Here is a 144,179-nt window from a genome sequence, read left to right on the forward strand (position 1 = left end):
TTCATAAGAACAGAGTAACGCTTTAAGCAAGATGACATGATGTAGAGGGATAAATTCATGCAATATGATAAAAAAAAACCATCTTGTTATCCTCGATGGCAACAATACAATGCGTGCCTTGCTGCCCCTACTGTCACTCGGAAAGGATACCGCAAGATTGAACCCAAAGCTAAGCACTTCTCCCATTGCAAGAAAGATCAATCTAGTAGGCCAAACCAAACTGATAATTCGAAGAGACTTGCAAACATAACCAATCATACATAAAAGAATTCAGAAGATTCAAATACCGTTCATAGATAAACTTGATCATAATCTCACAATTCATCGGTCTCAACAAACACACCGCAAAAGAAGATTACATCGAATAGATCTCCACAAGAGAAGGGGAGAACATTGTATTGAGATCCAAAAAGAGAGAGGAAGCCATCTAGCTAATAACTATGGACCCAAAGGTCTGAGGTAAACTACTCACACTTCATCGGAGAGGCTATGGTGTTGATGTAGAAGCCCTCCGTGATCGATGCCCCCTCCGGCGGAGCTCCGGAACAGGCCCGAAGATGGGATCTCGTGGGTACAGAAGGTTGCGGCGGTGGAATTAGGTTTTTGGCTCCGTATCTGATCGTTTGGGGGTACGTAGGTATATATAGGACGAAGGAGTACGTCGGTGGAGCAACATGGGACCCACGAGGGTGGAGGGCGTGCCTGGGGGGTAGGCGCGCCCCCCTACCTCGTGCCTTCCTGGTAGCTTTCTTGACGTAGGGTCCAAGTCCTCTGGATCATGTTTGTTCCGAAAATCACGTTCCCGAAGGTTTCATTCCGTTTGGACTCCGTTTGATATTCTTTTTCTGCGAAACTCTGAAATAGGCAAAAAACAGCAATTCTGGGTTGGGCCTCCGGTTAATAGGTTAGTCCCAAAAATAATATAAAAGTGAATAATAAACCCAATAATGTCCAAAACAGAAGATAATATAGCATGGAGCAATCAAAAATTATAGATACGTTGGAGACGTATGAAGCATCCCCAAGCTTAATTCCTGCTCGTCCTCGAGTAGGTAAATGATAAAAACAGAATTTTTGATGTCTAGCCGCTTCCCCTCGTTGTCGCCTTCACCATGGACCCCTCTCCCCCTTCCTCAGCTCGCTCATTGGCGCTGGCCGCCGCGTGCCCACGGACGCACAGTAGTCGTTCGGCTCTGTCCGCGCATGTCATCTTCCTCCCCGTGCCCCTTGGCTCCCTCTGCCCCCGTGAACTCTCCCTTGTGCCTCCCCTTCGCCTACCTCCGAGCTCGCGCACATGCCCATGTGTCCGCGACTCCGGCCACGCGTCCGCGGCGATCTCCAGCTCGAGCACCTCCTCTCCTAGCTATATAAGATGTCCCCGACCCCTACCGACCGCAACAGCAGCTCCCTCTCACTCCCATAAGCCACCTCGACTCCTCAGTCCATCGCCGGATCCCCTTCTTCCTCCCCCATGGTCGCCACATCTGCTTCGGCCGATGGCTAAATCCGCTCAGGCTGAGCCTCCCCTCCCCCTCATTCCTCCACCATAGCACCACACAGAACCTAGTAGACCTCTCCTCCTCTTCAGCCCCTCCTCCAGTGCACCAGTGTGCCATGCCCAACTCCGGCCGCAGCCGCCATCCGCCGCAGCCAGTGCCTCGCCCTTCTCCATGCTTGTCGGTGGTCGTGACCTACCTGGTCGGGACCGCCTCGTCCTACTGAGCTCGCCGATAGGTCGGGCACCTCGAACGGTGGCCGGAGTCGCCGGCAGTCGCCATCGAGCCTCGCTTCTGCCGCGGCCAAGCGCGGGCGATCAAAGAGGAAGAAGAAGACCTGGCCAGGCGGGCCCCACCGCCCGTGGACCCCACTCGTCAGCCTCTGCTTGTTGACCTCGCGAGCCTGCTGACATGGATAAGTGGACGCGGGTTTTGCCCGTGTACGCTTTCATCTTCCGAAGGCGTATTCTGGTTCTTCTTTGGGCCAGAAGGCGCTTCCTTTTGGAAAGCGTATTTTCAAAAAATGTGTTTTCAGTTTAACCACTTAGGGGCCTGTTTGTAGATGTATTTTTACAGATTGGTCCCTGGCACTTCTCTGATCATATCTTTTTGCTTGTCACTCCAAATGAGGTGATTCCAAAGCCCACTTCTTCGTCTCGTCGAGCCCGTTCTGTTGGAGTCATTTTCACCATGTGTTAACATTATGAAAATGACCATTATGCCCTTGCCCTTATTCAGCCCCCTCCGAGAGAGAACATTTTCCGGTGATTCTTTCCGCGAGCTTCTCGCACTTCTTCCCAATGAATCCCTCCACCCCAGGCAAGCCACACCCTCCACTCGCATGACTGCAATGCAACAACATTGTTTGTCTATTTAAACTCAGTTAAAATATTGCTTTAGCTACATGACTACGTGCATGGCATTTCTTGGAGTTGTTCTGATCTTGCTGTTGCCATGCTACTGTTTGGATTACTAGGATTTATGCTCGCAGTTGATTGATGTCATGTTGCCATTGGATTATTAGTTGCTAGTATTATTTTCATCATGATGGTAGTTGATATTATGTTTTGGGGTATGATTTCGGAAATGATGCTTACAAGTGGATCTTACCGGGATAGCTTGTTCTTGCTATTGGAGTAGTAGTATCATCATTCTTGGATTCATCATGCTCTTAGTTTTTATGCCACCCTCGAAGTATTATGATATGACTATATTATTCTCTGGATTATTTTTTGGATATTGCTATGGCTTGGATCACAGGTTGATAGATGATATCGGAGTATCAGTTATCGCAAATATACTTTGGGGATAAATTATGTCATTAAGTTGGCCAAGTGCCACTGAACCGGGCTTTTCTAGCGCAACCACATTAGCCTTTATGGGAAGGCCCTAATGCGATCTATTCACATGTCTCTCGCCGGTGCCTCCAACGAGGGAATGTTATGGGCGCACACTACCTTGATCAGGTAGGCTGACATAAGCCTTGTGTGCCCGTAGTTGTTGTAGGTGCCTTTTTGTCCCTGCTTGGGACCATTTTTGTTTTGCCACGACGATGGCCGGCCACGTAGGTGGCGGATGTCACGAGTTGACATCGGGGCCACCCATGACTTAGCCCAAAGGGGAGTTGCCCAGAGTGGCCGGGAGAGTGTCATGGCAGTAGATTGGTTTTGTCGAAACATCATTGGTCCACCCGAATGGGAGCAAGAGGCCATGGGTTCTGTGATGTGGGTACAGTGTGCTAACCTCTGTAGAGTGTGTGTTTAATTTATCGATAGCCGCATCCTTGGTCATGGGCACAAGTTCGTACTAGCTCACACCGTTCGATGAACACTCACATGACGGAATGACTTATAGATGATTTATTTGTTGATATATTGTGAGCAGTAATAGTTTGGCAGGATGTTAGTGATGATGGGATGATCTTGAGGATGATCATTCAGTTTGTGGTGTGGTCACGCGGTGATCATGTGGAGGCATTGATCACAAGGTGATATATTACTTGGCCGGATAGCCAAGTGTGAGATGATTCATGTGGTTCTTGAGATGTTGGTTCAGTAGTAATCCTAGTAGTATCATATCATGCTTAGTAGTTGCTTTCGTATCATAGTAGTTGTTAATTAATTAACCTGTTTAACGCTATGTTGTTGTTTTGCCTTGATGCTTTTGGTTGTTGTGTGCTTGCAAGTACATTCAATGTACTGACCTGGCGTGTCATGCCAGATTGCAGGTGATGCCATGATTGATTGTTTGTAAAGGTTTCTGTTCGAGCAAGCTAGATCGCATCCCAGCCAGAGTCCCTGCGGAGTGGAGTTCACCACCTTCGTCGTTGTTCCGCAGCTAGAAGTTTTCCGCTGCTACGAGTTGTTCCGCTGCTAGCATAGAGTTATCTTGGCATGCGTAGTGTCGTCGTACTGATGTGATCTTTTGTAACATTAGACCCTTGTATTCATTATCCTTTGTAATAAGAGTTGATTTGTTATATGTCAAGTAGTGTCGTATTCCAGAAGACTTCACCTTGATCTCTAGGCTGGAATACGGGGCGTTTCGGTCTCTCTGAGCCGGGGTGCCACACTGAGCCTAGATGGGAATGAAGAACATGATGGCTCGCAATATCTGAACCCTACCGGTGAGGGTATGATATTTGATGAAGGCGAACGAATCGATGAAGTCCAAAACAATGATGACGAAGGAAATGTTGTTCTTGAAATAACAAAGACCGGCGAGGTATATTTATATAAGCACGCATCTCGTGAGCATCACATGTTCTAATTGATTTGTATATATATTAACGAATCAATCTTTCTTCTTTTAGCCCTCCGGATTGAGCAATCTTCTACAAGCAGCGGGACAGTTCGAGGCCCGGCCAAAAAGTTGAAGGATGGCATGAAGTACAACATCGATGCCATCAAACCTAATGGCAAACTACGCAAACCTAAGAAGAATGCGAGCAAGTTCATTCGTCAATGCGGAGTTATTGTCAGGGACCAAATCCCGATCTCCATTCAAGAATGGAAAAAGGCAGCAAAGGAAGATCCAGATGTTACTTTTGTCAACCAAAGAGCAAAAGATCGGCTTTGGGAATCTCTCATGTCACATTTCACCCTACCGGATCATTTCACAGATGCAGATGTGGACAAAGTCAAGAACTCTGCTCTTAGGAAGATGGCGATAGCATTCAACAACCACAAGAAAAATATATGGGCAACGTACGTCAATGCAGGAAAGAAGACTCCAGAATTCAAGGGAACACTGGAGAAGGCAAGAGATCACTGGGACGCTTTCGTGAAATTCAACGGAAGTAGGTCAGGAACGGTCATGAATAAACAAGATCAATGCCACGAAAAAGCATTGGCACCATAAGCTGGGGGCAGGTGGCTACGAGGTGGCCCAGCCTAAGTGGGATCTCGCTGAGAAACAAATGATGGATGCAGGGGTCACTCCAGTTACATTGAACTGGCCCCCCAGGTGCAGGACTTGGTTCTATGCGCATGGGGGGAAGTTGGACCCAAAGACGGGCGAGGTTTTGGAGCGGGCAAGTCTTAAAGGAGCCGATCTCAGTTTACTTGTTGCAATAGAAGAGGCTCGAACGAGGGTGTTCAAGCCCAACAGAGAGAACGACGAGCTTACGCACGCCCTGAAGAATCCTGAACACCCGGGAAGAACACGAGGCAAAGGCGTTGTTCCATGGTTTGAGGGGTTTGCGGACTGGAACACCGACTACAGAAGCCGTGTGAGAAAGAAGCAGCAGGAGGAGCAAAAGAGGAAGCTGGAGGAGGAGGATAGGAAGCAGGAAGCAGACCGCCTTCGCATCATAGAATCAAAGCACGCGGAGTTGGCACTCGCTTTCCAGCGGCAGCATCAGCAGATCGACTCACTTAGCCAGGAAAGGGGGTCTCAGCAGCGGCAGCGGCTAGTAGATGCAGCATTGGATAGCACTATCCCATCCATGACGAGAAGCAGTGTGGGTTCCGCCCCGGGCGATGATGCACTGCTGGATAGATACCCTGTGGATGATATCATAGATACGAGAACCTGTGAGCCACACTTTAAAATGAAGAACATATCCATGAAGGTGGCGGACGGTGTTGCTTATACAAATCCCCCTGAAGTAACCTTCCATTGCAATCTAATTCCAGCTGGCTATGCTCGTGTCGGGGTTGAGGAAGTGGTGGCACAATATTCGGGGCTAGAGCTTGACATTCCTGGAGCTGACGACGAGCGCACACTGGGAGAGGCCATACATCATATCATTTTATGGAGAAAGGATTGCATCGTCTTTCCAAGTCCACCGACACCGCGTCAGCCGGCTCCTCCTCCAAGTCCGCCACCGCGTCAGCAGACTCCCGCTCCTCCAAGTCAGCCACTGCCTCAGCAGACTCCTGCTCCTCCAAGTCCGCCACCGCGTCAGCCAACTCCTCCTCCTCAAAGTACGGCACCGCATCAGCCCACTCCTCCTCCTCAAAGTCTGGCACCGCGTCTGCCGACTCCTCCTCCAGGTCAGGCACTGCGTCAGCCGACTCCTCCTCCAAGTCAGGCACCGCGTCAGCTATCTCTGCTGCCTCAGCGGGCTCCGCCGCCTAAGCAACAGCGGAAGAGAAGCGTGCAGCTACGGCGGCTAACAGTACAACATGAGGCAAGAATTCAAATATGGTCCAAGCCTCAAGCCTCTTCCGAGGTTGCCTTACGACCTGACTGATGCGGAAAACAAAGTCAAAGTGAGGGCCCAAGTGAAGGCCTATTTTGGACCGAAACCGCCCCCGCCGCTAGAGGAGAAAGTACCTAAGCATGTCATTCAGCACTTTATTCGTATGCTGAACCACCAACTCCCAAGCATATGGACTCAGACTATGAGTGCTCTATCAAGAAGTCATATGAAGCACAAAAAAAGAAGGAGTCGAGCTCGATCTCGAGCCAAGCAGCTGCCAAAAAAAGCGGGAAAACTGCTCCCCAGCTGGGAGAACAGGCGGTGCAATCGATCCCCCCGCTCATTGTACCAACACATGTGAGTACCGGCACCAATCAACTGGTAATAACCGACGATCATAGAAGGCAGGCTGAAGCGATCAGATGCACTCTAGAACAACTCCTAGGCATCGAGCCCATGGAAACGTTTAAAGAGGAGGAACTAAAACGGAAATATGCCCGCGGCGAACCACTGGTCAAGCCTGAGGAGATCCCGCATCTATCAATGAGAATGTATGAATTGCATCAATGGTACATGAGAGAAGCCAAGAATACCGATCAAGAGTCCCTCATGGTGAGAGTCAAGGCAGAGCATTACTTCCATGAAAAAGATCTGTGGGTTGAGTTTCAAGAACTGTTTCAGTTATTCAATCAAGACACACTCGACAAATCTATCGTCGGTTTCTATTGTCTGTAAGTGATTTCTTTCTATAATTTAAGTCTCTAGCTAGCTGTAGTGCTCATTCATTAACTGTAATTATCCTCACTATATTCTTTTCTGTGGTATTATGCAGAATGAAGATGTATGAAATGAAAAAAGTTGGACGCTATGGCATTGGGTTCATTGACCCAAATACCATTAATGAAAAGACATGGTTACAAGAATATGATCGACCATACACAGAGAGAAGCTTGCTACAGTTCTTGAAGCACCTAAATACCCAACCAGAAATACTATTCCTTACAACTTCGGGTGAGCCACACTGTCTTGTACTACAAATTTTGTTTTTGCTTACTAGATGTTAATAAGTGTAGTTGATGAGTTATGCACATGCCCGCTTAATTATACAAACGTGTGCGCATGCAGTTTCCACTGGATCCTGCTAATCATTGAAGTTGACGAGGGAAAAGTTCAAGTGCTGGACTCGCTACTTAAAGACGTTAATGACTATGCAATCATGAGGGGGATGGTCGACAGGTTATTTCAATCATTATCGAACTATATGTCGGCCTCTTTAGTTCGTCATTTCCTGATATCAACTTCTTTATTCATTTTCTTTGCCGGCGGGCAGGGCTTGGGAAAAGTTCATCACACAGGTTAAAGGCCAATGGAAAGAAAAGCTGAAATGGATTCGACCCAAGGTAATTAATTAAGTAGCTAGTACTAGCTAGCTACCATCTCTTTAATTCTAGTTTCAATACCATTATCATGATTGATTAATTATTATCAGGTTGAATTATATTCTCGTAAAGGCCCTGAAGCAGGCGTCGGGGACTGATTTATGTGCATACTATGTTTGCGAGAACATTCGCATGATGACGTCCGAAGGGAGAAGAAATGATAGAGAGCAATGGGTACGTTTGCCAGAACACTATTCACAATTTTTACATCATTATCTAATATATATATATATACACACACACAACTAATACATGCATATATTGATCTGCTTCTTTAAAGATGAAGGAGAGGCGGGATAAGCTCCTACTAGAGGATCGCGTACGAGCAATTCAAGAGGAAATAGCGGGATTTTTGCTCAACCAGGTCATAGATCCCAAAGGAGAATACTATTACAAGCTGTAATGCCTCCATGTAATGATCTGCAAATTCTAGGAGAAATTCTATATACCAAATTGTATGTGTGTGTATATATATATATATACATGTGTATGTGAATGGTCTGCGAGAAATTCGATGATATATATATGATCGTTTCTATGAGAAATTCTATTTATATATATATATATGCATAACGTGTACAATATGTAGTAGCGTAAAATATGTTTGAAATGAAAAAGAATTAAATGGAAAACACAAAACTAAAAGGAAAAATAAATCATAAACCCCTAAACCTTTTAGTCCCGGTTGGTGTAACCAACCGGGACTAAAGGCACCCAGCCTCCCGGTGCGAGCTCATGCCACGTAGTGGGCCTTTGGTCCCGATTCGTGTTGAACCGGGACTAAAGGGGGGTCTTTAGTCCCCACCCTTTAGTGCCGGTTGCAGAACCAGCACTAAAGGCCCTTACGAACCGAGACAATATCCCAATTCTGCACTAGTGGTTGGCTCCAACAATTCTCATTGGTCTCAAACCAATGAAATGCATGAAGATGATCATGTTGAGTGGGAGGTGGACGAGGATGGTGAGGGTATCATCGATGCACCAAAAGGAAGAGCGGGCAACTACACCATGGACGAAGACATCTTGCTATGCAATACAAGGTTGCATGTGTCTATGGATGCCAACGTTGGAGGGGACCACAGTAGAGATGCATATTGGGACCGGATGAAGGAGCACTTTGATTTACACAATAAGAGTGGAATTGACCGCACGGGTAGATCTCTTCGCTCCCGGTGGTCGACAATCAACAAATATTATCAAAGGTGGGCGGCGGCACTTAAGGCGGTTGACACAATAAACTCAAGTGGCATTAATGATAGAGATAGGGTAAGTGTCATTTCTTTATGTTCCTTCCATGTTCATGCTTCTTTTTTGGTGTTTCAAGTGCTAACTTCTTCTTTTGTTTGTAGGTCACTATTGCATAAAACTTATTTCAAGGAGAAGAGAAGAAGACCAAGAAAGGGAGACCATTTGTGTTGGCCCATTGCTACAATGTGTTGAAGCATGAAGAGAAATGGAAGGCCCGTGATGACCAAGAGGAGAGCAAGAAAAGCAAGGCAACTATTGATTTGGATGATGATGATGAGGAGCAGGAGGAGGAGGCATCAAGTGATCGCGGCAAGAGAAGCCCTACACCAAACTCGGTTGCCTACTCCGAACCAAAGAGATGCAAAAGAAGAAGAATTTAAAGAATGCTATGGAAACTATTGTGAAGGCACGAAAGGAAGCAAACGAGGTGAGGATGATGACAAGGAGCCAAGATGCGGCGGCCGAGGAGAGGAGGGTGGATGCCGAGGAGAGGAAGGTGGCATTGGAGGAGGAGAAATTGGCCATGGAGGAGCAATCTAGATTATTGAAATGGGAGAAGCACTTGTTCTTCATGGACACATCTAAACTCGATGATAGGCAAAAGGAGTACGTCATTCTTTCCCCTGAAGAAGTCTTGGTCCAAAAAAGAGCCATGGCCATCGGTGGTATGGGTGGCTTTGGAGCTACCATGGGAGGCATGGGAGCACCTACGGGAGGCATGGGTGGCTTCAGAGCTACCATGGGCGGCTGGGAGGCATGGGTGTCTTTGGAGCTACCATGGGAGGCATGGGTGGCTTCAAAGCTACCATGGGAGGCATGAGTTTTGGGTCTCTCATGGGAGGCATGGGTGCACCTCAGGGTGACATGGGTGGACACAAGTCTTCCGGTGTGCCTCACATACCTTCGCATTATCCCATTGGAGATCTTACGAACACCATCCGAGCTCCCGATGACGATGCGGCGCTTGAAAATGAAGAGGAGGAAGAATCATCTTCGGATGAGGAGGAAGAATCGGAGGAAGAAGAGGACGATGATGAGTGATGTGGCATGATTGTTGATGTGCCATTTGTTTGTGCAAACTTTTATTTGTCATGAACTTGGTTGGGTGATTTTGAACTATGCCGTGCAAGTGAACTACGCGATGTCTTTGTTTTGCACATTTGTTTAATGATTGAAACATCATCATATATACTGTAAAATGGGCATGTGAAAATCATATTTGCAAGCGCCGGCTAGTCGCGCGCTCGGTAAATTAGCGCGCCTTCTGGACCTGCTCGCGCGTGCCATATTTTACTGCGGCTGCTGGAGCCAGCGCGCTGCTTCACGCAATAAACGCTATTTCGACGTTGTAAAAAAGTTTGTGCGGGTCGTGCGGTTGCGCACCTGTTAGAGATGCTCTTAGAATCGTGTTTTTACGGCGCCTATGTGATGCCCTATTCTGCAAGAACTTGGTGTTGCGGTCGCCCCTCTGGCCGCTGCATCACTTCTTCCCTGTCGTAGAGCTCATGCAGGTCTTTTTCAAGCCACACCGAACCAAAGTCAGTACGTACGTGCCCAGTTCTGCACGTGCTTGGACACATCTTTTAACCTGCTACAAGGAGGCCCATGAGTCCCTTGTTCCCTGCGTCGTGCATGCATGTCCCATGCATGATGTACCAGCTGGATCCTATACAGCACGTAGGTCGCCCGCTAGCAACATAGCACGCAACCCCCCCCCCCTGGTCGGGCTCCCCGTTTAGCATATGTGCCGGCCCGTTTTGCGGTTTATTTTGCCACCGGTTTTCGGAAGGTTCTAGAACCATCCCAAAACCGGTTTTTTGGTTTTTTTATGTTTTCTATATTAGTTTTTCGTTTTTCTTTTCTTTTAAATGTTTAGTTTCTTTTCTTATTTGTTCTTTCATTTTTTTCTTCCTTTTTCCTTTTCTTATTTTTTTCTTTTACATTTTATTTTCTATTTTCTTCCTCTTCACTTTTTGACTATTTTTGGCCATTTTTATTTTTGAATTCGTTAACACCTTTTTTTCATCGAATTCTAAAAATGTTCAACCATGTAAAAAAAATGTTCAACAATCCAGAAAATGTTCATCGAATTCAATTTTTTGTTCATCAGATTTAGAAAATGTTCATAAAAATTCAAAATTTGTTCATCGAACTAAAAAAATGTTCATCGGATTCTTTTTTTGTTCATTGTTTTCAAAAAATGTTCATCACATTCAAAATTTGTTCACTGAATTACAAATCTGTTCATCAAATTCAAATTTTCTTCATAATTTTTTCAAAAAATGTTCTTGAATACAAATTTTGTTCATCAAATAAAAAATATGTTCATAAAATGCCAAATTTGTTTATCGATGTTCAAAATATGTTCATCAAATTCAAAAACACGTACATTCCTTCGAAATAACAAACATTTTTTGAATTCAAGAAATGTTTTGGAATTTGGTGAACATTTTTTAATTCCGTCAGCATTTATCATTTCACGAACATTTCTTTCAAATCATCAACTATTTTACGAATTCATGTACATTTCACAAGTTGTAGCTATATTGAAATCCTGAATTAGTTTTACAATGGAATTTTTTTTTTAAAAAGCAAAAAAAAAGATGCTTCGGCTTTCCCTACCCACACATGGGCTAGCCCATGAGGCGGTGCGGGGGAGCGGGGGTTACGCGCTCCATCGTTCGATGGCGCATACAGCGCTAAATGGGAGGTGTCGACGTAGCATCTCATTGAATCCCGGATGCATGGTCCGACCATCTCTTCAAACCAAAAGCTGCCCATATGGTCCATCATCCTGGCATCTGAAATACTTTTGAAAGACAATTATGGTTAGTTTTCGGATAAGTACTCTCAATATCTACAAATAGGAGATGTTTTATTGTATTTTGATTACTTTTGGATAGACAATCATTACTATTAATATCATCCTTCGTATCTGGATAAAGTAAGACAATCTATAAATAGAAGATTTTTATTCTGTTTTGATGAAGTTTGGATAGACAATTATTATTATTAGTATTAGCCTTCGTATCTAGATAAATATAAGGCAATCCATAAATAGAAGTTTTTTTCTGTTTTGACTACGTTTGGATAAACAATTATTATTATTAGTATCATCCTTCATATCTAAATAAATATAAGACAATCTACGAATAGAAGAATTTTCATTCTGTAGACAATTATTATTATTAGTTCAAGATTAATACATTTGAAATGCCATGTGATAAATGTGGTAAACGATCGATCCACACATGAGGAATATATCTAGACATGTTTTAGTGTTAGATACGTAAATACCTTCGTATTTAATAAATCTAAGCCAATTTTTTGGGACGGAGGTAACATATATAGAGGGGTCTCGCCCTCATGGGCAGAGCAACACGGAGAGCAAAGTTGGCTTCCCTACTCAACGATAACAAGGGTAGCTACCTCGCAAACCTGTGTGCACTCTGCAAGCAGCAGTCTCCACAATCCTGGCTTGCTGCTGCTTTGTTGTGTCCCAGCTGCTCATCATAATAATGCTCATATACCTTGTCATTACCAAGAGCAAGGTCCGATGTGGCACGTGCTCATCAGCGATGGTGCCGCTTCCACTTCCGCCGGGGCCATGGCCGTGGCCAGTGGTGGGTAGCCTGCCCGAGATGGTGGTCAACAAGCCGGCGTTCCGTTGGATCCATCGCGTGATGAAGGATATGGGCACCGACATCACCTGCTTCCGCCTTGGCGGCGTCCACGTGGTCCCGATCACATGTCCCAAGATCGCGAGGGAGGTGCTCAAGAAGCAGGACAAAAATTTCTCGTCCCGCCCACTCACCTTCGCCTCCGGCGCCATCAGCAGCGGGTACAAGGACGCCGTGCTCTCACCGTTCGGCGACCAGTGGATGAAGATGCGCAAGGTGCTCACCTCTGAGATCATCTGCCCCTCCCGTCACAAGTGGCTCCATGACAAGCGCGCCGACGAAGCTGACAACTTGACGCGCTACATCTACAACCTCACCGCCGGGCGGTTGTCATCTTCAACGTCGGGACTAGCCAACGTCAATGTCAGGCACGTCGCGCGGCATTACTGCGGCAACGTCATCCGCCGGCTTGTCTTCGGCCAACGGTACTTCGGGGAGCCTCAGCCGGACGGCGGGCCGGGGCCGATGGAGGTGGAGCACATGGACGCTTCCTTCGCCCTCCTAGGGTTCACCTTCGCGTTCTGCGGCAACGACTACCTCCCGTGTCTACTTGGCCTAGATCTCGACGGCCACGAGAAAATTATTAAGGAGGCCAACACAAAAGTGGATAGACTGCACGACGTGGTCATCGAAGACCGTTGGAGGCAGTGGAACAACAGCGAGAGGCAGGACGGGGTCCAGGACTTCCTTGACGTTCTCATCACGCTCGCCGACGGTGATGGCAAGCCGTTGCTCAGCATCGATGAGGTCAAAGCACAGTCCAAGGTAAGCAAAATATTAATTAATGAGAAATTTTAAGATGGTTCAAGGGCCTAGATTGAATTTAGTGACCAATTGCCTCATAGTCCTACAAGGTACTAATACGTCATCCATGAGAAAAGGTAATAGCTCACACTATTAAATACTAGATCTTATACCGTATTTCGCAGGTGTTAGAAAATGGAAACAATAGAATAAGAAATTATGAATTAATAGTTTAAATATAGCATTATTGTAATTTTCTACCATTTTGATGTGATTTCAACTTAAACTGTATTTAAATTCCAATTATTCAATGTAATCTCTCTTTATGCAAAGGTATAAATTGTAATAACTTACATTTATCTCCATGGAATGCATGCAGGGCATAATATTAGCGTCCATAGATAACCCGTCAAACGCAGTGGAGTGGGCGCTGGCGGAGATGGTGAACAACCCAGAATTGCTGGCCAAGGCGGTGGAGGAGATGGACCGGGTGGTCGGTCGCGAGCGACTGGTGCAAGAGTCGGACATCATGCAGCTCAACTATCTCAAGGCGTGCATACGTGAGGCATTTCGCCTCCACCCAATCGCTCCCTTCAACCTGCCGCACGTCGCGATTGCCGACACCATTGTTGCGGGCTACCGCGTGCCCAAGGGTAGCAACGTCATCCTCAGCCGGCTGGCCCTGGGCCGGAACCCCACCGTCTGGGATGAACCACTCCGCTTCAAGCCGGAGCGCCATATGGGAGACAACATCAATGTGGTGCTTACTGAGAGCGAATTGCGGTTCATCTCCTTCAGCACCGGACGGCGGGGATGCATCGCGGCATCACTAGGAACAACCATGAGTGTCATGCTCTTTGGCAGGCTCCTGCATGGCTTCACCTGGACCAAACCGGCTGGGGTGTCGGCCATCAATCTCAGCGAGTCCAAGCACGACCTCTTCATAGAGAAGCCGCTAGTGCTACATGCTGAGCCACGTCTTCCAGTGCACCTCTACCCTCTCATGCATTGTTGAGCAAATAACGAGCTATGAATCACCGATATGGCGAGTACGCTAGCTATTTTTTTGATGAATCTATACTTACTAATAAAGGAAGGAAATATTCTTTTTTTCGTCTCGCTTTGTTTCGTTCCACTTCGATTGATTTTCACGTATGCTAGCTATTTTGGTTTTGTCTGTTGCACGTACGAGCGAGCCGGTTTCTTTCATGCGCCGCTGGATCGTCCTAGGCTTGTCCAAAGCATTGGAACAGTACGTGATAGGCAAACAACCACCCATCTAGTATTAATTTTGGACAAATAGAGATTAAATGTATACAAGATGATGCTCTTTATATCACCAACGAAGGATGAAAGTAGGTCGGCGCATATAGGGCAACTCCATTTGAGTTGTTTCTTCCGGCCCAAGTCCCAGGCGGGGCAGCATAGCAGCCTATAATAGTCTTTCTATTTTGGTTCATCAATTAAATAGTACCACATAGTTTTCTTACTTTTAATCCTACAAGTTTTATATACGCTACAAATTGCCATGGAATCAATAAGCAGCCTAAAACATTAAAAAACTCAGAGAGTGAGGTATGCAATGAGGATGCACATTTCGAGGGTGATCAGATCTGAGATTATAGGCCAATGAAAGCAATACAGACACGATTAAAGATCTGTGATTATGGGCCAATGGAACTAGTGAAAACCCAACTAAATATCTGAGATTGTAGGCCAATGAAAGAAATGAAGACCCGATTAAAGATTCAAGACTATTATGGGCCAATGGAAGAAATAAAGACGTGATTAAACTTGCAAACTCATGCCGATGTGCATGGTGCATAATTGAAGGACTCGTGGGCTAAATCATTATAATTTACACGAAAGGCGAGAAGCAGATGGGTGGGGTAGACCGAGAAGGCATTTAAGGACGAGGAGGAACTCGCAATTTTCACACTTGACGCATACGACCAGCTCGTTGCCACACTCACGAAACATGAAATCATGGGTGATGACACGCCGAGGTGTCCACCAAAGCCCGTGCCACCAGGGAGATACCTCTCTCTCTACGGATTTTTTATTTCTTGCAATTAATTTTGATGATAAAGACTAATGTTTGTCCCGCGTTGCAACACACGGGCATATGTGCTAGTAAATCAAAAGGAAAAAAAAACTGAAATAAAAATTAAAAATAAAAACCTCAAGGAAAAAAACCCAACAAAAAGCCCAAGAAATACCGGAATGGAATCAAACCTTGGAAGAAAAAACCACAAAATCAGCACAACAAATGCCGAACCAAATACAACGAAAGCAACAGAATAAAAAGGGAGCAACTAGTTGACGAGGGCTCCTTCGGGAGCCTCGCAACGATCAGCGCCACTTGGCGCGCTCTCAGCCGCCCTGCCACATGTCGCGCTCTAGACGCTCCTTTCGTATTTTAATATTTTTCGCACGCGTTTTCGGCTTTTTAAATGGTTTATTTGGGGGTTTTTTCGACGTTTTGGTTTTCCGCAGCTTTTAGGCCAAAAAACTCAAAAAACAATTGCGTGAAAAAGCACATTTTTTTCTTCCGCGAGAGGCACGGTTTTGCTTCCGTGAGAGGCACGGTTGTGCTTTCGCGAGAGGCACAGTTTTGCTTCCGCGAGAGGCACGGTTGTGCTTTCGCGAGAGGCACAGCCGTGCCTCTCGAAAACGAAAAAAATGCATTTTCTGGTTTTTTTTCCTTCCGCGAGAGAAACGATTTTGCTTCCGCGAGAGACACGGTTGTGATTTTGCGAGAGGCACGGCCGTGCCTCTTTCAAAAAGGAAAAAACGCATTTTTTTTGTTTTTTTCCTTCCGTGAGAGGCATTGTTTTGCTTCCCCGAGAGGCACGGTTTTGCTTCCCCGAGAGGCACGGTTGTGATTCCGGTAGAGGCACGACCATGCCTCTTTCGAAAAGGGAAAAAACCATGCTCTTGGTTCGGTTTTTTCGTCCTGTTTATTCATGAAGAAAAAGTTCGTTAAAACCTATCAACATGGTATCTAGTTTTTAAGATCTCGACGCAAGGAATCGAACGGTGAAAACGGTTCGAGATTTGGATGCACGGTTTAAGAGATAAAATGTTTTCAATAAACGGATCTACAAAAAAAGAGAAAACTCACATGTTGTGACAAATGATGCGTGCCATTTGTCACAACCTGAGAAGGCGGTTGACACGATAAACTCAATTGGCATTAATGATAGAGATAGGGTAAGTGTCATGTCTTTATGTTCCTTCCATGTTCATGCTTCTTTTTTGGTGTTTCAAGTGCTAACTTGTTCTTTTGTTTGTAGGTCACTATTGCATAAAACTTATTTCAAGGAGAAGAGAAGAAGACCAAGAAAAGGAAGGTCAAGAAAGGGAGACCATTTGTGTTGGCCCGTTGCTACAATGTGTTGAAGGATGAAGAGAAATGGAAGGCCCATGATGACCAAGAGGAGAGCAAGAAAAGCAAGGCAACTATTGATTTGGATGATGAGGAGGAGGAGGAGGCATCTAGTGATGGCGGCAGGAGAAGCCCTACACCAAACTCGGTTGCCTAGTCCGAACCAAAGAGACCAAATGGAGGCAAGAAAGATGCAAAAGAAAAGAAGAAGAAGAAGAAGAAGAAGAAAAAGAAGAAGAAGAAGAAGAAGAAGAAGAAGAAGAAGAAGAAGAAGAAGAAGAAGAAGAAGAAGAAGAAGAAGAAGAAGAAGAAGAAGAAGAAGACGGAAGAAGAAGAAGAAGAAGAAGAAGAAGAAGAAGAAGAAGAAGAAGAAGAAGAAGAAGAAGAAGAAGAAGAAGAAGGAAGCAAACGAGGTGAGGATGATGACAAGGAGCCAAGATGCGGCGGCCGAGGAGAGGAGGGTGGATGCCGAGGAGAGGAAGGTGGCATTGGAGGAGAAGAAATTGGCCATGGAGGAGCAATCTAGATTATTGAAATGGGAGAAGCACTTGTTCTTTATGGACAGATCTAAACTCGATGATAGGCAAAAGGAGTACGTCATTCTTTCCCCTGAAGAAGTCTTGGTCCAAAAAAGAGCCATGGCCATGGGTGGCATGGGTGGCTTTGGAGCTACCATGGGAGGAATGGGAGCACCTACGGGAGGCATGGGTGGCTTCAGACATACCATGGGCGGCTGGGAGGCATGGGTGTCTTCGGAGCTACCATGGGAGGCATGGGTGGCTTTAGAGCTACCATGGGAGGCATGAGTTTTGGGTCTCTCATGAGAGGCACGGGTGCACATCCGGGTGACATGGGTGGACGCATGTCTTCCGGTGTGCCTCACATACCTTCGCTTTTTCCCATTGGAGATCTTATGAACACCATCCGAGCTCCCGATGACGATGCGGCGCTTGAAAATGAAGAGGAGGAAGAATCATCTTCGGATGAGGAGGAAGAATCGGAGGAAGAAGAGGACGATGATGAGTGATGTGGCATGATTGTTGATGTGCCATTTGTTTGTGCAAACTTTTATTTGTCATGAACTTGGTTGGGTGATTTTGAACTATGACATGCAAGTGAACTATGCTATGTCTTTGTTTTGCACATTTGTTTAATGATTGAAACATCATCATATATACTGTCAAATGGGCATGTTAAAATCATATTTGCAAGCGCCGGCTGCTCACACGCTCGGTAAATTAGCGCGCCTTCTGGAGCTGCTCGCGCGTGCCATATTTTACTGCGGCTGCTGGAGCCAGCGCCTTGCTTCACGCAATAAACGCCATTTTGACGTTGTAAAAAAGTTTGTGCGGGTCGTGCGGTTGCGCACCTGTTAAAGATGCTCTTAGAATCGTGTTTTTACGGCGCCTATGTGATGCCCTATTCTGCAAGAACTTGGAGTTGCGGTCGCCCCTCCGGCCGATGCATCACTTCTTCCCTGTCGTAGAGCTCATGCAGGTCTTTTTCAAGCCACACCGAACCGAAGTCAGTACGTACGTGCCCAGTTCTGCACGTGCTTGGACACATCTTTTAACCTGCTAGAAGGAGGCCCATGAGTCCACTCTTGCCTGCGTCGTGCATGCATGTCCCATGCATGATGTACCAGCGGGATCCTATACAGCGCGTAGGTCGCCCACTAGCAACATAGCACGCAACCCCCCCCCCCCCCGGTCGGGCTCCCCGTTTTGCGGTTTATTTTGCCACCGGTTTTCGAAAGGTTCTAGAACCTTCCCAAAACCGGTTTTTTGGTTTTTTATGTTTTCTATATTAGTTTTCCGTTTTTATTTTCTTTTAAATGTTTACTTTCTTTTCTTATTTTTTCTCTCATTTTTTCTTTCTTTTTCCTTTTTCCTTTTCTTCTTTTTTTCTTTTACTTTTTACTTTCTTCAGTTTTTGACTATTTTTGGCAATTTTTATTTTTGAATTCGTTAACACCTTTTTTTCATCGAATTCTAGAAATTTTCAACCATGTAAAAAAATGGTCAACAATCCAGAAAATGTTCATCTAATTCAATTTTTTGTTCATCAGATTTAGAAAATGTTCATAAAAATTCAAAATTTGTTCATCGAACTAAAAAAATGTTCATCGGATTCTTTTTTTGTTCATTGTTTTCAAAAAATGTTCATCACATTCAAAAAAAATTCACTAAATTACAAATCTGTTCATCAAATTCAAATCTTGTTCATAATTTTTTCAAAAAATTTCTTGAATACAAATTTTGTTCATCAAATAAAAAATATGTTCATAAAATGCCAAATTTGTTTATCGATGTTCAAAATATGTTCATCAAATTCAAAAACATGTACATTCCTTCGAAATAACGAACATTTTTTGAATTCAAGAAATGTTTTGGAATTTGGTGAACATTTTTTAATTCTGTCAGCATTTATCATTTCACGAACATTTTTTTCAAATCATCAACAATTTTTTGAATTCATGTACATTTCACAAGTTGTAGCTATATTGAAATCCCGAATTAGTCTTACAATGGAAAACAATTTAAAAAAAGCAAAAAAAAGATGCTTCGGCTTTCCCTACCCACACATGGGCTAGCCCATAAGGCGGCGCGGGGGAGCGGGGGTTACGCGCTCCATCGTTCGTTGGCGCATACAGCGCTAAATGGGAGGTCTCGATGTAGCATCTCATTGAATCCCGGACATGGTCCAACCATCTCTTCAAACCGAAAGCTGCCCATATGGTTCATCATCCTGGCGTCTGAAATACTTTTGGAAAGACAATTATGGTTAGTTTTCGGATAAGTACTCTCGATAATCTACAAATAGGAGATGTTTTATTGTATTTTGATAACTTTTGGATAGACAATCATTACTATTAATATCATCCTTCATATCTAGATAAAGTAAGACAATCTATAAATAGAAGATTTTTATTCTGTTTTGATTAAATTTGGATAGACAATTATTATTATTAGTATTAGCCTTCGTATCTAGATAAATATAAGGCAATCTATAAATAGAAGTTTTTTTTCTGTTTTGACTACGTTTGGATAAACAATTATTATTATTAGTATCATCCTTCATATCTAAATAAATAGAAGACAATCTACGAATAGAAGAATTTTCATTCTGTAGAAAATTATTATTATTAGTTCAGGATAAATACATTTGAAATGCCATGTGATAAATGTGGTAAACGATCGATCCACACATGAGGAATATATCTAGACATGGTTTAGTGTTAGATACGTAAATACCTTCGTATTTAATAAATCTAAGCCAATTTTTTGGGACGGAGGTAACATATAAAGAAGGGTCTCGCACTCATGGGCAGAGCAGCACGGAGAGCAAAGTTGGCTTCCCTACGCAACGATAACAAGGGTAGCTACCTCGCAAACCTGTGTGCACTCTGCAAGCAGTAGTCTCCATAATGCTGGTTTGCTGTTGCTTTGTTGTGTCCCAGCTGCTCATCGTAATAACACTCATATACCTTGTCATTACCAAGAGCAAGGTCTGATGTGGCACGTGCTCATCAGCGATGGTGCCGCTTCCACTTCCGCCGGGGCCATGGCTGTGGCCAGTGGTGGGTAGCCTGCCCGAGATGGTGGTCAACAAGCCAGCGTTCCGTTGGATCCATCGCGTGATGAAGGATATGGGCACCGACATCGCCTGCTTCCGCCTCGGCGGCGTCCACGTCGTCCCGATCACATGTCCCAAGATCGCAAGGGAGGTGCTCAAGAAGCAGGACAAAAACTTCTCGTCCCGCCCACTCACCTTCGCCTCCAGCGCCATCAGCAGCGGGTACAAGGACGTCGTGCTCTCGCCGTTCGGCGACCAGTGGATGAAGATGTGCAAGGTGCTCACCTCTGAGATCATCTGCCCCTCCCGTCACAAGTGGCTCCACGACAAGCGCGCCGACGAAGCTGACAACTTGACGCGCTACATCTACAACCTCACCGCCGGGGGTTGTCATCTTCAACGTCGGGACTAGCCAACGTCAATGTCAGGCACGTCGCGCGGCATTACTGCGGCAACGTCATCCGCCGGCTTGTCTTTGGCCAACGGTACTTCGGAGAGCCTCAGCCGAACGGCGGGCCGGGGCCAATGGAGGTGGAGCACATGGACGCTTCCTTCGCCCTCCTAGGGTTCACCTTCGCGTTCTGCGTCAGCGACTACCTCCCGTGTCTACTTTGCCTAGATCTCGACGGCCACGAGAAAATTATTAAGGAGGCCAACACAAAAGTGGATAGACTGCACGACGTGGTCATCGAAGAGCGTTGGAGGCAGTGGAACAGCAGCGAGAGGCAGGACGGGGTCCAGGACTTCCTTGACGTTCTCATCACGCTCGCCGACGGTGACGGCAAGCCGTTGCTCAACATCGATGAGGTCAAAGCACAATCTAAGGTAAGCAAATTATTAATTAATGAGAAATTTTAAGATGGTTCAAGGGCCTAGATTGAATTTAGTGACCAATTGCCTCATAGTCCTACAAGGTACTAATACGTCATCCATGACAAAAGGTAATAGCTCACACTATTAAATACTAGATCTTATACCGTATTTCGCAGGTGTTAGAAAATGGAAACAATAGAATAAGAAATTATGAATTAATAGTTTAAACATAGCATTATTGTAATTTTCTACCATTTTGATGTGATTTCAACTTGAATTGTATTTAAATTTCCAATTATTCAATGTAATCTCTCTTTATGCAAAGGTATAGATTGTAATAACTTACATTTATCTCCATGGAATGCATGCAGGGCATAATATTAGCGGCCATAGATAACCCGTCAAACGCAGTGGAGTGGGCGCTGGCGGAGATGGTGAACAACCTAGAATTGCTGGCCAAGGCAGTGGAGGAGATGGACCGGGTGGTCGGTCGCGAGCGACCGGTGCAAGAGTCAGACATCATGCAGCTCAACTATCTCAAGGCGTGCATACGTGAGGCATTTCGCCTCCACCCAATCGCTCCCTTCAACCTGCCGCACATCGCGATTGCAGACACCATTGTTGCGGGCTACCGTGTGCCCAAGGGTAGCAACGTCATCCTCAGCCGGCTGGCCCTGGGCCGGAACCCCACCGTCTGGGATGAACTGCTCCGCTCCAAGCCAGAGCGCCATATGGGAGACAACATCAATGTGGTGCTCTTTGGCAGGCTCCTGCATGGCTTCACCTGGACCAAACCGGCTGGGGTGTCGGCCATCAATCTCAGCGGGTCCAAGCACGACCTCTTCGTAGAGAAGCCGCTAGTGCTACATGCTGAGCCACGTCTTCCAGTGCACCTCTACCCTCTCATGCATTGTTGAGCAAATAACGAGCTATGAATCACCGATATGGCGAGTATGCTAGCTATTTTTTTATGAATCTATACTTACTAATAAAGGAAGGAAATATTCTTTTTTCGTCTCGCTTTGTTTCGTTCCACTTCGATTGATTTTCACATATGCTAGCTATTTTGGTTTTGTCTGTTTCACGTACGAGCGAGCCGGTTTCTTTCATGCGCCGATGGATCGTCCTAGGCTTGTCCAAAGCATTGGAACAGTACGTGATAGCCAAACAACCACCCATCTAGTATTAATTTTGGACAAATAGAGATTAAATGTATACAAGATGATGCTCTTAATATCACCAACGAAGGATGAAAGTAGGTCGGCGCATATAGGGCAACTCTATTTGAGTTGTTTCTTCCGGCCCAAGTCCCAGGCGGGGTAACAGAGCAGCCTATAATAGTCTTTCTATTTTGGTTCATCAATTAAATAGTACCACATAGTTTTCTTACTTTTAATCCTACAAGTTTATATACGGTAGCAAATTGCCATGGGAATCAATAAGCAGCCTAAAAAACATTAAAAAAAACTCAGAGAGTGAGGTATGCAATGAGGACGCTGCTACCTCTTGAGCACTTCGTTGGCTTTCCCTTGAAGAGGAATGGGTGATGCAGCAAAGTAGCGTAAGTATTTCCCTCAGTTTTTGAGAACCAAGGTATCAATCCAGTAGGAGGCTACGCGCGAGTCTCTCACACCTACACAAAACAAATAAATCCTCGCAACCAACGTGATAAGGGGTTGTCAATCCCTACACGGTCACTTACGAGAGTGAGATCTTATAGATATGATAGGATAATATTTTTGGTATTTTTATGATAAAGACGCGAAGTAAAATAAAAGCAAAGGAAATAACTAAGTGTTGGAAGATTAATATGATGAAGATAGACCCAGGGGCCATAGGTTTCACTAGTGGCTTCTCTCAAGAGCATAAGTATTTTACGGTGGGTGAACAAATTATTGTTGAGCAATTGACTGAACTGAGCATAGTTATGAGAATATCTAGGTATGATCATGTATATAGGCATCACGTCCGAAACAAGTAGACCGACTCCTGCCTGCATCTACTACTATTACTCCACACATCGACCGCTATCCAGCATGCATCTAGAGTATTAAGTTCATAAGAACAGAGTAACGCCTTAAGCAAGATGACATGATGTAGAGGGATAAATTCATGCAATATGATAAAAAAAACCACCTTGTTATCCTCGATGACAACAATACAATACGTCCCTTGCTGCCCCTACTGTCACTGGGAAAGGACACCACAAGATTGAACCCAAAGCTAAGCACTTCTCCCATTGCAAGAAAGATCAATCTAGTAGGCCAAACCAAACTGATAATTCGAAGAGACTTGCAAAGATAACCAATCATACATAAAAGAATTCAAAATATTCAAATATTGTTCATAGATCAACTTGATCATAAACCCACAATTCATCGGTCTCAACAAACACACGGCAAAAGAAGATTACGACAAATAGATCTCCACGAGAGAGGGGGAGAACATTGTATTGAGATCCAAAAGGAGAGAGGAAGCCATCCAGCTACTAACTATGGACCCGAAGGTCTGAGGTAAACTACTCACACTTCATCGGAGAGGCTATGGTGTTGATGTAGAAGCCCTTCGTGATGGATGCCCCCTTCGGCGGAGCTCCGGAACAGGCCCCAAGATGGGATCTCGTGGGTACAGAAGGTTGCAGCGGTGGAATTAGGTTTTTGGTTTCGTATCTGATCGTTTGGGGTGCGTGGGTATATATAGGAGGAAGAAGTACGTCGGTGGAGCAACGTGGGGCCCACGAGGGTGGAGGGCGCGCCCCCGTACCTCGTGGCTTCCTGGAAGCTTCTCTTACATAGGGTCCAACTCTCCTGGATCATGTTCATTCCGAAAATCACGTTCCCGAAGGTTTCATTCCGTTCGGACTCCGTTTGATATTCTTTTTCTGCGAAACTCTGAAATAGGCAAAAAACAGCAATTCTGGGCTGGGCGTCCGGTTAATAGGTTAGTCCCAAAAATAATATAGAAGTGAATAATAAAGCCCAATAATGTCCAAAACAGAAGATAATATAGCATGGAGCAATCAAAAATTATAGATACGTTGGAGACGTATCAAGCATCCCCAAGCTTAATTCCTGCTCGTCCTCGAGTAGGTAAATGATAAAAACAGAATTTTTGATGCGGAGTGATACTAGGCATAATTTCAATGTAACTTTTCTTAATTGTGGTATGAATATTCAGATCCGAAAGATTCAAGATAAAAGTTCATATTGACATAAAAATAATAATACTTCAAGCATACTAACTAAGCAATTATGTCCTCTCAAAATAACATGGCCAAAGGAAGTTCATCCCTACAAAATCATATTGTTTAGTCATGCTCCATTTTCGTCACACAGGAATGCTCGCATCATGCACAACCCCGATGACAAGCCAAGCAATTGTTTCATACTTTAGTAATCTCAAACTTTATAAACCTTCACGCAATACATGAGCGCGAGCCATGGACATAGCACTATGGGTGGAATAGAATATGATGATGGGGGTTATGTGGAGAAGACAAAAAAGGAGAAAGTCTCACATCAACGAGGCTAATCAATGAGCTATGGAGATGCCCATCGATTGATGTTAATGCAAGGAGTAGGGATTGCCATGCAATGGATGCACTAGAGCTATAAATATATGAAAGCTCAACAAAAGAAACTAAGTGGGTGTGCATCCAACTTGCTTGCTCACGAAGACCTAGGGCACTTGAGCAGGCCCATTGTTGGAATATACAAGCCAAGTTCTATAATGAAAAATTCCCACTAGTATATGAAAGTGACAAAACAAGAGACTCTCTATCATGAACATTATGGTGCTACTTTGAAGCACAAGTGTGGTAAAGGATAGTAACATTGTCCCTTCTCTCTTTTTCTCTCATTTTTTGGGCCTTCTCTTTTTTTATGGCCTTTCTCTCTCTTTTTTTTATTCCTCACTTGGGACAATGCTCTAGAAAATGATGATCATCACACTTCTATTTATTTACAACTCAATGATTACAACTCGATACTAGAACAAGGTATGACTCTATATGAATGCCCCCGGCGGTGTACCGGGATATGCAATGAACCAAGAGTGACATGTATGAAAGAATTATGAACGGTGGCTTTGCCACAAATACTATGTCAACTACATGATCGTGCTAAGCAATATGACAATGATGAACGTGTCATGATAAACGGAATGGTGGAAAGTTGCATGGCAATATATCTCGGAATGGCATGGAAATGCCATAATAGGTAGGTATGGTGGCTGTTTTGAGGAAGATATAAGGAGGTTTATGTGTGAAAGAGCGTATCATATCACGGGGTTTGGATGCACCGGCGAAGTTTGCACCAACTCTCAATGTGAGAAAGGGCAATGCACGGTACCGAAGAGGCTAGAAATGATGGAAGGGTGAGAGTGTGTATAATCCATGGACTCAACATTAGTCATAAAGAACTCACATACTTATTGCAAAAATCTACAAGTCATCAAAAACCAAACACTACGCGCATGCTCCTAGGGGGATAGATTGGTAGGAAAAGACCATCGCTTGTCCCCGACCGCCACTCATAAGGAGGACAATCAAAGAACACCTCATGTTTCAAATTTGTTACATAATGTTTACCATACGTGCATGCTACGGGACTTGCAACCTTCAACACAAGTATTTCTCAAATTCACAACTACTCAACTAGCACGACTTTAATATCACTACCTCCATATCTCAAAACAATCATCAAGTATCAAACTTCTCTTAGTATTCAACACACTCATAAGAAAGTTTTTACAAATCTTGAATACCTAGCATATTAGGATTATTTAAGCAAATTACCATGCTATTTAAGACTCTCAAAATAATCTAAGTGAAGCATGAGAGATCAATAGTTTCTATAAACACTACAAAAAAATACACTTTCGTGATGATACGTGTTTGTCACAGTAGGTCGCGTTTTTTGTCATGCATGTACATCCATGACAAATTTATGATAGAATCAAGATAGTCATACCTGTGCTGTCGTAGAAGTGTTCCATGACATTACCAAAATTATCATCACGGAAGTGTCCACTTCCATGACGATAAATCGTGCGTCACAGAAGTGCTTTCGTCAAGGGTGACCGACACGTGGCATCCACCGTAACGGAACACCGTTAAGCTATCAGGTCGGGTTTTGGATCCGATAACCCGTTAACAGCCCCGACCGTTAAGCTATCAGGCTGGAGGAAACACGTGTCGGCTCACCGTTGGGACAGATGTCATCCGCTCATTGGACCGAAGGCGCCTATGATACGACGACACGTGGCATGGCCCAACAGAGGCCCATTCCTGTGAAAAGGCCGGCCCGTTTGACTTGGTCAAAAGGTGGCGGGCCGGCCCACGGAAAGCCTGTTAACGGCCTGTTCGCATATAGCCCATTTACAGCCCGCTAACCCAGGGCCCGTTACGCCCTATCCGAATTAGGCCCAGTAGCGTCATCTGGGCCGTCCAATATGATTCAGCCCGTTTTAACTTCCGGCCCATGTGTGGCCCATGACTTCTTTCGGCCCATATGAGGACCTTTGTAACTCTTGGCCCATTAATGGCCCGTGGTGAAATTGGCCCGTAATGAACAGTGTATCACTTTATACCCATTAACGGCCCGTTATTCCATTGGACCGTTTCCAGCCCAAGTTATCTTTCGGCCTTCTCAGGGCCCATTGATTCTTGGGCTCATTTGCAGCATTCGGTTACATACGGCCTGTTACTGTCATTTTCTGCTTGTGGGCCAAATTCAGCCTGTCGTTACAGTCGGCCCATTTGCGGACCATTATTACGTTGGGCCGTTTTCACGTCAAAAAAAACCGTCGGGCTGTTTTCATAGAGTTATCAAATACAGCCTATTAACGGCCCGTTATGGTCCACGAATAATACGGCCCATGAGTGGCGAAATGAGGATACGCCCCGTAGAAGGCCCATGGATCCTACGGCCCGTATGAGGCCCATGGATAGTACGGCCCGTAGAAGGCCCATGGACCCTATGGCCCGTAGAAGGCCCATGGACCCTAAGGCCCGTATAGAAGGCCGATGGATCCTACGGCCGGACGAAGGCCCATGGATCATACGGCCTGCAGGAGGCCCATGGTTACAACAGTCTGTGTGTTGCCATGATTATTTTGGCCTAGTTACCAAAAATAGGCTATTGTGCCCACTAGAAAAAAACAGAAAAAGAACTGCAGTGACTACAAGCAAACAACTAAACAAGACAATAAGGAAATAAATAAGCAAGCAATTAACGCTAGCCTATTACCGCTATTACACATATTACATCCACTGGGCATCAAAGTTCGCCACCAGTGCAAATATAGGGAACAAAGCAGCACATTACATACACTGGCCGTCAAAATTGGCCACCAGTGCAAATAAACGCGGCAGCAAAACAAGAGCATAACTGAAACAACTTCAGAAGAGCTCAAGAAACGTTATCCTGGGTATCCACCATGCTGGCAATAAGCTTAGCAAGCTGATTAGCTTTGTCCTGTTTGGCGCTAAAATCCTCCAACGCTTGCTGTTGCACCAGAAAGTATGCATCTGAATGCTCCAGGGACTTCCGCAGTCCTTCCGCTTCTTGTCGCAGCACAGCTGATCGATGTCTTTCAGCTTGTAGTTGAGACTCAAGAAACCGAACTGATTCAGACAGTGAGTTTGAATAGCTTGTGCAAGCGGTAGTGGCCAGTAACTCGAACACTAAACCAAGACAGGACTTTGGGGTTGTCTCGCTGTCTTCAAGATAGTCTTCCTTAGCTGTTTTATCAGCTTTGTTGGAGACCAACAAGGATGTGTCACTATCCTGAACCTTATCTGCATTACTTCCTTTACCATTGCTTAATAAGGCACTCTTCCCCAATATTCTGTCAGCATTCTAAAAGAAGAAACAAGCAGACACATAACAAGTTTAGCATGTACTAGTATATGAAACTCATTTCGGTGAACCAGTTCATTAGTAAGGTGGACAGGATTAAACTACCAAGTCTTCTATTGCCAAGTACTAGTACATAATAAAAGCATCAAACAAACATATATCTATGTCCTATGGTCACTGCATTGTCTTGCCAAATCAAAATAGAGACACGGTTCAAATCATATCAGTTCAAGACAAAGCAGCAGTGAAAGAATACAAAGCGTGGGAAACTACACGGCACAACAAGATTTCAGATGGGTACCACGGGTCTACATGTACAACAACACTATTGGCTCTGTTGTGATGCTAGTAATGTGCATGATATGAAAGTCAACTGTATACACAATTGAAATTGAAATCAACAGAGCTATTGATAAGAGCAAACCTGTTAAAGAAACATGCGTGAACATACCTGCTGTGCCATTGGAGTTTCGATTGGATCCTTCAATTTAAAAATAAGTTTGTATGAGTAAATACAGTGATACAAGAGCAAAGCAATCATAGTTAAAAAAGGCGCGCCTAAGCGAGCGCTTAAGCGCGCCTAGGCTCTAGGCGTTGGCAAAACGCATTGCGCATAACTACGCATAATCTGTGCATAACTGCGCATAAGCATGCGCTTTGGTCAGTAAAGCGCAAGGCGGTGGCAAAACGCACAATTAACGCCTAGCGCTTTTTTGAACTATGATAGCAATGGAATCTTAAATTAGAACAGTTGTTCTTCAGGTTTAGGCACTTGTTCTACATGAACAGAGTACAGTAAGACGCAAGAATATAATACTTAAAAATAGAAAATGAGCTCATAGACCTTACCACATTCTTGGTTCGGGACCAGTACAGAACAAGGCGTTCCCAGTCATCGTCCAGTAAATGTGTCTCAGGAGAACGTAAGGGAATTTGATGAGTTTCTTTGCCGGTGAAGTACGTTTTCTTCAGGTAATTCCGATACTGCCACCAAGCATTCTTGAAGATAGCAGAGGTATTAGCACAGGTTACCTCATCCTGAGTTTCCAAATCGGTCCTTCTCTATAGAGAAAAATGGGAAAATTTGCTGTATTATAACCATCATGGAGGTAGGATGTATGGGACGAAGCAAAGTAATTGCCATGAATAACATTACTTACACATAACTCCTGGACAAACACCTGCAACTGGCATTTTCCTTCATCTTCAGTATAATATTTCCAAGATGGGAAGATACGCACATACGATTTAACAACATCAAATGCGATAGATGCTAAACTACGACTAGCTGGTTGTGCTTCCTCCACAGGAATAGGCGTACTAACTGGTGGAGTTGGGGTTCGCCGTGATAGTACTGGCCCTTTGGGCACTGGAGCTGCCTTACTAACTGCTCTTGTTTGGGAGCTCTGTGGTGGAGATGGTGCTGTGTCAACAGGAACTGGGTTACTATCGGCTGGGGTTGGGGTTAGATTGGGTGAAGCTGGTTCTCTGTCCATCGCAGTAGGGGTACAATCTGCGAGAGTTTGGGTTATGTGTGGTAGGGCTGGTTCTTGTGCATGTACAACCGGGGTGCTATCTCCACCAAGAGGTAGCACTGTTTTATTTGAAGACCGTGTTTTTAGTCCGCTAGATACTGGCATCACCCGCTCCAATTCAAATGGCTGATAAACAGGAAACATAGTTGAATGTACAGACATTGTATGAGAGACAGATGCAATAGATAGTGTGGAAAAAAGAGGGCATGAAATAGTTGACATGTATATTGTTTAACTAAAACGGATAGCATGACATAATTTCACATATATGATGTCTATCTAAACTGGATAGCATAGCATAACATAATTCAAAGATATGATGAATAACTAAACAGGATCGCATGACATAATTCACCTACATGTTATCTAAGTAATCAGGATCGCATCATTTAATTCACATATGTGATTTATATGCTAAACAGAGGGCATTCGATATGATGTCTGAACTAAGAACATGGTGTTGAATATTGTGTATATGATGTCTAAACTATGCAATGCAAGACACCGTATGCATGATATGAGCAGTATAACCGTGCCAAGTTAGAGCATACACCTCAGTGGGGGAATAGGACTGGTCATCTGTCTCTGAATCCATCTCTGAGGAGCTATCGGGACCCAACAAGAGATCTGCTTCGACAGGTAGCACTGTCTGCTCTGAAGGCCTTGTTTTCACTCCAGATTTTTCCATCTCCCACCCAAATGGCTGATTCACAGGAAGAGTAGTTTAATGTACAAACATTGTCGACAAATGGAAATGTAATGAAGAAAAGGATGGGCAAGATATCATTCAAATATATGATGCCTGGTTAAACAGGATGGCATTGCACATTTCACATATATTATGGCTGGCTAAAAGACATGAGACTGCATAATTCCCATATATGATATAGAAACTAAACAGGTGGCATTACAGAACATGTCTAAACTAAGCAGATGACATATATGATGTCAAAAGTAGGCACTGCAAGGCAACATATGCATGATATGACTAACATCATCATGCCAAGGTAGAGCAAACACCTTGGGGGTAAATAGGAGTGGTCAGCGGCGTCTGAATCCGCCTCAGAACAGATATCTTCCTCTGGATTACAATCTGGAGAGGGGTGGGGAGGGTTTGCCATTGAACCCACCATGGAGCGATGTCTGCATGACATTGTATTGCCGCGCAAAACTCTTCTCTTTTTCTCTACATGTTCAGCATGACTGTGTACAATATCTGACATGCATACGAAAAAATATGGTGAGATTATGTAAGGAGAGCATGCAGAAATTTAGAGTGATGGTAACAACCAGTGGATCGACGTTTTTCCGTTGAACCAAAATAGCCCTAATGGATCGACGTGAATGTATAGTAATAAGTGATGCAACAAGTGTACAACCTCTTTGCCGTAGCCGTGTCGACCTCAGCATCATTGGGTTGGTCGCTGAAGCAGTTGAGGCAGAGGTGGCTGTCGGAGGTGTGGAGGAAGATCTGAGGAATCTGTAGACGGCGTCCAGGGCACTGCTCTGTTGTGATGGATCGTTCTGTCGTTGGAGCAGCTCCGGTGAGCCGTAAGACGTCAAGGCTGAAGCAGCACAAGACAGACATCGTCAATCTCAAGTGGGATTCTAATAGCATCTCCAATAGATGATGTAAAATGGATGTAAAATTAACATCACCAAAAACCACCTGACTACAACAGATGAGGTAAAAACTGTTGACTCTGAACTTAACTGTCGAAACTGAAATTTACTGTGGAATCTGAATGCTACTGTCGAAACTGAACGCAATGGTAGCAGAGAGGCACTTGACATGTAGTTTAGGGAGGGCCTGCAGTTCATCTTCAACCTGCACCCCCCTGAGCCGCCAGCCACCACCGGCCGAACCGCCGGCCCCAGCGCCGCCTCGCCGCCCCGAAACAACTCGCCACCGCCGCCCCGGCCAGCCCTCTAGGCCCCCCGCCCCCACCCTGAACCCTAAGATAGATAGTGGGGTACCTCTCCGGCGAGCCCCCGTCCCCGCTGCGGGTGGTTCTTCCTTAACTCCGGCGAGCCCCCCCAACCCCTGAAAATCGACTGACCCAAAAGTCGATTCAGTCGACTGAAGTGTGGCTTAATCGGAGCAGAGCAGCAGCACGAGCGAGGGGGAGAGCAGCAGCAGCAGCTGGGCGAGCGAGCGATCGAGCGAGAGCCGGAGCAGCAGCAGCAGCGCGAGCGAGCGAGCGAGAGCCGGAGCAGCAGCAGCAGATCCGGCTGGTATGGACGCCGCCGCCGAAGGGGCCTCGCACTGGGGGAGAGCCGCCGTGGAGATGTCGCCCGCGGCGCCGGCTTCAAGGTAGCCGCTCCATGGGGGTGCGGGATGGAGCACCGTCGGCGCCGGGAGGTCGAGTTAAGGAGAAGGTGCGATGCGATGAGTGTACAACCTCTTTGGTGGCGCCGAGTAGGCCTCGGCTTCGTCCGAGGAGTCGGTGAGGATGCTGCGGTTCCGGTGGAGCAGGTTAAGGCGGCGCTGTGGGGATGGAGCAGCCGCGATAGACGAGGCGATCGTCGGAGCAGCTCCTTGGAGGTGGAGGACGGGGCGGCTGAACCGGCGGGACGGCGAGATGGACGACGGATCCTCATCCGGGGAGGTGGACGAGGGACGTCGAGCTGTTGCGGTGGACGACGTCGTCGGGGAAGAGGCTCCGGCTGGGCAGCGGTGACATGGCGGACGGAGGAGGGTGGGGTTTCGCGGCTGGAGCGGAGAGGTTATGGCGGCCTGGGATTTCGAATGGCGAAAAGGGGGCGATGGGAGGGGGTGAAGCATGACTTAGGGACGCGCTTGTCCAAAATGTAGGGTGTGTTACAAAAGTACCCCCCACCGATTTGAACTAGCGGCCCTTTCGGCTCAGGGTTAGAAGGGGGATTTCGCGTGTCGGGATTTGGCAGCTGGAGGGAGTTTTCGCGCGCGTTGTAATTTCGGGATAGCAAGGCGCGGGTTGTGAAGGCGCCAGTTTTGGGAGCACGATATCTGAATTTTCGGGATATAACAAGACGCGGGTTGAATTTTAGGGACAAGCCTAACGTGTAGTAATATTGTACTTGTACGTACCAAATCAATTCGCACTTCCCTCAACCAAAAAGAAAACGAAAAAAAATAAAACTATTCACACCACACAAAGAGAGAGTCTTGCCCCGTTTTACTATACAAATGCTATTCAAAGCTACTCCCTCCTTCCATCTATATAGGGCCTAATGCGTTTTTCGATGCTAACTTTGACCAAATATTAGAGCAATGATATATGACATGCAACTTACACAAAGCACACCGTTAAATTCGTCTGTGAAAGGTTCTTTCAATGATATAATTTTCACATTGTGCATGTCATGTACTATTAATCTTGTCAATAGTCAAAGGCGGTCTTAAAAATCTCATTACGCCCTATATAGATGGAAGGAGGGAGTATGAATCCATGTTATGTCCGATTAAATTTTTCACTTCCTGTATAATGCATGTAACCTACTCATACCAACATTTTAGTGCATTCCAAATGTCTATACTACCGCTGCAATTCGAACTAAATTTGAATTCGTTTCTCTATTTCAATAAGAATCTACAATCATGATTGTTGCCAACTTCAACCATCATAGTTTCCTTGCTATCCGCCAGATATAAATCGGACGGCCTATAATGCAGGATGGCAGGCACACCATCATCAACAACTCCGTTTTTTATAAGAGTAGAGATAAAATATATTAAATGTAGTATAACATGTTCATAACCACACCATGTGTATCACCGTTATATATATTCACACATGCGTCGGTTTGAAACACTATGATAAATTCTTCAAATATCCGAATTCGCTTTTTATAATGAAGTATATATGATCTCTATTCGTCTTTTACACCCACACAACCCTCTTATCTTTGTAGCTAGCGCTAACTTTCTCTTGTGCATGCACACGCCCGCATCCCTCTCACCCTCCCTCAGCATTCTCTAGCTCCATCGCGCAAATTCGTCTTTTCACTTTAGGTCGTTCACCCACGGTGTGTGTAGGCCCCCCAGCTCCTTCTTTACGGCACACATCGATCGATATGCCTCTCTAGCCAGGTGTGCCTAGCACAAACACAAGCTTCCCCTCTTCTCTTGTCACCGTCCATGCCTCACTCCCACCACTCTTTTCATCGTTCTCGTACTCGCACACTCCTCCCCCCTCGATATAGTATGCCTCTCGTACCACCTCCTACATGCATCCCTCTCTCTCTATCCTTCTCCTCGTGCCTCATTTGCTTCTAACACACACATGCATGTATACCGATCGATCTCCCAACATATACCTAGATCGACTTTAACTACCCCCCCCATCGATCGACGTACCTCACAAGTTATGTCTCTCCTTTCTCTAACAAAGGGCGATTGATCTTCCTATGTAGTTACGTCTGCTTACCACAGCCACATCGTCCCCCCTCATCATTCGTGCATGCCTCCTGACCCGTCTCTCACACGCACGTGCACAGACAACAAGCAGCCATCTCCTCTCTTATTGATATTGCGGGCGTGCCCTCCGTTTGTCTAGCAAGCCTATCCCACCATTTGTTAGAAGCAACTCCACTACCACCCCCTCCAACACTCTAGCTCTGTCTCTCTCCCAACCTTATTCCTCTCCTGCACATATGCATGGATGCCGATCGATCTCCCTTAATACATGAGGCAGATCGATCTCCTTAATACATGAGGTAGGCCTCTCTCCTCCTCCACACATATACCAGCCATTGTACCTCTATAGTTAATTGGGCCTCCCTCTTCCCCCACCACACACCGATAGTCGAGCGCTGCAGGTAGGTATCCATGCCACAGAGACAAACTGCACATGTCCCATCTCACGTTCCAGTAGGCCAGCCACTCTATATCTTTGACGTGGGCACACACAAATTCGATGGCACTCTTTATCGATCGCGCGCGCACACACACACATCATCCCTCTCTTCGATTCTATGGACACCTCAAGCCGATGATACCTCCACTCTCTTCTCGTGGATCGCCCCCTCTATATATATGTTATATCCAGGACTCTATTTCACACACATTGCATATGTTACATTTTTTGATTGACCCCCCCCCCAAAAAAACTCTCAAGAACCCACACACTATATCTCTCTAGGTTTGTATCTCTCTCACACAACCCCACGTAGGTGGTGTACGTATACAAGAAGAGAATAGGTGCACCGTGCACGTACTCACGCTTCGTGCCCAGCCACACCCGCGCGGGTACACGGTGGAGCTCATTTCTTTACGAAATGGCAGCCCACGTGCTAATTTGAACGCCTGTAGCGGTTGTTTACCTAGGGAGGTCGTGTACCACGCGTGCACGAAACAAAGTTCGACTTGACGCGTTGCCGCGTTATTTTTAAATAAAGTTATAGCGCTCAATGGCACGTACACAGAATATAAAATGATTTTTATGGAGAAAAAAGGTAGTCCGCTCACTATATACAATGGAGCCTGCCTGCCTGGTTTGTCGCTCTTCAGAGTATCTCACACAAGGCTGCGGTGGCCTCTCTCTCTCTCACCGTTGGTCACTGATCCGGCCGCATCCCGTCCGCCGGGGGAAAGGGAGTGCGGTGGCCTCTCTCTCTCTCACCGTTGGTCACTGATCCGGCCGCATCCCGTCCGCCGGGGGAAAGGGAGGAAGTGCATCGTTTCTCCGTTTGACGGCGCCGAGGCAGCACGTCCCGATCTGCGGTACACGCCGTTCTCTCTGACCAAGCTCCGGCGCGGCAGGGCCTACGCCACCTGCTCGCAGATTCCGCCCGCCGCCGCTCACCTAGTTACATCCCGACGACCTCCAGGTATCCCCTCCGGCCTTGCTCCACTGCCCGTCTTCCCACGTCGCTGCATGTGGATCTTCCATAGTTCTTTGCCCAAAACGTAGCTCGTCCGGCGTACTTTCCATATTGCATTCTCGTCCTCACACCGTTTTAGACAAACACAACCGTGTTGTTATCTTCCCTTAGGACAAGGAATATGCTTCTTTTTTGTCGTCGCATGTGTCATCAACTGTTATTGGCCAGTAATTGTTTCCTTTCTACTCGTTGCTATTGCGACCTTTTGGTGAACTGCACAAATCACTTTTTTCTTAAGAGTGTTTTGTGCAGTTGTACTAAAATGTCACACGGGCAACGTCTCTACATTTCAGTGCGACTGCACAAAGGGAGATTGGTTTTGCTCTATCCTCCTCATCCAACTCCGAGCCTAATCTTCTCCAACTAGTTAGTCTTAAGAGAGACTGCAAAGGTGACCGGCTTCTATTTGTGTGTTTATTGTTTCATCAGCAGTCCTCTATTATCGTAATCACACTTAATATCTTTGGAACAGGGACGCTCAGCTCTATTTTAGTGGAACTGCACAAAATGATCGGAATGTTGCATGCTCCAGACAGCTACTTTTTTCCCAACATGCCTTGTTGATTTAGACAGAGCTGGGGGGACGTTGCTGCCAATGAAAGCATGGATCAATTTTAATTTAACACCTTCTCACAACTCTGTCTTCAGTTGTGATGTAATTATTAGCTCTGATCTGCTAATAATTGACATGCATTAGCAAGGAAGTTAGTTTTTTATTGTTTCCGAAAGAGCATCGATGGCAAGACACGCGAAACAAAAGCTGAAAGCTCACACCATTGTACAATTTCATGTCGCTGGAAAATTATTTGTATAGTACGTCAATTATGTAAACAAATGATGGAAGCTTGATAGCATTGCCAGAAGCCTCTTCATCATCCGGGTCCATGTGCCATGCACAAAATTATACTCCTTCGTTCCTAAATATTTGTCTTTTTACAAATTTCAAACGGGCATATTTTAGAGTGTAGATTCACTCATTTTGCTTCGTATGTGTACTCCCTCCGTTCCTAAATATTCTATTCGTCTTTCTAGAGATTTCAACAAGTGACTACATACGGAGCAAAATGAGTGAATCTACACTCTAAAATATGTCTATATACATCCGTATGTGCCAGTCCATTTGAAATCTCTAAAAAGACAAATATTTGAGTAGTCACTCGTTGAAATCTCTAGAAAGACAAATACTCCGGAGTATATTTAAGAACCGAGGGGGTAGTGCACAACCGCATGGGAGACTCAGCCCGGTCGTTGCGCCGCATTAATAGTGAGTAATGAGCAGTCAAATCATAAGCCCCACCTTTCCCACTGTAAGTTGCTCTGAAGAAGCAACCATCAATACGCTCTTCTTTGAATCCGCTCATACTACTCCATCCGTCACTGTTTATACAGCGCGCTTCAGAAAAAAGAAAAAAAATCTGTGGGACCAAGGCGACTAGCGATCGGCCTGAAAAATAGCATTGGTAGTTATAGCACGGCGTCTATTACTAGAGGGAATAATGCGTACACACATGCATGCAGTGCTTCCACCCCGGGTACACACATGCATGCACTTACTCCACTCCGTAGTAGTACAGTACATGGAGAGAAAATTGTGGACTTGATTGCGGTTACCACGCCCTAATTAATTGAGCATTAAACCAAACGCGTCTAAAGTCTCTCTGGTGGTGGAAATGCATTGAGAGAAATGCATCATAATGAAGCGCGCCCTGTAAACTGTGACGGAGGGAGGAGTAGTATGAAGGTGCAAAACCAAGTACGCGTATGGCCAGTCGGTCAACGCACCTCCTCTTGGCATATCACTGACATGTGGGACAGGAGTGTGAGCAAACCGATCTCAATTGACGGCAAAGAGCCAACCCGCCGTTCCTTGAGAGAGACGAGGAGCGAGAACACACAGACGGGCTCGCACGGAGGCCAAGATATATTCGAGCATGGTTGGTTGATCGATATCATTCATTACATGTTGGGCTGCCGTTTTCCGCCCTTCTCCGGAATAAACGTGTACTTTATCAGAGATAAAAAAATAAGAGTACAGACGCTCCACCATGCGGTTCTAGTAGTAGTACTACTCGTACTACTGCGCTTGGCTCTTCGCCTCTTCGTGAAGTCGAACAATGATGGTACTCCGCATGTTGGGTACTACAGTGTATGCCTCTGACAATCTGACACCGAATGGACTGATGCATGTCCACCGAGGGTAGGTTGCATTAGTCAAAAGGCGTAAGCGAGCTTCACCTTGTCCTGCAAGCTTCTCCTCGTTCTGCGAGTTGACGGGACACACCAAAAAGTAGTGCTAGTCCATACTCCCTCCTTTCCGGTTAATATGGCTTAATCTTTTTTGCGGGTAAATGAGAGAGCTTTATTCATATATAAGCATTCTTAGGACGATCAGCCAAGACACTGGTCACTAGGAAGCGAGGTACCCCGCAAAAAAAGAAGTAGGAAGCGAGGTGTTTCATCAAGCCAGCTCTCGGCCACATTCAAAGTGCAGCAAGCACGGTTCGCACGAAGATGCGCCGCAAGGTTTGCTGACCTGTTTACATGCTGAATAACAAAAAAAGAGGAAATATTACCGAGCGCTACTATTTGTAACAGGATATGAGCCAGAATTAAGCGAGAATTGTGGCGAGTGTTCCATGCAATCAACTTCCATTATCACATGCGAGAACCCTCGAAGAGAACCAAATGTGTTGAAGATTGCTTTATCACATTTTAAAATTATAATAAGAGTGCAGACGCTCCTCCATCCGGTTCCTAGTACTAGTATAGTACGTACCTTTATAGACTATAGTAGTAGTACTAGTAAACTTTGCGCTTGGCTGTTCGCCTATTCGGGAAGTCGAACAATAATAGCACTAGTAGTATAGTGTATGCTTCTGGCAATCTGACACCGAATTAACTGTTGCACGTCCACCGCCTGAGCGAGGGAGAGCTTGCATTAGTCAAAAGTTTCTCCTTGTCCTGCGAGCCACCGCGCGCAAGCTTCTCCCGTCCTGCAACCTTCTCCTCGTTCGGCAAGTTGACGGGACACAGCAAAGTAATGCTAGTCCATACTGCCTCCTCTCCGGTTAATATGGCTTAATTTCAAACGAGATAAATACACTGTCTGTCACTGTATATTTGTAAAAATACGGTCAGTGGACTTCATAATACGCTCATTGCGCTCAATATATATATTTTCCGGTGTTTATACGGTCACTAGCTCACCCTGACTGAGTATGTGTGTGCATGCACGTGTAGGTTGAGCACTTGAGCGTGACCGTGTGTGTTCCGTCGTGTGCTCGGACATGCATGCATTAGGGCGTCGCGCGCGTTTTTGCGTCCATGTGTACGTGTGACTGTTGCATACACGTAGGGGGAGTACGTGTAGGGGCCACTAAGGAGCAGTCAAATCACACAGTAAGTTAGTCGGAAGAAGCAACCATCATTTCACTCTTGAATGACACGTACGCAATATAAAATGGTTGATATGGAGAGAAAAAGAAAACCACTATATATACACTAGCAGGAGCCTAAGCTACAAGCCTGCTTGCTTAGGTTGCTCTCTTCACAAGCATAGAACGACGGGCCTGATCCCGCAGCTGGGGGAAGGGAACAATGTTCTGCGTAGACGCGGTCGACATCGGCGAGGGAGAAAACCCACAGTCGGTGCGTCCCAATCGGGGGTCACCGCGGTATGGGCCGATGCCGCGTCCCAACCGCCCTTCTAGCTACAGCCCGACGTCCCAGGTAGTCCATCTTCCTTTTGGAGCCGGCTTGCTCCACTGCCGTAGCTCCATCTCCATGTCGATCTTTCTCTACTTCTACCGGCTTCTACTTGTGATGAGTTTATGTCTCATGAACTAGTGCCAGTACTATTATTCTAATCACACTTCTTCAATATCTTTGCCATCAGGGATGCTCAGGTCGATTTTAGTGGAACTGCACAAAAGCATCGTATGATCCGAGGGTGCCAGCCGTCTTTCCTTCGACAGGTTCTACCTGGCCAGGAAATTAAATCATGTTTAGGGTTTAGGGTTTAAGTCGTAGTGACCCCATCAGTAGTTTTTCTTTCGTACACGCTCTCACAACTTTTTTCTTTAGTTGTGAAGTAAATATTGGCTATGATCTGTGAATCATTGAGATGCATCAGCATGCGTGTTAGTTTTCCTTTGTATTTGATGGAATGTTGTAACGGGGCAACCTTGGAATAGGAATGAAAATGGAGTGGAAAGTTTCCGTTTTTCCGGAGAAAAAATGGAAACGGAGAGAAACCAACGTTTCGTTTCGTTGGATCGCGCCATCGAGCAAAACCAACGTTTAAATCACGTCTGTCGTGTTCGTGTCTCACCCTCCTCCACGGCTCGACCCCACACGGTCGCTCGGCATGCCACTCACCGCAAACCGAGTATACGATAACTTTCCCGCCTGCTTGTCGATGGATCGCGCCATGGAGTACTAGCACTACTGGAAGAGATTGACGAGTTGGGGGAGGACAGCTAGCTGTAGCACGGACTCCCAAGAACTTTTTACATGCATGTTGTAGCCGGCTATTGCGACCTTTGAACGCGGAGCAGCCGCGTGCACCCGGAAGCGGCGCGGGCGACGCTCTCTCGGCCGGCGCGCCGCTTCAATGCCGGCGCCAGTGAGAGGTCGCGTCCGCTCTGGCCGGGCATGAATGCGGCACTGACCGTTTCGGGCGGGAAGCACGCGCGGGTGATGAAGAGGGTTCGGGTTGGTCAGGACCGGCCGTGGCAGCGGTCCGGACGTGCGCAAACAAGAGATGTTGTACGTTAATATTGCTGCGTATATAATTAACAACGTAAATAATGTGCCAGTTGGACAAATATGATTGGAGATGGAGATGGAAATGGAATTTTACGTAAACACGGATATGCATGTCTATGTCTATGTGTGTGTGCGCGACGACTCTCGCGACCTGGAAGCGGGGGCGTGTTTTTGATCGAGTTTTCTTTCTTGGTACGTTAGAAAATCAGTTTGTCTAATTCACATCTAGATGTTATTTAAGGATATCACATCTAAGCTCCCACAAGTATATAATGTAGCAACAAGAAACAAAAAAAACTAGGAAAAAAATAGACCACAAACAGAGTGGACATCAACTTAGATGTGACATAACTATGTCACATCTAGATGTGTCCTAGACAGACCCTTAAAAAATTGTCCGCCAGTTTTCGTTTCTTTTTTCCGGGAACGCGCGTATTCTATTTAAAACCACTGCTATGGAGAGATTTTTTACTCCATTATAGCCTCTTGTTTGATAGAGTTTCTCGCGTCTCGCTCTCTCACCCTCTCCATATAGGTTTGCTATATTCACAGTCTCTCACCCTCTCTTCACCAGATCTAAACAAGACTGCGTTGGCCTCTTGTCTCTCTCTCCCCCCTCACAGCTGGTGAAGGAGGCGTCCGTATCCCGTCGCACCGGGAAGGGGAGGAGGTGCAGCGTTCACTCTATCGCCTTCGGCGAGGGAGGCAATCCACTGCCGGCTGCGCTGTTCTCTTTCACCCAGCGCCTGTGCGGGAGGGCCACCGACCCCTTCTTCCTCGCTGCCGTACGTAGTGTGGGCAGATCCGGCCTCCCGCCGCACGCCTTGCCACATCCCGACGACCCTAAGGTATAAGTTTCTTTGAAACCGTCGTTGCTCTAGCTGCATGTGGATCTTTTTCGATCTGTAGTCGAATCTAGGTCTTGGTTCAAAGAGGAAAGAAGGGTGCGGTGGGCTGGAGCAAGAATCTAGGACGTGGTTCAATGAGGAAAGGAGGGGCGGAAAGTAGTATAGACTGGCTATCCAGCCGCTTTGTAGGTCGAAAAGGGAAAAAGGGGGTAACCCAGTACACACATCTGTAAGGAACCGATCTCTTTGTTGAAAAGGGAAAGAAACTGGGGGGTCGGGTAGTTTGTGCAGGACTAGATTTGCTGCCCTCACATAGGAAGAAGGTTCAAAGAGAACAAATATGGGACCAGCGCATATATGCTGCTTGGCTACATACTCTGCATCACCCATTTATACGTGTGGACGCACATGGTGCTGGCATGTCCCATACAGCTATTTTGCTGTTGTTAATCTAAGAATGCCGCCGGAAAATTGAAGCAATGCCACTGTTAAAAGTAAATTACATTTTTTAACGAATGTTGTTTCAAGAGAATGTCTCTGTTAATATGAATCAATGCAACCGTTTTAGAAATGCTACTGTCCTACTTTGTTTTCCATCCAAGATAAGTTAGATGCTTCTTTCTGTCACCGTTTGTTTCATCCTCCTTTATCGGCAAGTAATTGTTTCCTTTTTTGCCTCTGTTAAAACAGGGCTATCGATTCAACTTGTTGCTATTGCGACATTTTGCTTCGCTACTCGAAACACTTATGTTTTAAGAGTGTTTTGTGCAGTTCAACTTGAATGTCACACCGGTGACTTTGCTTAATTTTGGTGGAACTGCACAAAAGGAGATCGAGATTTGTTTCCAGTCTTCGTGGCGAGTTGTTTCAAATCTTGGTCTCAACCACATGATGTGCAGTGTGCTTTGAGATGTTGTGCTACTTGTTTTGGTACTGTTTTAAATAAATGTTGAATTGAAGCTATTGTATTGCTGTCTTTTCCCATTAAGTAGTGAACAAAAATGGGACCAACCCAGACATGATGCTTGTTGCTTTGTTACAACAAATTCAGCATCACCCCCTTTATAAGCCAGTAATTGATGCCACTCTCAGAATTAACTACTGAATCTTATTTCAAAACTGCAACACTTGTTAGGGATTGGCGGGATTACCATTTTTGTGGCCGCATGTTTCATCCTCCTTTATTAGCCAGTAATTGATTCCTTTTTTGCCTCTGTTTAAACAGGGATATCTATTCAACTTGTTGCTATTGCGACATTTTGCTTCGCTACGCGAAACACTTTGCTTGATTTCAGTGCAACTGCACAAAACGAGATTGGATTTCCTATTCGTGTTGGCAGATTCGTATTTTATCTTGTCCGTCTCATGAAAGGTCAGTACAGGCCTTCATCCACATGATTGTGCAGTGTGCTTTGAGATGTTGTGCTACTTGTATTGGTACTGTTTTAAATAAATGTTGAATTGAAGCTATTGTATTGCTGTCTTTTCCCATTAAGTAGTGAACAAAAATGGGACCAACCCAGACATGATGCTTGTTGCTTTGTTACAACAAACTCTGCATCACCCCCTTTATAAGTAGATGGAAGCACATACTGTTGTTGCGCCCACTCTCCCCTGGAACTGTTTATGCTTTTCGTTAATCTAATGCCGCTGGTAAAATTAAGCAATGCCACTCTCAGAATTAATTAACTACTGAATCTTAGTTCAAAACTGCAACACTTGTTAGGAATGGTACTATCCTGCTTTGTAGTTCTTTCTACATGTTTAACCAAGGTATTGTTAAGATAATGTCTCTGTTAAAATGAATCAGTTGCATTGTTTTAGGAATGGTACTTTTCTGCTTTGTCGTTCTTTATACATGTTGAAACAAGGCATTGTTAAGATAATGTCTCAGTCAATATGAATGAATCACACTGATGGAGAATTGCTACTCTCCTGCTTTGTTTCCCATTAAGATAAAGTAGATCAGTAGATGCTTTTCTTCTGGGAGTACAAGTCATCAACCATTATTTCTCAGTAATTGTTTCCCTTATACCTATTGTTGCTTACAGGGATATCAAAATTAAAGCTCGGTTTTATTCCGACTTCGATTTTAGTTGAACTGCACAAAAGGAGCCAATGTGTCCAAGGCAAACTGCTGCATTACTGGGTCCAGTTGGTCGTTCCACTTTGCAGAAAGAAGCAGTCACTGTTTGCGCTACATTACAGAAGGAATGACCGAGAAGCTTTACAGAGTATTATTAGACACCGGTGACATGACTAGTCTGCAGAGACCATTGGCAATTTAACAACACGTGGAGTGCCCTGGGCAAAAAGTGCCCAAACAAGTACAAGAAGCTACGACAGGACTCCACGATCATAGGCATTACATATTTTGAATGGGAAAAGCTTGTCAAAGTTTAATCATTGATGTTAGCAAGAAGACGTTAGTTTAATATATTGGAATTGGAAAACCTTGTCAAAATTTGCTCATTGATGTTAGCCAGAAGACATGCATTTGATATTTTTGAGTGGGACGCCCTTGCTGTGAGCAGCGTCGAGTGTTTTTTCCTATTCCTGTGTTCAGTTTAGAAGTAAATAGTTACTCTGCTGAGATATTCCTGTGTTAAGAGTTTGTTCTGAATATTGTCTATGTAATGCCAGGCCTTGTGTTTGATTGCAAAGTTGAGCTTGGAATGTTGTGGCATGCGGCATCACGAGCTGTTCACCGTGCCTCCTGAGAATAATGCTTCGTATTGTTTTGCATGTCGATCTAATGCCAGTGATTTGCTTGTTAAGAAGATCATCCTCTTCTGTTGTTTCCGTGCTTAAGAAGTTCATCGTCTGATGTTTCATTCATAGCCTATACGACAAGTCGGGTAGGTTAGACGTGAAACCATATGATCTTCCGACCAACTCATGATATTAGGCCGTGATTGGATCGTCGTTTTCCAACCAAAACCGCTTGTAAAACTGACGCTTGTAAATTAAAGCAGATGGTCTCGGGCGAAGGCGCTTGGTTGGTCGATTTCGACTAGTAAAATATCGGAAGTACTTCACACACGATAAAAACGCTGAACGACACTCGGACGATTGCTAATCCAGCCGTTAGCTGTTGTTTCAGCCTTGCCCATGGATGGCATGATACGCACGTCGTGCATGTATCGTCTGGTAATGTCGTCCATATAGCAGTGCTCGTAAAATATACACTGGTCTCTCAAATTACACGCGTAACCCGCCGGTTTTACTTACAGACCTCGGGCCCTCGGTTTCATTACGCCTGTATTTTACGCGTTGTTTCCGATGACGAGTAAATTACACTTGTATGTTAATACAGGTTTGAAATAAACCAGAGCTCCCAAGCGCGGCCTTACCGTTTCATGCCGTCTCAGTTTCTCGAAGGTGCTCATAGGTGTCCGATGATCCTGGCTTCCTGAATGAGCAGCGGGCGCTGTATCAGACCATCCGTAGGGCCCGCGAGGCCCTCTCCGTTGTCCTTCGAGTTGTTGCGCTCGCCGTGGCGCCGAGCATTGTTAACATCGTCAACGAACATGAGGATTCAGGAGATGACTTTATTTTGACTGGATGACACTAGGGACCCACTAGGGCCATAGCCGTACGTACGCAAGTGCCTCCTTATTATGTACAACTATATTTTTTTGCTTTCTCCTGGTTTCCTGACATCACGGTCCCACACCATTGTCAACCTATGTAGTCAATATAAACGAGAGAATTGCACAAGGTGCGGCCGACAGCTGGGACCAAGCAGCTCGAGCAGTATTTGTGTTTTTGAGGCGTGAGCACTGCAGAGTTTTTCTTGGCGATGATTTCGTTGTTGTTCAGAGGAGAGCAGGGTATTAACTGGGCGGGCTGTGGCCCGTCTAGCCCAGGCCAGATATCCAGCCCAGATACTAATTTTTTCAAGATGAAAATGGCTAGCCCAGCTATACGTCTTTTTGAGGAATACCCAGGCAAGGTCAACTTGTTATTCTCCGCCCCGCTGGGCTGCAAATCTTTCCTAGGAGGGATGCATTAGGCTTAACAAGAAAATGGGCTTTAAAAATAATAAATGGGATGTAATTATAAAAACTGGGCAGTAACTATAAAAAAATGCACCAAACACGAAATTAGTTTATAAAATATTATTTATGGATTTTGAAAATCTTAAATTTTCATTGTTGCGCGCGCAATGTTTCATTGGATTTTACGTAATACAAATTATATTTAATCTGGCTAGAAATTCCGGGATAAAAATATTTCGGATCCCATCAAAATGTGGGAAATTTTATTGAATTCTGTCTTCAGTGATTGGTTGAAATTATTAATAGTTGTCCTAGCTAGAAAATGGGTTGTACTTTTAACAAACTGTAAATGGGCTGTTGTAAATTCCATTAGAATTCAAAAATGGGCTGTACATTCTTACAAAACGCAAATGGGCTATTAGTTCTCTGCCACACACTTGTGGGCCTACTAAGTGACGCGTCCCTAAAAAAAATAAGTTGATGCGTATGCAAGGCTTTGTCAACTTATTATAGTCAACACACGGTTCTAGCAGCAGTGGCCGTTGGATGTCTATCCAACGGATGTCGTGCTTCTTCTTCAATCTCGGATATTCTTAGCTTCGGCCGCCCAAAAAATGATTCCTCCCCCTGACATCTGGGGCGCACCGTTTCGGAGGCTGACCTGTGGGCCTACTAAGTTGGAGCGTACCAAGGGCTTTGTCAACTTAGTCAATATAAACGATTCTAGCTTCAGTGACCGTACGATGTCCATCCAACGGCCGTAGTGCTTCTTCAACCTCTGGTCTTCTTGGTCCAGCCGCCCAAAGCAGCGCCGGTCGTGCCGCCTGCTCCTGCCTCCCGTGGCCGGCTGTGCTGCCGCGGAGGCCTCACCGCCCCCATACTACTCCCACCGCTGGCCAGGCCATCCCTCCACTCACCCACACCCCCTGTTATTCTGCGGCGATGGCAGCCTCACACCGCAGCCGAACCAGTGAACCCTCGTACTCCTCTCCGCGCGGGCTTCCACTGCTGCGTCTTCCCCGGCTCCGCGTCGTCCCCTTCCTAGGCCTCGCCGTCGTCCACCGCCCTGGTGCTCTCGGCGCGGCGTGGTCAACATGGTCAACGACCGACTTCCATCGGAAGAGTACTGTACGTGGAGAGGCTGACAGCTGGGTCCACGGCGGCCGCAAGGAAGTGCCTCCTTATTACGCGCAAAATAATTATTCCTCCACCTGACAGCGGGGACCCACCGGACGGGCCACCTTATTTCGCGAAAAAAACGTTTCCCCCCTGACTGCTGGGACCCACCGGACGGGCCACCGTATTTCGCGAAAAAAAACGTTCCCCCCGCTGTCAGCTCGGACCCACCGGAAGTGCCTCCTTATTACGCACAAAAAAATGAATACTCCCCCTGCTAGCTGGGACCCACCTTGGTGGGAGGCTGACTTGTGGGCCTACTAAGTTGACGGGGACGGAGGGCTTTGTCAACTTCGTCAATATGAACGATTCTAGCTCCAGTGACCGTACGATGTCCATCCAACGGCCGTAGTGCTTCTTCAACCTCTGGTCTTCTTGCTCCAGCCGCCCAAAGCAGCGTCAGTCGTGCTGCCTGCTCCTGCCTCCCGTGGCCGGCTGTGCTGCCGCGGAGGCCTCACCGCCCCCTACTATTCCCACCGCTGGCCAGGCCCTGCGGCGACGGCAGCCTCACACCGCAGCCGAACGAGTGAACCCTCATACTCCTCTCTGCGTGGGCATCCACTGCCGCGTCTTCACCGGCTCCGCGTCGTCCCCTTCCTAGGCCTCGCCGTCGTCCACTGCCCTAGTGCTCTCAGCGTGGCGTGGTCGATGTGGTCAAGGAACGACTTCCATCGGACGTGGACTGTACGTGGAGAGGCTGACAGCTGGGTCCACGGTGGCAGCAAGGAAGTGTCTCCTTATTACGCGGAAAATAATGATTCCTCCACCTGACAGCAGGGACCCACCGGACGGGCCACCGTATTTCGCGAAAAAATTGTTTCCCCCCTGACTACTGGGACCCACCAGCTACATCTTCGCACGCAAGGAAGTGCGTCCGGGCAAAAAAAACCAAAACGATTCGACCCCCTGACTACTGGGACCCACCAGCTACATCTTCGCAGGCAAGGAAGTGCCTGACAGTCGGGGCCCACCTGGTCGAAGCGTACGTAGTGTTGTCATTCTAGTCACGAACGTGTACGTACATATATACTGGTCGATGTAGAGGCATGCACGTGTCGTAGTAGAGGCGCGTACGTGTAGTAGTAGAGGCGCGCACGTAGCATGTACATGTACGTACAACGGCCAGGGTGCAAGAAAGAAAATACGGCCACGCACGTACATACGGGCAGGGTCTCGAATGCCTACTCGCGCATACGTACGACGAGGGCTCGTGTAGATGGCTGGGTCAGAACGGAGAAACAGCGTCATCGTCATGTTCATGGGGAGGCAACGGAATGCGTCGTGTTCATGGGGAGGGGTGTGGCGTACCGCAAAACAGAGGAAACGGACCTCCTACGGTCGAAACGGGGGTCCTGTTGATCGGGAGGAGTGTGGCGTACCGCAAAACGGAGGAAACGAACCTCCTACGGTCGAAACGGGGGTCATGTTGATCGGGAGGGGTGTGGCGTACCGCAAAACGGAGGAAACGGACCTCCTACGGTCGAAACGGGGGTCCTGTTGATCGGGAGGGGTGTGGCGTACCGCAAAACGGACGAAACGGACCTCCTACGGTCGAAACGGGGGTCCTGTTGATCGGGAGGGGTGTGGCGTACCGCAAAACGGACGAAACGGACCTCCTACGGTCGAAACGGGGGTCCTGTTTATCGGGAGGTGTGTGGCGTACCGCAAAACGGGACTCCACAGGATACTGTTCATCTCCACCGTCGACCTCCTCCAGCCTCCACGGGCTCCTGTTCATCCAGCCTCCACCGCGCGCTACTCCACCGGCTACTGTTCAACCACCCCTCCACGGGCACCCCTCCACCGTCTACTGTTCATCCAGCTCTCCACACCACGAGGTCCTGTTCAACCACCCCTCCACGGGCACCCCTCCACCGTCTACTGTTCATCCAGCCCTCCACCACACCACGGGGTCCTGTTCATCTAGAGGCAATGCCACCGCTCACTGTTCATCCAACCCCCCCGCAACATTCACTGTTCATCCAATCGATCGGCTTCAGTTAGCAGCAGTAGCGAAGGAATCGCTCGATCGGGTTCAGTTAACAGCCATCGATCGATCGCTCAGGTTCAGTAACGCGTAGCCTGCAGTGCAATCGCTCGGGTTCAGTTAGAGCCCAACGCCTCGCTCGGGTTCAGTTAGAGCCAACGCCTCGCACACACGCGCGCACGTGTACGAGAGAAACGCGCATCGCTCGGCCCCCGACCTCCCACCGTAACCGGGAACTCCCCGAAATTTTCCTCCCCCTCGCTTCTACCATGGTTTTTTCCGTCATGGACGGCCCAAAGAATGTCATACAGCTGCGTCTCCGGCCCGCCCAGGACGAAAAGCCCATTTTCTGTCATGATTTTTTTCATAGAAGTAGGAGCCCACCACATCTATGATGATACCGGGTTTTGTCACAATTATCGTCATAGAAGTGTCATATGTATGACAGAAAAAAATTGTGCGGCCCAAAATGTCACGGATGTGTCTTTTTTTGTAGTGAAAACAAATCCACCACCGTGCTCTAAAAAATATAAGTGAAATACTAGAGCAAAACTATATAACTCAAAACATATAAGTGAAGCACATAGAGTATTCTAATAATTTCCGAATCATGTGTGTCTCTCTCAAAAGATGTGTACAGCAAGGATGATTGTGTTAAACTAAAAAGCAAAGACTCAAATCATACAAGACGCTCCAAGCAAAACACATATCATGTGGTGAATAAAAATATAGCTCCAAGTAAAGTTACCGATGGAAGTAGACGTAAGAGGGGATGCCTTCCGGGGCATCCCCAAGCTTTGGCTTTTTGGTGTCCTTAAATTATCTTGGGGGTTCCATGGGCATCCCCAAGCTTAGGCTCTTGCCACTCCTTGTTCCATAATCCATCAAATCTTTCACCCAAAACTTGAAAACTTCACAACACAAAACTTAACAGAAAATCTCGTGAACTCCGTTAGCGAAAGAAAACAAAAGACCACTTCAAGGTACTGTAATGAACTCATTCTTTATTTATATTGGTGTTAAACCTACTGTATTCCAACTTCTCTATGGTTTATAAACTATTTTACTAGCCATAGATTCATCAAAATAAGCAAACAACACACGAAAAACAGAATCTGTCAAAAACAGAACAGTCTGTAGTAATCTGTAACTAACGCAAACTTCTGGAACTCCAAAAAATCAGCCAAAATAGGACTACCTAGACAATTTGTTTATTGATCAGCAGCAATTTGAATCAGTATTTTATCACGTTCTGGTGATTTTTAACAATTATTTTCGTGAACAGAAAGTTTCTGGAAATTTCTGCAAGATCAAATAACTATCATCCAAGAAGATCCTATAGGTTTAACTTGGCAAAAAAACTAATTAAAACATAAAAACATATAACCAGAGGCTAGATCAAATATTTATTCCTAAACAGAAGCAAAAAAGCAAAAAACTACAAATAAAATTGGGTTGCCTCCCAACAAGCGCTATCGTTTAACGCCCCTAGCTAGGCATAAAAGTAAGGATAGATCTAGGTATTGCCATCTTTGGTAGGCAATCCATAAGTGGCTCTCATAATAGATTCAGATGGTAATTTTATTTTCTTCCTAGGTAAGTGTTCCATGCCTTTCTTTAATGGAAATTGGAATCTAATACTCCCTTCATATCAATAATTGCACCAATCGTTCTAAGGAAAGGTCTACCAAGAATAATTGGACATGAAGGATTGCAATCTATGTCAAGAACAATAAAATCTACGGGCACATAATTCCTATTTCCAACAATAAGAACATCATTAATTCTTCCCATAGGTTTCTTAATAGTAGAATCCGCAAGGTGCAAGTTTAAAGAGCAATCGTCAAAATCACGGAAATCTAGCAAATCGCACAAAGTTTTGGGAATAGTGGAAACACTTGTTGGGGAATGTAGCAATTTCAAAAAAAATCCTACGCACACGCAAGATCATGGTGATTCATAGCAACGAGAGGGGAGAGTGTGTCCACGTACCCTCATAGACCGAAAGCGGAAGCGTTAGCACAACGCGGTTGATGTAGTCGTACGTCTTCACGATCCGACCGATCAAGTACCGAACGCACGGCACCTCCGAGTTCAGCACACGTTCAGCCCGATGACGTCCCTCGAACTCCGATCCAGCCATGTGTTAAGGGAGAGTTTCGTCAGCACGACGGTGTGGTGACGATGATGATGTTCTACCGACGCAGGGCTTCGCCTAAGCACCGCTACGATATTATCGAGGTGGATTATGGTGGAGGGGGGCACCGCACACGGCTAAGAGATCAAGAGATCAATTGTTGTGTCTATGGGGTGCCCCCTGCCCCCGTATATAAAGGAGCAAGGGCGGGAGGTGCGGCCGGCCAAAAGGAGGCGCGCCAAGAGGAGTCCTACTCCCACCGGGAGTAGGACTCTCTCCCTTCCTTGTTGGACTAGGAGAGGAGAGGGAAGGAAAGAGGGGGAAAGGAAAGGGGGGCGCCCCCCCCTCCTTCCACCAATTGGGCCCATGAGGCCCAATAGCCTCTGGGGGGTTCCGGTAACCCCCCGGTACTCCGGTATATATCCGATAACCCCCGGAACCATTCCGGTGTCCGAATATAGTCATCCAATATATCAATCTTCATGTCTCGACCATTTCGAGACTCCTCGTCATGTCCGTGATCACATCCGGGACTCCGAACAACCTTCGGTACATCAAAACATATAAACTCATAATATAACTGTCATCGAAACGTTAAGCGTGCGGACCCTACGGGTTCGAGAACTATGTAGACATGACCGAGACACGTCTCCGGTCAATAACCAATAGAGGAACCTGGATGCTCATATTGGCTCCCACATATTCTACGAATATCTTTATCGGTCAGACCGCATAACAACATACGTTGTTCCCTTTGTCATCGGTATGTTACTTGCCCGAGATTCGATCGTCGGTATCTCAATACCTAGTTCAATCTCATTACCGGCAAGTCTCTTTACTCGTTCCGTAATACATCATCCCACAACTAACTCATTAGTTGCAATGCTTGCAAGGCTTAAGTGATGTGCATTACCGAGAGGGCCCAGAGATACCTCTCCGACAATCGGAGTGACAAATCCTAATCTCGAAATACGCCAACCCAACAAGTACCTTTGGAGACACCTGTAGAGCACCTTTATAATCACCCAGTTACGTTGTGATGTTTGGTAGCACACAAAGTGTTCCTCCGGTAAACGGGCGTTGCATAATCTCATAGTCATAGGAACATGTATAAGTCATGAAGAAAGCAATAGCAACATACTAAACGATCGAGTGCTAAGCTAACGGAATGGGTCAAGTCAATCACATCATTCTCCTAATGATGTGATCCCGTTAATCAAATGACAACTCATGTCTATGGCTAGGAAACATAACCATCTTTGATCAACGAGCTAGTCAAGTAGAGGCATACTAGTGACACTCTGTTTGTCTATGTATTCACACATGTATCATGTTTCCGGTTAATACAATTCTAGCATGAATAATAAACATTTATCATGATATAAGGAAATAAAAAATAACTTTATTATTGCCTCTAGGGCATATTTCCTTCAGTCTCCCACTTGCACTAGAGTCAATAATCTAGTTCACATCGCTATGTGATTTAACATCAATGGTTCACATCTTTATGTGATTAACACCCATAGTTCACATCGACATGTGACCAACACCCAAAGGGTTTACTAGAGTCAGTAATCTAGTTCACATCGCTATGTGATTAACACCCAAAGAGTGCTAAGGTGTGATCATGTTTTGCTTGTGAGATAATTTTAGTCAACGGGTCTGTCACATTCAGATCCGTAAGTAGTTTGCAAATTTCTATGTTTACAATGCTCTGCACGGAGCTACTTTAGCTAATTGCTCCCACTTTTCAATATGTATCTGGATTGTGACTTAGAGTCATCCAGATCGGTGTCAAAGCTTGCATCGACGTAACTCTTTACGACGAACTCCTTATCACCTCCATAACCGAGAAATATATCCTTATTCCGCTAAGGATAATTTTGACCGCTGTCCAGTGATCTACTCCTAGATCACTATTGTACTCCCTTGCCAAACTTATGGTGAGGTACACAATAGGTCTGGTACTCAGCATAGCATACTTGATAGAACCTATGACTGAGGCATAGGGAATGACTCTTCATTCTCTTTCTATTCTTCTGCCGTGGTCGGGTTTTGAGTCTGTACTCAACTTCACACCTTGTAACACATGCAAGAACTCTTTCTTTGACTGTTCCATTTTGAACTATTTCAAAATCCTGTCAAGGTATGTACTCATTGAAAAAAAAAACTTATCAAGCGTCTTGATCTATCTCTATAGATCTTGATGCTCAACATGTAAGCAGCTTCACCGAGGTCTTTCTTTGAAAAACTCCTTTCAAACACTCCTTTATGCTTTGCAGAATAATTCTACATTATTTCTGATCAACAATATGTCATTCAAATATACTTATCAAAAATGCTGTAGTGCTCCCACTCACTTTCTTATAAATACAGGCTTCACCGCAAGTCTGTATAAAACTATATGCTTTGATCAACTTATCAAAGCGTATATTCCAACTCCGAAATCTTTGCACCAGTCCATAGATGGATCGCTGGAGCTTGCATATTTTGTTAGCACTTTTAGGATTGACAAAACCTTCTGGTTGCATCATATACAACTCTTCTTTAATAAATCCACTAAAGAATGCAGTTTTGTTTATCCATTTGCCAGATTTCATAAAATGTGGCAATTGCTAACATGATTCGGACAGACTTAAGCATAGATACGAGTGAGAAACTCTCATCGTAGTCAACACCTTGAACTTGTCGAAAACCTTTTGCGACAATTCTAGCTTTGTAGATAGTAACACTACTATCACCGTCCGTCTTCCTCTTGAAGATCCATTTAATCTCAATGGCTCGCCGATCATTGGGCAAGTCAATCAAAGTCCATACCTTGTTCTCATACATGGATCCCATCTCAGATTTCATGGCCTCAAGCCATTTTGCGGAATCTGGGCTCATCATCGCTTCCTCATAGTTCGTAGGTTCGTCATGGTCAAGTAACATGACCTCCAGAACAGGATTACCGTACCACTCTGGTGCGGATCTTACTCTGGTTGACCTACGAGGTTCGGTAGTAACTTGATCTGAAGTTTCATGATCATCATCATTAGCTTCCTCATTAATTGGTGTAGGTGTCACAGGAACCGGTTTCTGTGGTGAACTACTTTCCAATAAGGGAGCAGGTACAGTTACCTCATCAAGTTCTACTTTCCTCCCACTCACTTCTTTCGAGAGAAACTCCTTCTCTAGAAAGGATCCATTTTCAGGAACGAATATCTTGCCTTCGGATCTGTGATAGAAGGTGTACCCAACATTTTCTTTTGGGTATCCTATGAAGACACATTTCTCCGATTTGGGTTTGAGCTTATCAAGTTGAAACTTTTTCACATAAGCATTGCAACCTCAAACTTTAAGAAACGACAGCTTAGGTTTCTTGCCAAACCATAGTTCATACAGTGTCGTCTCAACGGATTTAGATGGTGCCCTATTTAACGTGAATGTAGCTGTCTCTAATGCATAACCCTAAAACGATAGTGGTAGATTGGTAAGAGACATCATAGATCGCACCATATCTAATAAAGTACGGTTACGACGTTCGGACACACCATTACACTTTGGTGTTCCAGGTGGCGTGAGTAGTGAAACTATTTCACATTGTTTTAACTGAAGGCCAAACTCGTAACTCAAATATTTTACCTCTGCGATCATATCGTAGAAACTTTTATTTTTGTTACGATGATTCTCCACTTCACTCTAAAATTCTTTGAACTTTTCAAATGTTTCAGACTTGTGTTCCATCAAGTAGATATACCCATATCTGCTCAAATCATCTGTGAATGTCAGAAAATAATGATACCCGCCGCAAGCCTTAATATTCATCGGACCACATACATCAGTATGTATGATTTCCAACAAATCTATTGCTTGCTCCATTGTTCCGGAGAACGGCGTTTTAGTCATCTTGCCCAAGAGGCATGGTTCGCAAGCATCAAGTGATTCATAATCAAGTGATTCCAAAATCCCATCAGCATGGAGTTTCTTCATGCGCTTTACACCAATATGACCTAAACGGCAGTGCCACAAATAAGTTGCACTATCATTATTAACTTTGCATCTTTTGGCTTCATTATTATGAATATGTGTATCACTACGATCGAGATCCAACAAACCATTTTATTGGGTGTATGACCATAGAAGGTTTTATTCATGTAAACAGAACAACAATTATTCTCTAATTTAAATGAATAACCGTATTGCAACAAACATGATCAAATCATATTCATGCTCAACGCAAACGCCAAATAACACTTATTTAGTTTCAACACTAATCCCGAAAGTATAGGGAGTGTGCGATGATGATCATATCAATCTTGGAACTACTTCCAACACACATCGTCACCTCGCCTTTTACTAGTTTCTGTTTATTCTGCAACTCCCGTTTCGAGTTACTACTCTTAGCAACTGAACCAGTATCAAATGCCTAGGGGTTGCTATAAACACTAGTAAAGTACACATCAATAACATGTATATCAAATATACCTTTGTTCACTTTGCCATCCTTCTTATCCACCAAATACTTGGGGTAGTTCCGCTTCCAGTGACCAGTCCCTTTGCAGTAGAAGCACTTAGTCTCAGGCTTAGGACCAGACTTGGGCTTCTTCACTTGAGCAGCAACTTGCTTGCCGTTCTTCTTGAAGTTCCCCTTCTTCCCTTTGCCCTTTTCTTGAAACTAGTGGTCTCGTCAACCATCAACACTTGATGTTTTTCTTGATTTCTACCTTCGCCGATTTCAGCATCAGATAGAGCTTGGGAATTGTTTCTGTTATCCCTTGCATATTATAGTTCATCACGAAGTTCTACTAACTTGGTGATGGTGACTAGAGAATTCTGTCAATCACTATCTTATCTGGAAGATTAACTCCCACTTTATTCAAGAGATTGTAGTACCCGGACAATCTGAGCACATGCTCACTGCCTGAGCTATTCTCCTCCATCTTTTAGCTGTAGAACTTGTTGGAGACTTCATATCTCTCAACTTGGGTATTTGCTTGAAATATTAACTTCAACTCCTAGAACATCTCATATGGTCCATGACGTTCAAAAAGACTTTGAAGTCTCGATTCTAAGCAGTTAAGCATGGTGCACTAAACTATCAAGTAGTCATCATATTGAGCTAGCCAAACGTTCATAACGTCTGCATCTGCTCCTGTAATAGGTCTGTCACCTAGCGGTGCATCAAGGACATAATTCTTCTGTGTAGCAATGAGGATAAACCTCAGATCATGGACCCAGTCCGCATCATTGCTACTATCATCTTTCAACTTAGTTTTCTCTAGGAACATATATAAAACATAGGGAAGCAACAACGCGAGCTATATATCTACAACATAGATATGCTAATACTACCAGGACTAAGTTCATGATAAATTAAAGTTCAATTAATCATATTACTTAAGAACTCCCACTTATATAGACATCCCTCTAATCTTCTAAGTGATCACGTGATCCATATCAACTAAACCATGTCCGATCATCACGTGAGATGGAGTAGTTTCAATGGTGAACATCACTATGTTGATCATATCTACTATATGATTCACGCTCGACCTTTCGGTCTCAGTGTTCCGAGGCCATATCTGTTATATGCTAGGCTCGTCAAGTTTAACCTGAGTATTCCGTGTGTGCAACTGTTTTGCACCCGTTGTATTTGAACGTAGAGCCTATCACACCCGATCATCACGTGGTGTCTCAGCACGAAGAACTTTCGCAACGGTGCATACTCAGCGCGAACACTTATACTTTGATAATTTAGTGAGGGATCATCTTACAATGCTACCGTCAATCAAAGCAAGATAAGATGCATAAAAGATAAACATCACATGCAATCAATATAAGTGATATGATATGGCCATCATCATCTTGTGCTTGTGATCTCCATCTCCGAAGCACCGTAATGATCACCATCGTCACCGACGCGACACCTTGATCTTCATCGTAGAATCGTTGTCGTCTCGCCAATCTTATGCTTCTACTACTATCGCCACCGCTTAGTGATAAAGTAAAGCATTACAGGGCGATTGCATTGCATACGATAAAGCGACAACCATATGGCTCCTGCCAGTTGCCGATAACTCGGTTACAAAACATGATCATCTCATACAATAAAATTTAGCATCATGTCTTGACCATATCACGTCACAACATGCCCTGCAAAAACAAGTTAGACGTCCTCTACTTTGTTGTTGCAAATTTTACGTGGCTGCTACGGGCTTAGCAAGAATCGTTCTTACCTACGCATCAAAACCACAATGATAGTTTGTCAAGTTGGTGTTGTTTTAACCTTCGCAAGGACCGGGCGTAGCCACACTCGGTTCAACTAAAGTTGGAGAAACTGACACCCGCCAGCCACCTGTGTGCAAAGCACGTCGGTAGAACCAGTCTCGCGTAAGCGTACGCGTAATGTCAGTCCGGGCCGCTTCATCCAACAATACCGCCGAACCAAAGTATGACATGCTGGTAAGCAGTATGACTTATATCGCCCACAACTCACTTGTGTTCTACTTGTGCATATAACATCAACGCATAAAACCAGGCTCGGATGCCACTGTTGAGGAACGTAGTAATTTCAAAAAAATTCCTACGCACACGCAAGATCATGGTGATGCATAGCAACGAGAGGGGAGAGTGTGTCCACGTACCCTCGTAGACCGAAAGCGGAAGCGTTAGCACAATGCGGTTGATGTAGTCGTACGTCTTCACGATCCGACCGATCAAGTACCGAACGCACGGCACCTCCAAGTTCAGCACACGTTCAGCCCGATGACGTCCCTCGAACTCCGAACCAGCCGAGTGTTGAGGGAGAGTTTCGTCAGCACGACGGCGTGGTGACGATGATGATGTTCTACCGACGCAGGGCTTCGCCTAAGCACCGCTATGATATTATCGAGGTGGATTATGGTGGAGGGGGGCACCGCACACGGCTAAGAGATCAAGAGATCAATTGTTGTGTCTATGGGGTGCCCCCCTGCCCCCGTATATAAAGGAGCAAGGGGGAGGTGCGGCCGGCCAGAAGGAGGCGCGCCAGGAGGAGTCCTACTCCCACCGGGAGTAGGACTCCCTCCCTTCCTTGTTGGACTAGGAGAGGAGAAGGAAGGAGAGAGGGGGAAAGGAAAGGGGGGCGCCGCCCCCCCTCCTTCCACCAATTGGTCCCATGATGCCCAATAGCCTCCGGGGGGTTCCGGTAACCCCCCGGTACTCCGGTATATATCCGATAACCCCCGGAACCATTCCGGTGTCCGAATATAGTCATCCAATATATCAATCTTCATGTCTCGACCATTTCGAGACTCCTCGTCATGTCCGTGATCACATCCGGGACTCTGAACAACCTTCGGTACATCAAAACATATAAACTCATAATATAACTGTCATCGAAACGTTAAGCGTGCGGACCCTACGGGTTCGAGAACTATGTAGACATGACCGAGACACGTCTCCGTTCAATAACCAATAGCGGAACCTGGATGCTCATATTGGCTCCCACATATTCTACGAAGATCTTTATCGGTCAGACCGCATAACAACATATGTTGTTCCCTTTGTCATCGGTATGTTACTTGCCCGAGATTCGATCGTCGGTATCTCAATACCTAGTTCAATCTCGTTACCGGCAAGTCTCTTTACTCGTTCCGTAATACATCATCCCACAACTAACTCATTAGTTGCAATGCTTGCAAGGCTTAAGTGATGTGCATTACCGAGAGGGCCCAGAGATACCTCTCCGACAATCGGAGTGACAAATCCTAATCTCGAAATACGCCAACCCAACAAGTACCTTTGGAGACACATATAGAGCACCTTTATAATCACCCAATTACGTTGTGACGTTTGGTAGCACACAAAGTGTTCCTCCGGTAAACGGGAGTTGCATAATCTCATAGTCATAGGAACATGTATAAGTCATGAAGAAAGCAATAGCAACATACTAAACGATCGAGTGCTAAGCTAACGGAATGGGTCAAGTCAATCACATCATTCTCCTAATGATGTGATCCCGTTAATCAATGACAACTCATGTCTATGGCTAGGAAAAATAACCATCTTTGATCAACGAGCTAGTCAAGTAGAGGCATACTAGTGACACTCTGTTTGTCTATGTATTCACACATGTATCATGTTTCCGGTTAATACAATTCTAGCATGAATAATAAACATTTATCATGATATAAGGAAATAAATAATAACTTTATTATTGTCTCTAGGGCATATTCCTTCAACACTAGCACCCAAATCACATAAAGCATAGAACTCATGATCCTTAATCTTAATTTTAATAGTGGGTTCCCACTCATCATAAAGTTTTCTAGGGATAGAAACTTCCAACTCAAGCTTTTCTTCATAAAATTGCATCAACGCATCAACGATATGTTTAGTAAACGCTTTATTTTGACTATAAGCATGAGGAGAATTTAGCACGGATTGCAACAAGGAAATACAATCTATCAAAGAGCAATTCTTATAATTAAATTCCTTGAAATCCAAAACAGTGGGTTTATTAATATCTAGAGTTTTGATTTCTTCAATCCCACTTTTATCAATTTTAGCATCAAGATCTAAAAACTCCGAATTTTTGGAACGCCTTCTATGTAAAGGTGGATCATATTCAGTCCCATCATTATCAAGATTCATATTACAAAACAAAGATTTAATAGGGGACACATCAATAACTTTTAGATTTTCATCTTTATTTTCATAGAAATTTGAAGAACACGCTTTCATAAAGCAATCTTTCTTAGCACGCATCCTAGCGGTTCTTTCTTTGCACTCATCAATGGAAATTCTCATGGCTTTGAGAGACTCATTGATATCATGCTTAGGAGGAATAGATCTAAGTTTTAAAGAATCAACATCAAGAGAAATTCTATCAACGTTCCTAGCCAATTCATCAACTTTAAGCAATTTCTCTTCAAGCAAAGCATTGAAATTCTTTTGCGAATTCATAAATTCTTTAACACTAGTCTCAAATTCAGAGGGCATCTTATTAAAATTTCCATAAGCATTGTTGTAGGAATTACCAAAATTATTAGAGGAATTGCTAGGATAAGGCCTAGGATTAAAGTTTCCTCTATACGCGTTGTTACCAAAATTATTCCTACCAAAAAAATTCACATCCATAGATTCATTATTATTCTCAATCAAAGTAAACAAAGGCATATCATTAGGATCAGAAGAAACACTCTTAATAGCAAATAATTTCATAAGTTCATCCATCTTTCCACTCAAAACATTAATTTATTCTATCGCATGCACTTTTTTATTAGTAGATCTTTCAGTGTGCCATTGAGAATAATTAACCATAATATTATCTAGGAGTTTAGTAGCTTCTCCTAAAGTGATTTCCATAAAAGTGCCTCCCGCGACTGAATCTAAAAGATTTCTAGAAGCAAAATTCAATCCGGCATAAAAAAATTGTATAATCATCCACAAATTCAAACCATGAGTAGGGCAACTACGTATCATTAATTTCATCCTCTCCCAAGCTTGTGCAACATGTTCGTGATCAAGTTGCTTAAAATTCATAATATCGTTTCTAAGAGAGATAATCGTAGCAGGAGGAAAATACTTAGAGATAAAAGAATCTTTGCACTTATTCCAAGAATCAATACTATTTTTAGGCAAAGACGAAAACCAAGCTTTAGCACGATCTCTAAGCGAAAAAGGAAATAGCTTCAATTTAACAATATCATTGTCCACATCTTTCTTCTTTTGCATATCACACAAATCAACAAAGCTATTTAGATGAGTAGCGGCATCTTCACTAGGAAGGCCGGCGAATTGATCTTTCATGACAAGATTCAACAAAGCAGCATTGATTTCACAAGATTCAGTATCGGTAAGAGGAGCAATCGGAGTGCTAAGGAAATCATTATTGTTGGTATTGGTAAAGTCACATAATTTGGTATTATCTTGAGCCATCGTGACAAACAAGCAATCCAACACACGAGCAAACAAAAAGCAAGCGAAAAAGAGGCGAATGAAAAAGAGAGGGCGAATAAAACGGCAAGGGTGAAGTGGGGGAGAGGAAAACGAGAGGCAAATGGCAAATAATGTAATGCGGGAGATAAGGGTTTGTGATGGGTACTTGGTATGTTGACTTTTGCGTAGACCTCCCCGGCAACGGCGCCAGAAATCCTTCTTGCTACCTCTTGAGCACTGCGTTAGTTTTCCCTTGAAGAGGAAAGGGTGATGCAGCAAAGTAGCGTAAGTATTTCCCTCAGTTTTTGAGAACCAAGGTATCAATCCAGTAGGAGGCTACGCGCGAGTCCCTCGCACCTACACAAAACAAATAAATCCACGCAACCAACGCGATAAGGGGTTGTCAATCCCTACACGGTCACTTACGAGAGTGAGATCTGATAGATATGATAGGATAATATTTTTGGTATTTTTATGATAAAGATGCAAAGTAAAATAAAAGCAAAGGAAAAAGCAAAGGAAATAACTAAGTGTTGGAAGATTAATATGATGAAGATAGACCCGGGGCCCATAGGTTTCACTAGTGGCTTCTCTCGAGAGCATAAGTATTTTACGGTGGGTGAACAAATTACTGTTGAGCAATTGACAGAATTGAGCATAGTTATGAGAATATCTAGGTATGATCATGTATATAGGCATCACGTCCGAGACAAGTAGACCGACTCCTGCCTGCATCTACTACTATTACTCCACACATCGACCGCTATCGAGCATGCATCTAGAATATTAAGTTCATAAGAACAGAGTAACGCCTTAAGGAAGATACATGATGTAGAGGGATAAATTCATGCAATATGATAAAAAAAAACCATCTTGTTATCCTCGATGGCAACAATACAATACGTGCCTTGCTGCCCCTACTATCACTGGGAAAGGACACCGCAAGATTGAACCCAAAGCTAAGCACTTCTCCCATTGCAAGAAAGATCAATCTAGTAGGCCAAACCAAACTGATAATTCGAAGAGACTTGCAAAGATAACCAATCATACATAAAAGAATTCAGAAGATTCAAATATTGTTCATAGATAAACTTGATCATAAACCCACAATTCATCGGTCTCAACAAACACACGGCAAAAGAAGATTACGACGAATAGATCTCCATGAGAGAGGGGGAGAACATTGTATTGAGATCCAAGATGAGAGAGGAAGCCATCTAGCTACTAACTATGCACCCGAAGGTCTGAGGTAAACTACTCACACTTCATCGGAGAGGCTATGGTGTTGATGTAGAAGCCCTCCGTGATGGATGCCCCCTCCGGCGGAGCTCCGGAACAGGCCCCAAGATGGGATCTCGTGGGTACAGAAGGTTGCGGCGGTGGAATTAGGTTTTTGGCTCTATATCTGATCGTTTGGGGGTACGTAGGTATATATAGGAGGAAGAACTACGTCGGTGGAGCAACGTGGGGCCCACGAGGGTGGAGGGCGCGCCTGGGGGGGTAGGCGCGCCCCCCTACCTCGTGGCTTCCTGGAAGCTTCTCTTACGTAGGGTCCAAGTCTCCTGGATCATGTTCGTTCCGAAAATCACGTTCCCGAAGGTTTCATTCCGTTTGGACTCCGTTTGATATTCTTTTTCTGCGAAACTCTGAAATAGGCAAAAAACTGCAATTCTGGGCTGGGCCTCCGGTTAATAGGTTAGTCCCAAGAATAATATAAAAGTGAATAATAAAGCCCAATAATGTCCAAAACAGAAGATAATATAGCATGGAGCAATCAAAAATTATAGATACGTTGGAGACGTATCAGACACATATTTCGAGGATGATCAGATCTGAGATTATGGGCCAATGAAAGCAATACAAACACGATTAAAGATCTGTGATTATGGGCCAATGGAACTACTGAAAACCCAACTAAATAACTGAGATTGTAGGCCAATGAAAGAAATGAAGACCCGATTAAAGATTCAAGACTATTATGGGCCAATGGAAGAAATAAAGACATGATTAAACTTGCAAACTCATGCCGATGTGCATGGTGCATAATTAAAGGACTCGTGGGCTAAATCATTATAATTTACACCAAAGGCGAGAAGTAGATGGGTGGGGTAGACCGAGGAGGCATTTAAGGACGAGGAGGAACTCACAATTTTCACACTTGACGCATACGACCAGCACGTTGCCACACTCACGAAACATGAAATCATGGGTGATGACACGCCGAGGTGTCCACCAAAGCCCGTGCCACCAGGGAGCTACCTCTCTCTCTAGGGATTTTTTATTTCTTGCAATTAATTTTGATGATAAAGACTAATGTTTGTCCCGCGTTGCAACACATGGGCATATGTGCTAGTAAATCAAAAGGAAAAAAGAAAACTGAAATAAAAATCAAAAATAAAAACCTCAAGGAAAAAAAACCCAACAAAAAGCCCAAGAAAGACCGGAATGGAATCAAACCTTGGAAGAATAAACCACAAACTCAGCACAACAAAATTTGAACCAAATACAACGAAAGCAACAGAATAAAAAGGGAGCAACTAGTTGACGAGGGCTCCTTCGGGAGCCTCGCAACCATCAGCGCCACTTGGCGCGCTCTCAGCCGCCCCGCCACGTGTCGCGCTCTGGACGCTCCTTTCGTATTTTAATTTTTTTCGCACGCGTTTTCGGCTTTTTAAATGATTTATTTGGGGTTTTTTCGACATTTTGGTTTTCCACAGCTTTTAGGCCCAAAAAAAATGCCCGAAAAAGTGCATTTTTTTCTTCCGCGAGAGCACGGTTTTGCTTCCGTGAGAGGCACGGTTGTGCTTCCGTGAGAGGCACGGTTTTGCTTCCGCGAAAGGCACGGCCGTGCCTCTCGAAGACGAAAAAACGGGTTTTCTGTTTTTTCCTTCCGCGAGAGACACGGTTGTGATTTTGCGAGAGGCACGACAATGCCTCTTTCAAAAAGGAAAAAATGCATTTTTTGTTTTTTTTCCCTTCCGTGAGACTCATGGTTTTGCTTCCGCGAGAGGCACCGTTGTGATTCCGCTAGAGGCACGACCGTGCTCTTTCGAAAAGGGAAAAACCATGCTCCTAGTTCGGTTTTTTTGTCCAGTTTTTTTGTGAAGAAAAAGTTCGTTAAAACCTATCAACATGGTATCTAGTTTTTAAGATCTCGACCCGAGGAATCGAACGGTGAAAACGGTTCGAGATTTGGACGCACGGTTTAAGAGATAAAATGTTATGAATAAACGGATCTACGAAAAAAGAGAAAACTCACATGTAGTGACAAATGATGCGTGCCATTTGTCACAACCTGAGAAGGCGGTTGACACGATAAACTCAATTGGCATTAATGATAGAGATAGGGTAAGTGTCATGTCTTTATGTTCCTTCCATGTTCATGCTTCTTTTTTGGTGTTTCAAGTGCTAACTTGTTCTTTTGTTTGTAGGTCACTATTGCATAGAACTTATTTCAAGGAGAAGAGAAGAAGACCAAGAAAAGGAAGGTCAAGAAAGGGAGACCATTTGTGTTGGCCCGTTGCTACAATGTGTTGAAGGATGAAGAGAAATGGAAGCCCCATGATGACCAAGAGGAGAGCATGATGACAAGGAGCCAAGATGCGGAGGTCGAGGAGAGGAGGGTGGCTGCCGAGGAGAGGAAGGTGCAATTGGAGGAGAAGAAATTGTCCATGGAGAAGCGATCTAGATTATTGAAATGGGAGAAGCACTTGTTCTTCATGGACACATCTAAACTCGATGATAGGCAAAAGGAGTACGTCATTCTTTCCCCTGAAGAAGTCTTAGAAAAAAGAGACATGGCCATGGGAGGCATGGGAGCTACCAATGGGAGGCATGGGTGGCATGAGTGGCTTCGGAGCTACCATGGGAGGCATGGGAGCACCTACGGGAGGCATGGGTGGCTTCGGAGCTACCATAGAAGGCATGGGTGGCTTCAGAGCTACCATGGGAGGCATGAGTTTTGGGTCTCTCATGGGAGGCATGGGAGCAACTCCGGGTAACATGGGTGGACGCATGTCTTCCTGTGTGCCTCACATACCTTCTCATTATCCCGTTGGAGATCTTACGAACACCATCCGAGCTCCCGATGACGATGCGGCGCTTGAAAATGAAGAGGAGGAGGAAGAATCGTTTTCGGATGTAGGAATAATCGGAGGAAGAAGAGGACGATGATGAGTGATGTGGCATGATTGTTGATGTGCCATTTGTTTGTGCAAACTTTTAATTGTCATGAACTTGGTTGGGTGATTTTGAACTATGCCGTGCAAGTGAACTATGCTATGTCTTTGTTTTGCACATTTGTTTAATGTTTGAAACATCATCATATTGTCAAATGGACATGTGAAAATCATATTTGCAAGCGCCGGCTGCTCGTGCGCTCTGTAAATTAGCGCGCCTTCTGAAGCTGCTCGCGCGTGCCATATTTTACTGCGGCTGCTGGAGCCAGCGCCCTACTTTACGTAAAAAAACACTATTTCGACGTTGTAAAAAAGTTTTTGCGCGTCGTGCGGTTGCGCACCTGTTAGAGATGCTCTTAGAATCGTGTTTTTACGGTGCCTATGTGATGCCCTATTTTGCAAGAACTTGGTGTTGCGGTCGCCCATCTGGCCGCTGCATCACTTCTTCCCTGTCGTAGAGCTCATGCAGGTCTTTTTCAAGCCACACCAAACCGAAGTCAGTACGTACGTGCCCAGTTCTGCATGTGCTTGGACACATCTTTTAACTTGCTACAAGGAGGCCAATGAGCCAATTGTTCCTTGCGTCATGCATGCATGTCCCATGCATGATGTAGCAGCGGGATCCTATACAGCATGTAGGTCACCCGCTAGCAACATAGCACGCACCCCCCCTCCCCTGGCCGGGCTCCCCGTTCGGCGTATCTGCCTGTCCGTTTGCGGTTTATTTTGCCACCGTTTTCAGAAGGTTCCAGAACCTTCCCATAACCGTTTTTTTTATGTTTTCTATACTGGTTTTTCGTTTTCCTTTTCTTTTAAATTTTTTCTTTCTTTTCTTATTGTTTCTTTCATTTTTCCTTTTTTTCATTTTTTCTTTTCCTTTTTATTTTCTATTTTCTTCCTCTTCAATTTTTGACTATTTTTGGCAATTTTTATTTTTGCATTCGTTAACACCTTTTTTCATCGAATACTAAAAATGTTCAACAATCCAGAAAATGTTCATCGAATTCAATTTTTTGTTCATCAAATTTAAAAAATGTTCATAAAAATTCAAAATTTGTTCATCAAACTAAAAAAATGTTCATCGGATTCTTTTTTTGTTCATTGTTTTCAAAAAATGTTCATCACATTCAAAATTTGTTCACTTAATTACAATTATGTTCATCAAATTCAAATTTTGTTCATAATTTTTTCAAAAATGTTCTTCAATACAAATTTTGTTCATCAAATAAAAAAATGTTCATAAAATGCCAAATTTGTTTATCAATGTTCAAAATATGTTCATCAAATTCAAAAAAATGTACATTCCTTTGAAATAACGAACATTTTTTGAATTCAAGAAATGTTTTGGAATTTGGTGAACATTTTTTAATTCCGTCAGCATTTATCATTTCGCGAACATTATTTTCAAATCGTCAACAATTTTCGAATTCACGAACATTTCACAAGTTGTAACTATATTGAAATCCCGAATTAGCCTTACAATGGAAAACAATTTAAAAAAAATAATAGATGCTTCCGCTTTCCCTACGCACACATGGGCCAGCCCATGAGTCGGCGCGGGGGAGCGGGGGTTACGCGCTCCATCGTTCGCTGGAGCGTACAACGCTAAATGGGAGGTCTCGATGTAGCATCTCATTGAATCCGGATGCATGGTCCGACCATCTCTTCAAACCGAAAGCTGCCCATTTGGTCCATCATCCTGGCGTCTGAAATACTTTTGGAAAGCAATTATGGTTAGTTTTCGGATAAGTACTATCGATAATCTACAAATAGGAGATGTTTTATTGTATTTTGATTACTTTTGGATAGACAATCATTACTATTAATATCATCCTTCGTATCTAGATAAAGTAAGACAATCTATAAATAGAAGATTTTTTATTCTATTTTGATTAAGTTTGGATAGACAATTATTATTATTAGTATTAGCCTTCATATCTAGATAAATGTAAGGCAATCTATAAAGAGAAGTTTTTTTTCTGTTTTGACTACGTTTGGATAAACAATTATTATTATTAGTATCATCCTTTGTATCTAAATAAATATAAGACAATCTACAAACAGAAGAATTTTCATTCTGTAGACAATTATTATTATTAGTTCAGGATAAATATATTTGAAATGCCATGTGATAAATGTGGTAAACGATCGATCCACACATGAGGAATATATCTAGACATGTTTTAGTGTTAAATGCGTAAATATCTTCGTATTTAATAAATCTAAGCCAATTTTTTGGGATGGAGGTAACATATAAAGAGGGGTCTCGCCCTCATGGACAGAGCAGCACGGAGAGCAAAGTTGGCTTCCCTACGCAACGATAACAAGGGTAGCTACCTCGCAAACCTGTGTGCACTCTGCAAGCAGCGGTCTCCACAATGCTGGCTTGCTGCTGCTTTGTTGTGTCCCAGCTGCTCATCATAATAACACTCATATACCTTGTCATTACCAAGAGCAAGGTGCGCTGTAGCACGTGCTCATCGGCGACGGTGCCGCTTCCACTTCCGCCGGGGCCATGGCCGTGGCCAGTGGTGGGTAGCCTGCCCGAGATGGTGGTCAACAAGCCAGCGTTCCGTTGGATCCATCGCGTGATGAAGGATATGGGCACCGACATCGCCTGCTTCCGCCTCGGCGGCGTCCACGTCGTCTCGATCACATGTCCCAAGATCGCAAGGGAGGTGCTCAAGAAGCAGGACAAAAACTTCTCGTCCCGCCCACTCACCTTCGCCTCCGGCGCCATCAGCAGCGGGTACAAGGACGCCGTGCTCTCACCGTTCGGTGACCAGTGGATGAAGATGCGCAAGGTGCTCACCTCTGAGATCATCTGCCCCTCCCGTCACAAGTGGCTCCACGACAAGCGTGCCGACGAAGCTGACAACTTGACGCGCTACATCTACAACCTCACCGCCCGGGGGTTGTCATCTTCAACGTCGAGACTAGCCAATGTCAACGTCAGGCACGTCGCGCGGCATTACTGCGGCAACGTCATCCGCCGGCTTGTCTTCGGCCAACGGTACTTCGGGGAGCCTCAGCCGGACGGCGGGCCGGGGCCGATGGAGGTGGAGCACATGGACGCTTCCTTCGCCCTCCTAGGGTTCACCTTCGCGTTCTGCGTCAGCGACTACCTCCCGTGTCTACTTGGCCTAGATCTCGACGGCCACGAGAAAATTATTAAGGAGGCCAACACAAAAGTGGATAGACTGCACGACGTGGTCATCGAAGACCGTTGGAGGCAGTGGAACAACAGCGAGAGGCAGGACGGGGTCCAGGACTTCCTTGACGTTCTCATCACGCTCGCCGACGGTGATGGCAAGCCGTTGCTCAGCATCGATGAGGTCAAAGCACAGTCCAAGGTAAGCAAAATATTAATTAATGAGAAATTTTAAGATGGTTCAAGGGCCTAGATTGAATTTAGTGACCAATTGCCTCATAGTCCTACAAGGTACTAATACGTCATCCATGAGAAAAGGTAATAGCTCACACTATTAAATACTAGATCTTATACCGTATTTCGCAGGTGTTAGAAAATGGAAACAATAGAATAAGAAATTATGAATTAATAGTTTAAATATAGCATTATTGTAATTTTCTACCATTTTGATGTGATTTCAACTTAAATTGTATTTAAATTTCCAATTATTCAATGTAATCTCTCTTTATGCAAAGGTATAAATTGTAATAACTTACATTTATCTCCATGGAATGCATGCAGGGCATAATATTAGCGGCCATAGATAACCCGTCAAACGCAGTGGAGTGGGCGCTGGCGGAGATGGTGAACAACCCAGAATTGCTGGCCAGGGCGGTGGAGGAGATGGACCGGGTGGTCGGTCGCGAGCGACTGGTGCAAGAGTCGGACATCATGCAGCTCAACTATCTCAAGGCATGCATACGTGAGGCATTTCGGCTCCACCCAATCGCTCCCTTCAACCTCCCACACGTCGCGATTGCCGACACCATTGTTGCGGGCTACCGCGTGCCCAAGGGTAGCAACGTCATCCTCAGCCGGCTGGCCCTGGGCCGAAACCCCACCGTCTGGGATGAACCACTCCGCTTCAAGCCGGAGCGCCATATGGGAGACAACATCAATGTGGTGCTTACTGAGAGCGAATTGCGGTTCATCTCCTTCAGCACCGGACGACGGGGATGCATCGCGGCATCACTAGGAACAACCATGAGTGTCATGCTCTTTGGCAGGCTCCTGCATGGCTTCACCTGGACCAAACCGGCTGGGGTGTCAGCCATCAATCTCAGCGAGTCCAAGCACGACCTCTTCATAGAGAAGCCGCTAGTGCTACATGCTGAGCCACGTCTTCCAGTGCACCTCTACCCTCTCATGCATTGTTGAGCAAATAACGAGCTATGAATCACCGATATGGCGAGTATGCTAGCTATTTTTTGATGAATCTATATTTACTAATAAAGGAAGGAAATATTCTTTTTTCGTCCCGCTTTGTTTCGTTCCACTTCGATTGATTTTTCACGTATGCTAGCTATTCTGGTTTTGTCTGTTTCACGTACGAGCGAGCCGGTTTCTTTCATGCGCCGATGGATTGTCCTAGGCTTGTCCAAAGCATTGGAACAGTACGTGATAGGCAAACAACCACCCATCTAGTATTAATTTTGGACAAATAGAGATTAAATGTATACAAGATGATGCTCTTTATATCACCAACGAATGATGAAAGTAGGTCGGCGCATATAGGGCAACTCCATTTGAGTTGTTTCTTCCGGCCCAAGTCCCAGGCGGGGCAGCATAACAGCCTAATAGTCTTTCTAATTTGGTTCATCAATTAAATAGTACCACATAGTTTTCTTACTTTTAATCCTACAAGTTTATATACGCTAGCAAATTGCCATGGGAATCAATAAGCAGCCTAAAAACATTAGAAAACTCAGAGAGTGAGGTATGCAATGAGGACGCACATTTTGAGGATGATCAGATCTGAGATTATGGGCCAATGAAAGCAATACAAACACGATTAAAGATCTGTGATTATGGGCCAATGGAACTAGTGAAAACCCAACTAAATATCTGAGATCGTAGGCCAATGAAAGAAATGAAGACCCGATTAAAGATTCAAGACTATTATGGGCCAATGGAAGAAATAAAGACGTGATTAAACTTGCAAACTCATGCCGATGTGCATGGTGCATAATTAAAGGACTCGTGGGCTAAATCATTATAATTTACACCAAAGGCGAGAAGCAGATGGGTGGGGTAGACTGAGGAGGCATTTAAGGATGAGGAGGAACTCGCAATTTCCACACTTGACGCATACGACCAGCTCGTCGCCACACTCACGAAACATGAAATCATGGGTGATGACACGCCGAGGTGTCCACCAAAGCCCGTGCCACCAGAGAGCTACCTCTCTCTCTAGGGATCTTGTATTTCTTGCAATTAATTTTGATGATAAAGACTAATGTTTGCCCCGCGTTGCAACACACGGGCATATGTGCTAGTAAATCAAAAGAAAAAAGAAAACTGAAATAAAAATCAAAAATAAAAACCTCAAGGAAAAAACAACAAAAAGCCCAAGAAATACAGGAATGGAATCAAACCATGGAAGAAAAAACCAGAAAATCAGCACAACAAAAGTTGAACCAAATACAACGAAAGCAACAGAATAAAAAGGGAGCAACTAGTTGACGAGGGCTCCTTCGGGAACCTCGCAACGATCAGCGCCACTTGGCACGCTCTCAGCCGCCCCGCCACATGTCGCGCTCTGGACGCTCCCTTCGTATTTTAATTCTTTTCGCATGCGTTTTCGGCTTTTTAAATGGTTTATTTGGGGTTTTTTCGACGTTTTGGTTTTCCACAGCTTTTAGGCCAAAAAATTCCAAATTGCGTGAAAAAGCGCGCTTATTTTTCTTCCGCGAAAGGCACGGTTGTGCTTCCGCGAGAGGCACGGTTTTGCTTCCGCGAGAGGCACGGTTGTGCTTTCGTGAGAGGCACGGTTTTCCTTCCACGAGAGGCACGGTTGTGCTTTCGCGAGAGGCACGGCCATGCCTCTCGAAAATGAAAAAAACGCGTTTTCTATTTTTTTTGCTTCCGCGGGAGGCACGATTTTGCTTCCGCGAGAGACACAGTTGTGATTTTGCGAGAGGCGCGGCCGTGCCTCTTTCGAAAAGGAAAAATGCATTTTTTTTGTTTTTTTCCTTCCGTTAGAGGCACGGTTTTGCTTCCGCGAGAGGCACGGTTGTGATTCCGCTAGAGGCACGACCATGCCTCTTTCGAAAAGGGAAAAAACCGTGCTCCTAGTTCGGTTTTTTCGTCCAGTTTTTTCATGAAAAAAAAGTTCGTTAAAACCTATCAACATGGTATCTAGTTTTTAAGATCTCGACACGAGGAATCGAACGGTGAAAATGGTTCGAGATTTGGACGCATGATTTAAGAGATAAAATGTTTTGAATAAACGGATCTACGAAAAAAGAGAAAACTCACATGCTGTGACAAATGATGCGTGCCATTTGTCACAACCTGAGAAGGCGGTTGACACGATAAACTCAATTGGCATTAATGATAGAGATAGGGTAAGTGTCATGTCTTTATGTTCCTTCCATGTTCATGCTTCTTTTTTGGTGTTTCAAGTGCTAACTTGTTCTTTTGTTTGTAGGTCACTATTGCATAAAACTTATTTCAAGGAGAAGAGAAGAAGACCAAGAAAGGGAGACCATTTGTGTTGGCCCGTTGCTACAATGTGTTGAAGGATGAAGAGAAATGGAAGCCCCGTGATGACCAAGAGGAGAGCAAGAAAAGCAAGGAAACTATTGATTTGGATGATGATGAGGGGAGGAGGAGGCATCAAGTGATGGCGGCAAGAGAAGCCCTACACCAAACTCGGTTGCCTACTCCAAACCAAAGAGACCAAATGGAGGCAAGAAAGATGAAGAAGAAGAAGAATAAGAATAAGAAGAAGAAGAAGAAGAAGAAGAAGAAGAAGAAGAGAGGAGGTGATGATTTAAAGAATGCTATGGAAGCTATTGTGAAGGCACGAAAGGAAGCAAACGAGGTGAGGATGATGACAAGGAGCCAAGATACAGAGGCCGAGGAGAGGAGGGTGGCTGTCGAGGAGAGGAGGGTGGCATTGGAGGAGAAGAAATTGGCCATGAAGGAGCGATCTAGATTATTGAAATGGGAGAAGCACTTGTTCTTCATGGACACATCTAAACTCGATGATAGGCAAAAGGAGTACGTCATTCTTTCCCCTGAAGAAGTCGTAGTACAAAAAAGAGACATGGACATGGAAGGCATGGGAGCTACCAATGGGAGGCATGGGTGGCTTCGGAGCTACCATGGGAGGCATGGGAGCACCTACGGGAGGCATGGGTGGCTTCGGAGCTACCATGGGCGGCTGGGAGGCATGGGTGGCTTCAAAGCTACCATGGGAGGCATGAGTTTTGGGTCTCTCATGGGAGGCATGGAAGCAACTCTGGGTGACATAGGTGGACGCATGTCTTCCTGTGTGCCTCACATACCTTCTCATTATCCCGTTGGAGATCTTACGAACACCATCCGAGCTCCCGATGATGATGCGGCGCTTGAAAATGAAGAGGAGGAGGAAGAATCGTTTTCGGATGAGTAGGAATAATCGGAGGAAGAAGAGGACGATGATGAGTGATGTGGCATGATTGTTGATGTGCCATTTGTTTGTGCAAACTTTTAATTGTCATGAACTTGGTTGGGTGATTTTGAACTATGCCGTGCAAGTGAACTATGCTATGTCTTTGTTTTGCACATTTGTTTAATGTTTGAAACATCATCATATTGTCAAATGGACATGTGAAAATCATATTTGCAAGCGCCGGCTGCTCGTGCGCTCTGTAAATTAGCGCGCCTTTTGAAGCTGCTCGCGCGTGCCATATTTTACTGCAGCTGCTGGAGCCAGCGCCCTGCTTCACGCAAAAAAACACTATTTTAACGTTGTAAAAAAAATTTTGCGCGGCGTGCGGTTGCGCACCTGTTAGAGATGCTCTTAGAATCGTGTTTTTACGGCGCCTATGTGATGCCCTATTTTGCAAGAACTTGGTGTTGCGGTCGCCCCTCTAGCCGCTGCATCACTTCTTCCCTAAGGAAGAGCTCATGCAGGTCTTTTTCAAGCCACACCGAACCGAAGTCAGTAGGTACGTACCCAGTTCTGCATGTGCTTGGACACATCTTTTAACCTGCTACAAGGAGGCCCATGAGCCCACTGTTCCTTGCGTCGTGCATGCATGTCCCATGCATGATGTAGCAGCGGGATCCAATACAGCGCGTAGGTCGCCCGCTAGCAACATAGCACGCACCCCCCCTCCCCTGGCCGGGCTCCCCGTTCAGCGTATCTGCCGGCCTGTTTTGCGGTTTATTTTGCCACCGGTTTTCAGAAGGTTCTAGAACCCTCCCAGAACCATTTTTTTTTTGTTTTTTATGTTTTCTATACTGGTTTTTCGTTTTTCTTTTCTTTTAAATTTTTTCTTTCTTTTCTTATTGTTTCTTTCATTTTTCATTTTTTTTTCTTTTTCTTTTTATTTTCTATTTTCTTCCCCTTCACTTTTTGACTATTTTTTGCAATTTTTATTTTTGAATTCGTTAACACCTTTTTTTCATCGAATTCTAAAAATGTTCAACCACGTAAAAAAATGTTCAACAATCTAGAAAATGTTCATCGAATTCAATTTTTTTCATCAAATTTAAAAAATGTTCATAAAAGTTCAAAATTTGTTCATCGAACTAAAAAAATGTTCATCGGATTCTTTTTTTGTTCATTGTTTGCGAAAAATGTTCATCACATTCAAAATTTGTTCACTGAATTACAAATCTGTTCATCAAATTCAAATTTTGTTCATAATTTTTTCAAAAACTGTTCTTCAATACAAATTTTGTTCATCAAATTATTTTTTTTATAAAATGCCAAATTTGTTTATGGATGTTCAAAATATGTTCATCAAATTCAAAAAAATGTACATTCCTTTGAAATAACAAACATTTTTTGAATTCAAGAATTTTTTGGAATTTGGTGAACATTTTTTAATTCCGTCAGCATTTATCATTTCGCGAACATTTTTTTCAAATCATCAACAATTTTCGAATTCACCAACATTTCACAAGTTGTAACTATATCGAAATCCCGAATTAGCCTTACAATGGAAAACAATTTAGAAAAGCAAAAAAAAAAAGATGCTTCCGCTTTCCCTACCCACACATGGGCCAGCCCATGAGTCGGCGCGGGGGAGCGGGGGTTACGCGCTTCGTCGTTCGCTGGCGCGTACAACGCTAAATGGGAGGTCTCGATGTAGCATCTCATTGAATCCCGGATGCATGGTCCGACCATCTCTTCAAACCGAAAGCTGCTCATATGGTCCATCATCCTGGCGTCTGAAATACTTTTGGAAAGACAATTATGGTTAGTTTTCGGATAAGTACTCTCGATAATCTACAAATAGGAGATGTTTTATTATATTTTGATTACTTTTGGATAGACAATCATTACTATTAATATCATCCTTCGTATCTAGATAAAGTAAGACAATCTATAAATAGAAGATTTTTTGTTCTGTTTTGATTAAGTTTGGATAGACAATTATTATTATTAGTATTAGCCTTCGTATCTAGATAAATATAAGGCAATCTATAAATAGAAGTTTTTTATTCTGTTTTGACTACGTTTGGATAAACAATTATTATTATTAGTATCATCCTTCGTATCTAAATAAATATAAGACAATCTACAAACAGAAGAATTTTCATTCTGTAGACAATTATTATTATTAGTTCAGGATAAATACATTTGAAATGCCATGTGATAAATGTGGTAAACGATCGATCCACACATGAGGAATATATCTGGACATGTTTTAGTGTTAGATACGTAAATACCTTCGTATTTAATAAATCTAAGCCAATTTTTTGGGACGGAGGTAACATATAAAGAGGGGTCTCGCCCTCATGGGCAGAGCAGCACGGAGAGCAAAGTTGGCTTCCCTATGCAACAATAACAAGGGTAGCTACCTCGCAAACCTGTGTGCACTCTGCAAGCAGTAGTCTCCACAATGCTGGTTTGCTGTTGCTTTGTTGTGTCCCAGCTGCTCATCGTAATAACACTCATATACCTTGCCATTACCAAGAGCAAGGTACGCTGTGGCACGTGCTCATCGGCGACGGTGTCGCTTCCACTTCCGCCGGGGCCATGGCCGTGGCCAGTGGTGGGTAGCCTGCCCGAGATGGTGGTCAACAAGCCGGCGTTTCGATGGATCCATCGCGTGATGAAGGATATGGGCACCGACATCGCCTGCTTCCGCCTCGGCGGCGTCCACGTCGTCCCGATCACATGTCCCAAGATCGCAAGGGAGGTGCTCAAGAAGCAGGACAAAAACTTCTCGTCCCGCCCACTCACCTTCGCCTCCGGCGCCATCAGCAGCGGGTACAAGGACGCCGTGCTCTCACCGTTCGGTGACCAGTGGATGAAGATGCGCAAGGTGCTCACCTCTGAGATCATCTGCCCCTCCCGTCACAAGTGGCTCCACGACAAGCGCGCCGACGAAGCTGACAACTTGACGCGCTACATCTACAACCTCACCGCCCGGGGGTTGTCATCTTCAACGTCGGGACTAGCCAACGTCAACGTCAGGCACGTCGCGCGGCATTACTGCGGCAACGTCATCCGCCGGCTTGTCTTCGGCCAACGGTACTTCGGGGAGCCTCAGCCGGACGGCGGGCCGGGGCCGATGGAGGTGGAGCACATGGACGCTTCCTTCGCCCTCCTAGGGTTCACCTTCGCGTTCTGCGTCAGCGACTACCTCCCGTGTCTACTTGGCCTAGATCTCGACGGTCACGAGAAAATTATTAAGGAGACCAACACAAAAGTGGATAGACTGCACGACGTGGTCATCGAAGAGCGTTGGAGGTAGTGGAATAGCGGCGAGAGGCAGGACGGGGTCCAGGACTTCCTTGACGTTCTCATCACGCTCGCCGACGGTGACGGCAAGCCGTTGCTCAACATCAATGAGGTCAAAGCACAGTCCAAGGTAAGCAAAATATTAATTAATGAGAAATTTTAAGATGGCTCAAGGGCCTAGATTGAATTTAGTGACCAATTGCCTCATAGTCCTACAAAGTACTAATACGTCATCCATGAGAAAAGGTAATAGCTCACACTATTAAATACTAGATCTTATACCGTATTTCGCAGGTGTTAGAAAATGGAAACAATAGAATATGAAATTATGAATTAATAGTTTAAACATAGCATTATTGTAATTTTCTACCATTTTGATGTGATTTCAACTTAAATTGTATTTAAATTTCCAATTATTCAATGTAATCTCTCTTTATGCAAAGGTATAAATTGTAATAACTTACATTTATCGCCATGGAATGCATGCAGGGCATAATATTAGCGTCCATAGATAACCCGTCAAACGCAGTGGAGTGGGCGCTGGCGGAGATGGTGAACAACCCAGAATTGCTGGCCAAGGCGGTGGAGGAGATGGACCGGGTGGTCGGTCGCGAGCGACCGGTGCAAGAGTCGGACATCATGCAGCTCAACTATCTCAAGGCGTGCATACGTGAGGCATTTCGCCTCCACCCAATCGCTCCCTTCAACCTGCCGCACGTCGCGATTGTCGACACCATTGTTGCGGGCTACCGCGTGCCCAAGGGTAGCAACGTCATCCTCAGCCGGCTGGCCCTGGGCCGGAACCCCACTGTCTGGGATGAACCGCTCCGCTTCAAGCCGGAGCGCCATATGGGAGACAACATCAATGTGGTGCTTACTGAGAGCGAATTGCGGTTCATCTCCTTCAGCACCGGACGACGGGGATGCATCGCGACATCACTAGGAACAACCATGAGTGTCATGCTCTTTGGCAGGCTCCTGCATGGCTTCACCTGGACCAAACCGGCTGGGGTGTCGGCCATCAATCTCAGCGAGTCCAAGCACGACCTCTTCATAGAGAAGCCGTTAGTGCTACATGCTGAGCCACGTCTTCCAGTGCACCTCTACCCTCTCATGCATTATTGAGCAAATAACGAGCTACGAATCACCGATATGGCGAGTATGCTAGCTATTTTTTTTGATGAATCTATATTTACTAATAAAGGAAGGAAATATTCTTTTTTTCATCCCGCTTTGTTTCGTTCCACTTTGATTGATTTTCACGTATGCTAGCTATTTTGGTTTTGTCTGTTTCACGTACGAGCGAGCCAGTTTCTTTCATGCGCCGCTGGATCGTCCTAGGCTTGTCCAAAGCATTGGAACAGTACGTGATAGGCAAACAACCACCCATCTAGTATTAATTTTGGACAAATAGAGATTAAATGTATACAAGATGATGCTCTTTATATCACCAACGAAGGATGAAAGTAGGTCGGCGCATATAGGGCAACTCCATTTGAGTTGTTTCTTCCGGCCCAAGTCCCAGGCGGGGCAGCATAGAAGATGAGGTGATATCGAAATAAAAAGTCCGGTTGAAAACAGACAGATGGGCCGGCCTGTGAGTTTGGTCGAGTGTCACAATGAGAGACGTATTCAGATGGGCAGCTAAACAGAAGCACGAGCCCACTTCATCATCATAAAATAAAGAAAACACGGCCGTCTTTCTTCGTCGCGAGCAGCCGCGACGTGAGATGACCCGGGCGCCATGGCCGACCCCTCGCTCCGTCCGGCAGGCCACGGAGCTCCACGCTGTCCTCACCGCCTCCGGCCGCCTCCTCAACCAGCCCTCCGCCGCGCACCTCCTCAACTCCCTCGCCAGCTGCATTTCCCCCGGCGACCCGCTCCACCTCCGCTACGCGCTCAGCCTGTTCGACCGAATGCCCTGCTCCACCTTCCTCTTCGACACCGCGCTCCGCGCTTGCTTCCGCGCCTCCTCGGGACCTGAGCACCCGTTCCTCCTCTACCGGCGTATGCGCCGGGGGGGCGTGCCCCCCGACGCCTTCACGTTCCACTTCCTCTTCAAGTGCTGCTCCCGCGGCCGCGCGCACGTCCTCCTGTGCCGGATGCTGCACGCCGCGTGCTTCCGTACCATGCTTCCCTCTGCCGTGCCGCTCATCGCGAGCCCTCTCATCCATATGTACGCTGAGCTTGGGCTCCCCGGCGATGCCCGGCGGGCTTTCGACGAGGCCTCTGTGAAGGACGCGGTTGCCTGGACGACGGTCATCAGTGGGCTGGCCAAGACGGGGCTGCTCGATGATGCGCGGCGCCTTCTGGCGCAGGCTCCGGCGAGGAACGTGGTCGCTTGGACTGGTTTGATCTCGGCATACTCGCGTGCTGGCCGGGCCGCTGATGCTGTGGATTGCTTCAACCGCATGCTTTCTGATGGCATTGCGCCGGATGAGGTTACCGTGATTGGCGTGCTCTCGGCATGTGCTCAGCTGAAGGATTTGGATTTTGGATGCTCGCTGCACATGCTGGTTGGGGAGAGGAGGATGTTGGTGAGTGACAGACTTGTAGTTGCGCTCATCGACATGTATGCCAAGTGTGGTAACATTGGCCGTGCAAGGGAGGTTTTTGATGCTTTAGGTAGGGGCCGAGGACCCCAGCCATGGAATGCTATGATTGATGGATACTGCAAGGTAGGCCATGTTGACATTGCACGCTCTCTGTTTGACCAGATGGAGGACCATGACATCATCACATTTAACTCGTTGATCACTGGGTACATCCATGGTGGCCGGCTTAGAGAAGCGCTACTTCTTTTCACAAAGATGAGGAGACATGGTTTGCGTGCTGATAATTTTACCATGGTGGGCCTTCTAACTGCTTCAGCAAGTTTAGGTGCATTGCCACAGGGCAGGGCCTTGCACGCTTGCATTGAGCAGAGGCTGGTGGAAAGAGATGTTTACCTCGGTACTGCACTCTTGGACATGTACATGAAGTGTGGGAGGGTGGAAGAGGCGACTGTTGCTTTCAAACAGATGAGTGTGAGAGATGTTCACACTTGGAGCGCCATGATTGGAGGTCTCGCATTCAATGGGATGGGTATGGCTGCTCTGGAGCACTTCTTCTGGATGAAGTGTGATGGCTTTCATGCCAATTCAGTTACATACATTGCTGTTCTGACTGCATGTAGTCATTCATGCCTACTGGATGAAGGGCGTCTGTACTTCGACGAGATGAGATTGGTGCACAATATACGCCCCCAAATTGAGCACTATGGCTGCATGATAGATTTGCTGGGCCGCAGTGGACTTCTGGATGAAGCTATGGATATTGTGCGGACCATGCCAATGCAGCCAAATGCTGTGATATGGGGCTCCATCTTGAGTGCTTGTAGAGTCCACAAGAATGTTGACCTAGCTCGAAATGCTGCAAATCATCTTCTGAAGCTAGAGCCAGCTGAGGATGCTGTGTATGTCCAGATGTATAACATTTACATTGATTCTAGGCAATGGGAAGATGCATCAAAAATAAGGAGATTGATGGAAGAAAGGGGTGTGAAGAAGACTGCAGGTTACAGCTCGATTGCTGTGGCTGGGCGGGTGCATAAGTTTATAGTTGGTGACCGATCGCATCCACGCATAATGGAGATTATTGTAATGATGGAGGAGATTAGATGCAGGTTAAAGTCAGTAGGATATTCACCTATCACGTCGCAGATAACAGTGGATGTCGATGAGGAAGAGAAAGAACAGGCACTTTTAGCACACAGTGAGAAATTGGCCATTGCATTTGGCCTCATCAGTCTAGCACCAAACCTGCCGGTTCATATCATAAAGAATCTCCGGGTCTGCGAGGACTGCCACTCTGCAATCAAGTTGATCTCAAGGCTTTGGAACCGGGAAATCATTGTTAGAGACCGGAGTCGGTTCCATCACTTCAGGGGTGGAGCATGTTCTTGCAATGATTTTTGGTGATTAACGTTTTGTAAGGCGCTGGTCCTGGTGTAAAGCTTGAAGGATGAGGAAACACTAAACATAATACTATTCCATCTTCAGAGTAGCTTTCAGGTCGTGATTCCCAGTTGCCAAAGGTATCCTCTGTTCTCTTCGATGTGCCATTTAAGTTAGAGTGATTACACATATTCATCTTCTGAGAGCACTGGCTACTTTATCAGGAAAAGGTCAGTTGTGTCACACTGATGAATACCTACCAGTTGGCTCACTGGAAATGAGCTCCTCTTCACATGGTAACATTCATCACACACATAGTCCAGGTGGAGATCGAACTGATGGAAGTGAATGTTATCCATGTTCTTCTCGTGTAATCTGTATGGCTGCCCTTGTTTCCTGATCTGCAGTTCTGTCACTTGTTGCCATGTTAATGAAAAGGCCAGCCCGGTGACTCCAAGGGTAAGTAAGCCGAAGTCAATAGTCTAGGTGGGACATATAGACTACTGAACAGGCCTGCCCAGTAACTCTGGTGGTTTCTTTTCTGTGGCATTTCAGGGTAAAAAATGTAGACAAAGGAGGTGGCACATCCACGGCACCCTGCAGCCATGATTCCATGCTCGACGCTCGGTGAGGCAAAGTGGAATTCCTATGGCTTCCTTTCCCCAAGGTCTGGAATTCACTTTTATGGAGCTACGAAGCACATGATGAAAATGTGCTGGGAAAGAGAGCTGCAAACATGCTGATAGATGCTGGGAGAAGTCAAAAGGAGTGGTACCCAGGAGGAACTAGTCATCATCAATATTATTAAGGTAGAGCTGTGGATCGAACCAAGGCTGGCTAACCCATCGACCATGGTGCAAACCAGCAAGCCCCTGGGTGACTTCTCTAGATGTTGGGGAAACATCCAGACACCATTTTGCAGGTATCAAACTTCTTTTAAGATGTTGTGGACAAGAAAAATAAGTGCTGCAAGGATGAAAGAGATGCCATGTGGGCAAAGAAGCCAATAAGTGAAGGTCAGTGCCCATAGCTTAACCAAGATGAGACCTGTAGTTTAGTGCATGAGATCAAAACCATATCGGCGCCATAGCCGGTTACTCTCTCGAGATGCCATTTCTCCCAACAGCATATCGTGAATCTTCTTGTCATCCTACCGAGCTGGCAAGAATCTGATCCTCGCACAAACCGCATTATTTTTCTTGCTGACCTCTCTTTAATTATTTATATGTCGGGACATGCTCAATGCTAGTTGTATTCTGGATTAGTTTGGGCCTCGAATCTGAGCGGCCTGATCTGAACACGTCACCTGCCAGTCAGACCATTGATTGTTCTGAACCTTGATCATTTCTTCCATGTTTGACTCAGGGATGAGAACTTCACTTGCCTTTATACTTTTAGCCGTCTGTCCCGATCTGGCTTCGCTGAAGTGTGGAGTTTCAACTTTCAACCCTTTAATCTGGTTTCTGTGTTACTGATTCAGGTGCCTGCCTGCCTGACCATTGCAGGAAACTATCGTCTGCTTCAGATTGGGGTGCTTTGAGTTGAGCTGTTGAGGCACAAGTTGAATGGGCTTGGTAGCGCAGGGAAGGGAATCGGATGGAGCATTTCAGTGTGGTGGGGTACAGGGGCCGGTGCAGGAGGATGGATACATCGCAGCATCGCTGGCAAGTCCACTGCAGAAACTGGTGTGTCTGAAACATATATAATGCGCCTTTTGTGTACATATATTTTATTTAGGGAAAGCCTATATTTTGTTCTTCACCAACAATCTGGTTTCTGTTTTACGGTGGTTGGATCGGGCTGATGATCACGGGCCGAATATAGTGTGCATTTGCTTGATTGAACACTACACCGATTATTATTATTTTGACACTGAAACACAGAGGTGTATGTGTTCTACTGCCTATTTGCTGAAAGTACTTGCATATAACTAACCCTAGCAACAGTAACATGCTTGGTCAATCCAAACCCTTTCGATAGTGTTTTCCCACTATTATTTATTTACAGCGATCTATGAGAATCTCCAGCCCACCAAAACTTTCTTTTTCCGGAGTATGTTTGAGGGCACTGTATTTGATAGCAGATTCCGTGCGAAAAGCCTCATCACTAGCAGCAGATTAGGAATCCGGGCCCTCCTCCGGCCCGCTTTCTCCCCATCCAGACCACACCACACCACACCACTTGCTCCGTCGCTCCTCCCCTTTCTTCTTCCCCACCCCCTTTCCGGCCCCCTTTTCCCAGCTCCTCGCATAGCCAACAAGACCGGATCGATCAGCCCGAGCCCCCTGCGACTCCGCCGCCGTGCCGTCTCACCGCCGACGCCTCAGTCCCGCCCCCGCCCCCGCCTCAACGCCCGTCGCCGGTCCCGCTCTTCCTCGCCGGCGGCACGCCGCGCTCCTGCTGTCTACCCCCCACCCCGTCCCAGCCTCTATCCCGCCGTTGGGTTTGAGGTATGAGCTCGTGTCCATCCCACGCTGGCCTTCGTGATTTCTGGGTGCGTCGTCTAGATCCGCCCCGGGTCTCACCCCCAAGCTTGGTTGCTTGTTCGGTTGTTCCTACCAGGGAGAGCGGAAGGGGCCGAGGAAGGGATTAGGGCTGGAGCAGGGAGCGCGCAGGCGGCGACATGTCGGGGGAGGACGTCCGCAAGGTCTCTCGCCAGGACATACAGCTCGTCAGTATCATCATTTCACAACTGACTAACACTACCTCTGCTCTGCTGCATTCTCGTTCATTTTTCTGCTGATTCCTTTCCGTTCAAGCTAGCTGCGGCCTAGGTCAATATATCATGCGCGACATGTGCTATTGCTTGTTGATGCTGAAACGCAAAGTAGCAGGCAACTGATATTTGTTTTTTTTTTGCTTGTGGGTTGGGGAGCTGACTTTTCATGGCTCTTGTTTCGGCATATGTGATAGTTAAAATTAGTAAGTGGTTGCTTGCATGTATCGATGACTCATGTTGCTAGTAACTGCTGGTGCAGGTCCAGAATCTCATCGAGCGCTGTCTCCAGCTGTATATGAACCAGAAAGAAGTGATTGATACCCTCTCCCTTGAGGCCAAGATAGAACCGAGCTTTACTGAACTTGGTAATGGTCTTTACTTTATACGCTCAGAAATATCTTTAGCCTAGTAGCTATGAGCTCCCAGGATTGGTAAACAACATCATAGTTCATATATGTAATTGGACGGATGGCTGAAACCGTGGGCAGTTTCTGGTTTGCACAGAATAAATCAATGCTTTTGGTACAAACCATGTCTCCAGTGTTGCGTCAAGAATTGTTATATGATGGCTAGATAAATCTTCTGTTTTTAAAATAAACCTGGCAGAAAATGTTCAGTTCCCCTCCTTTTGACCTCTCAGAATTCATTAGCATAATTCTGTAACATAATGGAAACATCTTGCAAACCACAATATGTTCTCTTCATTTGTGCCTCCTTATGTATTTATGCCAACAGAAATATTTCCTAGTTCCCATTTGTGCCTTGAAATTGTGCAACTTGACGACACAACATAAGCACTAGCAGAATGCTTGTGTAGATGTAGAAGATTCAGTTGATAGGCTCATAATGTGGACTTTGTTGGCAAATAACACAAACAAGACATCATGTATTCATGTTCAACATCCCAATTGTTTGAAGATTGATTTGCATGAGCTGCTTTGTGCTGAAGGTTTACCAGTGGACTGTAGCTCCATTAGCATGATAACAGACCTACTAAGTAGCGTACATGTGAAAATGTTTGAACATGTTAAGTGGAACTGGCATGGATAAAATTCCCCGAACTTCATGAGCATTCTCTTTCATCCCTCCAAAATATTAAATCTCATTCTATCTCGTAAGTCCTCAAACTTATGGCATCAGTTCACCTGGGTCCCTGTACTCTCGAAGTGCACTTCAATGCCCCTAATGTGGAATAATTTGCTAATTAGCCATCCCAATCCCACTTCTGTGTCTTCTTTTGTCAATGTGACTCACCTGGTGAAAGATATAGCGCCCATGTTTTTTGCAAAGTTGCTGAAAACCCTTCTGGCCTACATAAAGGTCATCAAAGCCTTCTCTTTGACCCCGTTCTGTGTTGGAGCTTTAGTTTGACTTAGGTGAGTGAATCAAAGACTGTTTCCTTAACCACCAATAGGCAGCACACCTGGTTTATTAGGACCACTCATTTAAAATGTTCAGGAAATCGCTAACTGGTAACTGCTCGGCCGGCTGGCATGTAGGGGTTTAATAGGTGAATCAGCCAGTTATGCTGATAAATCAGTAAATCGGCTACTTGGTGGCCCACTGAACAGGGATTAATTGGCCAGTTAACTGATCTGTCAGCGAATATTTTGTACACCGCTCATTTTCATTACAATTGCTAGTGAAGTTTGAGTGGAAATACAACATTCAGTTTTAGTAAAGATAGATCATTAAGTAATTGGTAACATATAGCCTGTTTGTGGAACACAAGTCACAAAATATGAATCATAGCATCAACTTTGTAAGTTCTAACAAGCTGCCCGTGACTTTCTGAACTGGCAATAGGATTTTGTTACTGAAAATGCATGTGTAACTACCAAGCAGTGGGACACAAAGCTCCATATCAATCTAATACTTAAAAATATTTGCCAAGCCAATTATGGGCATAGTTTTTATGCCGTAGTGAATCTTGTGGTGACCGACTTTGCTCATAACTCTTAACACTTATGGCATATGACGAGGCGACATCATAGACATGTCCTGACTTTGTGTGGTAGCAAATTAGATCACTACATAGAAAAACCTAACTTTATATGACAAGTTGATAACAAGTTAATTCACTAATTGAGTTGTACATGACTATACCTTGTTGTTGGCCATGTAGCACACACTGTCTTCTTTCCACTTGCACCACTAAAGTATATGCTAAATGTGTTCAGTTCACAACTCTACATGGCAATTAGCAATGAGCAAGATTAAATAAGCAGAGAAGATGCACTGCACTAGCCACTGCCCACAGATATACTAGCAGTACATGTGGATTGCAATGAGCAAGATTAAATAATCAAAGGCAGTAAGATTAAAGTATGCACTGTATTTCTACATATATATTAGTCACAACATGTACAGAACAGAAGAGCTTTGCAGAAAAAGAAACAGAGCATATCCCAGCAGAGGAGGAGGGCATCACAGCATAGGGGAAGAAGAGAGACGGGGAGGAAGAGGCAGGAAGAAGACAGGGGAGGAGGAGGAGGGAGGGCTAGCTTACCTCGCCGGAGTTGGCGCTGAAGCTGGCTGGAGAGGTGTGCTGCACCTGCATCGATCTGTGGATCAGTGGATGGGGATGGAAGGAGGTGGCGCTGATGCTCGCCTCCGTCCTGGAGCTGGGCGGAGAAGTGACAGACGGGAAGACACGCCTCCGACCTGGAACTGGGCGGAACTGGATGGGGGATGGTGGAAATAGATGTGCGGGCCGCCACAGCAAGGTCAGAGAGAAGCCCAATGGCCGATTCTCTCTCTCTCTCTCTCTCTCTCTCTCTCTCTCTGGCCAGAGAGAAGGATGATTCCCTGCCATCCTGGCTATTTCTCGTACCTGGCTGCTATTTCCCTCCCACCCCTGCTTCCACTTTCCATGCACTCTGCTCGTGTCGTCGGAAATCGCATAAGACGACTCCAACCTCGCCACTTTGATTGCAAATAGACACCATGCCTCTGTGGCGGACGCCACAGGCATGTTTTGTTGCGAGGGTCACCGTCTTGGCCTTGACAGGCACCACACCGGTATTATCCTTGTTATGGTGACGAGATGGGATGCCATAATACTATGATTATGGGTGGTATGTAACTGTATATCGCAGTTCTGCTGTATAAAACAAAACGAACTTCTGTAGTTTTGAATGTGTTGGTGCAACCTTCGATTGCACATGTTTGGCATGAAATCGCCTCATTGGTCCGTTAAGGACATGATTTATGGCACACCAGGGACCTAATATGCACTTTGGGGGTACACGAACCTAGACGAACCACCCCACAACTTCAAGGATCCCCTCGTATATTGCACCCTTCGTAGAAATGTGTGTTTCTTCTGTTGTTATTCTCCTTAATGTTTTGTTCTTACTCTGTTCTTTCCAGTTTGGCAAAAACTTGAGGAAGAGAACCGTGAATTTTTTAAGGCATACTATTTGAGGCTGATGCTTAAGAATCAAATAACGGCCTTCAACAAGCTTCTTGAGGATCAGTTCCAGCTTATGAACAAAGACTATTCTTCAGGGATCCCTTCTATGCCTCTTACTAATGGCTCCAACTCCACAACATGTAAGACATTTTTTTCCTCCCAGCTTTAGAGCTTTCTGTGGTGTCTCTTTGTCTTTATCTGGTGTGATAATGTAATTCTCTCTCACCATTTAAGTAATGTAGAAACAAGTGGAAAGTAGTCTCTAACTTACTCAAGAAGTTTATGTTTACTTTGTCAAAGTGGTATTGCTGCTCAAGAGGGCTATGTTTGTTGCCTCTGCTTTCCATGTTGTATTGACTTGCTGATCAATAACATTTTAACATGGTCTGCTATTTTCCTTGTTTCAGTGAAGCAAAACTTGTGCTTTTTACCAGAGTCTGGTCCCATATCTGCAATGCCAAATGGTGTGATGCGCAATGGAAGTTCAGGTGGTTTAGTAAATGGAACATCATCTGGTGATCATTCAATTTATGGTGGTAAAGACATTCATGGTCCTCATAGTAGCATGGATGCTTCAACCAACGTGCTACCAGCCCAAAATGCATCTGCTCTGCTGTATGGTGCAGATAATAATGGTACAACAATAAAGACAGAGTCAAGCTATTCGAGCAACGCTGATTTTGCTTTCTGTGGGAACGCTTTCCTTGAATCATGCCAATCAATTGGCGATGCCTCGGGTGGTTCCTTTAGCAGCTCAGATTTGAACGGGCAACCACTGAATGATGCACTTTTGGATATGGAGTCATCGTCATTTGGCTTCTTGAGCCAGATTCCCCGGAATTTCAGTTTTTCAGACTTAACAGAGGGGTTCAATCAAAATACAGGTACATTAATAGGAGAGAGTTTTCCATTGCTTTGTTTTTTTAGTACCTTTTCACCTAAAGTCTATTGGCTGTATACATTATTTGTTTACCATTTTGTTGTCTGCAGAAGTATTAGAGAATTATGGCAGGTCGCCATTTCTCTCATCTGAGCCAAATAACTTCTCAGATTCTACAGGTGGAGAACATACAGGTAATCCATTTTCGTCCAGTCTTCTTTTCCAGAGCCAGCCATGAGTTATATTAGCGCATGCCACCACCTCCACTGTAATTACTTCTTTTTTTTTTCGAAAATTGAGAGGCCCCGGGTCCTCTTGCATTAGTTTGGTGCCTGCGACTGTCTGTGCATGCTTGATGTGTATTTTTCAGTTATTATACATGCTGTGGGTGCATGTTAGCAGTGTGCTATTACAGCTATTAGACACTTCTTATGAGAGAACTAATTTAATCAACTGAAGTTCTTCTCCCTTGTATTTTCTTATGCTGTGTCTGCAGGCTGAGCAGCTACCCACCTTTTTGTACATATTCATGGAGAACTTGAGCAACTTTCATGCTAGCCTTTTCCCTTATCAGTTCCGATGTCTTGTAATGTAGAGTATGGGATGAGTTGTAACTTGATCAAAAGATGCAGCAGATCTGGCCCCCGGTCGCTTGCCGAAGGTATTGTAGTTGTGCCCTGCCTTGTACATTGGTGTTGTGCTGTAAGATCAGCATTAGTAGCTGTGATGTTAAATTTGCTGGGTTAATGGGTTATGTTCTTGTCTGGCATGTACAACAGAAGTTTATTAATTTCAAGTGAATGCTGACGAGAGAGTTTGATTTGTGATGGCTATGGTCAGGAACTTAGCATGAACATACATCAGTTTCATATATGCGCCACATCGGAATCTCGGTGCGAAAACACGCATGAATATGTTGCAAACAGGCACTAGAGAGACATAGAGAAACTTTTTATTTTTGCTTAATATCCTAATACACTGCAAACAATTTCTTGACACGAACAGTGTCTTACATCTCAACAAGGGGAAGAAAAACAGCGGGAATTGTGATTCTAACAGATTGTTCTTCCGTCGAAGCCGTGGTTATGATAGAATCGATACATGTATCAGTGGCATGGAGAACAACATCAAGCCAGCGCTTGAAGGAAAACATCATCTCCAGGTAGGTAGGTAGGTATGTACTCGTCAGACAGCAATTCAGTTGTCTCGGAAAATTCAGAAGCCTTTGAGCTTGCCGGTGAGTCCGGCCAGCTCCACCCATTTCTCCAGCGCCGTCGCTGACGATACGAACGCCGACTTGGACGAGTTGATGTCGCTCTTGCTCACTACAACAAGAACGGAAAGCGAGATGATCACCATTTCCTAATTCTTCCAGTGCTAGAGCGAAGAACTGATGAAGAAGTACATACCTGATGTGAATAAGGAGGACAGCGAGGAGTTGAAGCTGTCCACTGCACTCTTCTCCTCGGTGCTTGAGCTGAACTGTTGCGCACATACAGTGATAGAAATCAGTTGGAATTGCAGTCAAAACAGTTCTGTGTGCAAGTATCTGTGTTTTTGTTACAAGGGTTTTGCCTTGGAGAAAGCTGCATTGACGTTCTGCACCCACGGCGCGTCGGAGGCGGGGCCGAGGACGTCGCCGGCGGCGGCGAGGTCGTCCTTGTCAATGGCCTGCCCCACCTTGCTCAGCTTGTACACCAGGTCCTGCAAGTACCCTGTGGTTAAGGATTAATTGCTAGTATTATGAGTACTAATTCGTAGAGCATTGATCAGATGGTTATTACATGCAGCTAAGCTATTAGTGTGTTTAGTAACCACAAGCTGACCGACCTGTCTCGGCGGCGGAGGAGTTGATGATCCCCTGCTTCTGGAGCCGTTTCTTCTTGTCCTCCTTGACGCGCTCCAGCAGCTCCAGGTCGTCGTCGGCCTCCAGGATGGCGGCCCGCGCGGCGCCGCCGGCGGAGGAGGAGCCGGCCAGCGCGAGCGCGGCCAGCAGGCACGACGCGATGCCCCGGCGCCTCCCGACGACGGCGGCGTCGCGCCGGCCATCCTGGCCTGCGCTCTTCGCCACGGCCACCGCTCTCGACGAGGCGGGTTTCTTGGCGGTAGGATGCAGCAGCACGGGGACGTCCTGAGCCGGCAAAGGCTTGGACGCCGCGGCCCCGCCGCACCCGGCGAGCGTCCACGCCTCGGTGACCATGGGAACCATACGATCGACGGAGAGAGCGCTTGGCTCGCTCAGGAGGTTGGTGAGGAACTGCGGCCGGCGTCGTGTGGGGAAATCGGAATGCGGAATGAGATGGTCGAATGGGATGGAAGTGCGTGTCCCTCCCCTTATCCTCGCTATATCTCGCCGCGATCGTCACAGCCACAGACGGGTTAGCCTCAGTCGTCGGCCGCGCCAGTGTGGGCAGGGAGACGCTTTGAGACACGTACTACGTGCGTGGGCTGTGACCTCTCGCGGACGACGAACGAACCCCCTTGGCCGCGTCGGGTGCGCGCGGCAGCCGGGGCACCAGCCGCCTCCGCGCCGCGCGTACGTAGGTCACGTCCCGCACACGCGCACATCGGCGCGTGCACAGGCGGAGCGCGCAGCAGATACGAAGGACAATGTTAAACATTGGGAACAGAGGGTACGGAGGGTACCTCGCATGATTATTTTCTTTGTGGTGGAATTAGCCCACCAAAGTTCAAGTGCTAGGCTTAGCATTGATGCTTGCATTTTACTGAATTTATTTTAGCCTTCTCGACGATATTTGTTCAATGAGAGCAGATGTCTCCCTCGACTACGAGGCGTCTGTGATGACTTTGTCAATCTCAAGATATTGTGCCGGCTCAGTATCTCGGAGGTGGGCATAGGGGTATAGGGTATGCGTGTATGTGTTCATAGGCGTAAGTGTATGATTGTGTATGTGAGCATCTATATTGTACCGTGTTAAAAAAGAGTTAAACACACATACTCATAGTATTTAATGGCCTATTATCCTAAAAAATAGAGTATTAAAGGCCTATTTGATTTCCCTTTAAAAAGGGCCCATTTGATTTTGTAGGAAATATGAAGGAAAAAATATAGGAATAATGTGATATTTTTCTATGGTCACACTGTTCATCCATGTCATTTAAAGAAATGGATCATAGGACAATTGAGGAATTTGTCCTTTGGTTTTTGAGTTCCATAATAAGAAAACAGATAAATTTGATAATTTTAGGAGCGCCTTCCTTACAAAAAAACCCAACACCTCCCCAACTCCCATCCACTGACAATGGGCCAATAATATACGTCCGCGCGCCACTCTAGTAGCTTATATGGGAGGAGGAACTGTATTCGCACGCTGATGCAAGGTTGAGTTCCGTGTGTTTTATAACTTTAGGTATCAAAGTGATCATCGAGCATGGTTAATCTTCTCCCTACGTCTCTCCTCCTAAGGAAAGGCGGCTAGGGTTTCTACCCCCGTCGGCGATGCCGCCGATCTACCACGTCTCTTATGGATTTATGGCCATGGGTGCGTGGTGGATCCCGGCCTTTGTCGGCGTGAGAGCTTCGTTTTTAGGTGTTTCTTCAAGTTTTATTAGAGTTTGTGTCCTGTTTAGAAGACGAGACGACGGCGGCTCCCTGAAGATGGAATAAAGTACTCCCCACCGGCCCTCGTCCCCGTAGTGCGTCTAGCATCTTGGAAGGTCATGTGGAGGTGTGTCTCTGGCGGATCTCGCGAGATTCGGTATGTGGTTGTCTTTGATGGATCTGCTCGGATCCGATCTTTGTTCGTCTTTGTTCATGTGTCTTCAGGTTGGATCCTTTCGATCTAAGTTTCTCTTCATCGGCGGCGGTTGTTGTTTTGGTGCGTTGGTCCTATGGGGCCTTAGCATGACGACTTTCTGACCCGATTGTCTACTACAACAAGTTGTGCCCGGCTCCGATGAGGGAGGGGCGATGACGGCAGCACGCCTTCGGCTTGCTTTAGTGCTTGTAGTCGTCGCTAGGTGGTCTACAAATCTGGATATAATTTTTATTATTTCTGGTGTCTACAATACTACCATGATTGAAAATGAATAGACCAAAAGTTTCCCGCAAGAAAAAAAAATTGATCATCGAGCGCAAGTTTAGGCACAATGTACTTATTGCTGAAATTTGAGATGGGATCTAGGCCCATGTAGCAATTTCTGAAAAATCTCTAAGGGCCCATGTGGGTTATATGGCACTAGGTGTAGTGGGAAGTTTAGTCCCACCCCGGAAGTGGAAGAGGAGTTGGACCTCCTTATAAGGGTTTCTCTTCTACATGCTATTGGAGCTTGAGAAGAGAAGAGGCCCTCGCGCACTCCTCCTCCGCCGCCCGCCTCGCCACGTCACGACGCGCTGCGCCGCGGGTTGCGGGAGTGAGCCGAGCCGAGCTTACACCTACGCGCTTATTTTTGCCAGTCACTAACGGAGAGTTTTCTGACAGCTGGGCCACGATCTGAGACGTCGGATCGTGGGCTGTCACGGACTCGGACGTGGGTCGAGTAACCCTAGCCACCACGAACAGATCACATCTGCTCCACGCGCACGTCCACCGTCGTTCCCTTGCTGCTGCTGCCGCCGGTGACTCCATCCCGTCCGCCGCGTACACGGTCGACGGGAGAGCAGGTCTCCGAAACCACGCCCTTCTGGTTCCTGTACGGGGTGAGGGGCGAATAGGTTTTTGGGCAGCGATTACGCGACTGCTCACTTCCGATCGTCTACTTCCTCTACGTCCGCGTCGCCTTCATCAACACCATGTCCACCGACGCCGAACGTGCCGCCGCCGAGAAAGCTGAAGCTGACAAGAAGGCCGCCGAGGACGCCGCTGCTGCCACCAAAGCCGCGGCCTCTGCATGGCCTACTGGAGGGTATAACTCGTTTATCCCGCTCCTACTGTTTTCTGTTTTAGCCATGCTAGCGTTATACGTAGATCTTTCTGCAATTAGCGTAGTATGTGCAACTTTGACTGAATATCAGTATGCGATCATATGTGTCAATGCCATGCTAGTGATTTACTCGTGGATTAATTTAATCGAGAAATTGCCTATTTACTCAACAATCCAAAAACCTATTATGTGTAGGAATTTTTCGGCAAGTGGCTTTGCCGCTGCACTGAAACCGGATAAGTTTACCGGTACATACTTTAAGCGTTGGCAGACTAAGACCACGTTATGGCTCACGGCTATGAACGTGTTCTGGGTCACCGGTGTCTCCACGGGAACGATTGCTCCTGAACAGGAGAAGGCGTTCAAGGAGGCTACCGTTGTGTTTCTCGGAGCAGTTCTTAGCGTGATCGGAGATAAACTGGTCGACGCATATTTACATGTGCATGTTGCCAAGGACTTGTGGGAGGCGCTCGAATCTAAGTTCGGGGCAGCCGATGCCGGAAGCGAGATGTATATTATAGAGCAGTTCCATGATTACAAGATGGTTGAAAACCGTCCTGTATTGGAGCAGGCTCATGAGATAATATGCATTGTTAAGGAGCTTGAACTTCTTAAGTGCGAGTTACCGGGCAAGTTTGTCGCGGGCTGCATAATCGCTAAGCTCCCTAATTCCTGGAGGAACTTTGCCACCACTCTGAAACATCAGAGGCGTGAATTCTCTGTGGAGGATGTCATTGGCCATCTGAGTGTTGAGCAGAATTCAAGGGCAAAGGACTCGCACGGAAAAGGGGCCGAAGGGACTTCTGTCGCCAACATGGTGAACCAGAAGAACTTCAACTCCCACAAGCCCAAGGGAAAGAACGGTGTCCAACACAATACCGACTTTAAGAAGAAGGGTAAGAAGACCTTCAAGAAGAACAAGAAGGACGAGGGCTGCTTCACTTGTGGTTCGGTTGAACATTGGGCCAACAAGTGCCCAAACAAGTACAAGAAGTCAGGACAGGACTCCAAGTCCGTCAACATGATTGTGGACAACAATGAGAATGGTGCACCTGGGTACGGTAATTTATTTACTGTTTTTTCAGTGTTTCAGCCCACCGATTGGTGGGTGGACACAGGTGCAGGTGTACATGTGTGTGCTGACATGTCATTGTTCACTTCTTACCAGGTCACAGGCCACGGGTCCGTATTGATGGGGAATGGCGCGAGTGCTTCTGTTCATGGTGTTGGCATGGTCGATCTGAAGTTTACTTCGGGAAGGATCGTGCAGCTGAAGAACGTGCAGCATGTCCCCGCCATCAAGAAGAACCTCGTTAGTGACTCCCTTCTATGTAGAGAAGGGTTTAAGTTGGTTTTCGAGTCTAATAAATTAGTTGTTACGAAATATGGACTCTTTGTTGGAAAAGGTTATGAGAGCGGAGGGATGTTCTGCCTTTCCCTCGCAGATTTTTGTAATAAAGTCGTGAACCATGTTCATTCGAATGTTAATGAATCTGAGGTTTGGCATTCACGTCTTTGTCACATTAGTTTCGGTGTTATGACGCGGCTAGCCAAGTTGGATTTAATCCCGAGTTTTACTTTAGCCAAAGGCTCTAAGTGCCTTTCATGTGTGCAAGCTAAGCAACCTCGCAAGCCTCACAAGGCCGCGGAGGAGAGACACTTGGCACCATTAGAACTCATACATTATGATCTTTGTGAGATGAATGGTGTGTTGACTAAAGGTGGAAAGAAATACTTCATGACATTGATAGATGATTCCTCTAGATATTGCTATGTGTACCTGTTAAATACTAAAGATGAGGCTCTACACTACTTTAGAATCTATAAGGCAGAAGTTGAGAATCAACTTGAAAAGAAAATTAAACGAGTCCGGTCAGATCGTGGTGGAGAGTACTTCTCGAGTGAGTTTGATTCCTTCTGTGCGGAACACGGCATTATTCATGAGAGGACGCCTCCCTATTCACCCCAGTCAAACGGGGTTGCCGAGCGGAAAAACCGTACTCTAACTGATTTGGTTAACGCCATGTTAGATACATTGGGTTTATCCAAGGCATGGTGGGGGGAGGCTATATTGACGGCATGTCATGTCCTGAATAAAGTTCCGACAAAGGATAATGAGATCACTCCCTATGAGAAATGGGCAAAGAGGAGGACAACACTCTCGTACTTGCGCACTTGGGGCTGTCTGGCGAAAGTCAATGTGCCGATCCCCAAAAAGCGTAAGCTTGGACCCAAGACTGTGGACTGCGTTAATTTGGGCTACGCTAAGAACAGCGTTGGCTATAGATTTCTAGTAGTGAAATCTGAGGTACCTGACCAGAAGGTCGGTACAATTATGGAGTCTAAGGATGCTACATTCTTCGAGGATACTTTTCCTATGAGAGATATGCAAAGCACTTCTAGACAGGAATCTGAGGAGACTCCTGAACCTGCCATCCCTATGGAATATTATGAACAAACACATGATGAAAATCCTGAGGAGGATGACGAGGAAACCCTTGGTAGGGGCAAGAGACAAAGGACTGCAAAGACCTTTGGCGATGATTTCTTCGTGTACCTCGTGGATGATACTCCCACTTCTATTTCAGAAGCGTATGCCTCTTCAGAAGCTGACTACTGGAAGGATGCGGTCCGTAATGAGATGGATTCCATCATGGCTAACGGGACATGGGAGATCACTGAACGTCCCTATGGTTGCAAACCATTAGGATGTAAGTGGGTGTTCAAGAAGAAGCTTAGGCCCGATGGTACAATTGAAAAGTACAAGGCTAGGCTTGTGGCCAAGGGCTATGACCAGAAAGAAGAGGAAGATTACTTCGACACTTATTCACCTGTAGCTAGACTGACCACCATTCGAGTATTACTCTCGTTGGCAGCCTCGCATGGTCTTCTCGTCCACCAGATGGATGTTAAGACGGCTTTTCTGAATGGAGAGCTAAAAGAGGAAATCTACATGCAACAGCCAGATGGCTTTGTGATAGATGGTCAGGAAAGAAAGGTGTGTAGGTTGTTGAAATCTTTATATGGCCTGAAGCAAGCACCTAAGCAATGGCATGATAAGTTTAATACAACTCTGACATCTGTTGGTTTCGTTGTTAATGAGGCTGACAAATGTGTATACTATCGCCATGGTGGGGGCGAAGGAGTTATACTGTGCTTGTATGTTGATGACATACTGATATTCGGAACCAACCTCAAAGTCATTGAGGAGGTCAAGTCGTTTTTGTCTCAGAACTTTGAGATGAAAGACCTTGGTGTGGCTGATGTTATCTTGAACATCAAGCTACTGAGAGATAATGAGGGTGGGATTACACTTCTGCAATCCCACTATGTTGAGAAGGTGTTGAGTCGTTTTGGATATTCGGATTGCACACCATCTCAAACACCATATGATCCTAGCGTGTTGATTCGAAAGTCCAAAGGCACGGCTATAGATCAGTTGAGATACTCTCAAATCATTGGTTCACTGATGTACCTAGCGAGCGCAACGAGGCCCGACATCGCGTTTGCTGTGAGCAAACTGAGCCGGTTTGTTTCCAAACCGGGTGATGTACATTGGCATGCTGTTGAATGAGTCATGCGCTATCTGAAAGGTACTATGAACTATGGACTTCACTATACCGGAGACCCGTCGGTACTTGAAGGGTATAGTGATGCAAATTGGATCTCTGATGCTGATGAGATGAAGGCCACAACTGGGTATATGTTTACTCTTGGAGGTGGCGCTGTTTCCTGGAAGTCTTGCAAGCAAACGATCTTAACGAGATCGACAATGGAAGCAGAATTAACGGCATTAGACACATCTGGTGTCGAAGCGAGATGGCTTCGAGATCTTTTGATGGACTTGCCATTGGTTGATAAACCGGTTCCGGCTATCCTTATGAACTGTGACAATCAGACTGTCATCACCAAGGTGAAGAGTTCAAAGGAGAACATGAAGTCCACCAAACACATAAGAATGAGATTAAAAGCTGTCAGAAAATTAAGAAACTCCGGAGTGATAGCGTTGGACTATGTCCATACGGCTAAGAATCTGGCAGATCCCTTTACGAAAGGGCTATCACGTGTTGTGATAGATAATGCATCGAGGGAGATGGGTATGAGACCCACATGAGTTGCCATGGTAGTAACCCAACCTATGTGATCGGAGATCCCGTGAATTAGGACCTGGGAAAACAAGCCAGTGGTGAACTGAGGAGAGTAAATATACTAACCCACTCCGTTGGAGATGCAATACTCTTGATACTGTATGGTAGGATGACTACTGTCTTAATGTGTTCCGAAGCTTATATAAGCAAGATGCTATCCTACAGAGTGATCTTTGGAGGAACACACCTATATGAGTCCGACTGCTGGTCACAGTCTATGAGATTGGGGTGATCTCTAGTAAGCTCATGAATAGGCCAGGAGTGTGACTTATATGCTCCACCCGAGGGGTCAGCCTTCGGCAGCCCAGTACTAGTGAGACATGTGGTGAAACTTCTTTACGCCAAACTGACAATTCAAGGTATAGTCCATTGTTCAGTTGTGAAGGAGTGTAGCTACTTGCTCTAGGTGAAGCTCAACCTTAACAGGTCTTCACTGAAACACTGGTATATCGAAACAGTAATTGGAACAGAGGACACAATGGGCCCTCGAGATCTGGTGGGGGATTGCTGAAATTTGAGATGGGATCTAGGCCCATGTAGCAATTTCTGAAAAATCTCTAAGGGCCCATGTGGGCTATATGGCACTAGGTGTAGTGGGAAGTTTAGTCCCACCCCGGAAGTGGAAGAGGAGTTGGACCTCCTTATAAGGGTTTCTCTTCTACATGCTATTGGAGCTTGAGAAGAGAAGAGGCCCTCGCGCACTCCTCCTCCGCCGCCCGCCTCGCCACGCCACGCCTCGTCACGACGCGCCGCGGGTTGCGGGAGTGAGCCGAGCCGAGCTTACACCTACGCGCTTATTTTTGCCAGTCACTAACGGAGAGTTTTCTGACAGCTGGGCCACGATCTGAGACGTCGGATCGTGGGCTGTCACGGACTCGGACGTGGGTCGAGCCCACGTCTCTCCACGCGGCTGCGCCTATAAGTGTGCGGTGTCTCCTAACCCTAGCCACCACGAACAGATCACATCTGCTCCACGCGCATGTCCACCGTCGTTCCCTTGCTGCTGCTGCCGCCGGTGACTCCATCCCGTCCGCCGCGTACACGGTCGACGGGAGAGCAGGTCTCCGATACTACGCCCTTCTGGTTCCTGTATGGGGTGAGGGGCGAATAGGTTTTTGGGCAGCGATTACGCGACTGCTCACTTCCGATCGTCTACTTCCTCTACGTCCGCGTCGCCTTCATCAACACCATGTCCACCGACGCCGAACGTGCCGCCGCCGAGAAAGCTGAAGCTGACAAGAAGGCCGCCGAGGACGCCGCTGCTGCCACCAAAGCCGCGGCCTCTGCATGGCCTACTGGAGGGTATAACTCGTTTATCCCGCTCCTACTGTTTTCTGTTTTAGCCATGCTAGCGTTATACGTAGATCTTTCTGCAATTAGCGTAGTATGTGCAACTTTGACTGAATATCAGTATGCGATCATATGTGTCAATGCCATGCTAGTGATTTACTCGTGGATTAATTTAATCGAGAAATTGCCTATTTACTCAACACTTATCTCATGTTAACCGAAAACACTACCTCATCGTACAAAATTATAAGATGTTTTAAATATTTCAATATAGACTAATGCACATTGAAATGAGTGAACAAGAACATTAAAATACGTTTGTATACATCCGAATCAGGAAAACGTTAGAACATGTTATAATTGTAAATGGAGGGAACAGTAAGCAACGAGCAGAGATCAGAAGAGTCCAAAATCGCATATGGATCAAATCCGTGGAACCGTAACTGTTGTTATTGGGCAGCTTTTACCTTTCCAAAAATTGAACTGCAACTACGTACACCCCAATTAATGCATACTGCCGGATGTAAGGGCATCCATCTTACTCCTACCCAAGATTTTCCAAAAAAATGTTAAGGAATCTTTTCTCCAAAAAGGAAAAATAATCGACGCGATGAACCGCGCGCCCATATAAAAGCTCGTGCGGCGCCGGTCTTTGCCAATCGACTACGCCGGCGTTGTCTTCCCCGTGATTAATTCCACGAAGCAAGCCGAGGCGATGGGTGCGTATTTACTTTCGTTGCAGCCGTGTGGATGGCGCTTTTAGCCGGCTGCGGAACCAATGCTTCTCGGCTCCACCCAACCAAACAGCAGGCAAGTAGAGTAGTATCTTGGTGTCAATGGAGTTTCTTGCAGCAAACACTTACGCTATGCGGTCGATCTGGCGGTACGTATTACGTCTATCAGCAGCTTTTACAATAGTTCTCCAATTTTCGCACGTCGGTTCGTTGATGATCGACTCAGGTGGAAGCCCAAAGGTCCAGCAACGAAACGATCCAGAGATGGCTGCTCGGTCAAGTTTCACCACTCGACGCTGAATCTGGTGACGCCATGATAGGCTACGTACGTAATACGGTGACTGGTCGTAGAGATATACCCCAGTATATGCAAAGAACCATCATTCTTTCTGTAGTACTATAATTCTCTGGTTTGCAGTTTGCGCAGCACCAGGCAGCAGCAGAAGCATCGGACGAGGGCTACTACGGCTTCATCATGACGCTGGACGTGTACGGCCTGGCTCTGAGCCCTGAGCAGTACAGCTTGGCCTCGGTCTGGCTCATCCACGACGGCGACGGCGCGGCGGCCAACTACAACGCCATCCAGATCGGCTGGGAGGCTGCGCCGTCCGTCTACGGCGATTCCCGCACTCGCCTGGCCGCTACTTGGACGGTGAGCGACCGGCCGGAATCATCCAGTTTGTGTTGTGTCGAGTTCGAGTGATTTCTGATCGTATTCTTGGTGAACTTTGGTGGCGCAGAGTGATGGATTTCAGAGAGCTTTCTGCCGCAACGCGGACTGCGCCGTCGGCTTCCAGCCTGAAGAGGGCGCGCCCATGGCTCTGGGCGACGTGATTCAGGCCGTCTCCCAGCCCGGAGGACCCAAGCAAACCATCACGATCAAAGTCATCAAGGTACGTATATACCAGTCCAAACCACCGTTCAAAGATCTGCTAATTTCCACGTTCAACTTAGTCTAATCTAAATTGTAATGCAGGACGGTGAGCTGGGAGATTGGCTGGCGTACTGCGGGCTCAACGCGGACGGCCTGGCGCTGATCGGCCGTTTCCCAAGGTCACTCTTCGCCGGAGGGATGGCGGACCGGGCGTCGCGCATCCAGTTCGGCGGCTTCGTGCAGACCCGCGCCACGGACCTGGCTCCCATGGGCAGCGGCTACCTCCCCACCAACGTGGCCGCCGCGTCCATCAGTGACGTGCAGTTCATCGACCGGAGCGGCAACGCTTCGCCGGTGACGGGACAACTGCCGACGTACATGACTGATCCGAATATCTACGTGGCTACTGACATGGCCGATGGCCAGTTCTTCTACGGGGGGCCCTTGGAGTCTACAGATTGATCGACGACACGTTTTTATTATGAAATGATAATGATATAATTGGTTCGGTTGTGTCACTTTGCTCGATTACAGAGGCCCTTGGAGTAATAGAGCAAGTGACACAGCCGAATCAATTGTTGGAGGCTGACAAAGAATAATAACAGTATGAATCTCTTTGCGTATGTAAACCTTTGAGATCTTTTTTTTTTGGAAAACTTTTAATTTATTATTCATCAATTATGGTAGTATAACGAATACTAAAAATAATAAAACTTACATCCACATCCCACATAGCGACGACTACAAGCATTGAAGCGAGCCGAAGACGTCCATCGTCATCACCCCTCCCTCGAGAAATTTGGCTACAAAGAAGGTTTTCATCTAATCTAATGTGTGGTTGTGGGCTGGGAGTAGGTCTCCGACGCGGATCTTTGAAACACCACTGGTACACTGAGAGGAGGGGTGATCAAGGCACCTACTAGTCAGACTCCTATGAAGATACACATGAGCTATAGACGGTATCCATATTTCAAGTTGAGCAATACTTCCTATTAGTTCTTCGAATGATATGCTTATATTGTTGTGAGCCATAATAGTCTTCATGCCATGAAAGGATTGTATTGGCGCAATAGATGATAGTCATGTGATTGCTAAAGTGCCAAACTCACAGACTGCGACATATGCGGGTAGAAAGCACTACACAAGTCAGAATGTGCTTGTTGTTATTGATTTTGATCTCAATTAAGTTCACATATGTGTTATCTGGTTGCGAACCATGCTAAATTTCAATTGACAGCATGACTTGTTCTATGGGATCATATCCCTGATGGTAAGTTCTATGTAGAAGATGTTGGATGTGCATGTCGGCATGGAGTTCTTCCCCCTTCAAAAAAACTACGTATCATCTCAATGAATTTTAGGCCGCGACGCCTAGTAACCCTCCAAGCGTCCTCTCGCGACACCTCCCCCGCGGGCGGCTGGGGAGGGCTCAGCCGCCGCTGCCTAGTAACCCTCCAGCGCCCTTCTCCCCCTCCACCGTTGCCGATGGTCGGCGCCGGGCAAAGCCCGTGCGTGCGACGGCGGCGGCGGAGGGTCTCTCCTCCCTCTCCCGGATCTACGGCGGCGCGGACGTCCTGATCCGTGGGGTGCGGTCCTCCCGACGATGTGGCGGATCTCGGAGGCGACGGGCTCGTGGCAGTGCACGGGCACCCAAATCCATGGGTGTGGGATTCCCGGCAGCGTGCGGGCTCCCGGCGGCGGCGGGATCGGTCGACGGTGGGTTTGGGCGATGGCGTCGGCCGCGTGGTGCCAGATCTCGTCGCTCGTGGCGGATCTCGCCACTCCGGCCATCGTGGAGGAACCTGTGAAGGAAATATGCCCTAGAGACAATAATAAAGTTGTTATTTATATTTCCTTATATCATGATAAATGTTTATTATTCATGCTAGAATTGTATTAACCGGAAACTTAGTACATATGTGAATACATAGACAAACAGAGTGTCCCTAGTATGCCTCTACTTGACTAGCTCGTAAATCAAAGATGGTTAAGTTTCCTAGCCATAGATATGTGTTGTCATTTGATGAACGGGATCGCATCATTAGAGAATGATGTGATGGACAAGACCCATCCGTTAGCTTAGCATAATGATCGTTTAGTTTATTGCTATTGCTTTCTTCATGACTTATACATGTTCCTATGACTATGAGATTATGCAACTCCCGAATACCGGAGGAATACTTAGTGTGCTATCAAACGTCACAACGTAACTGGGTGATTATAAAGATGCTCTACAGGTGTCTCCGATGATGTTTGTTGAGTTGGCATAGATCGAGATTAGGATTTGTCACTCCGATTGTCGGAGAGGTATCTCTGGGCCCTCTCGGTAATGCACATCACTATAAGCCTTGCAAGCAATGTGACTAATGAGTTAGTTACGGGATGATGCATTATGGAACGAGTAAAGAGACTTGCCGGTAACGAGATTGAACTAGGTATTGAGATACCGACGATTAAATCTCGGGCAAGTAACATACTGATGACAAAGAGAAAAACGTATGTTGTTATGCGGTTTGACCAATAAAGATCTTCGTAGAACATGTAGGAACCAATATGAGCATCCAGATCCCGCTATTGATTATTGACCGGAGATGAGTCTTGGTCATGTCTACATAGTTCTCGAACCCGTAGGGTCCGCACGCTTAACGTTCGATGACGATCGGTATTATGAGTTTATGCGTTTTGATGTACCGAAGGTATTTCGGAGTCCCGGATGTGATCAAAGACATGACGAGGAGTCTCAAAATGGTCGAGACATAAAGATTGATATATTGGACGATGTTATTCGGACACCGGATGAGTTCCGAGGGTCACATGATAAATATCGGAGTGCCGGGGGGTTATCGGAACCCCAGGGGAACTAATGGGCCAACATGGGCCTTGTGAGAGAGAGAGAGGAGGGGCCCATAGGGCTGGCCGCACGCCCCCCTTGAGGAGTCCGAATTGGACTAGAAGGGGGGCGGCGCCCCCTCTTTCCCTCCCCTCGCTCCCTCTCCTTCCTTCCCCTCTCTCTTCCCTTGTTGGAAACCTACTAGGAATAGGATTCCTAGTAGGAATCCTACTTGGGGCGCGCCCCATGAGGGTCGGCCGGCCTCCCCCTTGCTGCTTTATATACGGGGGCACCCTAGAACACACAAGTTGACAGTTGTCTTAGCTGTGTGTGGTGCCCCCCTCCATAGATTTCCACCTCGGTCATATCATTGTAGAGCTTAGGTGAAGCCCTGCGTTGGTAACTTCATCATCACTGTCACCATGCCGTCGTGCTGATGAAACTCTCCCTCGGCCTCAGCTGGGTCAAGAGTACGAGGGACGTCACCGAACTGAACGTGTGCAGATCGTGGAGGTACCGTGCGTTCGGTACTTGGATCGGTTGGATCGTGAAGACCTTCAACTACATCAACCACGTTACTAAACGCTTCCGCTTTCGGTCTACGAGGGTACGTGAACACACTCTCCCGCTCGTTGTTATGCATCACCTAGATGGATCTTGCGTGTGCGTAGGATTTTTTTTGAAATTACTGCGTTCCCCAACAGTGGCATCCGAGCCAGGTCTATGCGTAGATATTATATGCACGAGTAGAACACAAAGAGTTGTGGGCGATAATAGTCATACTGCTTACCAGCATGTCATACTTTGATTCAGCGGTATCGTTGGATGAAGCGGCTCAGACCGACATTACGCGTACGCTTACGCGAGACTGGTTCTACCGACGTGCTTCGCACACAGGTGGCTAGTGGGTGTCTGTTTCTCCAACTTTAGTTGAATCGAGTGTGACTACGCCCGGTCCTTGTTGAAGGTTAAAACAGCAAACTTGATGAAAAATCGTTGTGGTTTTTGATGCATAGGTAAGAACGGTTATTTCTATGCCCGTAGCAGCCACGTAAAACTTGCAACAACAAAGTAGAGGACGTCTAACTTGTTTTTGCAGGGCATGTTGTGATGTGATATGGTCAAGACGTGATTATATAAATTGTTGTATGAGATGATCATGTTTTGTAACACAGTTATCGGCAACTGGCAGGAGCCATATGGTTGTCGCTTTATTGTATGAAATGCAATTGCCATGTAATTGCTTTACTTTATCACTAAGCGGGAGCGATAGTCGTAGAAGAAATAGTTGGCGAGACGACAACGATCCTTCGATGGAGATCAAGGTTTCAAGCCGGTGACGATGGTGATCATGACAGTGCTTTGGAGATGGAGATCAAAGGCACAAGATGATGATGGCCATATCATATCACTTATATTAATTGCATGTGATGTTTATCCTTTATGCATCTTATTTTGGTTAGTACGGCGGTAGCATTATAAGATGATCTCTCACTAAATTTCAAGGTACAAGTGTTCTCCCTGAGTATGCACCGTTGCTACAGTTCGTCGTGCCGAGACACCACGTGATGATCGGGTGTGATAAGCTCTACGTTCACATACAATGGGTGCAAGCCAGTTTTGCACATGCAGAATACTCAGGTTAAACTTGACGAGCCTAGCATATGCAGATATGGCCTCGGAACACTGAGACCGAAAGGTCGAGCGTGAATCATATAGTAGATATGATCAACATAGTGATGTTCACCATTGAAAACTACTCCATCTCACGTGATGACCGGACATGGTTTAGTTGATGTGGATCACGTGATCACTTAGATGATTAGAGGGATGTCTATCATAGTGGAAGTTCTTAAGTAATATGATTAATTGAACTTTAATTTATCATGAACTTAGTCCTGATAGTATTTGCATAACTATGTTGTAGATCAATAGCTCGCGATGTAGCTCCCCGTTTATTTTTGATATGTTCCTAGAGAAAAACTATGTTGAAAGATGTTAGTAGCAATGATGCGGACTTGGTCCGTGATCCGAGGATTATCCTCATTGCTGCACAGAAGAATTATGTCCTTGATGCACCACTAGGTGACAGACCTATTGCAGGAGCAGATGCACACGTTATGAACGTTTGACAAAGCTCGGTATGATGACTACTTAATAGTTTAGTGCACCATGCTTTATGGCTTAGAACCGGGACTTCAAAACGTTTTGAACGCCACAGAGCATATAAGATGTTCTAAGAGTTGAAATTGGTATTTCATACTCATGCCCGTGTCGAGAGGTATGAGACCTCTGACAGTACCTTGCCTACAAGATGGAGGAGAATAGCTCAACCAGTGAGCATGTGCTCAGATTATCCGGGTACTATAATTGCTTGAATCAAGTGGGAGTTAATCTTCCAGATAAGATAGTAATTGACAAAGTTCTCTAGTCAATATCACCAAGTTACTAGAACTTAGTGATGAACTATAATATGCAAGGGATGACGAAAGTAATTCCCAAGCTCTTCGCGATGCTGAAATCGGCGAAGGTAGAAATCAAGAAATAACATCAAGTGTTGATGGTTGACAAGACCACTAGTTTCAAGAAAAGGGCAAAGGGAAAGAAAGAGGAACTCCAAAGAAGAATAGCAAGCAAGTCACTGCTCCCATGAAGAAGCCCAAAGCTAGACCCAAGCCTGGAACTGAGTGCTTCTACTGCAAAGGAAATGGTCACCGGAAGTGGAACTGCCCTAGATACTTGGCGGATAAGAAGGATGGCAAAGTGAACAAAAGTATATTTGATATACATGTTATTGATGTGTACTTTACTAGTGTTTATAGCAACCCCTCAGTATTTGATACTGGTTAAGTTGCAAAGAGTAGTAACTCGAAAGGGGAGTTGCAAAATAAACAGAGACTAGTTGAGGGCAAGGTGACGATGTGTGTTGGAAGTGATTCCAAGGTTGATAAGATCACCATCGCACACTCCCTTTACCTTCGGGATTAGTGTTGAACCTAAAATAAATGTTATTTGGTGTTTGCGTTGAGCATAATATGATTGGATCATGTTTATTGCAATACGGTTATTCATTTAAGTCAAAGAATAATTTTTATTCTGTTTACATGAATAAAACCTTCTGTGGTCATACACCCAAGGTGAATGGTTTATTGAATCTCGATCGTAGTAATACACATATTCATAATATTGATGCCAAAAGATGCAAAGTTGATAATGATAGTGCAACATATTGGTGGCACTGCCGTTTAGGTCATATTGGTGTAAAGCGCATGAAGAAACTCCATGCTGATGGGCTTTTGGAATCACTTGATTATGGATCACTTGATGCTTGCGAGCCATGCCTCATGGGCAAGATGACTAAGACTCCGTTCTCCGGAACAATGGAGCGAGCAATTGATTTATTGGAAATAATACATACTAATGTATGCGATCCGATGAGTGTTGAGGCTCGCGGCAGGTATTGTTATTTTCCGACCTTCACAGATGATTTGAGCAGATATGGGTATATCTACTTGACGAAACATAAGTCTGAAACATTTGAAAAGTTCAACGAATTTTAGAGTGAAGTGGAAAATCATCGTAACTAGAAAATAAAGTTTCTACGATCTGATCGCGGAGACGAATATTTGAGTTACGAGTTTGGTCTTCATTTGAAACAATGTGGAATAGTTTCGCAACTCACGCACCTGGTGTTGGAAATATGCCCTAGAGGCAATAATAAAATGGTTATTATTATATTTCCTTGTTCTGATAATCGTTTATTATCCATGCTAGAATTGTATTGATAGGAAACTCAGATACATGTGTGGATACATAGACAACACCATGTCCCTAGTAAGCCTCTAGTTGACTAGCTCGTTGATCAATAGATGGTTACGGTTTCCTGACCATGGACATTGGATGTCGTTGATAACGGGATCACATCATTAGGAGAATGATGTGATGGACAAGACCCAATCCTAAGCCTAGCACAAGATCGTGTAGTTCGTTTGCTAAGAGCTTTTCTAATGTCAAGTATCATTTCCTTAGACCATGAGATTGTGCAACTCCCGGATACCGTACGAATGCTTTGGGTGTACCAAACGTCACAACGTAACTGGGTGGCTATAAAGGTGCACTACAGGTATCTCCGAAAGTGTCTGTTGGGTTGGCACGAATCGAGACTGGGATTTGTCACTCCGTGTAAACGGAGAGGTATCTCTAGGCCCACTCGGTAGGACATCATCATAATGTGCACAATGTGACCAAGGAGTTGATCACAGGATGATGTGAGTTACGGAACGAGTAAAGAGACTTGCCGGTAACGAAATTGAACAAGGTATCGGGATACCGACGATCGAATCTCGGGCAAGTAGCATACCGATAGACAAAGGGAATTGAATACGGGATTGATTGAATCCCCGACATCGTGGTTCATCTGATGAGATCATCGTGGAACATGTGGGAGCCAACATGGGTATCCAGATCCCGCTGTTGGTTATTGGCCGGAGAACGTCTCGGTCATGTTTGCATGGTTCCCGAACCCGTAGGGTCTACACACTTAAGGTTCAATGACGCTAGGGTTATAGGGAAAGTATGTACGTGGTTACCGAATGTTGTTCGGAGTTCCGGATGAGATCCCGGACGTCACGAGGAGTTCCGGAATGGTCCGGAGGTAAAGATTTATATATGGGAAGTCCTGTTTTGGTCACCGGAAAAGTTTCAGGTGCTATCGGTAATGTACCGGGACCACCGGGAGGGTCCCGGGGGTCCACCAGGTGGGGCCACCGGCCCCAGAGGGCTGCTGGGCCAAGTGTGGGAGGGGACCAGCCCCAGGTGGGCTGGTGCGCCCCCCCATAAGAGGCCCAGGGCGCAGGAAAGGGGGGAAACCCTAGACTCAGATGGGCCTAAGGCCCATCTAGTGGGGCGCCCCCCTCTCTCCCCCCTTGGCCGCCCCCCAAGCCCCATCTAGGGCTGGCCGCACCCCTTGGGGGGGGGAACCCTAGATGGGGGCGCAGCCCTCCCCCTCCCCTATATATATTGGGGTTTTGGGGCTGCCATACAGATGAGAACACATCTTCCTCATGGCGCAGCCCTACCCCTCTCCCTCCTCCTCTCCCGCGGTGCTTGGCAAAGCCCTGCAGGATTTCCACGCTCCTCCACCACCACCACGCCGTCGTGCTGCTGCTGGACGGAGTCTTCCCCAACCTCTCCCTCTCTCCTTGCTGGATCAAGGCGTGGGAGACGTCACCGGGCTGCACGTGTGTTGAACGCGGAGGCACCGTTCTTCGGTGCTTAGATCGGAATCAACCGCGATCTGAATCGCTACGAGTACGACTCCCTCATCCGCGTTCTTGCAACGCTTCCGCATCGCGATCTACAATGGTATGTAGATGCACTCCCCTTCCCCTCGTTGCTAGATTACTCCATAGATTGATCTTGGTGATGCGTAGAAAATTTTGAATTTCTGCTACGTTCCTCAACAGTGGCATCATGAGCTAGGTCTATGCGTAGTTTCTATGCACGAGTAGAACACAAAGCAGTTGTGGGCGTAGATGTTGCCAATTCTTCTTGCCGCTACTAGTCTTATCTTGTTTCGACGACAGTGTGGGATGAAGCGGCCCGGACCGACCTTACACGTACGCTTACATGAGACAGGTTCCACCGACTGACATGCACTAGTTGCATAAGGTGGCTAGCGGGTGTCTGTCTCTCCCACTTTAGTCGGAACGGATTCGATGAAAAGGGTCCTTATGAAGGGTAAATAGAAATTGGCATATCACGTTGTGGTCTTACGTAGGTAAGAAACGTTCTTGCTAGAAACCTATACAAGCCACGTAAAAACTTGCAACAACAATTAGAGGACGTCTAACTTGTTTTTGCAGCATGTGCCTTGTGATGTGATATGGCCAGAAGATGTGATGAATGATATATGTGATGTATGAGATTGATCATATTCTTGTAATAGGAATCACGACTTGCATGTCGATGAGTATGACAACCGGCAGGAGCCATAGGAGTTGTCTTTATTTTTTGTATGACCTGCGTGTCATTGAATAACGCCATGTAAATTACTTTACTTTATTGCTAAGCGCGTTAGCCATAGAAGTAGAAGTAATCGTTGGCGTGACAACTTCATGAAGACACAATGATGGATATCATGGTGTCATGCCGGTGACAAAGATGATCATGGTGCCCCGAAGATGGAGATCAAAGGAGCAAAATGATATTGGCCATATCATGTCACTATTTGATTGCATGTGATGTTTATCATGTTATATCTTATTTGCTTAGAACGACGGTAGCATAAATAAGATGATCCCTCACTAAAAATTTCAAGAGACGTGTTCCCCCTAACTGTGCACCGTTGCGAAGGTTCGTTGTTTCGAAGCACCACGTGATGATCGGGTGTGATAGATTCTAACGTTCGAATACAACGGGTGTTGACGAGCCTAGCATGTACAGACATGGCCTCGGAACACATGCGAAACACTTAGGTTGACTTGACGAGCCTAGCATGTACAGACATGGCCTCAGAACACAAGAGACCGAAAGGTCGAACATGAGTCGTATAGTAGATACGATCAACATAGAGATGTTCACCGATGATGACTAGTCCGTCTCACGTGATGATCGGACACGGCCTAGTTTGACTCGGATCATGTATCACTTAGATGACTAGAGGGATGTCTATCTGAGTGGGAGTTCATTAATCAGATGAACTTAATTATCATGAACATAGTCAAAAGGTCTTTGCAAATTATGTCATAGCTTACGCTTTAGTTCTACTATTTAAGATATGTTCCTAGAGAAAATTTAGTTGAAAGTTAATAGTAGCAATTATGCGGACTGGGTCCGTAAACTGAGGATTGTCCTCATTGCTGCACAGAAGGCTTATGTCCTTAATGCACCGCTCGGTGTGCTGAACCTCAGCGTCGTTTGTAGATGTTGCGAAACACCTGACATACACGTTTTGATGACTACATGATAGTTCAGTGCGTAATGCTAATGGTTTAGAATTGTGGCACCAAAGACGTTTTTGAAACGTCGCAGAACATATGAGATGTTCCGAAGACTGAAATTGGGATTTCAGACTAATGCCCACGTCAAGAGGTATGAGACCTCTGACAAGTTTCTTAAGCCAGCAAACTAAGGGAGAAAAGCTCAATCGTTGAGCATGTGCTCAGATTGTCTGAGTACCACAATCGCTTGAATCGAGTGGGAGTTAATCTTCTTGATGAGACAGTGATGGTTCTCCATAGTCACTGCCACCAAGCTATTAGAGCTTCGTGATGAACTATAACATATCAGGGATAGACATGATGATCCTTGAGTAACTCGCGATGTTTGAGACCGTGAAAGTAGAAATCAAGAAGGAGCATCAATTGTTGATGGTTAGTAAAACCACTAGTTTCTAGAAGGGCAAGGGCAAAAGGGATACTTCATGAAACAGCAAATCATTTGCTGCTCTAGTGAAGAATCCCAAGGTTGAACCCAAACCCGAGACTAAGTGCTTCTATAATGAGGGGAACGGTCACTGAAGCAGAACTACCCTAGATACTTGGTAGATGAGAAGGCAGGCAAGGTCGACAGAAGTATATTGGATATACATGTTGGGGAACGTAGTAATTTCAAAATTTTTCCTACGCATACGCAAGATCATGGTGATGCATAGCAACGAGAGGGGAGAGTGTTGTCCACGTACCCTCGTAGACCGATAGCGGAAGCGTTAACACAACGCGGTTGATGTAGTCGTACGTCTTCACGATCCGACCGATCAAGTACCGAACGCACGACACCTCCGAGTTCTACACACGTTCAGCTCGATGACGTCCCTCAAACTCCGATCCAGCCGAGTGTTGAGGGAGAGTTTCGTCAGCAAGACGGCGTGGTGACGATGATGATGTTCCACCGACGCAGGGCTTCGCCTAAGCTCCGCAACGGTATTATCGAGGTGTAATATGGTGGAGGGGGGCACCGCACACGGCTAAGAGATCTCAAGGATCAATTGTTGTGTCTCTGGGGTGCCCCCTGCCCCCGTATATAAAGGAGCAAGGGGGAGGCAGCCGGCCAAGAGGAGAGGCGCGCCATAGGGGGGAGTCCTACTCCCACCGGGAGTAGGACTCCTCCTTTCCTTGTTGGAGTAGGGGAAGGGAAGGGGGAAGGAGAAAGAAGGAAGGGTGCGCCCCCCTTCCCTAGTCCAATTCGGACCAGACCATGGGGAGGGGTGCGGCCACCTTTTGAGGCCTTTCTCTCCTTTCCCGTATGGCCCATTAAGGCCCAATACGAATTTCCGTAACTCTCCGGTACTCCGAAAAATACCCGAATCACTTGGAACCTTTCCGAAGTCCGAATATAGTCGTCCAATATATCGATCTTTACGTCTCGACCATTTCAAGACTCCTCGTCATGTCCCCGATCTCATCCGGGACTCCGAACTCCTTCGGTACATCAACATACATAAACTCATAATAAAACTGTCATCGTAACTTTAAGCGTGCGGACCCTACGGGTTCGAGAACTATGTAGACATGACCGAGACACGTCTCCGGTCAATAACCAATAGCGGGACCTGGATGCCCATATTGGCTCCCACATATTCTACGAAGATCTTTATCGGTCAGACCGCATAACAACATACGTTGTTCCCTTTGTCACCGGTATGTTACTTGCCCGAGATTTGATCGTCGGTATCTCGATACCTAATTCAATCTTGTTACCGGCAAGTCTCTTTACTCGTTCCGTAACACATCATCCCGCAACTAAATCATTTAGTCACAATGCTTGCAAGGCTTATAGTGATGTGCATTACCGAGTGGGCCCAGAGATACCTCTCCGACAATCGGAGTGACAAATCCTAATCTCGAAATACGCCAACCCAACAAGTACCTTTGGAGACACCTGTAGAGCACCTTTATAATCACCCATTTACGTTGTGACGTTTGGTAGCACACAAAGTGTTCCTCCGGTAAACGGGAGTTGCATAATCTCATAGTCATAGGAACATGTATAAGTCATGAAGAAAGCAATAGCAACATACTAAACGGTCGGGTGCTAAGCTAACGGAATGGGTCAAGTCAATCACGTCATTCTCCTAATGAGGTGATCCTGTTAATCAAATGACAACTCATGTCTATGGCTAGGAAACATAACCATCTTTGATTAACGAGCTAGTCAAGTAGAGGCATACTAGTGACACTCTGTTTGTCTATGTATTCACACATGTATTATGTTTCCGGTTAATACAATTCTAGCATGAATAATAAACATTTATCATGATATAAGGAAATATATAATACTTTATTATTGCCTTTAGGGCATATTTCTTTCAGTCTCCCACTTGCACTAGAGTCAATAATCTAGTTCACATCGCCATGTGATTAAATATCAATAATTCACATCACCATGTGATTAACACCCATAGTTCACATTTCTATGTGACCAACACTCAAAGGGTTTACTAGAGTCAATAATCTAGTTCACATCGCTATGTGATTAACACCCAAAGAGTACTAAGGTGTGATCATGTTTTGATTGTGAGATAATTTTAGTCAACGAGTCTGTCACATTCAGATCCATAAGGATTTCGCAAATTTCTATGTCTATAATGCTCTGCACGGAGCTACTCTAGCTAATTGCTCCCACTTTCAATATGTATCTAGACCGAGACTTAGAGTCATCTAGATTTAGTGTCAAAACTTGCATCGACGTAACCCTTTACGACGAACCTTTTGTCACTTCCATAATCGAGAAACATTTCCTTATTCCACTAAGGATAATTTTGACCGCTGTCCAGTGATCTACTCCTAGATCACTATTGTACTCCCTTGCCAAAATCAGTGTAGGGTATACAATAGATCTGGTACACAGCATGGCATACTTTATAGAACCTATGGCCGAGGCATAGGGAATGACTTTCATTCTTTTTCTATCTTCTGCCGTGGTCGGGTTTTGAGTCTTACTCAATTTCACACCTTGTAACACAGGCAAGAAACTCTTTCTTTGACTGTTCATTTTGAACCACTTCAAAATCTTGTTAAGGTATGTACTCATTGAAAAAACTTATCAAGCGTCTTGATCTATCTCTATAGATCTTGATGCTCAATATGTAAGCAGCTTCACCGAGGTCTATCTTTGAAAAACTCCTTTCAAACACTCCTTTATGCTTTGCAGAATAATTCTACATTATTTCCGATCATCAATATGTCATTCACATATACTTATCAGAAATGTTGTAGTGCTCCCACTCACTTTCTTGTAAATACAGGCTTCACCGCAAGTCTGTATAAAACTATATCCTTTGATCAACTTATCAAAGCGTATATTCCAACTCCGAGATGCTTGCACCAGTCCATAGATGGATCCCTGGAGCTTGCATATTTTGTTAGCACTTTTAGGATTGATAAAACTTCCTGGTTGCATCATATACAACTCTTCTTTAATAAATCCATTAAGGAATGCAATTTTGTTTATCCATTTGCCATATTTCATAAAATGCGGCAATTGCTAACATGATTCGGACAGACTTAATTATAGATACGAGTGAAAAACTCTCATCGTAGTCAACACTTTGAACTTGTCGAAAACCTTTTTGCGACAATTCTAGCTTTGTAGATAGTGATACTACTATCAGCGTCCGTCTTCCTCTTAAAGATCCATTTATTCTCAATTGCTTGCCGATCATCGGGCAAGTCAACCAAAGTCCACACTTTGTTCTCATACATGGATCTCATCTCAGATTTCATGGCCTCAAGCCATTTTGCGGAATCTGGGCTCACCATCGCTTCTTCATAGTTTGTAGGTTCGTCATGGTCTAGTAACATAACCTCCAGAACAGGATTACCGTACCACTTTTGGTGCGGATCTTACTCTGGTTGACCTACGAGGTTCAGTAATAACTTGATCTGAAGTTTCATGATCATCATCATTAACTTCCTCACTAATTGGTGTAGGAGTCACAGGAACAGATTTCTGTGATGAACTACTTTCCAATAAGGGAGCAGGTACAGTTACCTCATCAAGTTCTACTTTCCTCCCACTCACTTCTTTCGAGAGAAACTCCTTCTCTAGAAAGGATCCATTCTTAGCAAAGAATGTCTTGCCTTCGGATCTGTGATAGAAGGTGTACCCAACTGTCTCTTTTGGGTATCCTATGAAGACACATTTCTCCGATTTGGGTTTTGAGCTTATCAGGATGAAACCTTTTTCACATAAGCATTGCAACCCCAAATTTTAAGAAACGACAACTTTGGTTTCTTGCTAAACCTCAGTTCATAAGGCGTCGTCTCAACGGATTTTGATGGTGCCCTATTTAACGTGAATGCAGCTGTCTCTAATGCACAACCCCAAAACGATAGTGGTAGATCGGTAAGATACATCATATATCGCACAATATCTAATAAAGTACGATTACGACGTTCGAACACACCATTACACCGTGGTGTTCCAGGTGGCGTGAGTAGTGAAACTATTTCACATTGTTTTAACTGAAGGCCAAACTCATAACTCAAATACTCTTCTCTACGATCAGATCATAGAAACTTTATTTTCTTGTCACGATGATTTTCCACTTCACTCTGAAATTCTTTGAACTTTTCAAATGTTTCAGACTTATGTTTCATCAAGTAGATATACCCATATCTGCTCAAATCATCTGTAAAGGTGAGAAAATAACGATATCCGCCACGAGCCTCAATATTCATTGGACCACATACATCTGTATGTATGACTTCCAACAAATCTGTTGCTCTCTCCATAGTTCCGGAGAACAGTGTTTTAGTCATCTTGCCCATGAGGCACGGTTCGCAAGTATCAAGTGATTCCAAAATCCCATCAGTATGGAGTTTCTTCATGCGCTTTACACCAATATGACCTAAACGGCAGTGCCACAAATAAGTTGCACTATCATTATTAACTTTGCATCTTTTGGCTTCAATATTATGAATATGTGTATCACTACGATCGAGATCCAACAAACCATTTTCGTTGGTGTGTATGACCATAGAAGGTTTTTATTCATGTAAACAGAACAACAATTGTTCTCTAACTTAAATGAATAACCGTATTGCAATAAACATGATCAAATCATATTCATGCTCAACGCAAACACCAAATAACACTTATTTAGTTTCAACACTAATCCCGAAAGTATAGGGAGTGTGCGATGATGATCATATCAATCTTGGAACTACTTCCAACACACATCGTCACCTCGCCTTTTACTAGTCTCTGTTTATACTGCAACTCCCGTTTCGAGTTACTACTCTTTAGCAACTGAACCAGTATCAAATACCGAGGGGTTGCTATAAACACTAGTAAAGTACACATCAATAACATGTATATCCAATATACCTTTGTTCACTTTGCCATCCTTTTATCCACCAAATAGTTGGGGTAGTTCCGCTTCCAGTGACCAGTCCCTTTGCAGTAGAAGCACTTAGTCTCAGGCTTAGGACCAGACTTAGGCTTCTTCACTTGAGCAGCAACTTGCTTGCCGTTCTTCTTGAAGTTCCCCTTCTTCCCTTTGCCCTTTTCTTGAAACTAGTGGTCTTGTTAACCATCAACACTTGATGCTCTTTCTTGATTTCTACCTTCGTCGATTTCAGCATCGCGAAGAACTCGGGAATTACTTTCGTCATCCCTTACATACTATAGTTCATCACGAAGTTCTACTAACTTGGTGATGGTGACTAGAGAATTCTGTCAATCACTATTTTATCTGGAAGATTAACTCCCACTTGATTCAAGCGATTGTAGTACCCAGACAATCTGAGCACATGCTCACTAGTTGAGCGATTCTCCTCCATCTTTTAGCTATAGAACTTGTTGGAGACTTCATATCTCTCAACTCGGGTATTTTCTTGAAATATTAACTTCAACTCCTGGAACATCTCATATGGTCCATGATGTTCAAAACGTCTTTGAAGTCCCGATTCTAAGCCGTTAAGCATGGTGCACTAAACTATCAAGTTGGGTCATCATATTGAGCTAGCCAAACGTTCATAACGTCTGCATCTGCTCCTGCAATAGGTCTGTCACCTAGCGGTGCATCAAGGACATAATTTTTCTGTGCAGCAATGAGGATAATCCTCAGATCACGGATCCAATCCGCATCTTTGCTACTAACATCTTTCAACATAATTTTCTCTAGGAACATATCAAAAATAAAACAGGGAAGTAACAACGCGAGCTATTGATCTACAGCATAATTTGCAAAATACTATCAGGACTAAGTTCATGATAAATTTAAGTTCAATTAATCATATTACTTAAGAACTCCCACTTAGATAGACATCCCTCTAATCTTCTAAGTGATCACGTGATCCATATCAACTAAACCATGTCCGATCATCACGTGAGATGGAGTAGTTTCAATGGTGAACATCACTATGTTGATCATATCTACTATATGATTCACGCTCGACCTTTCGGTCTCAGTGTTCCGAGGCCATATCTGTTATATGCTAGGCTTTTCAAGTTTAACCTGAGTATTCCGCGTGTGCAACTGTTTTGCACCCGTTGTATTTGAACGTAGAGCCTATCACACCCGATCATCACGTGGTGTCTCAGCACGAAGAACTTTCGCAATGGTGCATACTCAGGGAGAACACTTATACTTTGATAATTTAGTGAAGGATCATCTTATAATGCTACCGTCAAACAAAGCAAGATAAGATGCATAAAGGATTAACATCACATGCAATCAATATAAGTGATATGATATGGCCATCATCATCTTGTGCTTGTGATCTCCATCTCCGAAGCACCGTGTTCGTGATCTCCATCTCCGAAGCACCGTCATGATCACCATCGTTACCGGCGCTACACCTTGATCTCCATCGTAGCATCGTTGTCGTCTCGTCAATCTTATGCTTCTACGACTATCGCTACCGCTTAGTGATAAATTAAAGCATTACATGGCGATTGCATTGCATACAATAAAACGACAACCATATGGCTCCTGCCAGTTGCCGATAACTCGGTTACAAAACATGATCATCTCATACAACAAATTATATCACATCATGTCTTGACCATATCACATCACGACATGCCCTGCAAAAACAAGTTAGACGTCCTCTACTTGGTTGTTGCAAGTTTTACGTGGCTGCTACGGGCTTAGCAAGAACCGTTCTTACCTACGCATCAAAACCACAACGATAGTTTGTCAAGTTGGTGCTGTTTTAACCTTCGCAAGGACCGGGCGTAGCCACACTCGGTTCAACTAAAGTGAGAGAGACAGACACCCGCCAGTCACCTTTAAGCAACGAGTGCTCCGAACGGTGAAACCAGTCTCGCGTAAGCGTACGCGTAATGTCGGTCCGGGCCGCTTCATCTCACAATACCGCTGAACCAAAGTATGACATGCTGGTAAGCAGTATGACTTATATCGCCCACAACGCACTTGTGTTCTACTCGTGCATAGCATCAACGCATAAAACCAGGCTCTGATACCACTGTTGGGGAACGTAGTAATTTCAAAAAAATTCCTACGCACACGCAACATCATGGTGATGCATAGCAACGAGAGGGGAGAGTGTTGTCCACGTACCCTCGTAGACCGATAGTGGAAGCGTTAACACAACGCGGTTGATGTAGTCGTACGTCTTCACGATCCGACCGATCAAGTACCGAACGCACGGCACCTCCGAGTTCTACACACGTTCAGCTCGATGACGTCCCTCGAACTCCGATCCAGCTGAGTGTTGAGGGAGAGTTTCGTCAGCACGACGGCGTGGTGACGATGATGATGTTCCACCGACGCAGGGCTTCGCCTAAGCTCCGCAACGGTATTATCGAGGTGTAATATGGTGGAGGGGGGCACCGCACACGGCTAAGAGATCTCAAGGATCAATTGTTGTGTCTCTGGGGTGCCCCTGCCCCCGTATATAAAGGAGCAAGGGGGAGGAAGCCGGCCAAGAGGAGAGGCGCGCCATAGGGGGGAGTCCTACTCCCACCGGGAGTAGGACTCCTCCTTTCCTTGTTGGAGTAGGAGAAGGAAAGGGGGAAGGAGAAAGAAGGAAGGGTGCGCCCCCCTTCCCTAGTCCAATTCGGACCAGACCATGGGGAGGGGTGCGGCCACCTTTTGAGGCTTTTCTCTCCTTTCCCGTATGGCCCATTAAGGCCCAATACGAATTTCCGTAACTCTCCGGTACTCCGAAAAATACCCGAATCACTCGGAACCTTTCCGAAGTCCGAATATAGTCGTCCAATATATCGATCTTTACGTCTCGACCATTTCGAGACTCCTCGTCATGTCCCCGATCTCATCCGGGACTCCGAACTCCTTCGGTACATCAACATACATAAACTCATAATAAAACTGTCATCGTAACTTTAAGCGTGCGGACCCTACGGGTTCGAGAACTATGTAGACATGACCGAGACACGTCTCCGGTCAATAACCAATAGCGGGACCTGGATGCCCATATTGGCTCCCACATATTCTACGAAGATCTTTATCGGTCAGACCGCATAACAACATACGTTGTTCCCTTTGTCACCGGTATGTTACTTGCCCGAGATTTGATCGTCGGTATCTCGATACCTAATTCAATCTCCTTACCGGCAAGTCTCTTTACTCGTTCTGTAACACATCATCCCGCAACTAACTCATTTAGTCACAATGCTTGCAAGGCTTATAGTGATGTGCATTACCGAGTGGGCCCAGAGATACCTCTCCGGCAATCGGAGTGACAAATCCTAATCTCGAAATACGCCAACCCAACAAGTACCTTTGGAGACACCTGTAGAGCACCTTTATAATCACCCAGTTACGTTGTGACATTTGGTAGCACACAAAGTGTTCCTCCGATAAACGGGAGTTGCATAATCTCATAGTCATAGGAACATGTATAAGTCATGAAGAAAGCAATAGCAACATACTAAACGATCGGGTGTTAAGCTAACGGAATGGGTCAAGTCAATCACGTCATTCTCCTAATGAGGTGATCCCGTTAATCAAATGACAACTCATGTCTATGGCTAGGAAACATAACCATCTTTGATTAACGAGCTAGTCAAGTAGAGGCATACTAGTGACACTCTGTTTGTCTATGTATTCACACATGTATTATGTTTCCGGTTAATACAATTCTAGCATGAATAATAAACATTTATCATGATATAAGGAAATATATAATACTTTATTATTGCCTCTAGGGCATATTTCCTTCAATACATTATATGAATGTGTACTTTACTAGTACTCCTAGCAGCACCAGGGTATTAGATACCAGTTCGGTTGCTAAGTGTTAGTAACTCGAAATAAAAGCTGCGGAATAAACGGAGACTAGCTAAAGGTGAGATGACGATATGTGTTGGAAGTGTTTCCAAGGTTGATGTGATCAAGCGTCGCATGCTCCCTCTACCATCGAGATTGGTGTTAAACCTAAATAATTGTTATTCGGTGTTTGCGTTGAGCATAAACATGATTTGATTATGTTTATCGCAATACGGTTATTCGTTTAAGGAGAATAATGGTTACTCTGTTTATTTGAATAATACCTTCAATGGTCTTGCACCTAAAATGAATCTCGATCGTAGTGATACACATGTTCATGCCAAAAGATATAAGATAGTACCACAAACTTGTGGCACTGCTATTTGAGTCATATTAGGATAAAACGCATGAAGAAGCTCCATGTTGATGGACCTTTGGACTCACTCGTTTTTTTTGAAAAGATTGAGACATGCGAACCATGTCTATTGGTATATATGCATGAAGAAACTCCATGCAGATGGATCGTTTGGACTCACTTGATTTTGATCACTTGAGACATGCAAATCATAGCACATGGGCAAGATGACTGAAAGGCCTCGTTTTTAGTAAGATGGAACAAAAGAGCAACTTATTGGAAGTAATACATTTTGATGTATGCAGTCCAATGAGTGCTGAGGCATGCAGTGGATATCGTTATGTTCTTACTTCACAGATGATTTGAGTAGATGCTGAGTGTATTTACTTGATGAAACACAAGTCTGAATTATTGAAAGGTTCAAGTAATTTCAGAGTGAAGTTGAAGATCGTCGTGACAAGAGGATAAAATGTCTGTGATATGATCATAGAGATGAGTATCTGAGTTACGAGTTTGGCACACAATTAAGACATTGTGGAAAGTGTTTCACAAGTAATACCGCCTGGAACACCATAGTGTGATGGTGTGTCCGAACATCATAACTGCACCCTATTGGATATGGTGCATACCATGATGTCTCTTATCGAATTACCACTATCGTTTATGGGTTAGGCATTAGAGACAACCGCATTCACTTTAAAAAGGGCACCACGCAATTCCGTTGAGACGACACCGTTTAGAGAAACCTAAGTTGTCGTTTCTTAAAAGTTTGGGGCTGCGATGCTTATGTGAAAAAGTTTCAGGCTGATAAGCTCGAACCCAAAGCGGATAAATGCGTCTTCATAGAATACCCAAAACAGTTGGGTATACCTCCTATTTCAGATCTGGAAGCAAAAGTAATTGCTTCTAGAAACAGGTCCTTTCTTGAGGAAAAGTTTCTCTCGAAAGAATTGAGTGGGAGGATGGTGGAGACTTGATAAGGTTATTGAACCGTCACTTCAACTAGTGTGTAGCAGGGCACAGGAAGTTGTTCCTGTGGCACCTACACCATTTGAAGTGTAAGCTTATGATAGTGATCATGAAACTTCGGATCAAGTCACTACCAAACCTCGTAGGACGACGAGGATGCGTAATACTTCAGAGTAGTACGTGATCCTGTCTTGGAAGTCATGTTGTTGGACAACGATGAACCTATGAGCTATGGAGAAGCGATGGTGGGCCCATATTCCGACAAATGGTTAGAAGCCATGAAATCCGAGATAAATGGAACTTTGAGAAGAAGACGGACGTGGACGGTAATGTTACCGTCTATGAAGCTCGACTTGTGGCAAAGAGTATTTCCACAAGTTCAAGGAATTGACTACGATGAGATTTTCCCATCCGTAGCGATGCTTAAGTCTGTCGGAATCATGTTAGCATTAGCTGCATTTATGAAATCTGGCAGATAGATGTCAAAACAAGTTTCCTTACCAGTTTTCGTAAGGAAAGGTTGTATGTGATACAATCAGAAAGGTTTTGTCGATCCTAAGGATGCTAAAAGGTATGCTAGCTCCAGCGATCCTTCCATGGACTAGAGCAAGCATCTCGGAGTCAGAATATACGCTTTGATGGAGTGATCAAAGTTTTTGGGTTTATACAAAGTTTGTTAGAAACTTGTATTTACAATAAAGTGAGTGGGAGCGCTACAACATTTCTGATAAGTATATGTGAATGACATATTGTTGATCCGAAATGATGTAAAATTTCTGGAAAGCATAAAGGGTTGTTTGAAAGGAGTTTTTCAAAGGAAGACCTGGATAAAAGCTGCTTACATATTGGGCATCAAGATCTATAAAGATAGATCAAGACGCCTGATGATACTTTCAAATAACACACACCTTGACATGATTTTGAAAGAGTTCAAAATAGATCAGCAAAGAAGGAGTTCTTGGATGTGTTACAAGGTGTGAGTATTGAGTGAGACTCAAGACCTGACCACAGCAGAAGAGAGAAAAAGGACGAAGGTCGTCCCCTATGCTTTAGACGTAGGCTCTACAGTATGCTATGCTGTGTACCGCACATAAAGTGTGCCTTGCCATGAGTTGGTCAAGGGGTACAATAGTGATTCGGGAAAGGATCACGTGACAGCGGTCGAACTTATCCTTAGTATCTAGTGGACTAAGGAATTTTCTCGATTATGGAGGTGAAAAGGAGTTCATCGTAAAGGGTTACGTCGATGCGAACTTTGACACTAATCCGGATGACTCTGAGTAGTGAACCGGATTCGTATAGTAGAGCAGTTATTTGAAATGGCTCCAAGTAGCGCGTGGTAGCATGACATAGATATTCATAAAGCACACACAGATCTGAAAGGTTCAGACCCGTTGACTAATAACCTCTCTCACAAGCATAACATGATCAAACCAGAACTCATTGAGTGTTAATCACATAGTGATGTGAACTAGATTGTTGACTCTAGTAAACTCTTTGGATGTTGGTCACATGCTGATGTGACCTATGAGTGTTAATCACATGGCGATGTGAACTAGATTATTGAGTCTAGTGCAAGTGGGAGACTGTTGGAAATATGCCCTAGAGGCAATAATAAAATGGTTATTATTATATTTACTTGTTCATGATAATCGTTTATTATCCATGCTAGAATTGTATTGATAGGAAACTCAGATACATGTGTGGATACATAGACAACACCATGTCCCTAGTAAGCCTCTAGTTGACTAGCTCGTTGATCAATAGATGGTTACGGTTTCCTGACCATGGACATTGGATGTCGTTGATAACGGGATCACATCATTAGGAGAATGATGTGATGGACAAGACCCAATCCTAAGCCTAGCACAAGATCGTGTAGTTCGTTTGCTAAGAGCTTTTCTAATGTCAAGTATCATTTCCTTAGACCATGAGATTGTGCAACTCCCGGATACCGTATGAATGCTTTGGGTGTACCAAACGTCACAACGTAACTGGGTGGCTATAAAGGTGCACTACAGGTATCTCCGAAAGTGTCTGTTGGGTTGGCACGAATCGAGACTGGGATTTGTCACTCCGTGTAAACGGAGAGGTATCTCTGGGCCCACTCGGTAGGACATCATCATAATGTGCACAATGTGACCAAGGAGTTGATCACGGGATGATGTGAGTTACGGAATGAGTAAAGAGACTTGCCGGTAACGAAATTGAACAAGGTATCGGGATACCGACGATCGAATCTCGGGCAAGTAGCATACCGATAGACAAAGGGAATTGAATACGGGATTGATTGAATCCCCGACATCGTGGTTCATCCGATGAGATCATCATGGAACATGTGGGAGCCAACATGGGTATCCAGATCCCGCTGTTGGTTATTGGCCGGAGAACGTCTCGGTCATGTTTGCATGGTTCCCGAACCCGTAGGGTCTACACACTTAAGGTTCGATGACGCTAGGGTTATAGGGAAAGTATGTATGTGGTTACCGGATGTTGTTCGGAGTTCCGGATGAGATCCCAGACGTCACGAGGAGTTCCGGAATGGTCCGGAGGTAAAGATTTATATATGGGAAGTCCTGTTTTGGTCACCGGAAAAGTTTCGGGTGCTATCGGTAATGTACCGGGACCACCGGGAGGGTCCCGGGGTTCCACCAGGTGGGCCCACCGGCCCCAGAGGGCTGCTGGGCCAAGTGTGGGAGGGGACCAGCCCCAGGTGGGCTGGTGCGCCCCCCCATAAGAGACTCAGGGCGCAGGAAAGGGGGGAAGGGGGGAAACCCTAGACTCAGATGGGCCTAAGGCCCATCTAGTGGGGCGCCCCCCTCTCTCCCCCCTTGGCCGCCCCCCAAGCCCCATCTAGGGCTGGCCGCACCCCTTGGGGGGGGGGGGAACCTAGATGGGGGCGCAGCCCTCCCCCTCCCCTATATATATTGGGGTTTTGGGGCTGCCATACAGATGAGAACACATCTTCCTCATGGTGCAGCCCTACCCCTCTCCCTCCTCCTCTCCCGCGGTGCTTGGCGAAGCCCTGCAGGATTTCCATGCTCCTCCACCACCACCACGCCGTCGTGCTGCTGCTGGACGGAGTCTTCCCCAACCTCTCCCTCTCTCCTTGCTGGATCAAGGCATGGGAGACGTCACCGGGCTGCACGTGTGTTGAACGCGGAGGCACCGTTCTTCGGTGCTTAGATCGGAATCAACCGCGATCTGAATCGCTACGAGTACGACTCCCTCATTCGCGTTCTTGCAACGCTTCCGCATCGCGATCTACAATGGTATGTAGATGCACTCCCCTTCCCCTCGTTGCTAGATTACTCCATAGATTGATCTTGGTGATGCGTAGAAAATTTTGAATTTCTGCTACGTTCCTCAACACCTGGAACACCACAGCGTAATGGTGTGTCTGAACGTCATAACCGTACTTTATTAGATATGGTGCGATCTATGATGTCTCTTACCGATTTATCACTATCGTTTTGGGGTTATGCATTAGAGACAGCTGCATTCATGTTAAATAGGGCACCATCTAAATCCGTTGAGACGACACCATATGAACTGTGGTTTGGCAAGAAACCCAAGTTGTCGTTTCTTAAAGTTTGGGATTGCGATGCTTATGTGAAAAAGCTTGAACCTGATAAGTTCGAACCCAAATGCGTCTTCATAGGATACCCAATTTTGGGTACACCTTCTATCATAGATCCAAAGGCAAGATATTCGTTGCTAAGAATGGATCCTTTCTAGAGAAGGAGTTTCTCTCGAAAGAAGTGAGTGGGAGGAATGTGAAACTTGATGAGGTAATTGTACCTTCTCCCGAATTGGAAAGTAGTTCATCACAGAAATCAGTTCCAGTGATTCCTACACCAATTAGTGAGGAAGCTAATGATGATGATCATGAAACTTCAGATCAAGTTACTACCGAACCTCGTAGGTCAACCAGAGTACGGTCCGCACCAGAGTGGTATGGTAATCCTGTTCTGGAAGTCATGTTACTAGATCATGACGAACCTACAAACTATGAGGAAGTGGTGATGAGCCCAGATTCCGCGAAATGGCTTGAGACCATGAAATCTGAGATGGGATCCATGTATAAGAACAAAGTATGGACTTTACTTGACTTGCCCGATGATCGGCAAGCCATTGAGAATAAATGGATCTTCAAGAGGAAGACGGACGCTGATAGTAGTGTTACTATCTACAAAGCTCGAATTGTCGCAAAAAGTTTTTGACAAGTTCAAGGTGTTGACTACAATGAGATTTTCTCACTCGTAGCGATGCTTAAGTCTGTCCGAATCATGTTAGCAATTGCCACATTTTATGAAACCTGGCAAATGGATGTCAAACCTGCATTCCTTAATGGATTTCTTAAAGAAGAGTTGTATATGATACAACAAGAAGGTTTTGTCAATCCTAAATGTGCTAACAAAGTGTGCAAGCTCCAGCGATCCATCTACGGACTGGTGCAAGCATCTCGGAGTTGGAATATACGCTTTGATATTGTGATCAAAGCATATGGTTTTATACAGACTTTTTGAGAAGCCTGTATTTACAAGAAAGTGAGTGGGAGCACTATAGCATTTCTGATAAGTATATGTGAATGGCATATTGTTGATCGGAAATAATGTAGATTTTTTTTGGAAAGCATAAAGGAGTGTTTGAAAGGAGTTTTTCAAAGAAAGACCTCAGTGAAGCTGCTTACATATTGGGCATCAAGATCTATAGAGATAGATCAAGATGCTTGATAAGATTTTTCAATGAGTACATACCTTGACAAGATTTTTGAAGTAGTTCAAAATGGAACAGTCAAAGAAGGAGTACTTTCCTGTGTTGCAAGGTGTGAAGTTGAGTAAAGACTAAAAACCCGACCACGGCAGAAAATAGAAAGAGGATGAAAAGTCATTCCCTATGCCTCAGTCATAGATTCTATAAAGTACGCTATGTTGTGTACCAGACCTATTGTATACCTTAGCATGATTTTGGCAAGGGAGTACAATTGTGATCTAGGAGTAGATCACTGGACAGCGGTCAAAATTATCCTTAGAGGACTAAGGAAATATTTCTTGGTTATGGAGGTGATAAAAGAGTTCGTCGTAAAGAGTTACGTCGATGCAAGCTTTGACACTGATCCGGATGACTCTAAGTCTCAATCTGGATACATCACTAGAGGAATCAGCTATTTTGCCGTCTGCCATGGCGGACGGCAAAGGCATGAACGGCGGACAGCAAAGGCCTTTGCCGTCAGCCGCGGACGGCAAAAGGCTCCGACAAAGTAGGCTACGGTAAACAGCTACTTTGCCGTCTGCTTCCTGGCGGCTGACGACAAAGGCCCTTTGCCGTCTGCGGCGGACGGCAAAGAGGGCGGACGACAATAATTGTGCTCTCAGTCCGTTAAGTGGCTAACGGCAGGCCTTTGCCGTCTGCCAGCGGACGACAAACTTTCTAGTGCCTTTGCCGTCTGCCAGCGGACGGCAAACTTTCTACTATCTTTGCCGTCCGCCGTATGATGTCATCTACACGTCACTACATGGCAGGCCTTTGCCGTCCGCCGCTGACGGCAAACTCGTTTACTCTTTGCCGTCTGCCACTGTAGGCAAACTGACCAAATGGGTCAGCTCCCAGGAAGCACAGCTGGATGCCACGTGTCTTCTTTGCCGTCCGCGGCAGACGGCAAAGAGCCCGTTGCCGTCGGTGGCAGACGGCAAAGAGCCTGCATATTGGCTCTTTTTTCTGTTTTTTATTAAATCCAACAATTTTCACAGCAAATATATATGACATATATAGATATATTTCACAGGCATTCATATCACAAAATTCCATCCATAAACAAAGTTCCTTCATACATAAACAAAGTTCCTTCATACATAAACAAAGTTCCATTCATATCACAAAGAGCCTTCATACATAAACAAAGTTCCATCCATACATAAACAAGAAGACTAGAACAAGAAGAGTAGCTTCCATGAAGTGAATGAAATCTGCAAAATGGCAAAATAAGAAAGTTAGAAATAGGTGACTAGAACAAGAAGAGTAGAACAAGAAGAAGACTAGAACAAGAAGAAGACTAGAACAAGAAGAGTATGTCATTTATGAGCTAACTTACGTGAAATGGATCATATATGAGCTAACTAAGTTGAAATGGGTCGTTTATGAGCTAGCTAAGGTGAAATGGATCATTTATGAGCTAACTTAGTTGAAATGGGTCGTTTATGAGCTAACTAAGGTCAAATGGATCGTTTTTGAGGTAACTAAGGTGAAATGGATCGTTTTTTAGCTAACTTAGGTGAAATGGATCATTTATGAGCTAACTTAGTTGAAATGGATCGTTTTTGAGCTAACTTAGGTGAAATGGATCATTTATGAGCTAATTTAGTTGAAATGGATCTTTTTGAGCTAACTTAGGTGAAATGGATCATTTAAGAGCTAATTTAGGTGAAATGGATCGTTTTTTTAGCTAACTTGGTGAAATGGATTGTTTATGAGCTAAATTAGTTGAAATGGATCGTTTATGAGATAACCTAGGTAAGATGGGTCATTTTGGAGTTAACCTAGTTGAAATGGGTCATTTTAAAGCTAACGTAGGTAAAATGGATCATTTAGGAGATAATCTAGGTAAAATGGGTCATTTTTGAGCTAACTTGGATGAAGTGGATCATTTATAAGCTAACCTAGGTAAAATGGGTCATTTTAGAGCTAACTTAGGTAAAATGGATCGTCTATGAGCTAACTAAGCTAATTATGCAATTTTTGACATAAGTAAGCTAAGTACAGATCGTTTTAGAGCTAACTTAGGTAAAATGGATGGTTTTGGAGGTCAGTAAGCTTATTAAGTCATTTTGGAGGAGAAGAAGCTAAGTCTAGGTCATTATGGTAAGCATTGGAGGAAATAAAGCTAAGTCTAGGTCTTTATGCATGTGTTAAGCAAAACACTAGATAAACTTACCAAGATCCAGGAGGTGTAGGAGCGGGCTGGCTCGTGTCGGTAGCTGGAGAAGGATCGTGCGATGCTTGTCTGGAGTTACGCTGCACCAAAGATCATTTCCAATGTCTTGTTAGCATGATGACACTCAAATGTTAAGACTAGCAAGTAATGTCCATTCAATGACGGGCTCATAGGGTTCAGTGGCATCAACATGTGGAAGGCCACCTTGACGTAATCGATCAAGCAATGACAGGTCATCCGCAGCAGTAACCTCTTCTTGTTCCGGCTCTTCTTGTTCCTCCTCTGGGGTGATGTCGGATTCACTGTCGCTGTCTACTTCAATGTTTTGGGGTGAAGTATAGCGGTTCTTGAAACGCTTTTTGGAAAGACGTGTCTCTTGGAAGAATTCTCCTTCATATGTGTCTGGGTTAATGTGAGGTTCATAATCCTCTTCCTTTGGGGGAGATAGTCTAGCACGTGGCGGCACTTCATAAATGACATCCCAACCTTTCAGATTTGGATTAGTTTGGCAGGCCCACGGTAGATAGAATACTTGGGTCGCCTGTTGAGCCGTAATATAGACATCAGGAACATCTAAATGGGTGCTTTGGTTGATTTCAACTAGCCCTATATGTTCATGAGTCCTTCTAGTCTCCTTCGGCTGAAACCAATAACATTTGAAGACTACGACATTCGGTGGGTTTTCACCATAGAATAGAAGTTCATAAATTGCTTCAACTCTCCCATAATACTCGGTACCTCCTTCGCCGATAGCAGATACACAACAATTTGTAGACTTTCGGTCGGCCATAGATAGCTCTTTGCCATAGGTATGAAAGCGATACCCGTTGATGTCGTATTTGTCAAATGAACGGACCTTATAGTCAAAACCATTAGCGACTTGTCTCAATTCGGCGTCCATAGACTCTGAATTAGCCTACAAGTTTAATATGAAAGGATTGTTGCATTACGCACAAATTAGCGAACGAAACCGGGATAGCCGCCTACAAATTAGCCTACAAGTCTAATAGAAATTAGCGTTTGTTTGAACCAAGAGATGAAACCGGGATAGCCGCCTCCTTGCTTTGCGAGAAGCTCATACTCTTCGACAGAATCCTTTTGGATCACCGCTCCATACAAGAATAAGGCGACGTATCGACTGTATGAAATATCCAGGAATAAGAGCAGTTCAAAGGAAATAGAAGTTGCGAAACTATGTACCGAGAACTTACTCGATGTACGGCCGCACTTCTATCAGGTTGTTGAAGATATACAACGAAATGGTCCGCCATTGTTCGTTATCCAAAGATACTGGATTTGAAACACTGGCTGGTGCGAGATTCCCTTTGAATAGGATGAGGTTGGATCCACCCTTTTTAGGGTCGTCAGCATTGTACCGAGGCTTCGGATTATGCAAATGACGATTTTTGGCTTCGTAGTGTGCTGTCACGAAGTTTGCCGCCTCCTCAGTGATGAATGCCTCAGCCATCGATGCTTCAATTCTACATTTATTTTTACATTTTTGTCGAAGCGTCTTCTGCATCCTCTCAGTTGGGTAGCACCAACGATTTTGCACGGGCCCCCCCAATCTTGCCTCGGTCGGGAGATGCAAAATCAAATGTTGCATTGGATTAAAGAAGCCCGGTGGAAAGATCTTCTCTAACTTGCAGATCAACCCCGGCGCCAACTCTTCCATTTCTTCTAGCACGCCAGGCGATAGTTCTTTCGCACAAAGAACACGGAAGAAATAGCTGAGTTCTGCCAGTACTAGCCATTCATCCTCAGGGATGAAGCCACGCAACATCACCGGCATTACCCGCTCAATCCATATGTGCCAATCATGACTCTTGAGACCAAATATCTTCAATTTATCAAGACTGGCTCCCCTCTGTAGATTCGCTGCATACCCATCGGGGAACATCAACTGCATTTTCACCCACAAGATAATTTCCCTCATAGCTGGCCTTCCAAGATTGAACCATGCCTTTGGCTTCGTCCAGTTCTGCTTTCCTTTCGGTTCTTTCATGTTTTGTAATGGCCTATCACATAGCGCCTCCAGATCGACTCTAGCCTTAGTATTATCCTTTGACTTCCCATCTATGCCGAACAATGTACCAAAAAGTGCCTCGGCGATATTCTTCTCAGTGTGCATCACGTCGATGTTGTGTGGGCAAAGGAGGTCTTTGAAGTAAGGCAGATCCCATAAGCATGTTTTGTGAGTCCAGGCGTGCTTAGAATTATACCCCTTGAAGTACCCTGGACGCTCTGGATCTGGCTCGAGAGCGTTTAACTGATCCAGGGTCTGTTGGCCTGTCAATGCAGGTGGTGCAGAGTTTTTGACAACTCTACCTCTGATGAAGTTCTTCTTGTCTTTCCTGAACTTATGGCGAGGATTCAGGAACTATCTATGCATGTCGAAGCAAGAAAACTTGCGACCGGCCTGAAGCCAACGAAACTCAAGAGCTCCCTTGCATGTGGGGCACGGGAACCTTCCATGCACACACCAGCCAACGAATAGCGCATACGCCGGCAAGTCATGCGTCGAGTACATGTACCAGACACGCATTATGAAGTTCTGTTTGCTATAGGCGTCGTATGTCTTGAACCCATTATCCCAGGCTTCTTGCAATTCGTCCTTAAGCGGTTGCATGTACACATTCATATTTTTCCCCGGATAGTTGGGCCCTGGAATTATCAACGTCAGGAAAATGTTCTTTCTTTGCATAATCTGTCCGGGGGGGAGATTGAGTGGAAAGACAAATACGGGCCAACAACTGTATTGGGCTGCCGTCATACCAAACACACTGAACCCATCCGTGCTGATGCCGACTCGAGGATGCCTCGGATCTGCTGCTTTGTCACCATGTAATTCATCAAACTTTTTCCACGCAACACCATCCGATGTGTGTACAATCATCAGATTCCCATCTGCATCTAGTTCGGTTCTTTTGCCCGTTTTGTGCCATGTCATCTGTCTGGCCGTCTCTTCGACCATGAAAAGACGTTGAAGTCTTGGTACGATTGGCATATACCGAAGAACACTAACGGGGATTTTGGTATGTGTCTTCTCACCCATACCGTTGTCTACCACAACATACCTGGAAGACTTGCAAATGGGACAATAGTTCAAGTCCGCATAGTCAAGCCCAAGTTGAACTGAGCCTTCAGAGCCATTACTTGTGAGATGGCATCCAACTGACAAAGCTCAGTGTGCTCATGGAGCGGACGTTTTGAAGACTCCAACATTTCATTGAAGGCCTTTGCAGATTCCTCCATCTCCTCATCCAAATCCCGAGCATCATCGAAGTCTTGCACCATGTTTTCCATCCCGGTACCATGCTCGTCGGTGCGACGACGATCAACCTCAGCTCGGTCACGTTGGGCAGACTCACCATGAAATGTCCACACCGTACAATCGGGCGTAAAACCACTCTTCTGCAGGTGTTTGCCCATTTCAGCCTCTGTCCTCTTTTCCCAATTGCCGCACCGTAAACAGGGGCACCAGGTTTTCCTCTGGCCATTTGCAAATGCGGCTCGCACAAACCCCCTTGGTTTTTGTGAACCATTCGGTGCTCCATTTGTTCTGACCAGTGTGACCGGTGTACATCCACGCACGATCACTCATCTTGACTTTCAGAGCTACTAGACACACAACAAATATATATATATATATATATATATATATAATTCACCATGTATATATTCATCAGTTGATCTACTTTGTCAATTTTATTACGTCCATGCAACCTACACTCTAATAGGTAATGATAGGTCCTAATCCCACCCGAGTATGTTTAGATTGGGTTCATTTTCCCATGCTATGCTCCGGATCCTACGCAAAATTTCGGCAGCACCTCCCCGCTGTTCTCCTGATACACGTCTCTGCAATAAACAGAGAGGATGTGTACCCGGAGAACAACAGGGGAGGCACTGACGAAATTTATGCGTCGGATCCGGAGCAAAGCATATGGGAAAACGAACCCAATCTAAACATACTCGGGCTGTCCATGGATAGCGTTAGACAATTCGAAAGAATCAAGGTTATAAATATGCAAATGCATGCATATTTATAACTATGACGCTTTCGAACGGGAGACACATATTGGTTACGCATACTGATGATTCAAGACACATATATAGCTAGCTATCAAGTTTCATTGGAATATATCAAATAATTAATGGGGGAGGAGGACATGTCATTTGTGCTCACCCACGAACGAAGGGGCAGAGCTCGTCAAACGCACGGCGAGGTCGTCGAACACCAAACCTCGCAGCGATGAAACAAATGCACATTTAAAACTACCCGATCAACACAATTATATATGATGTTTTTCATAACAAAATTGAAAAATATATGACCTAACTAATAATTCACAAATATATGACCCCGTCGGCTTCTGGAAGGCCAAAGAACACCTTTTCGGGAGGTGTCGGGGGTCGGGGTGTCGTGTCGGTGTCGGGGTGCCGTGTCGGGGTCGGGGTCGGGGTCTCGGGGTCGGGGTGTCGGGTCGGGGTGCCGGGTCGGGGTCGGGATGCCGTGTCGGTGTCGGGGTGTTGGGTCAGGCTCGGGGTCGGGGTGTCGGGGTCGGGGTCGGGGTCGGGGTCGGGGTCGGGGTCTCGGGGTCGGGGTGTCAGGTCGGGGTGCCGGGTCGGGGTCGGGGTGCCGTGTCAGTGTCAGGGTCGGGGTGTCGGGTCAGGCTCGGGGTCGGGGTCTCGGGGTCGGGGTGTTGGGTCGGGGTGCCGGGTCGGGGTCTCGGGGTCGGGGTGTCCGGTCGGGGTGTCGGGTCGGGGTCGGGGTGCCGTGTCGGTGTCGGGGTAAGGGTGGGTGTGGTGTCAGGGTGTCGGTGTCGGGGTGTCGTGTCGGTGTCGGGGTCGGGGTCTCGGGGTCGGGGTGCCGGGTCAGGGTCGGGGTGCCGTGTCGGTGTCGGGGTCAGGGTGTCGGGTCAGGCTCGGGGTCGGGGTGTGGGGGTCGGGGTCGGGGTCGGGGTCTAGGGGTGTCGGGTCGGGGTGCCGGGTCGGGGTGTCGGGGTCTCGGGGTCGGGGTGTCGGGTCGGGGTGCCGGGTCGGGGTCGGGGTGCCGTGCCGGTGTCGGGGTCGGGGTGTCGGGTCAGGCTCGGGGTCGGGGTGTTGGGGTCGGGGTCGGGGTCTCGGGGTCGGGGTCTAGGGGTCGGGGTGTCGTGTCGGGGTGCCGGGTCGGGGTCGGGGTGCCATGTCGGGTCGGGGTTTTTTCCTCTTTTTTCCTTTTCTTCTTCTTCCTCTTCTTCCTTTTCTTCCTTTTTCTTCCTTTTTTTCCTTCTTCTTCTTCTTCTTCTTCTTCTTCTTCTTCTTCTTCTTCTTCCTCCTTTCCTTTTTCCTCTTCTTCTTCTCCTCCTCTCCTCTTTTTTCTTCTTCTTCTTCTTCTTCTTCTTCCTCTTCTTCTTTTTTCTTCTCCTCCTCCTCTTCTTCCTTTCCTTTTTCCTCTTCTTCTTCTCCTCCTCTCCTCTTTTTCTCTTCTTCTTCTTCTTCTTCTTCTTCTTCTTCTTCTTCTTCTTCTTCTTCTTCTTCTTCTTCTTCTTCTTCTTCTTCTTCTTCTTCTTCTTCTTCTTCTTCTTCTTCTTCTTCTTCTTCTTCTTCTTCTTCTTCTTCTTCTTCTTCTTCTTCTTCTTCTTCTTCTTCTTCTTCTTCTTCTTCTTTCCTCAAACTAAACTAAACCTAAAACTAAACCTAAATCTAAAACTAAAACTAAAACTAAATCTAAACTAAACATAAACCTAAAACTAATAAAACAGAAAAAAGGAAAAAACTAAAACTAAACTAAAACTAAACCTAAAACTAAAACTAAAACTAAATCTAAACTAAACACAAACCTAAAACTAAAAAAACAGAAAAAAGGAAAAAAAGAGGGGGTAGAGCTTACCTGGGCAGGGCCAGTGGAGGAGGTGGCCGGTGGAGGAGGGGGGCGGGGCGGTGGAGGAGGTGGCCGGTGGAGGGAGGGGTGCGGGGCGGCCTGGGGCGGCGGCGCCGGGCCCGGGGCGGTGGGGCGCGGGGGGGGGGGGGCGGGCGACGGGGCGTGGGACGGCGGGGGGCCGGGGCGGTGGGCGGGGGGGGGGGGGGCGCCGGGGCGGCGGGGGCGACGGGTGTGGGGCGACGGCGCGGGCGGCGGGGGCGACGGGTGGTGGGGCGACGGCGCCGGGCGGCAGTGGCGACGGGCGGGGGGCCGGTGGGGCGGCGGGGTGGTGGGGCGACCGGGCGGCGGCGAGTGGTGGGGGCGGCGGCGGCGGCGGTGGGGTGGGATGTGGTGGCGGGCGCGTCGGCGAGGAGAGAGAGGGAGAGAACAGAGAGTAACGGGCGGGGGGGGGGTACGGGCCGTTAGGTAGTCTCCTCTTTGCCGTCCGCCCTTTTGCCTCTTTGCCGTCTGCTGGCAGACGGCAAAGAGGTGGGGCGTTAAGTTTTTTCCAAACGGGCGGGGGGGTGGGGGCCACCTCTCTCTTTGCCGTCTGCCAGCGGACGGCAAAAGATTCTTTGCCGTCTGCTGGCAGACGGCAAAGAGCTCGCCGATGGCAAAGAGCTTCTTTGCCGTCTGCTTTTGGGTAGCTGATGGAAAAGAGCTTCTTTGCCGTCAGCTAGCAGACGGCAAAGAGCTGGCAGATGGCAAATTAGCTGATTCCAGTAGTGCATATTGAAAGTGGGAGCAATTAGCTAGAGTAGCTCCATGCAGAGCATTGTAGACATAGAAAATTTGCAAAATACACACGGCTCTGAATGTGGCAGACCCGTTGAATAAACTTCTCTCACTAGCAAAACATGAGCACTCTTTGGGTATTAATCACATAGCGATGTGAACTAGATTATTGACTCTAGTAAACTCTTTTGGGTGTTAGTCACATGGAGATGTGAACTAATCACATAAAGATGTGAACTATTGATACGTCTCCAACGTATCTATAATTTATGAAGTACTCATGCTATTATATTATCCATCTTAGATGTTTTATATGCATTTATATGCTATTTTATATGATTTTTGGGACTAACCTATTAACCTAGGGCCCAGTGCCAGTTCCTGTTTTTTCCTTGTTTTTGAGTTTTACAGAAAAGGAATACCAAACGGAGTCCAATTGACGTGCCAATTTTTGTTGATTTTTTAGGACCAAAATAAGCCCCTGGAGCAAAAGAGTTGGGCCAGAAGAGTCCCAGGCTGTCCACGAGGGTGGGGGGCGCGCCCACCCCCCTGGGCATGGGCTCCTGCCTCGTGGACGACTCGGAGATCCCCCTGACGTGAAACCAACGCCAAAAATTCCTATAAATACAGAAACCCCCAGAAAATAACCTAGATCGGGAGTTCCGCTGCTGTAAGCCTCTGTATCCACGAGAAATCAATCTAGGCCCTCTCTGGCACCCTGCCGGAGTGGGCCATCATCACCAGAGGCCATGGAGGAGGATCCCGGAGGGGCCATCATCGCCATGAAGGCCAAGGACCAGAGGGAGAACCTCTCCCCATCTAGGGGGGAGGCCATGGAGGAGGGAGCACAAGGGGGAGAACCTCTCCTCGTCTCTCTCGGTGGCGCCGGAGTGCCATCGGGAGGGGAATCATTGCCGCGGTGATCGTCTTCATCAACATCACCATCCTGATCTATTTTACGTGGCCCACTCTCCTGCACCCCGCTGTAATCCCTACTTGAACATGGTGCTTTATGCCACATATTATGATCCAATGATGTGTTGCCATCCTATGATGTTTTGAGTAGATATCCTTTGTTTTTGGGTTGATTGATGATCTAGATTGGTATGAATTGTATGTTTTATTTTGGTGCTGTCCTATGGTGCCCTCCGTGTCGCGCAAGCGTGAGGGATTCCCACTGTAGGGTGTTGCAATACGTTCATGATTCACTTATAGTGGGTTGGTGAGTGACTGAAACACAAACCCGAGTAAGGGGGTTGTTGCGTATGGGAATAAAGAGGACTTGATGCTTTAATGCTATGGTTGGGTTTTACCTTAATGATCTTTAGTAGTTGCGGATGCTTGCTAGAGTTCCAATCATAAGTGCATATGATCCAAGAAGAGAAAGTATGTTAGCTTATGCCTCTCCCTCATATGAAATTGCAATAGTGATTACCGGTCTTGGTAACGATTGCCTAGGATAATTCCGCACACCGACCCATCATTATTCCACACTCGCTATTTACAATATTTAGTAATATATTCTAACTTTATGATAACAGCACCTACTTTTATATTTTAGCTCTCTGATACCATGCAAAGTTATCCTCTTCATACCCACAACGTAGTTTTATTTCTCATTTCTAGTTGGAAGCAAACGTTCGATGCACGTAGAGTCGTATCAGTGGCAGATAGGGCTTGAGAGAATATTGATCTTACCTTTAGCTCCTTGTGGGTTCGACACTCCATACTTATCACTTCCACCTTTGGAAATTGCTACGATGATTCCCTGCACTTGGGGATTATCAAGCCCTTTTCTGGCGCCGTTGCCGGGGAGCAATAGCGTGGGGTTGATATTCTCGTGTGTGCTTGTTTGCTTTCTTCACTAAGTAGATTTTTTTCCTTTTTGTTTCTGTTTAGTTGTGGGTGAAACATACAAAAAAAATGACAAATTTTTTTACTTGCCTCTCATGCCTAAAAGTTTTTCAAAAAGAGAAGTGATTGGAAAGTTATGCATTGAAGAAGTGAGGATAGACCTTGAGCACTTGTGTTCATGCTCACGGAAACAATGTAGAATTTTTCATGGAAGTTTCTCCGTAAATAATTATCCCCTTGTATATATCCATTGTATTATAAAAATAATGTGCCAAGCTTTGGTTTTAGGATGATTAGATTGCTTGTTTACTATGTGCAGAACAAAAACAGAAACTTTGGCTGTAGTGCGTGATGTTACATTTTTTACTGGAAGGTCAAATGGGTCTGAAACTTTTTGAAAATTACTTCTATACAAATTACCAAATTTATTTCATAATTTTAGGAGTTACAGAAGTTGACTAAACTTCCAGATTACTACAGACTGTCCTGTTTTTGACAGATTCTATTTTTCGCGTGTTGTTTGCTTATTTTGATGAATCTATGGATAGTATCCGGGGGTATGAACCATAGAGAAGTTGGAATACAGTAGGTTTAACACCAATATAAATAAAGAATGAGTTCATTACAGTACCTTAAAGTGGTAGTTTGCTTTACTACACTAACGGATCTCACAAAGTTTTTGTTAAAGTTTTGTGTGGATGAAGTGTTCGAAGAACGAGGAGTTACCGATGTGAGAAGAATAAAGAGAGGCAAGAGTTCAATCTTGGGGATTCCCAAGGCACCCCAAGTAAATATTCCAAGGATACTCAAGCATCTAAGCTTGGGGATGCCCCGGTTGGCATCCCATCTTTCTTCTTCAACAATTATCGGTATACCTCGGTTTTTGTTTTGTTCACATGATTTCTGTCCTTTGTGTTTTTCTTTTTCTTTAAGAACCATGCTAGTATGAGATGTCCCTTCATAAATTTATATAATACTTCATGTGGTTCACTTATATCTTTTAAGTACGATCTTATAGAATTGCTCTTTGTGCTTCACTTAAATCTTTTGAGTATGGTTTTATAGAATGCTTCGTGTGCTTCACTTATACATTTTGAGCTTGGATATTGGTTAGTCTATATTAATTGTAGAATGCTCCATGCACTTCACTTATATCTTTTGGAGTATGAATAATACTATCATCTAAAGTGGGTTTGGAAGAGTGTCAACTTTAGGAATTTTGATCCCATTATTCCGAATGAGAATAATTTTGCTTATGTGGAGAGTAGAAAATTCTCTATGCTTGTAGATCATGAAAAGAATGCTTTATGTGATGGTTATTGATGAATTCATTCATGATTCTACTGAAAAATATTATGGGGGAGGAATATATGCTTGTAGGAGTTGCAATAATATCAAGTTTCCTCTCTATGTGCTTAAAGTTTTGATGTTATACTTGTTTTGCCTTCATATGCTAGTTGATTCTTGTTCCTATAGATTATATGCTCACAAAATCCCTAGTCATAGGAAGTGGGTTAGATTTAAATGTGCTAGTCGTATTCTTCATGATGCTCTCTTTATGTTTCAATTCTTTTCTTTTATGTGAGCATCATTGAAATCATCATGCCTAGCTAAAAGGCATTAAAGAAAAGCGCTTGTTGGGAGACAACCCAATATTTACTCTTACAGTTTTTGTGTGTTTACATGATTAAGCTACTTTAGTAATCATGTTTTATAGCTTTTGTTTCAATAAAGTGCCAAGTAAGACCTTTGGGAAGACTTGGGTGAAAGTTGATGTGATCTTGCTGTAAAAAACAGAAACTTTGCGCTCACGAGATTAGCTACCATTTTTTACAGAAGAGTGCTTTTGAGTTGATTCTTTTTGAAGAAGATTAATAGACAAATTCCTCACGTCCACCAATTTATTTCATAATTTTAGGAGTAGGATAAGTATGGTTGCTTTTCAGATCATTACAGACTGTTCTGTTTCTGACAGATTCTGTTTTCATTGCATAGTTTGCTTGTTTTCTAGTTTCTATGGCTTATATTTTTCAATATAAATTGTAGAAATGATTTGGTACAGTAGATATTGTGTGGGAACAATTATGAACCTTGTCTTTGACAGTACCAAAGTGAATGGTTTACTCTTTATCATACTAACCTATCTCACGAAGTTTTGTTAAGTTTTGTGTGATGGAAGTTTTCAAGCTTTGGGTGAGATATCGATATGAGGAGAATAAGGAGTGGAAAGACCCTAAGCTTGGAGATGCCCAAGGCACCCCAAGTTAATATTCAAGGTAGACTCAAGCGCCTAAGCTTGGGGATGCCCCGGAAGGCATCCCCTCTTTCGTCTTCAAAACTATCGGTATACCTTACTCGGAGCTATATTTTTATTCGTCACATGATATGTGTTTTGCTTGGAGCGTATTTTCAATTTTACTTGCCGTTTGAATAAAATTGCTGGATCTGAGATATTGAATGAAAAATAATCCTCCCATGGCTAGTTAATTATTTGAGTACTCAGTGTTCTTCACTTTTATCTTTTGGAGTAGTTTGTCATTTACTCATGTGCTTCACATATATCCTATGAGTAATGGTTGAATGAATTGAATGTCATAAATCTGAATTTATATATGTTTCATATGCTTATAACTTGGGGAGTAATGACTTCACACATAATAAGTATAGGAGTAAACTTATTGAAGCTTAGCAAACTCAGAATTGGTCACTTGAACAATTCATGAAAGAATATTGAAGGAAGAGAGATTTCACATATAAATATACTATCTTGGACATCTTTTGTAATTGTGAACACTCATTGAAATATGACATGCTAAAAGGTTGATGTTGGACAAGGAAGACAACGTAATGGGTTATGTTTTCTTATATCAGAAATAAAGTATATTGTCATGGATCATCCAACATGCTGAGCTTGCCTTTCCCCCTTATGCTAGCCAACTTCTTTGCACCAAGTAGAGATAATACTTGTGCCTCCGAATATCCCTTAAACTAGTTTTCCCATGAGAGTCCACCATACCTACCTAAGGATTGAGTAAGATCCTTCAAGTAAGTTGTCACCGGTGCATGCAATAAAAATTGCTCCTTAAATATGTATGATCTATTAGTGCGAAGAAAATAAGCTTTATACGAACTTGTGATAGGGAAGAAATAAAAGCGACGGACTGCATAATAAAGGTCTTTATCACAAGGGGCAATATAAAGTGACGTTCTTTGGCATTAAGATTTTGTGCATCCAACCATAAAAGCGCATGACAACCTCTGCTTCCCTCTGCGTAGGGCCTATCTTTTACTTTTACCTTCTACCCTTATACAAGAGTCATGGTGATCATCACCTTTCCTTTTTACACTTTTTCCTTTGGCAAGCACTTTGTGTTGGAGTGATACGGATATATATATCCACTTGGATGTAGGTTTTCATGAGTTATTATTGTTGACATTACCCTTGAGGTAAAAGGTTGGGAGGCAAAACTATAAGCCCCTATCTTTCTCTGTGTCCGATTAAAACTTTGAACCCATAAATATCACGTGAGTGTTAGCAACTGTGAAAGATTAAATGATAGTTGAGTATGTGGAGTTTGCCGAATCAAAGCTCTGACATAGACCCTTCCTGAAAATAAGATGAATTGCAATTGTTTGATGACTGAGAATATTGTTTGTTAGTTTTCAAGAAAGTTTATGATCTATACTTTAACATGTGAATAGCTTGTTACTTGATCATGAAAAGTTTTATGAGATGAGCTACTGTTATGACATATAATGATGCTAGAAAAGGTGATTGAAATTATCATTGATCAAACTTGTGCACCTGCTAGCATTTACACTTCATAAATTATTTCTTTTATCATTTACCTACTTGAGGACGAGCAGGAATTAAGCTTGGGGATGCTGATACGTCTCCAACGTATCTATAATTTATGAAGTATTCATGCTATTATATTATCCATCTTAGATGTTTTATATGCATTTATATGCTATTTTATATGATTTCTGGGACTAACCTATTAACCTAGGGCCCAGTGCCAGTTCCTGTTTTTTCCTTGTTTTTGAGTTTTACAGAAAAGGAATACCAAACGGAGTCCAATTGACGTGCCAATTTTTGTTGATTTTTTATGGACCAAAAGAAGCCCCTGGAGCAAAAGAGTTGGGCCAGAAGAGTCCCGGGCTGTCCACAAGGGTGGGGGGCGCCCCCACCCCCCTGGGCGTGGGCCCCTGCCTCGTGGACGACTCGGAGACCCCCCTGACGTGAAACCAATGCCAAAAATTCCTATAAATACAGAAACCCCTAGAAAATAACCTAGATCTGGAGTTCCGCCGCCGTAAGCCTCTGTAGCCACGAGAAATCAATCTAGGCCCTCTCTGGCACCCTGCCGGAGGGGGCCATCATCACCGGAGGCCATGGAGGAGGATCCCGGAGGGGCCATCATCGCCATGAAGGCCAAGGACCAGAGGGAGAACCTCTCCCCTGAAGGAAATATGCCCTAGAGGCAATAATAAAGTTATTATTTATTTCCTTATATCATGATAAATGTTTATTATTCATGCTAGAATTGTATTAACCGGAAACATAATACTTGTGTGAATACATAGACAAACAGAGTGCCACTAGTATGCCTCTACTTGACTAGCTTGTTGATCAAAGATGGTTATGTTTCCTAGCCAGTGACATGAGTTGTCATTTGACGGGATCACATCATTAGGAGAATGATGTGATTGACTTGACCCATTCCGTTAGCTTAGCACACGATCGTTTAGTATTTTGCTATTGCTTTCTTCATGACTTATACATGTTCCTATGACTATGAGATTATGCAACTCCCGTTTACCGGAGGAACACTTTGTGTGCTACCAAACGTCACAACGTAACTGGGTGATTATAAAGGTGCTCTACAGGTGTCTCCGAAGGTACTTGTTGGGTTGGCGTATTTCGAGATTAGGATTTGTCACTCCAATTTTCGGAGAGGTATCTCTGGGCCCACTCGGTAATGCACATCACTTAAGACTTGCAAGCATTGCAACTAATGAGTTAGTTGCGGGATGATGTATTATAGAACGAGTAAAGAGACTTGCCGGTAATGAGATTGAACTAGGTATTGAGATACTGACGATCGAATCTCGGGCAAGTAACATACCGACGACAAAGGGAACAACGTATGTTGTTATGCGGTCTGACCGATAAAGATCTTCGTAGAATATGTGGGAGCCAATATGAGCATCCAGGTTCCGCTATTGGTTATTGACTGGAGATGTGTCTCGGTCATGTCTACATAGTTCTCGAACCCGTAGGGTCCGCACGCTTAAAGTTTTGATGACAGTTATATTATGAGTTTATATGTTTTGATGTACTGAAGGTTGTTCGGAGTCCCGGATGTGATCACGGACACAATGAGGAGTCTCGAAATGGTCGAGACATGAAGATTGATATATTGGACGACTATATTCGGACACCGGAATGGTTCCGGGGGTTATCGGATATATACCGGAGTATCGGGGGGTTACCGGAACCCCCCTGGAGGTTATTGGGCCTCATGGGCCCAATTGGTGGAAGAGGAGAGGCGGCCAAGGGGCAGCCGCGCGCCCCTCCCCCCCAAGTACGAATTGGACAAGGAGGGGGGGGGGGCGCCCCCCTTTCCTTTCCCCCTCTCTCTCCTTCCCTCTCCACTCCTAATCCAATAAGGAAAGGGGAGGGAGTCCTACTCCCGGTGGGAGTAGGACTCCTCCAGGCGCGCCCCTCCTGGCCGGCCGCCTCTCCCCCTTGCTCCTTTATATACGGGGGCAGGGGAGCACCCTAGAGACACAACAATTGATCTGTTGATCTTTTAGCCGTGTGCGGTGCCCCCCTCCACCATAGTCCACCTCGATAATACTGTAGCGGTGCTTAGGCGAAGCCCTGCGTCGGTAGAACATCATCATCGTCACCACGCCGTCGTGCTGACGAAACTCTCCCTCAACACTCGGCTGGATCGGAGTTCGAGGGACGTCATCGGGCTGAACGTGTGCTGAACTCGGAGGTGCCGTGCGTTCGGTACTTGATCGGTCGGATCGTGAAGACGTACGACTACATCAACCGCGTTGTGCTAACACTTCTGCTTTCGGTCTACGAGGGTACGTGGACAACACTCTCCGCTCTCGTTGCTATGCATCACCATGATCTTGCGTGTGCGTAGGAATTTTTTTGAAATTACTACGTTCCCCAACAGTGGTATCCGAGCCTGGTTTTATGCATAGATGTCATATGCACGAGTAGAACACAAGTGAGTTGTGGGCGATATAAGTCATACTGCTTACCAGCATGCCATAATTTGGTTCGGCGGTATTGTTGGATGAAGCGGCCCGAACCGACATTACGGGTACGCTTACGCGAGACTGGTTCTACCGACGTGCTTTGCACACAGGTGGCTGGCGGGTGTCAGTTTCTCCAACTTTAGTTGAACCGAGTGTGGCTACGCCCGGTCCTTGCGAAGGTTAAAACAGCACCAACTTGACAAACTACCATTGTGGTTTTGATGCGTAGGTAAGAACGGTTCTTGCTAAGCCCGTAGCAGCCACGTAAAATTTGCAATAACAAAGTAGAGGACGTCTAACTTGTTTTTGCAGGGCATGTTGTGATGTGATATGGTCAAGACATGATGCTAAATTTTATTGTATGAGATGATCATGTTTTGTAACCGAGTTATCGGCAACTGGCAGGAGCCATATGGTTGTCGCTTTATTGTATGCAATGCAATCGCCCTGTAATGCTTTACTTTATCACTAAGCGGTAGCGATAGTCGTAGAAGCATAAGATTGGCGAGACGACAACGATGCTACGATGGAGATCAAGGTGTCACGCTGATGACGATGGTGATCATGACGGTGCTTCGGAGATGGAGATCACAAGCACAAGATGATGATGGCCATATCATATCACTTATATTGATTGCATGTGATGTTTATCTTTTATGCATCTTATCTTGCTTTGATTGACAGTAGCATTTTAAGATGATCTCTCACTAAATTATCAAAGTATAAGTGTTCTCCCTAAGTATGCACCGTTGCGAAAGTTCTTCGTGTTGAGACACCACGTGATGATCGGGTGTGATAGGCTCTACGTTCAAATACAACGGGTGCAAAACAGTTGCACACGCGGAATACTGACGTTAAACTTGACAAGCCTAGCATATAACAGATATGGCCTCGGAACACAGAGACCGAAAGATCGAGCGTGAATCATATAGTAGATATGATCAACATAGTGATGTTCACCATTGAAACTACTCCATCTCACGTGCTGATCGGACATGGTTTAGTTGATTTGGGTCACGTGATCACTTAGAGGATTAGAGGGATGTCTATCTAAGTGGGAGTTCTTAAGTAATATGATTAATTGAACTTAAATTTATCATGAACTTAGTACCTGATAGTATTTTGCTTGTCTATGTTGATTGTAGATAGATGGCCCGTGCTGTTGTTCCGTTGAATTTTAATGCGTTCCTTGAGAAAGCAAAGTTGAAAGATGATGGTAGAAATTACACGGACTGGGTCCGTAACTTGAGGATTATCCTCATTGCTGCACAGAAGAATTATGTCCTGGAAGCACCGCTGGGTGCCAGACCTGCTGCAGGAGCAACACCAGATGTTATGAACGTCTGGCAGAGCAAAGCTGATGACTACTCGATAGTTCAGTGTGCCATGCTTTACGGCTTAGAACCGGGTCTTCAACGACGCTTTGAACGTCATGGAGCATATGAGATGTTCCAGGAGTTGAAGTTAATATTTCAAGCAAATGCCCGGATTGAAAGATATGAAGTCTCCAATAAGTTCTACAGCTGCAAGATGGAGGAGAATAGTTCTGTCAGTGAGCATATACTCAAAATGTCTGGGTATAACAATCACTTGATTCAATTGGGAGTTAATCTTCCGGATGATAGCGTCATTGACAGAATTCTTCAATCACTGCCACCAAGCTACAAGAGCTTCGTGATGAACTATAACATGCAAGGGATGGATAAGACGATTCCCGAGCTCTTCGCAATGCTAAAGGCTGCGGAGGTAGAAATCAAAAAGGAGCATTAAGTGTTGATGGTCAATAAGACCACCAGTTTCAAGAAAAAGGGCAAAGGGAAGAAGAAGGGGAACTTCAAGAAGAACAACAAGCAAGTTGCTGCTCAGGAGAAGAAACCCAAGTCTGGACAAAAGCCTAAGATTGAGTGCTTCTACTGCAAGCAGACTGGTCACTGGAAGCGGAACTGCCCCAAGTATTTGGCGGATAAGAAGGATGGCAAGGTGACCAAAGGTATATGTGATATACATGTTATTGATGTGTACCTTACTAATGCTCGCAGTAGCACCTGGGTATTTGATACTGGTTCTGTTGCTAATATTTGCAACTCGAAACAGGGACTACGGATTAAGTGAAGATTGGCTAAGGACGAGGTGACGATGCGCGTGGGAAATGGTTCCAAAGTCGATGTGATCGCGGTCGGCACGCTACCTCTACATCTACCTTCGGGATTAGTTTTAGACCTGAATAATTGTTATTTGGTGCCAGCGTTGAGCATGAACATTATATCTGGATCTTGTTTGATGCGAGACGGTTATTCATTTAAATCAGATAATAATGGTTGTTCTATTTATATAAGAAATATCTTTTATGGTCATGCACCCTTGAAGAGTTGTCTATTTTTGTTAAATCTCGATAGTAGTGATACACATATTCAAAATATTGAAGCCAAAAGATGCAGAGTTGATAATGATAGTGCAACTTATTTGTGGCACTGCCGTTTAGGTCATATCGGTGTAAAGCGCATGAAGAAACTCCATACTGATGGACTTTTGGAACCACTTGATCATGAATCATTTGGTACTTGCGAACCGTGCCTCATGGGCAAGATGACTAAAACGCCGTTCTCCGGAACTATGGAGCGAGCAACAGATTTGTTGGAAATCATACATACAGATGTATGTGGTCCGATGAATATTGAGGATCGAGGCGGATATCGTTATTTTCTCACCTTCACAGATGATTTGAGCAGATATGGGTATATCTACTTAATGAAACATAAGTCCGAAACATTTGAAAAGTTCAAAGAATTTCAGAGTGAAGTTGAAAATCATCGTAACAAGAAAATAAAGTTTCTACGATCGGATCGTGGAGGAGAATATTTGAGTTACGAGTTTGGTCTTCATTTGAAACAATGCGGAATAGTTTCGCAACTCACGCCACCCGGAACACCACAGCGTAATGGTGTGTCCGAACGTCGTAATCGTAGCCGTGTACGGTGCCCCCCTCCACCATAGTCCACCTCGATAATACTGTAGCGGCGCTTAGGCGAAGCCCTGCGTCAGTAGAACATCATCATCGTCACCATGCCGTCGTGCTGACGAAACTCTCCCTCAACACTCGGCTTGATTGGAGTTCGAGGGACCTCATAGGGCTGAACGTGTGCTGAACTCGGAGGTGCCGTGCGTTCGGTAGTCGATCGGTCGGATCGTGAAGACGTACGACTACATCAACCGCGTTGTGCTAACACTTCCGCTTTCGGTCTACGAGGGTACGTGGACAACACTCTCCCCTCTCGTTGCTATGCATCACCATGATCTTGCGTGTGCGTCGGATTCTTTTTAAAATTACGACGTTCCCCAACATCCCCATCTAGGGGGGAGGCCATGGAGGAGGAAGCACAAGGGGGAGAACCTCTCCTTCTCTCTCCCGGTGGCGCCGGAGTGCCATCGGGAGGGGAATCATCGCCGCGGTGATCGTCTTCATCAACATCACCATCATCATAACCATCCTCATCTATTTTACGCGACCCACTCTCCCGCACCCCGCTGTAATCCCTACTTGAACATGGTGTTTTATGCCACATATTATGATCCAGATGTGTTGCCATCTATGATGTTTTGAGTAGATATCCTTTGTCTTTGGGTTGATTGATGATCTAGATTGGTATGAGTTTGTCGGATCTGGGGTTCCGGCAAAACCCTTAAGGTTCGAACTCTAGGGTGTGCGTGAAGTTCTTTCCCTCCTACCGATCTACGCCCTAGCTCGCTAAGATCTCGCGGACGAACTCTACGAACGCGCAACACGGAAAGACACGATATTTATACTGGTTCGGGCCACCGTTGTGGTGTAATACCCTACTCTAGTGTGGTGGTGGTGGATTGCCTCTTGGGCTGATGATGAACCGTACAAGGGGAAGAACAGCCTCCTGAGGTTGAGGTGTTCTTGTGCTCGACAAACTTGTGTGGGTGAGATGCCTCTGAATGAGTCGTCCCCTACGGTGGTGGCTAGCTCTACTTATATAGGCCCTAGTCCTCTCCCCAAATATTGAGCGGGAAGGGAGCCAACAACGGCGGCCAATTTGAAAGGGGACAG

General features: G+C 45.3%; 4 protein-coding genes and 3 pseudogenes across 7 annotated transcripts; 6 read left to right on the forward strand and 1 right to left on the reverse strand.

The window, feature by feature from the left end:
- Positions 1-8,498: 8,498 nt before the first annotated feature.
- LOC123171234 (tyrosine N-monooxygenase-like) lies at positions 8,499-17,625 on the forward strand (annotated as a pseudogene).
- Positions 17,626-20,067: 2,442 nt separating this feature from the next.
- LOC123171235 (tyrosine N-monooxygenase-like) lies at positions 20,068-64,281 on the forward strand (annotated as a pseudogene).
- A 2,383-nt stretch (positions 64,282-66,664) lies between these two features.
- Positions 66,665-71,875, forward strand: LOC123170371 (tyrosine N-monooxygenase-like). The gene is made up of 3 exons (XM_044588231.1): positions 66,665-67,639; positions 67,999-68,596; positions 70,935-71,875. The coding sequence occupies exons 1-3, from the start codon at positions 66,665-66,667 to the stop codon at positions 71,873-71,875; spliced, it is 2,514 nt and encodes an 837-aa protein (XP_044444166.1).
- A 2,443-nt stretch (positions 71,876-74,318) lies between these two features.
- On the forward strand, positions 74,319-76,288 carry LOC123171236 (tyrosine N-monooxygenase-like; annotated as a pseudogene).
- Positions 76,289-76,844: 556 nt separating this feature from the next.
- LOC123171589 (putative pentatricopeptide repeat-containing protein At5g40405) lies at positions 76,845-80,114 on the forward strand. 3 transcript variants are annotated; one of them, XM_044589039.1, is made up of 4 exons: positions 76,845-79,238; positions 79,323-79,421; positions 79,506-79,557; positions 79,654-80,114. In XM_044589039.1, the coding sequence occupies exon 1, from the start codon at positions 76,894-76,896 to the stop codon at positions 79,120-79,122; it is 2,229 nt and encodes a 742-aa protein (XP_044444974.1). In that variant the 5' UTR covers positions 76,845-76,893; the 3' UTR covers positions 79,123-79,238; positions 79,323-79,421; positions 79,506-79,557; positions 79,654-80,114. The 3 variants fall into 3 exon arrangements, with proteins under 3 accessions (XP_044444974.1, XP_044444975.1, XP_044444973.1); XM_044589040.1 differs by having other exon boundaries at positions 76,845-79,421; XM_044589038.1 differs by having other exon boundaries at positions 79,323-79,557.
- Positions 80,115-81,275: 1,161 nt separating this feature from the next.
- LOC123171590 (uncharacterized) lies at positions 81,276-86,939 on the forward strand. 2 transcript variants are annotated; one of them, XM_044589041.1, is made up of 7 exons: positions 81,276-81,548; positions 81,661-81,769; positions 82,077-82,182; positions 85,190-85,372; positions 85,640-86,116; positions 86,223-86,306; positions 86,609-86,939. In XM_044589041.1, the coding sequence occupies exons 2-7, from the start codon at positions 81,722-81,724 to the stop codon at positions 86,611-86,613; spliced, it is 903 nt and encodes a 300-aa protein (XP_044444976.1). In that variant the 5' UTR covers positions 81,276-81,548; positions 81,661-81,721; the 3' UTR covers positions 86,614-86,939. The 2 variants fall into 2 exon arrangements, with proteins under 2 accessions (XP_044444976.1, XP_044444978.1); XM_044589043.1 differs by having other exon boundaries at positions 81,661-81,745.
- Positions 86,940-87,052: 113 nt separating this feature from the next.
- LOC123171591 (thylakoid lumenal 16.5 kDa protein, chloroplastic) lies at positions 87,053-88,552 on the reverse strand. The gene is made up of 4 exons (XM_044589044.1): positions 87,943-88,552; positions 87,688-87,827; positions 87,522-87,594; positions 87,053-87,437 (listed from the first exon to the last, which is right to left on the reverse strand). The coding sequence occupies exons 1-4, from the start codon at positions 88,319-88,321 to the stop codon at positions 87,328-87,330; spliced, it is 702 nt and encodes a 233-aa protein (XP_044444979.1). The 5' UTR covers positions 88,322-88,552; the 3' UTR covers positions 87,053-87,327.
- Between the last annotated feature and the right edge of the window lie 55,627 nt (positions 88,553-144,179).

Source organism: Triticum aestivum, chromosome 7D (genome assembly GCF_018294505.1).
Source record: "Triticum aestivum cultivar Chinese Spring chromosome 7D, IWGSC CS RefSeq v2.1, whole genome shotgun sequence".
In the NCBI taxonomy this organism is placed as follows: Eukaryota; Viridiplantae; Streptophyta; class Magnoliopsida; order Poales; family Poaceae; genus Triticum; species Triticum aestivum.

Excerpts from the sequence above, each read along its gene's own strand:
- LOC123170371 (XM_044588231.1), top strand. The coding sequence starts at position 66,665 with ATGCTGGCTTGCTGCTGCTTTGTTGTGTCCCAGCTGCTCATCATAATA. Across the intron at positions 67,640-67,998 it reads AGGTCAAAGCACAGTCCAAG|GGCATAATATTAGCGGCCAT; the intron begins GTAAGCAAAATA and ends GAATGCATGCAG. Across the intron at positions 68,597-70,934 it reads AGTGCTACATGCTGAGCCAC|GAGAAGAGAAGAAGACCAAG; the intron begins GTCTTCCAGTGC and ends ACTTATTTCAAG.
- LOC123171589 (XM_044589040.1), top strand. The coding sequence starts at position 76,894 with ATGACCCGGGCGCCATGGCCGACCCCTCGCTCCGTCCGGCAGGCCACG.
- LOC123171590 (XM_044589041.1), top strand. The coding sequence starts at position 81,722 with ATGTCGGGGGAGGACGTCCGCAAGGTCTCTCGCCAGGACATACAGCTC. Across the intron at positions 81,770-82,076 it reads CTCGCCAGGACATACAGCTC|GTCCAGAATCTCATCGAGCG; the intron begins GTCAGTATCATC and ends CTGCTGGTGCAG. Across the intron at positions 86,117-86,222 it reads GGGGTTCAATCAAAATACAG|AAGTATTAGAGAATTATGGC; the intron begins GTACATTAATAG and ends TGTTGTCTGCAG.
- LOC123171591 (XM_044589044.1), bottom strand. The coding sequence starts at position 88,321 with ATGGTTCCCATGGTCACCGAGGCGTGGACGCTCGCCGGGTGCGGCGGG. Across the intron at positions 87,828-87,942 it reads CTCCTCCGCCGCCGAGACAG|GGTACTTGCAGGACCTGGTG; the intron begins GTCGGTCAGCTT and ends CCTTAACCACAG. Across the intron at positions 87,438-87,521 it reads GTCCTCCTTATTCACATCAG|TGAGCAAGAGCGACATCAAC; the intron begins GTATGTACTTCT and ends TTCTTGTTGTAG.